The sequence below is a fragment of the Anomalospiza imberbis genome, chromosome 2, assembly GCF_031753505.1.
Source record: "Anomalospiza imberbis isolate Cuckoo-Finch-1a 21T00152 chromosome 2, ASM3175350v1, whole genome shotgun sequence".
In the NCBI taxonomy this organism is placed as follows: Eukaryota; Metazoa; Chordata; class Aves; order Passeriformes; family Viduidae; genus Anomalospiza; species Anomalospiza imberbis.
The window spans coordinates 6,139,504-6,283,198 of record NC_089682.1 but is presented as its reverse complement, the minus strand read 5'-3'; the positions used below and the strand labels follow the sequence as shown (position 1 = coordinate 6,283,198).

At 41.4% G+C, this 143,695-nt stretch overlaps 5 protein-coding genes and 1 long non-coding RNA gene across 8 annotated transcripts; 2 read left to right on the top strand and 4 right to left on the bottom strand.

Moving 5' to 3' along the window:
- Window positions 1-12,397: 12,397 nt before the first annotated feature.
- On the top strand, window positions 12,398-27,569 carry ICOSLG (inducible T cell costimulator ligand). Its single transcript, XM_068179683.1, has 8 exons — window positions 12,398-12,493; window positions 16,934-16,974; window positions 18,883-19,254; window positions 19,732-20,010; window positions 21,562-21,738; window positions 23,193-23,228; window positions 25,623-27,180; window positions 27,425-27,569. The coding sequence occupies exons 1-7, from the start codon at window positions 12,480-12,482 to the stop codon at window positions 25,631-25,633; spliced, it is 930 nt and encodes a 309-aa protein (XP_068035784.1). The 5' UTR covers window positions 12,398-12,479; the 3' UTR covers window positions 25,634-27,180; window positions 27,425-27,569.
- Window positions 27,570-40,986: 13,417 nt separating this feature from the next.
- Window positions 40,987-72,399, top strand: LOC137468205 (V-set domain containing T-cell activation inhibitor 1-like). Its single transcript, XM_068179680.1, has 6 exons — window positions 40,987-41,104; window positions 60,874-60,956; window positions 61,373-61,425; window positions 66,066-66,404; window positions 67,541-67,576; window positions 70,787-72,399. Exons 2-6 carry the CDS (start codon window positions 60,949-60,951, stop codon window positions 70,888-70,890), a joined length of 540 nt encoding a protein of 179 aa, XP_068035781.1. The 5' UTR covers window positions 40,987-41,104; window positions 60,874-60,948; the 3' UTR covers window positions 70,891-72,399.
- LOC137468208 (uncharacterized) lies at window positions 61,453-62,698 on the bottom strand. Its single transcript, XR_010995797.1, has 2 exons — window positions 62,346-62,698; window positions 61,453-62,000 (listed from the first exon to the last, which is right to left on the bottom strand). It is a non-coding gene; the product is annotated as an uncharacterized lncRNA (long non-coding RNA).
- Window positions 72,400-79,393: 6,994 nt separating the features above from the next.
- Window positions 79,394-86,657, bottom strand: GATD3 (glutamine amidotransferase class 1 domain containing 3). Its single transcript, XM_068179682.1, has 7 exons — window positions 86,446-86,657; window positions 83,925-83,977; window positions 83,177-83,290; window positions 82,720-82,839; window positions 81,467-81,559; window positions 80,988-81,144; window positions 79,394-80,377 (listed from the first exon to the last, which is right to left on the bottom strand). Exons 1-7 carry the CDS (start codon window positions 86,557-86,559, stop codon window positions 80,249-80,251), a joined length of 780 nt encoding a protein of 259 aa, XP_068035783.1. The 5' UTR covers window positions 86,560-86,657; the 3' UTR covers window positions 79,394-80,248.
- A 1,436-nt stretch (window positions 86,658-88,093) lies between these two features.
- On the bottom strand, window positions 88,094-103,013 carry PWP2 (PWP2 small subunit processome component). Its single transcript, XM_068179679.1, has 21 exons — window positions 102,978-103,013; window positions 102,766-102,878; window positions 102,003-102,097; window positions 101,545-101,644; window positions 100,908-101,051; window positions 100,350-100,485; window positions 99,696-99,916; window positions 99,019-99,162; window positions 98,241-98,311; window positions 97,400-97,536; window positions 96,169-96,317; window positions 95,404-95,551; window positions 94,232-94,382; window positions 93,708-93,888; window positions 92,632-92,779; window positions 91,631-91,739; window positions 91,264-91,329; window positions 90,891-91,109; window positions 89,656-89,806; window positions 88,549-88,623; window positions 88,094-88,400 (listed from the first exon to the last, which is right to left on the bottom strand). The coding sequence occupies exons 1-21, from the start codon at window positions 102,993-102,995 to the stop codon at window positions 88,241-88,243; spliced, it is 2,736 nt and encodes a 911-aa protein (XP_068035780.1). The 5' UTR covers window positions 102,996-103,013; the 3' UTR covers window positions 88,094-88,240.
- A 2,107-nt stretch (window positions 103,014-105,120) lies between these two features.
- On the bottom strand, window positions 105,121-142,431 carry TRAPPC10 (trafficking protein particle complex subunit 10). 3 transcript variants are annotated; one of them, XM_068179676.1, is made up of 23 exons: window positions 142,223-142,431; window positions 133,186-133,267; window positions 132,363-132,498; window positions 131,095-131,291; window positions 129,590-129,785; window positions 128,357-128,468; window positions 127,109-127,356; window positions 125,151-125,297; window positions 123,625-123,739; window positions 123,054-123,130; window positions 121,106-121,197; window positions 119,831-119,971; window positions 118,824-118,936; window positions 117,282-117,796; window positions 114,700-114,841; window positions 113,307-113,465; window positions 112,416-112,645; window positions 111,495-111,595; window positions 111,010-111,136; window positions 110,135-110,305; window positions 108,570-108,747; window positions 107,970-108,164; window positions 105,121-107,182 (listed from the first exon to the last, which is right to left on the bottom strand). In XM_068179676.1, exons 1-23 carry the CDS (start codon window positions 142,299-142,301, stop codon window positions 106,944-106,946), a joined length of 3,792 nt encoding a protein of 1,263 aa, XP_068035777.1. In that variant the 5' UTR covers window positions 142,302-142,431; the 3' UTR covers window positions 105,121-106,943. The 3 variants fall into 3 exon arrangements, with proteins under 3 accessions (XP_068035777.1, XP_068035779.1, XP_068035778.1); XM_068179678.1 differs by lacking the exon at window positions 142,223-142,431 and adding an exon at window positions 141,451-141,469; XM_068179677.1 differs by lacking the exon at window positions 142,223-142,431 and adding an exon at window positions 133,370-133,403.
- Window positions 142,432-143,695: the final 1,264 nt, after the last annotated feature.

Here is a 143,695-nt window from a genome sequence, read left to right as displayed (position 1 = left end):
CCTACTTTTCCTGGTGAAAGAGCTAGCTATCCCCATCATCCTCTTTGGGTACTACTGAAGAATAAAGCCTACCCTGTTATCTGCAGGTACTTCAGCACCATATTAGGATCTCATCCTCTGGGGGACCAGTGGATTTGGCTTGAGATTTTTAAATAAATTTTTCCCACTTTGTCTGCAACTTCATAGTATTGTCCTCAGGCTAAAGAACCAAAGATATTTCTTGAGATGGCAGAGATATTACTTAAATTCTAGATAAGACTGCCTTACATTTCCTGCATTCCCAGAATTCGTGGTTTGTTTTTTTTTTTTTTTTTGTGAGAGCAAGTCTCTTGCCCTAACTACACCTCATAATGAATGAAATTATCACATAAGCTGCAAAGCGCTTCCTCTTTACTGCCCTAAACCTGGTATACAATGAAAATCCTACTAAAACATTTAGAACTCTTCCCTTGATAAATAAAATATGTTTATTTTAATTCTTCATAGCTGACCTAAAACAATAAGGTCACATTTTTATTTAGCTAAATCAAAAGCAGATAGTGCTTGTTTGGCTACAATTATGACTAAGTTTCAGTGTCTATGTCTACCACAGTCACTATGAAAACATTCTTTTTAAATGCATTTAAAAGGATAGTAAACTTTATTAACACAATAGAGTTTTGATAACACTATTTGCTGGCATGCTTAAAATATGGACCTAACAAATTCTTCCCTGGCTTGGATCAACATTCCCTCTAGTGCTATAAGAACTGCTCAATTAACATTTCCAAATATATAGTAGATATGTAAACTGACTAAAACAGGCTGTCTCCCAGGCCAGGGGTTACCCAAAATTTATGAGATTTCTGTGTCATTTCTCTATTAAGGCCCGGTTTAGATTTCACTTATGTAAATAAGATCTTGTTGACTCTTAATGATCTTGATTCAGATCTAGACTGCACCTTTCCATCTTCGTATTTCTTCCACGGTGCATAAAAAAAAAAAACAACCTTTTTTTCCTTCCACAACCACATTATTGTCTTTTTTTGACATGAGGATGAGATTGGTTTCATTTTATTTCATCAGAGACTGTTTATGCTGACCTTTGTGGTGACTTTGTAGAACACTGAGGTCTTGACTCTGTAACTCCCTCGCTGAGGCAGTCCCACTGACACCTGTGTGACCTCAGTTACTTGTCTGGAGGGTGGAAACCTCCATCAGTATCCACCAGGTCTTTTACATAAACACTAACATAGAAAAATATTCTTCTCTTTAACCTCTTCAAATGCTTACCAAAGCAATGATTATTTATAGGTTAGAACAGTAAAATGTGTCTCATTTTGAGAAAACTGTACAGGATTGTTAATCTGAGAAAATAACAGGATTTCTTAGTCTGCAAGTTTGAAAATCATCCTGTAAACATACTTGAAAGTGTTTTATCTTGCTTCTAATGTTGTAATTGAAAGGTTTTTCACATCTGAATAGAAACAGGATAATAATCAGAAAATATAAACTCCTGAGAGCTGACAGAAAACAGAAAATAAAGTCAATGTAACTGGTACAATTCCATCTGAATGTTATTGTTTTGTTCTGGGCAACCTCAATTCACATCCAGTCTGGCAACAGATGAGAAGCAGACAGAGAACCAAAGCAATCACATTAATTTACTCATACACTACTATTTTACTGGATAATTATTAGAGATAATTGCTTTCAGCACTTGAGGAAAGGCCATATAAAACACTCTCAAAGCGAGCACCACTGCCAGCTGGGAGGAGACCGAGCTCTGCCGCTGCTTCTTGTTGATGGCCTCAGGCTAATTCACCTCATGGTCCTGTCCCTGGCTCCAAGTCCATCACCTTTTGGCAAAAACTCTTGCTGAGGTGTGAGTGCAGGCAGTGACCAGCTTCACAGACCTCTCTCTTCTCAGCTACAACCCGAGGTAGGAACGTGTCCCCTGTTGACGGAGTGAACAAGTTACTCTTTGTCTCCTCTCCTCTCAAAGCCCAGAAGTTTCTCTCCTCAATTTGGTTAAAAGACACCTCATAGGACCTTGGAGACTTCACCTCAAAATTAAGGATACCTAATTGGACAGAAGCCAAAAAGTCTCGCCTAAGCAATTCACTAGAAAAAGAAGAGAACAAAAGAAGTAATCACTTTTATGAAGTATTTTAGCAGGAGCAAGAACCTCTTGCCCTGGCTCGGTTTTTCTCTGTAAAGAGCTTTTTAATTTTGCCTTTTATTAAAACTTTTTTGTTTCCAACACTGTCACAGGAGCCATCCTGCTACTTTTATACCATCTGAGGTAGCTGAGCTGTCAAGGGTATAATACTTGTCTCTGAGAGCTTACAAAACCTGGCTCGAATAGATAAAACATTACTCCCTCAGCAGAATAAAAACCCTGCCTGTCTCTGAACACAGTGCCAAAGGCAGCCCAGCCATGCAGCCCACCTTGTGCTCAACAGCTGGACCTCAGCACAGCCCCAGTGAAACCCCACCAATCGTTGTAACAGCCTTAGGACACCCATTTTAGACACTTTCTCAGGCTGCTAGTGGTCAGCAGAAAGTAAATATTTTCTACAAAATATGACTCAGAAAATGCTCAGGGCTGTGGTACTAGAGCAGGGGATGTTCTCCCCTGCAGGACTTCCTTTCCTTTTAATGGCTTTCCAAGTATTTTCATCCTTCCAGTGGGAATTAGAAGCGTGCCAAATGGATGCCTTCTGCTTGGGCAAGACCGTACTGGACTGGCTTCACACAAAGCCGTAGTCATGAACCAAAAGATAAGATTCTTAGAAACTATTAAAACACGCTGCTGGGGGGTAATACAGGAATAAATACATTTAGGAGCCATGAGGACATAAACAGTCCAGATAACTTACTGGAGCCTGATACTGGCTGGGGGAAAAATAAAAGTTACTGGCAAGGAATCTTATTTAGAAATTAATAGACTTGATTAATCACAAGGAGGTAGTAAAGTTAAAAACATTTGTAATATATATCAGAGGTATATCTGGTATTGTGGGTCCAAATTGCAGATCTAAATTAAATACCCCCTAATTTCAGGGACAAAATTATCCCAAATATTCTTAAATTATTTCCACTGCTAGCAACATTCCCATTAGGAAGGGATGCCCTCCACCATTCTCACCACGGATGATTTAGGCACTCGCACACTTTCCCACATCCCTGCAACTCATAGCTGTGCTTATTTGGAAGTGTGCCATACCCCATGCAACATTTTCCATTGTGTCACTGAGTAACTGCCTCAGCATCTCTGTCTTTTCACGGCTTGTTCTGCTTTTGTGGCTGTGTGGGTGGACAGGCCTGGGCAGCCCATGCGAGGAGCTCGCAGGCACAGGAAGCACCTCTGCGTGCATGCTCCACTGAGACCCTTCCAGCTGTGATTCCAGGAAAACCGCACGTGGCCCCGCGAGGAAAGACAGGTGTTTGGGTTGGGGAATCAGCACAAATGGGGAAACTGAGTACTCTTACCTCACATTTTTTATTCCAGCAGATTGGAATCTGGGTGAAAATCTCTGTATGGAATGCAGAGAGCAAAGTAAAAGATAAATGTCTGCTGAATTTTGAGTTGGTGATGTGTGTTGTGTTGCCAATGTATTCGCTCAATGTGGTTCTCATTCCACCTGCTTTCTTTTCTAACCTCCTGTGCTCATGGATGGAAGTTCTCAAAAATGAAATGGTCAAGGGAAAGATACAGCTTTTAACAATGTCATCTTATATTTCTTGTGGATCCATGCATATGTGAATACATACATGCATTTCCCTTGCCATGGTTCTGATATTCTTAAAGCAGAGTATGGTATAGATTGCATCTGCTGTGTAGATTACATGAGTAGCCTGCAAGAAAACTGGGATTCCTTCCCTCCCCTAAAATTAAATGAATGCCCAATCTGGTCCATTTAAAAAGAAAAAAAAAAAACACCAAAACCAAAACACAAAACCCACAAAACTTTAAAACCCCAATACTTTCTCTAGAGCAGTCTTATGAGCTGTAAGGGCAATGCTCCTTTCTGTCAAGGTTGATGAATTATACACTGAGTGGGAGTGAAAACCACTAGGGCAAGAAAAGTAATCCCAAAATTTCTTTTAGTTCACAGACAAGTTGTCTTGCAAATTCCTCCGTGAATGTCTGTAATCATCTGTTGTTTCCTCTCCCACAGCCAAAATACACTAAATCCTAACAACAGGCATTAAACAAAGACAACTTTTCAGGGAGATGTGCGACAACACAAACTCTGAGGTGACCTACTTTGGGAAATAAAATAAAACTGATTGGAACAAGGGGAACAACCACTGCTGAGATTAGCCAGTCACTAAAACAGTCACTCAGAGAAGGTGCTCAATAGCTTTTTTGCTCCTTAGAAATCTCCTGAGGATTTGAGAGGGAGGACAGAGGAGGGACACAGCTGCACATCCATCAGCAGTTCTTCACTCCTTGTCTTGCTGTGTGCCAAACACACACAAACGTGCTCATGAGGGGAAGAGAAGTGCGCATTTCTGCACCCCAGCTGAGGTACAGCAGGAGCAGACAGCCTGTTTGTTAATCCTGTTTGCTGCAGAATAACAGACTTGGACAGATCCTGCTAATACAAACACAGCAAAGAGGAGAATGAAAGGGATTACAACTCCTCATTCGCACTCCAGAGTAACTCAATAAGTGCTCTAGAAAACTAAGCCTCTAATCTCTTAAACATTCAGAATACGATCTTAAAACATCTCTCAGCAATCTCAGACCTCAAAGGCTGAATGACTGCCCCGCGCTTTCAATAATAAAATAAATATTTGTCTTTACAAGGGCAACATTGCCTTGTTTCCAATTAGAGCATGAATTAGCACACTTAAAAAAAATTAAAAGCTTCCTGTACAACCAAGAACATTTAGAATGTTTATACTTAAGACTCTTTTTTAAAAATTGTCTACTGGTCACAAGAGCAGATTATTTGCATTTTTAAAATAACAAAACTGGGGACCTGTTTTTCCTGAGGTATGGTAAAATTCTAAAGATGATGGAGGAAAAGCTGAACCCTGGCCTGTTCTTCTCACAAAATCAGTTTCTACAACATTTGACCTAATTTAGGCTTTTTTATGCAAGTCACCTGGTCTTAAAGGTGGGTTTACCAGGATTTTGTATGTCTGCCTTTCTGTTCTTCTTTTTTCATTTTTCACTTAAACTTTTGGAAAGAGTCTGTTAACAATGCAATGAAGACAGCACTTTCAATGCCCTGCTAAGAATAGACACAAGTGTTTATAGACTTTAAATTTGTCTGATATGTCACTCCTCAGATGGAGTAGAGGTAAAGGACCTGATTCTGCACATTTAAAGCACATCAGTCCTGTTGTACTGACTGATTAATTGAAGTGGCTTTGAATTTGGGCTCTATTCCACCCTCAGCTGCACTGCTGTACCGGTGAAGAACAGTAGGCCATGTCAATAATTCCTCAAGCTGCAGAAAAGCAAGAAATGCAATGAAAGGTCAACGTTCACAAAAACAGAAACGTGTTTCAGTGAAATGCTGTGGCACAAAGCCCATCAAATGGCTGGCTGAGGGAGAGGAGAGAGGAGGTAGTCACTCTAGCAAGGCTCTTCACTCCAGCACAGAAATTAGAAGGGAAACCAAAGACTAGAAGCAAATCCAGGCCATTGCCATGGGAGAAGTTGTTAAGAGTAAGAACAATGAGCTCTGGAAATGAACCCCTGACTGACAGAACAGATCCATGTGGATGTATTTGTCTTGTGGTAGTAGGTTAAACCTGGAGGTCTTTCTGGAGGTGAAGCATTTGCTGAAGAGCTCAGGGCCCTTTGGTGGCTTAGAGGAGTCAAAATAGCAGGTTTGATGATCCCTCGGCCTCTACAAAGTCACCAGAACAAACACAGATCCCAAACAAGACAGAGGTGAGTGAGGTACCTGTGGGAATAAACAGGCTGGAGTCTCCAGCTGCTCTTTCCTCTGCCACTGCCTTTGGGATCAGAAGGATGAAGTCTGAAGGGAGCCTGGGTGGAGGTGGCAGGGGTGTCTGTCAGCCTTGGGGGCCAGCCAGCTTTCTTATTATTCTGGTGCAGCATGTTCAGAAAGCAAATTGGGTTTTTTTTCTTTGTTCTTTGTGGCAAAGGGAGTGTTGTGGCTGAAGCCAACTGCCCCAGGAGATGGTCCCAGAAGTGCTGACAGCTGGGGAAGCTGAAGGGCTGGAGCCAGATGGCAGAGCAGGAGTGTTCTCCATTCTCTGGAGCAAGCTCCCCTCAGCTGTCACAAAGGCAGGGGTCAGTGTTCGCTCCACAGTGCTGGCTGTGCAGCATGACCACCCATGTGTGTGTAGGTGAATGGCAACATTCTTCTCCTTTTCACTGCTTTCTGGAGTATTTCAGGGAAGTAATATCAGAAAGGGCAGTGTTTGTCAAGCAGCTGACACCCTGCCAGATCACATCCTTCTTTATGCCAGGAAAAAATTATTTCTGAGTCATTAAAGGTAAAAACTCAGATATTATCAAGTTATGGCAGATCATGACTTCTTTTCATACAAAAGAGCAGAGTCTTCAAAATTTCCCCTTCAGAAATGAAAATCAGAGTGCGTTATCTCCAGAATGTGTCTAGACAAAAATCACATTATTGCCTTCACCTGCTACAGGAGCACCTACAGCTCTGTGAGGTAGATTGATTGATTCCTTCCTTCCTTCCTTCCTTCCTTCCTTCCTTCCTTCCTTCCTTCCTTCCTTCCTTCCTTCCTTCCTTCCTTCCCTCCCTCCCTTTCTCTCTCTGCAAAATAAAGTCACCATCAATAATCTGACAAACAAATCTTAGAAATAAAACCCACTTCTCTCTCTCTGAGCTGTAATTAGTACAGCAGTGTATGCAGCTCTACCAAATCTTGCCTGCATCACATCACACCAACATCACTGATGGGAAAGGGACAAAAAGGCCACATGGCAATATTAGCTGGAGACACATGCCAGGAAAAAAAAGGAAGTAAAGAGGTTAGAAAAGCCAGAATGAAAACATTACACAATATTACATATATGCAATCAATGGTGCAAGAAATCAAGCAGCAGGGGCTGGAGGAAGATGTTGGACAGCTGATCACCAGCTGATAAGCCAGGCAATATTCCTCCTTTTTTACTTTCCAGGGTGAGCCCTGTCCTGCTGCGAGCAGAAGAAAGAGGCAGCACATCCATGGCTGCATTTCACGGCATGGCAGCACACACAAAAATCCAGGCAGCATCCACTGGTAGATCCCCACCTGTACTCATTGTACTGACAGCTACTGACCTTCCTCTAACCCATCATGGAATGAGGCTTAATGTCCTGACCACTGTCTCCTGACAGACAGGGCTTTTAGGGGAATTCAGCTCAACCACTCATCTGTCCTGCAACCACATTTTCAGAATCCCTAATGCCACACTACACTATAGCTACACTTTGCTCTTGTATTGCAAGTGGTATCAAAGGGAATTTTTGAGATATTTAAGGACCAAACCTGCTTTTTTATCATCAAATGAAATTAAAGTTCTCATCAAATCCTAGTAATAGTACCATACTTTATCAAATAATTTAATAAACAACATTAAGTCACACAGATTTCAGTTCCTGTTTCTCACTAATTGGCACCCATACCATATCCTGTTGCATTACATGGTTTCCTATTCTACTGTGCTATGAGGAGAAATAAAGACTTTTCTTTTTTTTTTTTTTTTAAAGACAATATTAAAACATGATTTTTGGTATGTGATGGGCACTGTTTTGCTCTGACACTAATACATCCAAGATTACAGATGGTTTTCTGCAAGAGGGAATATTTTCATATCAGAGACTGATTTCCAAAATTTGTTAGATTCTTTACTTCATGGCAATGGCTTAGAGCAGGACAGATACATATTTGCTCTCTAACATAGTGTTAAGATTTTTTTTTACAACACCTGTTCTTAAAATAGCTTTCTATAAGGTCCATTTAGACTTGGAACACAATATCAGTTTTCAAACCCATGCTTAATATGTTTTATAATTTCAAATCAGAGCTCGTTTATTTTAGCAGTTATGTTGACATAATGATAATCAAGTGACAATTATATCTATAAAATTAGGGATAATATTCTTTCTTTTAATCTGCTTCTTAAAAATTGTTGATGTAATCTTTAATTTGAACAGCAAATACTTGTGCTGCATTTTATTTCCTGAAGTAAGTATTAGTCTTAAGATTTTACATAATTGTGTTTGCATCTGAAAAATGTTTCACCTGTTCAGATATTGCCACGGTGGCTCTTAAGCATTTTCTCTGAACATTTCATTAGTTCTCCTCACAGAAGTTCACCATGATCACAAACAAAAAAGAGACCTCAATTGTAGGGCATTTTATGGACTTCATCTAACCATAGTTTGGGAAGGCTGAGGTTTGAAATTAGTGTTGGTAGGTTTTAAATACCTTTATGTTTTGGTTTTAACCAGAGAGCAGCCATTGTATGCACCATGGACTCCCTCTTCATGCTCTCTGTGAGAGTTTGCTAGTCCCTGGGATCCAGGCTTAGCTGTGATGGGCTTTTTTTAATTGCTCAGAGGATTTCCAGTGTTCTGTGTGTTATGTGGGATCAGAAATGCCGTGCTGAAGAAGTTGTCCTAAAAACTAACAACTTCCTGTTGGAGAAGTAAAACTGCTGGATGGTTTCAGACAATCTGGTCCTTCTCTTCTTCAGCTAAAGGCATCTGCATCTGGCTTGAGGTTGAGTTTATTCAGCTGTGCTCCCTCTCTTGTCATTCTTATAATCAGTGGAGTGAACCTAGGCAAAAAAAAGTAACCTTTCTCCAGCAGGCATTTCACACTCCAAAACCCGTGAACTCCATTCCCAAACGGATTCTTTGATGCATTATCTCATGTCCTGAGCAAATGATCTGATCAAAGGATATCTGACAGAAATGAAACTTAGCAAAGGAGCAGAGGGCAATTCAGACAGCAAGAGCACTCTTCTCTTTGGAATCATTCCACACAGGATAATATGGCCTGAATACAAGAGGCTCAAGAGACATTTTCAGCAATAACATACCATGGTAGATCTTTTTTTTTTTTTTAAGATGCCCACAACAGTGAGCTGGCAAAAGTATTGCTGAAGCAGTTATTCCCTTGCTATTCCTAAAACAACAGGAAATCAACTATCTTAACATGCACAATTAATAAAGAACTGTGAATATTGGTGCTCCTTTCTAACAGCATAACTAAATATAACACAGTACTTTCCTTCTCTGGGTATAAATAATTGGATTCTCATTGCTGCCACACACACAGAGTACATTTTGCCCAAAACATGTTTTACAGGGCTACAGGTTTCCTCTATTTGCATGGAACACTCTTGGAATTTGGGTGTTAAAAGTGATAATTTTGGCCAATTCTCTGAGTACCTGGTGTGACAACAAAATGTAAGAGAGCAAACAGACTATTGTTTCCTCTTTGTTCATTCACTTCTCACAAATGGTTTTCTCAGAATCACAAGATACTTTAATTGCAATTGCATCTTTTCCCTCATCACCAGACTGTTCTTAGCAGTCAGCTTTGCTGTCTTACTCCACTGTCTGCACTAGATAAGGAAAAAAAATATGTTTGCGCATTATCCTCCACTAATTCTCTATTAAGTATCCCTCCTCCATTTGCTAATTCTACTAGCTTCTCTGTAGGCAGAGAAAAAGTGTTGGAAAAGTGTTGCAAAATCATTCATGACTTGTACCTTCTTTTGTTTTTACCCCTACATAAAATCACACAAGTGGCCAAAGCTACTATGATTTCTCTCTTGACTTTTTTCCCAGTTGCAAGTCATACTTTACTTTAGTACAGCTTTAGTGCCACGCACTGAAACCTCCACAGTGCAAAAACCAGAGAGTGGTGGACACCATTCCATAAGGATGTGATATATTTCAGATGTCACAGCACTTCTTTCATGGCTGTCTGACTCCAAATACAGTGGAAGTCCTACACACCACACACAGCCCTGTCACCCCTTTTTCTTGTCCCCAGAGGTGCTCAATCTGTCTGAGATCTTTTCTTCTATATATGCAGAGAGGTATGTCTCTGTTTCACCCTCGATTCTCAATAACTGTATTAAAAAGATGGGTGTTCTGCAGATCCATTCTCTTTGCATGACACACATTTGAAAGCAAACCACTCTCTCCCTTCTCTAAGAGCCCAGAAAAACTGGGATATAGTTTTCCTCTCTTTTTTTTTTTCCAAATCTTCCCGTGTTTCCAGTTTCAAAGTCCATAGGCAACATATTTGCCACCCACAAGCTAGAGGAGTTACTTTCTTCTCCTGACAGCCTTAGATGTTTTGTGTCAAGTCGTGTGTCCACACTAAAGAGAGGACAAATTAGCTGTCAACAATTAGGGTGTTTTTAAAATCACTCTAGGAACTCAGCTGTCTCTGTCTGAATTTTTCAGTAAGTGAATGGTAAGAGGAATGAGAAGTCACATCTTTGATGAAAACTTTTCACACGCCCCTGTCTGTTATTGTTCATCTTATTTTTGATGGGATACTTGTAGGGCAAAGATCATGTTGCTGAGGTCTCTCTTTTGACCCTGAGTCAAATACCGTGACTTATTGCTAGCAAATGCCATATTAAAAAGTCTGTGTTCAAAAAAAATTAAAATGCATTTTTATTGTATGCTATTCAGTGTAAATACAAGGAACCATATCAGTTGAAGCTGCTTCTCATTTTTTGTTTGTGTGGTAAGAAACATCTTGTACGTAATGGCAATGATTTGGAAGTGAGAACCCGCTTTTATTAACCACAGGGTTGTTCTGTGTGTGCCATAGGAATGGAGTCAGTGGCAGAAGAACATCCTTATATTTCATGTCCTCTGAGGAATTCTGCATGTAGGGGCAAGTTACCTGCATAAGGCTGGGCCTTCCTGAGCACCGTTTAGAAGGGAAATAGAAGACAAGGTTGCCTTATAGATTAAAAATTCATCAGGCAATCCACATTCAAAAGTCTGATGCAGGCAGCAAAGTGGTTTGCAACCTGACCTTTCCAAATCCCAAAGAGATTCCTGGCTATGGAGACACATTTGCCTTTCTTGTTTATCGGGAAATTCCTTCCCACCAAAACTGGTACATAGGTATGAAAAAAGTAGGGTAGAAGCCACTGCAAAGTACAGCAGAAGAGTTCTTTCAAATTACATATCTTAGAAAGAAAAAATTTATATCCAGAACTGTAGAAAGTCACATATAAACTCCCAAGCTTTGAAAGTCAGGAAGTTTTTAGCCACAAAACACTGATGCCATGTGCATCCCCATTCACCAAATGCCTGTTATTAAAAACAACACCTAAAATATCAAAAGAACAGTCAAAATATCAAAATAACTAATATATCCCATCAAGAAATATTTCAATGAAAGACATGAACTGGCTGATGCAAATATGTTCTGATTCAGGCAGAATTCCATAGGAATGTTTATCTTCCTTTAAATTTAGCACAAATTTAAGCCTACCCTCCCAAACTGATCACTGATTTGCAGGTGTCAGTGATACACAGAGACGCTGAAGCAGTGTCAGCTTTAAGACCCAAAACTGAAATCTCGCTTCTTGCTGCTGGCTGGCAGCGGAAATGGCCTTGAGACTGTGGGTCTTGCACAACCCCAGTTTCATGTTCGTTGTGCACAACGTAATCGCATTCCCAGGGTGACTAAAACCAAGAAAAAATAAAACAGGCTTTAACCATTGCTGCGACAGCTTTGGGCTGCGCGACACAAACGCTCCCGTTGGCAAAGAGGTCCCAGCTGGGTTGGAGCTCCTGACAACAAACAAGGCAAACACAGCCACTGATGTGGAGCAAAAAATGAAACTGTCGAGACCGAGAACCGCAGTTTTCAAACACCCGGGTAGTGCTAAAACACCCCCTCACCAACACACCTACGACAGCTCCAGGTGCAGTTCTGGTCTCTATCAAATCCCATTTAGCTATTTACAGAATATAAATATAGAATAAATATGCTATTTATCCAAGCATACACCTAACGTACTTTGAAACACAATTTTCCCATTCCCAGGCAGGATTCTTCGAGATCTCCGAGCCCACTGGGTGCAGTCCCTGCCCTCCCCCGGGGCTGGGGACCGGTCTCCAGCACCTCGCAGAGCCGAAAGGACGCCGCTGCCTCCGCGCTATGGCAAAAGCTGCCCGGCCCCGGCTCCCCAGCAGCGGTGAGGGGCGTCCCGCCTGACGGGGACCGGCGTCCTCCCCGCAGGCCACATGGGTTTGCGGGAGCCGGGATCCCGCATCCAGCTGCCCCGACGAGGGTCTGGAAAGGGCTCAGTGCGGATGGGCGGGTGCCCGAGCCCCCCACACGGCCGGGCCGGGCTGTGCCGGGTCCCCGCTCCCGCGCACCGGGCGCTCGGAAGGCGGAAATCCCCGGCGAAGGAGGCGTGGGAGGGAAGAGGGAACGGCCCCAGGCGGGCAGCTGGTGCTCGGCTCGGCTCGGCACGGCTGGTTCGGCACGGCCCCGGCACGATGAAGCCGCGAGGGTGAGTGGTGGCCGCGGGGGAAGGGTCGCTGCTGCGGCTCCGTGCGCGCTGGGACGCGGCGGCCGCTTCCCGGGTAGGGATGTGCATCCCTCTTAGGGATACGCGAGTTTTGCTGCTGAAGCGGGCAGGGATGTGCATCCCTCTTAGGGATACGCGAGTTTTGCTGCTGAAGCGGGCAGGGATGTGCATCTCCCTTAGGGAAACGCGAGTTTTGCTGCTGAAGCGGGCAGGGAAGTGCATCCCCCTTAGGGAAATGCGAGTTTTGCTGCTGAAGCGGGCAGGGATGTGCATCCCTCTTAGGGATACGCGAGTTTTGCTGCTGAAGCGGGCAGGGATGTGCATCCCTCTTAGGGATACGCGAGTTTTGCTGCTGAAGCGGGCAGGGATGTGCATCCCTCTTAGGGATACGCGAGTTTTGCTGCTGAAGCGGGCAGGGATGTGCATCTCCCTTAGGGAAATGCGAGTTTTGCTGCTGAAGTGGGCAGGGATGTGCATCCCCCTTAGGGAAACGCGAGTTTTGCTGCTGAAGCGGGCAGGGATGTGCATCTCCCTTAGGGATACGCGAGTTTTGCTGCTGAAGCGGGCAGGGATGTGCATCCCTCCTAGGGATACGCGAGTTTTGCTGCTGCAGCGGGCAGGGATGTGCATCCCTCTTAGGGAAACGCGAGTTTTGCTGCTGAAGCGGGCAGGGATGTACATCCCCCTTAGGGAAACGCGAGTTTTGCTGCTGAAGCGGGCAGGGATGTGCATCTCCCTTAGGGAAACGCGAGTTTTGCTGCTGCAGCGGGCAGGGATGTGCATCTCCCTTAGGGAAACGCGAGTTTTGCTGCTGAAGCGGGCAGGGATGTGCATCTGCCTTAGGGAAACGCGAGTTTTGCTGCTGAAGCGGGCAGGGAAAGCGCTGGCGGAGGTTGGGCTGCTTAACTGCAGTCAGGGCGACCTCCGGACCCGGGACAGGCTGCGGAGCAGGTCCCGTCCGCCCGCAGCGCTCCCGGAGCCGGGATGGGGGAGCCGGGGATTGCCAGAGCTCCCCGTCAGCCCGGGCAGGGATCCCCTGTCCCTACACGGCCATCGAGGGCTCCAGGCAATTAACGGGTCTTTTATGGATATTTTCAGCGGAAGGCTTGCGATGGGACGGGACTCACCTGGGGTTTAGTGCCCCGGTTAGCGCTGCTTTACAGCAGGTGGTAAAAAAGCTCCACAGGTGACCTGCTTAGGGCACTGATCGAGAAGATTCCCCCAGCCTTTTGTCGCCACAAGGCTAGGGGACAAAGTGGGTCTTAGCAGTGGAGCAAAGCCCCCAAAGTTGTTATTGCAAGCATCAGGATATCTCTTGCCTGGCTAGAGTGTGCCACAGCAGCAATATCCCATGGCATTAAGATGAGTAGTGATGAAAAAGTTGAGGTGCTGGTAGGAAGAATCATCTCACCCATGAAAGGGGAAATGCAACTTTCTCCTGTTTCACACGACATTTTAAAACACTTGCAGAAGAGGAAGGTGTGGGAAAGAATTGAAAAAGTAAAAAAGTTTATTATTTTTTTTTTAATTAGGAGAGCAAGACCTGAAGAAGGTAGGGCAGCTATGCCAGCACTTAATTGAGCTCACTGCTAGTGATGGACACAGGATCTGAGTGAATGTAGAGGGCAAAATCTGAGCGAATGTGGAGAGCAGGCAGAGCATTTCTCCCTTTTTCCAATTGAAGCCTAGAACTAAAGCTACTCCAGGGGAACATCGTGGGTGGACACCGCCCCCACAAAACCACAGCTGCCACTTCCTTCAAGAAGGAGGATGAGGCATCTCTGTATCTGTCCAACCTTGACTGTGGCATCACTTATTAAAATAAGAAATCAATATCTGCTTTGTATACATACACATGAGAATCAGTTCTGGCTGAATATCTAAATGTCTGTTGGCATTAGCAAATGCCTACCATGGGAAATTCCCTAGAGAGTCACGTAAGTATCAGTCAATTACTGTTTTCATTTCATTCAAATGAGTTGCTATATCTAACCTGAGTTGGGAATAATAAACACAGGCATGGGATTAAGAAAGATTGAGGACTACATGAGCTTGCCAAGACAGACCTCTACAAGCCTGGCACAAAAGTGATGACTCCTGCACGGTGTAAAAACAACAATAGGAATAAAATACAAATCCACGTGTAAAAGCCACTGCCAAAATCTTTACACTTATGTTTATGCATTAGTAAAAGAAAATCTATTGTTGTTCTCTTTTGTAGAGTTGTATGTTTTACATCTTTGATATTGGTTAATAAACTGTTTAATGTAAGAGAAGTAGTAGAAGAGACAGAACAGAATGCTTAGGTGTGCTTCCTTGGGAGACTTCCTTTGAGACTGATTGTAGATTTACTGAATAGAGCAGAAATTTTCCACACTGGACATCCACTTAAACTTTTCAAGCCTCATCTATCAAATCATTTCAAAGGACACAGAAAAAGAAAATAAAGTGTTTTCTTTATACAAAAAAATAATACAATTCAGACTGGTTCTCCCCTAAAGTTTCTTCACCTCAGTCTCTGGAAATGGGGCTTCAAGTAGAGGTAGATTTTGTGTCAGCAGTGTCCTCTGCTTTCTGCATGGGAAGCTGAATATGTTTGGGAATATAATAATTTTCTGGGGGGGCAGGTGGGAAATTAGAGACACTCCTCTGCAGCAGAGGAGCCCCAAGTTGTGCCCAGGCAGGCGGTGGGAGTAAAGCTGGGCAGAAGCAAAGCTGTGCCTGGGGAGTGATGTGTGAATTCCTGTGCTTGGCTGGACAAAGGAGCAGAAGCTGTGGGGAAAGGGCAGGAAGCCTGGAAGAGAGGGGACTTTGTAAAGCACAGCAAAGTGAGAAATGGCTGCTGGGGAGTGAGCTTAGGTTAGGCCTTGGAGGGAGGAGAGCCAGGCAAGGCAGAGTTGGTTTGGAGGGAAGGCAGTGACTGGCCTGGGTGGGAGACTCTGGAGCTCAGTCCTGGACAGAAATGGCCTGCTGGGAGCTGCTGTCCCTTTGCCCCAGCCCAGGGCTCAGTGCTGGGCCTGGCTGAGAGCTGAATGATGCCTTGAGAGGCTGCCTAGAACAGAGGCTGGACAGTGTTAGAGGAATAAAGCAGGGATTTATTTAAAAGGCTTTCAAAGGATACACCTTGGGCAGTACAAGAGCCTGGCTGAGGCTGTACCCAAGATGGTCACACCTTTTCACTCTTCTATAAGTTTTGGTCCATTTCCATTTTGGGGTTAATTGTCTAATTACAGCTTCAGGTTATGAGGTCCCATCCTCCCAGATTGCTCTCCTCAATTTGCTGGTTTTTGCACTTTTTGGGCCTGAAGCTGCAATGGTGTCCTTGGTTCTCAGGCTGAAAAAGGACTGCTTTGTCTGACTAAACTGTGAGGAGAACTTGCTAACACTTTATATGAAATTCAGAGTTATACACTAATGCAGTACAGAATCTGGAAAATATGAAAGCTAAAACTTAAGGCAACATGAGAACTCTGGGGGAAGGGAGCCAGCTGAACCCAGGTAGTGCTCTCAGTCCTGCTTGCAAGGGTGAGCTGGGTACACTGGTGACAGGCCAGTGCTCCTGTCACTCTGCCTGTCAGCTCAGCTTTGCAACCTTATTGCACCTGAACAATATCAAGGTGCCCAGCTCATACAGTTCTCATTCCAAAACCTTTCCATCATCTTTCTTTCCCTTCCTACAGCAGTCTGGAGGAACAAGAGCACAGTTTGTAACAAGGTGTGGTGGTGAAAGGCTATTTTAAAGTAACTCACAGGGAAGTGCTGTCCATTTATCTCCCTTAAACCCCTGTGGGATGAATGAGTTAAACTGGGTTTTCTGTGGCCTCCTTTCCTTTGGGGAAACTCCTGCCCAGATTAGCCCCTCCCGAGTGATCAAACACACCAAATTCTTCCCAGCAAAAACCTTTGCACTGCTCTCCACTATCAGCAGGTTTCCTGTTTACACATTTTTACTCAGTGCACAACCTGGTGAGCAGCATGGTCAGCTGCTGTTTTCCTTTAACCAGACAAAATGATAACTCCTTGAGTTTCAGCAAAAGATTGGAAAACCTGGTTTTGACCTGTGCAGCCACTGTCCCTCCCAGTGACCCAGATGGCCTCCAGAGCCTGTTTGTCCAGCAAACCAGTGGACTTTTTCAGAAGAGAAGACAGTCCCAACACCAGCTTCATGCCCTCTGCCCTGATTCCAATATTAGTGCATTTTGCTGCTATTCATGGCCTTGGCCACCAAACCACTGCTGAGCTGTATAAACAGAACTTTTGCAGCTGTCAAAAATGCAAATACTTAATGGGGCATTACATGGGAGCAGTACCTAATTTACCTACTTCTGCCACTATATTAAAACAACCAAAATTGGTTTTATTGCTTATTTAAACAACAGAGATGCAAAGTCAGTTGTAACACTTGTTTGCTTTTCGTTTTAGGTACAGATTTCTGTTACTGCTCCTTCTTATCTGGAAAGTTGGTAAGTTCAGAAAAGCTCAGTAAAAATTTAACTGCCCTCCCTTTAATGTGTTTGTCCAAATACACAAAGTAGTTGTAAAATGTACAATATGGAGATATCTGTGTTTTCTACAAGATATTGAAGAATTCCTCAGAGTGAAATGCTTCTCTGACATGCTTCAGGGAAAGAAGACACAATCAATTTCTATCCGTTTCATTGCAGAGAACAGCAAGGGACCTTATGGATGCTCTTGCTCTGATTGCTTTGCTTGCTTCAGAGACTTCCCTGTGTACTTATCTCTGTCAACAAAAGGCCTTTGAAGTGGAGTAACAGGAGCTGCTGATAAGCAGATCTAACATGCCTGTATACTCAAGAGTAGAATTATACATCACAGTATCAAGTACCAATACTAGCAATTTTACTACTGCTTATTAGTAGTAAATGTACTCCTACTGTTAGTAATTTTACTTTTACTATGGTCCTAAAATATCCCTTGCAAAACAAAGGTAGAATTAAATTACACCACTGGGTGATATTTAAGTGTTTTTAAAGTTCTCTCCTCTGTTCTTGCTTAATCACTGAGAAGGACCTCAACAAAGTCACCCAGGAAACTCCCTGGCCCCAATATCAGGACAAACAGTACCAGATTCAGTCTCAACAGATGCTGGCTGGCCTGTTTCTGTCCAGTCACGGAGTTGCACCCATCTTGCCAGGGCATTCATTTTCCTGGTTTCCCAAAATCTGAGCCAAGCAATTGTGTTGCAGTTCAAGCTTGTTATTTCAGCGCCAGTGCCTGGTAAACATCCTGCCTTTCTCCTTGCAAGCGCTGTGTCTGCCTCAGTGGTAGTTTTAGACCAGGGCGCCCAACTCAGATGTGTAGATGAGCTGTTTCTGAGTCCAGTGCACCCTCACAAAGACAGGTTCCCCTTTAACACCTCCCTCCCACCTCACCGCGTGCTGTTTCTGCATTTCCAAACCTCCACTCCTGTCATCTTCCTTTCCCTCAGTCATCCACCCACATAATCCCTTCCCCCAGCTGTAATCTCTCCCATCCAGCCCCATGCCTGACCCCTCTTGCCTGGCACTCACAACACAAACACTGCTTTGGTGGCACCAGTGAGGTTTTGGCTGCTGGTCTGGAGGGGATGGATCCAGCAGAGAGGCTGTGGGCAGAGCTGCCCAGACCTGTGGGACTCACTGAGCTGTGCTTTCTGCATCAGCTGTCAGGCACCTTGTGCCTTTGCCTTGACTCACGTGGAGCAGAGGCTGCCTTTCTCGTGTCCAAAAGGCAGGAAAAGTGTTCTGAAAGCCAGATACGGTCCTGACTTTACCTCAAGTGAGCCTCAAGATGTAAATATCTAATGAAAGTGTCACTGGAGCTATCTGGGTGTGCTGGTTTGCCAGCTGAGTGTATTTGTTCAGAGGGTGTCACTGACAGAAGCAGTAAAATGTGGTTGCTTTGTCATGCCAGCTTTGAGAAATACTGCTTTTACTCCCCTTCTTAATTTTTTGAGCCCAAAATAATGGCAGCACTCTTACTTATCAATGTTTCCACTTCTTGTGATCTAAGTGGAGTTATTTGATATTTTTATTAATTTTTTTTAAAAAAGAAGTGTTTACTGAAGCATTAAGACTTGAATATGCGTCTGCAGTCAGTGTGCAAAGTGAAATGTATCTATCCATGGGGCTAGGAATGATTAACACTGCTTGGCTCTCAGAGAAAAGGTCCCTTTGGACAATGCACAGACAAATGGACATGGAGAGAATTAGCCACTGGAAATTTGGGGGATAGAATGACTATGAAGAGACCATACTCACCTACCTGCTATATAACTAATACCAGAGTCTATATGTGGTATAATGTACTTGAAAATAATTACTTTTTCCCCCACATAACCTCTCTTTTCTCTCTCTCTTTTAATCCTGTAGTTACTGCACTAGAGAAGAAGAACATCATCAGTAAACTTGGAGACAACGCCACACTAAGTTGCATTTATAATGAAAAAAAACCCTTGCAATTAAAAAATCTACGGGTATATTGGCAAATAGCTGATGATTCCTATCAGGAAAAGTGTTCAGTTGTACATGCACTGATCTCTGGCCAAGATGATAACAGTAATCAGTGTATTCACTTTAAAGACAGGACTCAATTATTCTGGGATAGGTTGGAAAATGGTGATTTTTCTCTGCTATTGCTAAATGTCAGCCAGAGTGATGGACATACATACAAATGCATAGTGCAGGAGAAAACTGAACTTCCCAAAGTGATTCACCAGGCAGAAGTGGTTCTCAGCTTAGCAGGTAAGAACTTGTGTCACTTTGCCCAAATTCTCATTTCCACTTTTCAGATTTGTGGTATTATATTTAAGCACACCTTTTATTTTGAAACAGACTTCTGCCCTTTGCTGAAATGAAGTCTGCTCTGCTAAATTTAACTGTTACAGACAGGGAATGTAAACCTTGCATGCATGTAAAAATTGTTTACCCAGCGTGTGTTTCTTTTCTTCTTGTTTTTCATGGGTATGAGAGCTCTTGCATGTGACTGGGTGACAGCAGCTGACGTTGGTCCTTTCTTCCTTTGGGTTTGGCTTTAGCTTTCTGCTCTCCCAGTGATTCTCTCAGCTCTCTGGTTTACAGACCAAACCTGCAGGTGTTTCTCTTTCAAGTCATGAGGGTGGTGTGAAACACAGCAGTTTGCTCAGAATCCATCTCAAAATTTTGCCTTTCCAGTATGTTTCAAAATGTCAACAACTATTTCTTTTTCTTCTTGCTCTCCAGCGAGTTATAGCCAACCAATACTAAGTGGACCAATAAGAAACAGCACTGGAGAGGAGGTGACCTTTTACTGCAGGTCTGGCAATGGATACCCAAAGCCCAATGTTTACTGGATCAATAAAGTGAACAACAGTCGCCTGTCTCCATCAAAAACAGAGATCATACCCCACGACGATGGCACTTTCAGCGTTTTTAGCACACTGAAGGTGAAAGCCACTTCCAACATGCAAATAGAGTGCTCCATAGAAAATGAGATGCTGCAGGAAAATCTATCAGCCAACTGTAAGTTCCCTCATGCTGCCTCTGTTTTCTAGGTAGCAGGAATATCAAGCAGCATGTCTCTGTCTGTAGATGCACACTAACAAGGTCTATGCATTAATTCAGTAGTTCCAAAATGTTCTGAGAAGGTCTTGGGCTTTGTTTCAAGCTCCATTTATGCTTAGCCATGGACCTGATGTTTAAATCTCAAATTCACTGAATGAATAACCCACCAAGTGTGTTATGACAACAGCACTGAGAAGCTCTTGCATCTGAGGCAGCTGATGAGCTTAACCTTTTAGTTCCTCAGGAACATGATGGTTTGGGGAGTCAGGTTGTTTTTAGGGGCCACCATACAGCCGATCCATGATTTCTAACCCCCTACCCAATGGCCTTGTAACACTAACATTTGCTTTTTACTCTGTTGGGTTCCAAAGTTCAATTTCCAGTTTGTCCAAAACTCAATTTAATACTGTTCACAACTTAAACTAGGTCTGCAGCCAATGGGCAATATGAGCTCAAAAGAACAATGTACCTAACAGCACAAGTATAATGTGCTAATTATTGCTGATGTGATGATTAATAGTAAAAGCAAGTATTTAGTCACTCAACTTTTCACAAAACCAGAAAGCTATTAAAAAAAAAAAAGTATTAAGAAGTTACAATTACAGTACCACTGCTGCAGTTCATTTTTTCCAAAAAGCTGTGTAGAGAATCTGTCTGGAGTGAGAAGGCTGATCTGGAGGTGGCTGTTTGATCTCCCTGCTGTTCCTGGTCCTGCCTCCAGCCACGATTTTCTCTCACAGGTCTCTGCACCCTGGTGCAAGGAGGTTGGAATGTTTCCATAACTGTAGCTGCATACCCACAGCTAATTTACCTGAACACCCCAAACACTGATCCCATGAGTGTAGGCAAACGATATAAACTATTTCCAGGAATAAAAATTGAACACGAGAGCAGAAGTTGCACGGTAGAGTGTTTATGTGATAATATACCATGCTGTCATCCCAAATTAAAGGAAAACTAAGTATACCTCATCATTAGTTTCCTAATGGCATTGTCATGTTGTCTTCTGAGGAAAAAGACCTTCATATTACTATTTTTGTGGGTGATTTTAAAGTCTCTCAATCGCACTTGAAAGAGTAAGAGATGTGATTTGAAACCTTCAGTTTGCAGCAATGAGTGAAGGTTCTTCACTAACTTCAGGGAAACAGGTTTTCACCCATTTTTCTGAACACTATCAGGTTTACATTATAGATTCTATATAGATTTATTTTCAACTGAGTTGAAAATACAAGCCCACACATACAGTCTCTCAAAGCTGGAGGGAAAGAAGAAAAAGGAAGAAAGAAGGATGGATGCATCATGATGACAGGGAAGAATATACTGGTATTTAGACATAATTACTTGGAGATGTGTCTCACTCAGAAGGAATCACCAAAATCACGGTGATATGAATAGCACAAATCTTGACTCCTTCAGAATTTCTTATGCATGTAAAACATGGTGAAATATTTGCCTGGTATGAAATGTGAAAATTTACACCTCATGACATCTTTTTCTATTTTCTTCTAGACACGCAACAGAAGAAAAGCAATGGTTCTGGCACAGAAAGTGACGGAAAACCAGAGAAAAAAGGACAAGGTGCTCAAGCAGCTGGCATCATTGGCATTGTCTCTGTGATAGGTATTCTAACTGGTTTAATCTGCTGCCTGTGGAGAAGGAGGTCCTCTAATCTAGTGTCCTATAAAGGTAACGAGACACTTCATTTGCATGACCAAATTATAAGAATCCTTTTTCACTTGCCATAATACTTAATGTAATCCAACAGGAAGAGATGAAGTATGACTAAGCTACCTGCACTTGGCAGTAGGAAATCATGGCATTAACAGAAACTTGGAGTGCCCTGGGGAGGAAGTGTAGTGCCCCAGGATATGTTATTCTTTATGATTTTTCTCTTCCTGTGTCTGAGCCTTTCTTCCTGTTTCTGTGTCTTTCTCCAAGCTGGGGTTGTTCAGCCTGGAGAAAAGGAGACTCAGAGGTGACCTTATCACTCTCTACAACTCCTGAAAGATGGTTGTAGTCAGGTGGGGTTGGTTTCTTTCTCCAGGCAGCAGCTGACAGAACCAGAGGACACAGTCTCAAGCTGCACCAAGGGAAATACAGGTTGGATATCAAGAAAAGGTTTTTTACAGAAAGGGTGATGAAGATCTGGAATGGCTGCCGGGGGAGGTGGTGGATTCACCATCCCTAGATGTGTTTAAAACAAGCCTGGATGTGGCACTGGGTGCCAGGGTTTAGCTGAGGTGTTAAGGCATGGGTTGGACTTGATGATCTTTAAGGTCTCTTCCAACCCAGTGATTCTGGGATTCTGTGAATTCTGAGCCTCACATGAAGTATCTTCTGGATGTGAGAGTAACTCAGACTTTGTGTCTGTTCAGGCCATGGTTTGTCAGCTGTGATCCCTGCAGGCTCCTTCTGGACAGATGGCATGAAACTGGACTGGGGTCAGTACCTCGCTCAGCTTAGCACAGTTTGAAGCATATATCAGAGCATAATTCAATCCTGAGAGCTTTAGAGTCACTGGCTGGATGATTAAGGGTCAGGATCCTGCTGGGATCAAGCCGAAATGAAGCTGGTCTCACTGTCACATGGGTACCCTCATGTAGCTGGATTTGTGTGACTCTAAAAAAGTTATAAAAGACATCTCGTGGACCAGATGGAGTCTGTCAATGTAGCTGAGCACTTGATCTAAGCCCCTATCCAGGAGCTAACATCTCAGGGACAGAGCAGGGACAACCACACTTTTCATGGACAAGGACAATCCATGTTTTCAGTCCGTGCCCTCTTCCTCAATGTTAGCAGCCCTGGGTGCCTCAGAAAAGATGAGGGGAAAGCAGGGTCATGACCTCGTCCAGGATCTGCAGCAGCTCTTGTAGAAGTCATGTCCTTCCTACAGAAACAACCCAAGAGTGAGGCAGGACTCTGTCCCAAGACGGAGAGCAGGGCTATCACTTCAATCCCAAAATCTCTCCTTTGTGAAATGGTAGCCTGGGTTGTAAGCAAATAGAATATTGGACTGCATTTTACAGAACATTTAGTACATTGAACCCTCAGCTTTGGTGGATGTTGCTTAATATTAATCTCATTTTTCTGAAGTCTGTTGTCTGTCCTACATGCTGAATCCCATGCATTTGTTTCAACAGATGTCCAACAAAGAGAAGACCAAGGAGGACTCAGCTGTAAGTACTAAAAATACATTATTTTGTTTGTCTCAAGTGACTTAACTTCATAGCTTCAGTACTCAAGTTCAGCACAAGCCTTTAGATTAGACTTGCTGGATGATACAAACTGAAACATTTTTGTAGGCTTTACATCCTAGGTGGTCTTTAACTGGGATACAGGGACATCGTTTGCATCATATCTGTGAATCTGAGCCTATATACACCCATTTTTTTTAAAAACCCTCCTTTCCTAGAAAAAACATGCTCTTCAGACCTTCACCATGTTCATATTTTTATAAGCAAGAAGGCAATATTGCAGGCCAGCTGGTTTACAAATTAATTTGTTACTTATAGTAGGGGAAAAATGAAAATTGTGTGAAAAAAATAAGACAGATTTGGAACAAAAATTTGACAGAGGACTTGCAAGAGTACAGGGTGAAATATCTGCCTATTTGGTATCTCATTTGGCAGTGTCTACTGAGTCTAATGACTGTTGCCCGTGTGTCTGTGCAGAACAAGCAGAAAATACTGTAGTTTCACTAAAACTGTAATAGTTAAAGCATAGTTTGCTGTAGCAGATGCCGTGAATGTACCCAATTCATAGTATCAAACAGAAGCAAAATAACCCTTAAATTAAAAAAAACTTTTCCTGCAACTTCTTTGACAGTCATGGAAACTGAGTTAATAGTCAGTTATTTTTCGGACTGCAGCATAATCCCCAACATTTGTGTTTGCTAAACATCAACAGCCATTGCACTCCCTCCTGCAGAGCATAATCTATGGAGGAGGATGGATTTTCTCCTTAAACTAAGAGACATTTTCTCCTTTTGTTCCTGGGAACTGCATTGACATAACACAAGCAGCTCATTTAAGGTCAACTTTTTCTTCTCCAGACTTACTCTTACACCAGGCCCTTCTTGGTTAGATCCCTGGACTTAGCCCATTAGTAAAAAAAACTCTGTGACATGAGTAAATATTTATCTTGTATTGAAGGCTGCTGTAGCATGATTTGTTCATTAAGGACAAAGCAAAGGCACCTTCCAGGCGCTGTCTTTTCGTGGTCATTTCTCCACTGGACTTGTGGAAGAGGAGGTGGGACAGCAGCTTTGGTGGCTCACTGATGACAGAAGCTGTCCCATCTCTTAGGGCCATGTTTTGGGCATCCCAGTTTAAGGGCAACTTGGATCAATACCAGAGAAATGAAAATGGTCCAGAGAATGTGATCTCTGGTGAGAGACTTGTTACGTCTGTTTAGGCTGGAGAAGGCCAGGCTGATTAAGGACACAATAACAACGCTCTTCAGAGTGTCTTTTGAGAGGATGGGACAAGTTATTTATTGTGCTAACATAGCTGACACTGCAATTAAGGCACAGCAGACTTAAACAAAGGAGATTTAAGCCAGATGTTAGAAGAAATTGTCTGAGGGCAATGGTAGTTGAGCACTGAGGCAGAGTTTGTCCAGGCTATCAAGCCTCCATCAGTCCAGGTTTGTTGCTTTGTGATTTCTTAACAAAAGAGAAAACCAGTATCTGTCAGGAATTATTTAGAAATAAAGCTGGAACTACTTTAGTACAAAAGATGAGCTCTAGGAGAAATTCTAGCCTAATTCAATCATTATTTGGTAGTTTCAATCAATTTGGTAGTTTCATTATTTGGTAGTTTGGTAGTTGTGTGTGGTAGATGGGGGTAAGACCCTGGGGAGGTGCAGCCAGGGGGATGCTCTGCCACAGCATTTTGCTTTTCAATACTGCTGTAAATGCATTTATGCTGCTGGCACCTTATGAAGAAGGTTAGGTTGTTTCATGGCAGTGAGAATCCTGAATACTGCAAACCAAAATGAAATTACTGAAACTAACTTTGCTGTTACAAAGGCAAAAAAGAGTTTGGAAACTGGGAGGAAGGCATATTGTAAAGAAGAGTAACTCCATCCTGGTGGGATTAGTCTCTCCAGACACCCATTCCAGTCAGTGGGGCAGGATGCTCTGGTGAGGAGAAATTCAGAGCTGGAGCAATTCTGAACTATTATCTGAAGGAATCCCTTCATTTCCTTGAAGGGAAGGAGAAGAGAGGAGGCTGAGGCCGCTGTTTTCTCTTGGCCACAGAGAGGCTTTGTGCATCTCATTCTCTGAAGTAGCTTTAAAGGAACCCAAGGTGACACTGATATCCCTTCACAAGGGAGGCCACTTCTTCCATTTGCACAGAGAGACACTTCCACACTGTGGCAGGAGGACAGAAAGCCCCAGTGTCTCTGGTATCCAGGCAGAACTTCTCCCCAGTCAGTTCTCTCTCAGCAGCATGAATATGTCTTTTCCATAGCTTTGCAGCTTGTTCCACTAGTCACGTGGGAATTCTTATTTCTGGGGAAGTTTTTTGTCTATTTTTTTATAAAAATAAGTTATTTTGTTTTTACAGCACCTGCCTAAATGGAAGGTCTGCCAACAATTCAAGAAGCTGGAGATGTGTCAAGAGAAGCATCACTCCCTCAGCGGCAGCATTATTTGTAATACAAGTGACAGATTTCTGCCAAGAGAGATGGCAAAAAAAAAAAAAAAAAGCTTCTAGAACACAAGAGAGAAGAAAATCTGCAGGATTTTCATTCCAGCCACTGACTGTGTCCACAGCACAGTCGTGTCACCACTCCAGCAGCTCGGCACTTTGGACAGTCCTCTGTGATTGTCAGCGATTTGGGCACCTGTACTGGGGAAAGCAGAAAGCCTGGGACTCAGCTGCTCTGTGCCAGACCACTGGAAGCTGGTGACAGTCCAGTCCCTCCTCATGATCTTTGAGGACTGCCAGGAGCAGAAGCAGCCACATTTCGGGAGCATGGGACGCTCTTGCTGTCACCTTACCCTGAGGATGGCTACTGCATGTGAAGAAAGGCAGCTAAAACGAAGAAAGAAAACTGAAGGGCTCTGCAGAGTGAGATTTGTGAGCTCTTCCATGTTTCTCTCTCTAGAGAACAATCCTTTCATTGTCTCTTTTCACCAGCTGCTACTCTGTACAGAACCAGGCAGAGCACTTTGACCCAGTCCTCCAAAAACAGGACTTGCTCTAATGGGGTCAAACACTGAATGTGTTATCATAAGGGAAGGTGCCTTCTTTAACACTCAATAACAATATTTTGGTTTTCACCAAATATTCCACCAAAAAGGGGATTTCCACTTTCACTGGGAGCCAGCTATGAGAAAAAACAGGCTGTGGAAATCTGTCCAGTTAGAAATAGTGCTCTCTGCTATGTGAATGTCATGTTACCTGGACTTACCCTTCTCAAGATGGAACAAAAACTGTGGTTGAGCTTTGCTTGATTCAACTGAATCTTTATTTAAGCACCTTTCCATGACTTCCAGGGAGGATTTTAAACTAAAGGTCTTAAACTAAACTTGTGCTTGTGTCTCATCCTTGCACACATTGAACAAAACAAAAAAGAACAAAAACCAAATTGTATCAGTGTGTTGTCCATGAATGTCTAGAAAGCCAAAAACTGCATTTTCCTTGTGCCAGTGCATCTGCCTTGCTGCTTCAGCCCCAAGTCAGCCAGACTGAGTGGCTGAAAATAGCAAAACAGTAAACTTTGCTGATGATATGAACTTTTGAAAGAGGAGGAATTTTTACTAGCTCTCTTTCCCAGATGGGACAGTTTCCCCATCTTGTCATGGGGGGATGGAGATTGTTATTTTAAACTGAGTTCTGGAAACACTTGACCTCTCCTGCACCAGTTGCTAGACTAAAATTTTATGATTTTTGTGAATAAGTCATAGCCTTGTTTGTTCTTGCTCTGTGTGTAAGAGGCACTCCAGTATCAACTCTGTGCTCAGACACTGATTTTTCATATCAAGATCAGCTTTCAATTCCCAGCTGAGTGGAAATTCTGTTGTACTCACATCACGTGAAAACAGGACCATTTGGCAATACTGCAGCAGTTGTCTTTTGTCAAAGCAATACCCCCAGGGAGGCTCCCAGCTAAGTAGCTGTGCTTCTCTCATGTCCATGAATCCAGATATCAGATATTTCCTGAGTCCAAATCTAATCTTCAGTGTACCCTAAAGGGAACTTGTTTGAAGAAAGCTTGCAGACACCTCAAAAAAAGTGAACATCTGTGCAGATGTGCAGGGAACCATTTCCTAGTGGTTCAGTAAAAAGTCCTTATCTGTCACATGAAGTTGTTTTGTGCAGCCTCTGGTGCTGCTGTTCCTGAGAGAAGCCTTTCCTAAAAGTAGTTTTCCACTTTTATATTCTGCAACTGTAATGGTTCAGAGATGTAAGAAGTGAACGAGTAGTCACTCTGCAATATGGTACTGAAACAAATTTAGACTGGTTGGATTTTCTTACTTCTGGGCTCCTTCATGGATACACCTAAATTGCCTTTTCTTGCAAAATCTGTGCTTTCATTTAGCTTAGGGTTCCGGCTATTCTTGGAGGTCAGTAAATCCTAGATGACAGTTGGTTGTTAGCAGTCAAAGGACTTGGGAATTTCATAATAACATTTTTTGTCTTCACATGCCATGTTTATATTTTAAATAAAATCTATTCATTCTTCTGGATGTTTGACTAAATCTATCAACACACAGAGATAAGTCAATCCAAGCCATTGCCTCCACCCAAAGTGGCAGTTTTACTTTTAGCCACATCCCATCCTTTTCAAAGGCCTCAGAGAAGGGGAGACAAACACAGCACAGAGCTGACCACCTTTGCTTTATTTTGGCTCAACAAACTCCATGAAAGCCAGGCAGTAGCCTGAAGGCAGCACTAAGCCTGGGCTGATTCATCCATTTCTCACCCAACTTCACAACCCCAAGCACAGCAGAGGGACAGCACACACCCCTGCTTCCACAACTGAAACCAGCTCATTGCACTCCCCCAGACCAGTCTTGCACAGGAGCACCAGCATCCCTCTGTTCGCCTTCATTAAAGACAGCAGCTCACTTAAACACATGCACAGGAAAGCAACAGTTGACGCAGCTTTGGAGGAGGACTAATAAATGGACTCACTTTCACAGAAAAGCGAAAGACTTTTGTTGTGGCATGGCTGGTAAACCACAAGTGGAAAGCCTCAAGGGAAAACAAGTGTTGCTACTTAGTGATCTGGATCCATCAGTCCAGTTGTCAAATTCACTATTTATACCTGTGAGAGCTGAAGTATCTCTTCTGCTCAAAAAAGCCTTCCCTTTTTCCAGCTACCCTGACTCCAACATCTGTTCTCAGTAGCTGTTGTGCCATATCAAAGAAAACTTATTTGTTGTTTTCCCAGCTTGCAAAGTGAATCTTTCTCATATTTGTAGCAAACATGCACAAAAGGTAACATTACCCCAAGTGTAATTTCTCTAACCTCTCTCTTTTCCAGAGGAACAGAAACTGCTCTAAAGAACAATTGATTACAGCCTAACTCCCTAACAGGGAGAAAGCACCCCCACCCCCATAGCTGCTAGGCTCTTGGGATTTTTCCTCTCAATATGTGGTGGGCATTAGGGCCTTCACCACCCCCATGATACCACATGGGATGGAATCATTATAATCTGATCCCCCCCTTGAGGATCATTGTGGAGCTGCTGGAGCAAGCGTGGAGCAGGGGTACAAAGGTGACTGGGGGACTGGAGTGCCTCAGTGATGAGGAAACGCTGAGGGAGGTGGGCCTGTTCAGCCCCAAGAAGAGACAACTGAGAGAGGACTTCAGCCATGTCTGTCATTGTCTGCAGGGAGGGGTCAGAGCAGGGAGCAGCCTCTGCTCCGTGGTGCTGAGACATGGGACAAGAGGAATGGGGAGAAACTGGTGGACAGAAAGGTCCACCTGAAAATGAGGAAGAACTTTTTGTTGAGGCTGAGCACTGGAACAGGAGGCCCAGAGAGACTCTGGAGATCTTCCCTGGAGATGCTCAAAAGCTGTGTGGACACAATCCTGAGTAACACGTTCCAGGGGACTGCATGAGCAGGGAGGCTGGACTAGATGACCAGCTGTGGTCCTTTCCCAACTTACCCCTTCTGTGTTTATAAAAAGTACCCCACATGTTCTTTGAGGTGATCTCCTCTGCATCTGGCACCCCTGGGAATTACAGAGCAGTAGCTTCTATGTCATTCATCTCTCAGGATGCACTTATGTGACAACAGGTCAGTTTGTACAATTGCCTTCCAACACAGGAAAAAGGCTTCCAACATTTCCTGTGTTATCAGCACCACTTAGCATAACTGCTGCATCTGAACCATGCTCCCTGATGTCAAATGCAAGTCCTTGGCAGCTGCTCGTGACATTACTGCTACTCATAAACTCTTCGTTTGCATATTGTTAGGAAAGAGCCGGTCTCCCATTTCAGTCTGGCACAGAAAACTGCTATGTAGGGATAGATGCTCATATATCAAGGATGCTTAGGCTGACCTTTGAACTCGCCCAAAATAGGTCCCAACAATTTACTAATAAATGACTTATTTTTCTGTAATTCCATGACGTGCTGCTTAGGACGTTTGGACACCAAGTTGTGCTCGGCGTCACACAAGGCTGCCTGTAGCTGACTTGGTGCTTACACTTGTATCTCCAGCTTGCAGAGACCTTTTTCCACTTGCTGGACTGGAAAGTCTACTTTTTTGCAGCTTTCACCCCAGTAGACATCCTAAGTCAACAGAAGCTGTTTGCTAATTTTGAATGGGATCACACTTTACAAAAAAAAAAAAAAAAAAGATCACCTCTAAAAAAATTTAGAATGAGGAAAAAGATATCTCTCATTCAAACTGGAAATCTTTAAAGAATCTGTCAGTGAGAAGCAACAGTAACACAGCCATAATGTAGACAGGGAGTGACTACAAATGTTTTCTTCTTCATTTCTTCTGCCAGATCTGAGCTGTCACATGTCATCCCTCTTACAAGCCTGAGACTGCAGTTTTGAAACAAGATCAGATTTGCCTCCAAAAACAAATTTTCCACAGCATCATACTGGACTAGAAGCAATTCTACACCTCTCAGTTCATCTCCCTAGCTTCTAAAATGCACCACCACTGCAGTTACCAGTTACTGTAACTAAAAATAGGTCATGGAATAAAGATGCAAAATGCCTCAACTGCAGCTAATTTTATAACAGTAGACAAACATGAAATATCTTTATCACCGTGTTGGAAGTCCTGTTAACCAGCTCAGATCAGTGTGATTAAAGTCTGCGTCAGCAAAGGGCTACAAGTCCTGTAATAAATCTGGTCTTTCAAAGCCTTTGGTTTGGTTTTCCCTGCCCTTATGAACTAAGTCTGGGTGTGCTCAAATTTCCATCTGGCTGTACCTGCAGCACAGGGGGCTGCTATCTTATTCGGGATATGTTATTGACTTCTCTTATCAAAACTGTGAGAAAAATCCTGCCCCGTGCTGGTTCCTGACCTACTGAACAAGGCAGGAGAGCTGGCCAGAAAATGCCCACGCTTTCCAGGAGATTTCATTGACTGATTCTACACAGGTTGAGGCAGAGGGACACCACCCCAGGAAGGTCTCCTGCACGCCTGGCTGACATGGAAAGCATGCCCAGAAACTGAAAGACTGGAGAAGCTGAGGAAGTGGCTTTGGAGACAGGGAAGTGTCCAGGGGTCCCTGACATGGTGAGCCTTGGTGCCAGGTCTCTTCTCAGCGGGTGGGGATCCCATTAGGAGTCCTGGGCACACCCCAGTGCTAAGGGGTAAGTGCCTTTGAGCAGGAAAAGTTAAAAGAATACATAATTAAACACATAAATAAGTAAATCACACCCAAACTTCACACAACTGTTCTGCTTTACTTCAGATTATCTGTTTATAATTTGCAGTTGCATTTTTCATGACTACCATGGGGCAGACAGTTGCCTGCCCATGCTGTTTTGTATGGGACAGTTTGATCCAGCTGAGAAGAGGAACAAAAAAGAGGGGGGAAAATATCTTTTAATCTGCTCCAGCCCAGTGACAATTTGCCAGTCCTCAGAAGATGAAGGTTTGTGGGGGAAATTGATTGGTTTTTAATTTATTTTTATTTAAAGTAGTCCTTAAAGAAGAGCTTCCATTAACAAACATATACTCTGGCCAGCTGGAATGATTAACCACAAAACCATCAGGCATGCACAGAGTGAGCCAGTGCCTTTCATCAGCATTTTTGGCCATGTAGGAACTGCAGACCAGCTTCATATAATGTGTCTTAGCTTCATTTTTGAGCAGTTACTACTGCAGCACAACATAATCTGGGTAGAAAATTATTTATAAACAAAATCAAACAATCCACAGAAACAGAAAACTTGGCCAAAGGAATCCACCAGATTCTGTGGCTGCATTTATTGCATCAATAGACCTTCGAGTCTACTTGGGAAGCAGTAGTAGATAATCCATGTGTCAAACACCTCCTCCATTTTATACTTTATCAACTTTTGCATTAAAACTGGTTTTAGTGTTCCCAGGTCACAGGTGCTCAGGCTTGAGCACCCTATAGCCACGAGGGATCCCAGGCACAAGAGGTGTGCCCCACCTCAGTATTTTTTCAGAAGATTTGGGGTGTGGTTGAAGGGCAGGACAGGAAAGGAATTGTTTGGTTTAGTTTCCAGGCAGTGATGCAGCAAACAGCAAGGAGGGAACCACTGAACTTTTGCACCTAGGCAGAAGCCAGGTGAGAAGCTGGCAATGGACACTCAACCCCTCCTACACAGGCCTGGCTTTACAGCCCAGCAAGTTTATTAATCTCTTGCTACACGTTTTACAAAGCAAACTCTAATCTTAATCTCTGCACTCCCAGCTGATGGGATAGAGCACCCAGCCCGGCAATAAACACTTGTATAACGTATCTCTGCTATATCCTATCTCAGCTGGAAGCTCCATGCAAGCAGTCAGCACGGTTGAGAGGTGAGCACACAGCAGCCACACAAAAAAGTGTATTTGAACAGAGATAAAGTGCAATTCAGCAGCGTGCCAAATGCTGGTCAAATTTGCAAGGAGATAAGCAAGAAAGCACATGGCTCCCAAAACATCCTTGTCTGAGAGGCAGGACTGTCACAGACTGGATGCAAACACAACTGGAATGTCACTGCTTTCATTCAGACTGTTTATTTTTTGGGGAGGGAAGATTTATAATTAAATACTTAAATATAAATATTTCATATTTATATTCCTATCTCACCCTGATCCCAAAGCTCATGTCCCTGTTCACTGCCAAGACAGCACAGACTATTTTTTGCCCTCTTGAGGAGCTGCTCCCCACAGGTTGGCAGCACACCAGTAACTTATTTACACAGACAGCTATTAGAGCCTGCCTGAACTTTCTCACTAGGAAGAATTGTGCTTTCTCTCATGAAATTTAGAAATAAATATTGATTTTACCTAGGGTGAGGTCCAAGATCTGAAGAGGTGCTGCTATATATTTCACCCATCACAAAGTCCCTGCTCACCCTGCTGTCCCTGTGGGTCACAGCCACAGGGAAGGTGCTGCCTTAAGTGCTTTTGGGCACTCACAGCACAGCAGGTGTTGCTGAACTAAACAATTTCCCCGCTATTAGACCAACTTCTGATAGGCCAGGGGTAAAGGACTGCAGATAACAACTGCAGAATGGGCACTTCCATTGCTGCTAACATTTACATTAACACATAACCCTTCAGAGACAAAAAAACCTCTACAAAACATAGCAAGAGTGGCTGGATCTGCAGTCGTGTTCAGAAGTGAACGCATCAGGTTTGACAAAACTCATACAGGATAGCGCAGAGCATAGCTCTGAGAGCATAAACCAAGTTGTAGGATTTTTTTTTTGCTCTTGGATCTCATGGTACCCCTGCCATGCCTAAATGGAAGAACCTCTCCTAAAATTAGCCTTAGCCGGAGCAGTTGCAACCCTGAATAACTGCAGATGATATTGCTGGGACTTGTGCTGAACCTTCCCCAGGTACCTCTGCTCCATGCCTGGCTTACACAATTCACAGGCCCAGAGAGGAGCCCAGTTACACCCCTAAATAGATGTAAATAAGCTGGTTGGAATGTTAAATACCTTTCAAAAGGTGGGTGTGCTCCCTGCACATTTCTAGGCTAAGCAGAGCCTCTCCCCCACCTGATTAAAGCAGGTCCTTCCCAACTGAAATAGTCTATTTTATGTCTTGCTTATACTGGGAGAGCAGCAACCATACACGGAGCAAATTACACTTCCAACACCTCCCAGTGCTTGCTGCTATTCCCTAGGAAAATCCAGAAGCCTTGTGGCAAATACAACCATCAACACCTTTACAGAAAGAATACAAATCCTCCCTCTTGAGTGTCTGAGATCCTGAGCCCTCGGGCAGCCACCCACTGCAGGGTACCCCGAAAAACAGGGGGAACTGACTTCAGAGAGAAACAAACAGCTAATTAATTGGCCCAAAAGCTTTATCATTTAAAGGATCAGACTGACAAAAGCAGTAGCAAAAACCAGCTTCACATTTGCTCCTTTCTCACAGTAAAGCTGAATTTTTTTTTCCCATCCCTACTGGCATGTTCAGGTCATTAGGCCTCAGTAACAGATACATATTTCTTGCCAAATATCTCCTATTGCCCAGACTTACACATCTCTTGGACACACAGCAGCAATGCTACTGGCTATTGCCCCTTCCTTTGAAATTGAACACGCTGCTTCAATTTTTGTTACTATGGCCGCACCATGAAAGGTCTTCCACTGTTGCTCAAGTGGTTCAAGAGCCAGCATGAAAACTCATTAATTCTTCGTATCTCTGCATCTGGCCTCACCCTGGGATAAGAGTCCTAACCACATAAGGTATTAGCTAAATATGTGGAAACAAGGGAAACCAGCCACAACCAGGATAGCTTCCCATGGGCTGGAAGGCCTCCTTCTGCAGCCAGATCCAAAATGACAAATAAAGTACACAGATTCAGGTGCTCACCAGCCTCATGTAAACAGTCTTTTGGTTTCCACCTGAACTGGAGAAGGATTAAGGTTTATCAACAGGAAGTAGAGAAGATGAGCATGACAAGACATAGCTGGTCTGTACTGCCTTACCCAAACAACCTTGCTGTCTTCTGCTCAGAATGACAAATGGAGTTTGCATTTTCCTTCTGAGGAGAGCTTGGTTAAGACTGTGTTATTTGGTTAATCTGATAACAAAATGGGGGCAGGGCAAAGAGAAAAACTCACATTTATTAGTAATACCAGGTACGATCACCAATATTTGAGGAACAATAGACAAAAAAAGACTCAATTTTTGGAGAACTCTGCCAGCAGGCTTAGAAACCATTTGGATAACAAACACCAGCAGAGAGGAAATATACAACTAGAAAAAGGAATATTGCAAGGTTACAACATGCTATCATAGCATCAAATGAAAATACACAGGTCCCTTGATCAGTCTGTTCCACTACTTAGCTGAATGCAAGTTTATATTCCAGATAAAGGAAATTAAAAGATACCAACCATTCATTCTTACATCAATTCACTTATAGGTGATGAAAACAGCCTGGCTCTGACTTTGGAAAGCATCTGATTCACAGTGTTTGAATTAGCAGATGTGTGGGCAACTGTGGTAAAAAAAGGGGGAGTTATGTTCTGTGGAAAAGCAGGCTATATTTTGCTTCAGTTGGAAACCTTTTAGCAAATATGCAGGATATAGCAAATACAGAGGAGAAAGCACATTTATACACCCTAAAAGCAGCATGAAAAAGGTACTGATCATGTGAACATCTCCAAACACTGAAGTGAGAAGCCCCAGGGACTGAAAACCTAGAAGACATTAAGCAATAGCCTGTAGCAAGTGAGCCAGCTTAAGGATTTGGATTTGTGTTGGCTTGGTAGCTTGTCTCAACAAAGTTTTGTTCTGTGCTTGCTTCATTGACACACCACAAAAAAAAAACATGCCAAGAGGCCTGCATGGATGAACAAGGAGATCCTGACAAAACTCAGGCACAAAATAAAGCATGCAGAGGGTGGAGCAGGGGTGGATAACATGGAAGGAACAGAGACACTGTCTGAGCATGCAGAAACACGGTTAAAAAAGCCAAAATCCACCTGGATTTGAGCCATTCAAGGTTTTGACGGGATGCACCAATGAGTGCTGAGGGAGCTGGCAGATATCATTGCAAGGCCACTCTTGATAATCCTTGATGGATGATGGCAATTGTGAGCAGTGCCAGAGGAGCAGAGGAGACCAAACATCACCCCTGTCTTCAAGAAGAGAAAGAAAAAGGATCCATATTGAACACAAGTCCGCATTGTATCCTTGTGGCAAAGAAGGTTAAAGGCATCCTGAGCTGCACTAGGCAAAATATTGCCTGCAGGTTGAGGGAGGTGATCCCTTCCCTCTCCTCAGCACTAATGAGGCCACTTCTGGAGTTCTGGGCTCTCCCATACAGCAAATACATCAATCTAAAGGGGACAGAGTGAAGGGCCACAAAGGTGATTAAGAGACTGGAGCATGTCTGCTGTGAGGAAAGGCTGAGAGAGCTGGGGTTCTGCCTGGGGCAGAGAAGGCTCAGGTGGGATTTCATCAGTTCATGGAAATACCTCCAAGGAGGGTGCAAAGAGGACAGAGCCAGGCTCTCTTCTGTAGTGCCCAGAGGAAATGGGCACACACAGGAGGCTCTGTCTGAAGATCAAGTAGGTGGCCTGGCTTGAGAAGGGGAGCAGAAGCAGATCACTTCCAGAGGTCCCTTCCAAGCTCAACCACTCTGTGACTGTGGAAAAATTATGGCTGGATTTTGAAAGCATATAGCTGTAACAGCACTCTCCTTCAGGTCACTCAACCCATGCTAAGTTTAATAGGACAGTGTTGAAAGAACAGAAAGGGTAGGAAGAGAAAAATATTTCTTTCAGTCTTTTCTTTCAGTCAAGATAAACAATTATAAGTCAGTAGGGTCTTAATTTTTTTCCATGTTTGACTACACTCAGCATAGCACAGAGCAATCACAGCACCTCACTTCTGTCACATTGATGAGCCTGGAAAAAAAATCATCCCCAATAAAAACCAACTCCAGACCAAAGCTCAGCCACACACTGGAAAGGTTTATCCTGGTGAGCAGTCACCACAGATCAGTATGACTCCTTTGTATTTATCACTGAAAACCAAATTGGGTGAAAACTGTGTGGCCATGCCCACCAGACCCACAGCCTTCACACTCCAGACCATTAAACAACCACAGCGGTCTGTGACTCCTGGATTTTTGTTATGTTGAGAGGTTTCAAAAGAATGCATTAGTGATCCATATCTACTAGCTCCTCCTGCAAGATGAGAGGCCAGCAATAATGTGAGAAAAGAATGGAAGACACAGAGGGTATCTAAGCACAAAGCTGGAACACAGTAGCATTTCCATCCTCGTGATTTTTTTTTGCTAGGTGGTACTTAATCACCAAGCAGGGCACTTGGAAGACAAAACACAAGAAAAACTCGTGTTTAAAGACATAGGACTTTAAAGGGATGTAGTGGAAAAGGCTGTTGAAATCACTGGACACACAGGGCAATTACTTCAGTTCATGGTTTAAATTTAGGCTTGTTGAAAGCACGTAGAGAAGGAAATAGCCTATTAAGGTCACAAACTTTGTTATGGAGTGATTTTCTTTTATCTGGAGCAGGACATAGCACCTCTGAGTCAGACTCCAGCAACTGAGTTAACTTGGACAATACTTCTGCTGTAGTGAGAGGAGCTCTCAGAGGAGGATTAGGATCTTCCAGAAGAGTAGCTCTCAGAAGAGCATGAGGGGGAAAAAACCCCACCAATATGACTTTGGCTTGACATAGCGCAGCCATAGATGGTTTTGGTGCTTCATCAGGAATTCTAGTCTTGGAAGCCTTCCACTTCTATGTTTCAGTGCTGGAGAGAAAATAACTTCTACAAACTCAGACGTTTATTCCTCTGCTCTGTCTTCCACCCATCTAAATATGAGTTGCATCAGGCATTCAAAGCTTTCCAAAAGTGAAGTGCCTCAGGAAATACCCTGGATTATCACTGCCACAGGAGAGAATGAGCAACTCCATTACAGCCCTATTAGAGTGAGAAATTACATATTGCTGAAATATTTCCATGAAGCTGACTGATTTACTAAGTCTTATTGTTAAAACAATTAAGTAGAGTGTGGTGGCTTTGTTTTCTAGTATAATGAAGGATGATTTTCTAGACTTTTTTCAATTATTTAACTTCTAGCTTCATACCAAAAAACCCCAAACAAACAAGCCGCAAAAAATAAACACAACTAACAAAAAACAAACAGGCTTATTTTAACATTTAATGTTTTACTTGTATGAGTGTTACGTATTAATATTTAAAATCATCCAGCATGATTAAATAGCAAGCTCTCTACTTAATCCAAGCAGAGGAGGAGCTGAGATGAATGAGAACAGTGGTTGTATTACTATTACTTATTTTTAAGAGTAATGATTATTTAATACTTTTTAATAATAATTCAAATCAATGGGTATGCCTTTTATGGCATGTTTATACAATGTAAAGTTCAACACTAATAGTGCATTAAGAAGTGTGTGTATACATCTGTAAAGTAAACAAAGGGAGATGTCAGGAAGATTCAATTCAATGCAAGAGAGACTACCCAGAAACTAGCAGTTTGAATAAATGTTGAACAGAGTACACAAAATATATTTTTCCACAATTGCTGAATTGTGCAATTATGTAGCTATGTGCAAAAAACCCATCCTAGAAATGCCCATTGAAAGAAAAACATACATTTCTTTTTGAAATGCAACAGCAGACATACCAGACCCACAGCTCAGTGAGATGCAAGAGCTCTCAAGGAGAGAAAGAAAGGCTTCTGCCATGGCTAGCAGAAAACATAAGGGGTAAATATTGCTCAGTACCTGCTCATCAAAAGCAGAGAGCCAGGGGAAAAGCAGTGCTTGATTGCAGAGCAAATAAAAGAAACAGCTTTTTTTGGCACTGTAGAGTTTGGAAAGGCATGCTTAGAAACTTCAAGGGGTAGCCACTGTGCTCAGCTGTACAGGAAACCAAATACAATTAGTTTTGACTGATGTTAATGTAAGATAAAAGTTTTTAAATTATTTTTTTCCTCAATAGAAAGAATTAAGCAAAGTCTCAAGTGCCTGCTTAAGCTGAGAGACAAGAATTGTTTCAGAAACATCGGCAAAATCCTTGTTCTGAACATCTTCAAGCAGCACATTCATTGTGTGAATGTTTAACCATAGACAAGAAGAAATGCTTAACTATAAGACAAAAGGTAGGCAGTCCTCCTAGAAGGAACTGCAATACCTGAAGGCTGCATTATCATAAATAGCTAAATTCTGGGAAAAGATCAAAGGTGGATGTCCCTGAGCTTTTTCTATTGGTAAAGTGGTAGCTTGCAAGACCTTACGTCAGCTGCACATGCTGTGGTGAGAGCTGACAATATTTCCATTTATTCCTTAGCTTGGCTGGAGAAACAGCCCCTGATTTCTGAGTCACTGCTCATATCCTGCCCTGCTCCAGCACACTTCCTCATTCACAGCAGAAGCTCTCTGCAGCAGCACGTCTGGATCTCAGCACGTGCAGAGGGAACACAGGGAGATTCCACAGAGGTAAGCAAGAGATCAAGTTTTCTATCTTGGAGGAGAAAGTGCTAAAATTACAGTATTTGGGCTACAGGGCTTGGCTAAGGTCTTTTACACTTGCTTCAGATGATGTTTCCACGGGAAAAAATGAAAAAGAAACAGTGTGGATTTGGCTTGGGGTTTGTTTTTTTTTTTTTTCTTTGTCATAAGCGACAGTTTACTAGAGAGGAAAAACTACAGACTGAGGGGGTTCCCAGCTGTGTAACTGCTCTCTCCTGTGCACCCAGCTGAGGTGTGCAAAATGGAAAGCAAGCCCACCACTAAAACAAAAGGCGTTTCCAACTACTTTTCTCACTGAGCACTGTTTTGCCTTTATTTCTGCTCTTATCTTTTTGCTTTTCCTTAGTCATTGAAGTGACACACTGACAGAAGTGACTGAACTGGTAGTCTCAGTTTAGTGAAATTCAGAGAACAATAGGCTGAAAACAATCAAATCACACTTTCCGCCTCAAAATGTCACCTGAGCAAGAGCAAAGGCTCAAGACATTCAGCATCCTAGCAGAAAGGGAGCACTAGGTAACTTCTCAGGTTCTCAATGGTCACTGTTCACAAACTGGCAGAGAGGAACAGCAGCCAAAAAGGAAGGCAAGAGGTCCCAGGGTCCAGGCTGCAGGTAGTGAAGAAGTCAAGTGTAAGAGTGACACGACTAGAAAGAGGGCAAACAGCTGCACAGGAGGGTTTTCCCAAACTGAGTCACTGTGGCTTCTATTACAAGTGATGGTGGAGTTTGGAAAAAAAAAAATATATCCTGTTGCACAAATAGGCACCAGACAAACTTGATGGCTTGGTTTTGACAGATTTATATTAGATAAATTAAAAAACAAACCACAAAAACTACACAGCAATAGATGTACATGCCAGTCCCTATAACAGGATATTTAAAACAACTTTCCTATTTAAAATCTTATTTTATCTTTGGTAGGTCGTTGCTGCCTTTAGAGGGGACTGTACCCACCAAATTAATGCAGGGACAGAGGAAAGTAGGAGAAAGACACCTGGGAAAAGTACAGAGCAACAGATACCACAAAGTCCAATTTCTCACACCTCCTCCATGTGGGCCTGGAATTCAGACCCCCTCAAGAGCCAGGTCATGCTAGATAATCTTGCCTTTTTGAAAGCTAAATAGAAATGTTTTACCAGTTGACTGAAAGTGAATCCTGAGGAAGAAGTGAAATGACAGAGCTATAGATTTCAGTTCTCATTAAATCAAAAAACTTGCAATTTTTTGGAGTTTATCATGGTAACACAAGTGTAAGTAGTGCAAAGGTAAAAATCAGCACAGATTTTTCATTCCAGAGAAATTATTTATCTATTTCCAGAAAGGGAAAGGAGATGACAGGAAATTTTCAGCTCCAAGTGCTCTTCCTGTAATACAGACCAGGTTATTGAAATATTTGACAAGATGAGTATTACAAAAAAAAAAAATCTCTGATAGGCTTTCCCCATTAGGGAAAGCCCTAAAAAAAGATGGCATGAGTGCATACTGCACTCAGGAGACTGATCTTTTGGTAGAAAAGTCACCAGTTCTGCACATTTTTTCTCCAGAGAAGCCAATCAGTGGTCTGTGGGAGGTGAGGGATAGGTGCAAGAAGAACATTTCAATCTACAAAAGAAAAAACATATATTCTTTAAGGAAAAAAAAAAAAAAAAAAAAAAGCCAACACAGGTGCAGTCAACTCCTGAGGAGGCTTCTTGGATTTTCCACCTTACCATGGTAAATGCCATCTACAGTTTTCTGCTAACATAAAACAGAGACCTGGTGGAGCAGATCCAGAAGAAGTCCACAAAAACAGTCAGTGCTGGAACACATCTCCTCTGAACACAGGCAGAGAGAGTTGAGGTTGCTCAGCCTGGGCTCTGTGGAAATCTCAGAGGGGCCTTTCAGGGGCTGGTAAGAAAGAAACTTTTTACCAGGGCCTGTAGTGACAGGACAAAGGACAACAATTTTAAACTGACAAAGGGGAGATGTAGGTTGCACATAAGGAAAAAAAATCTTTACTGTGAGAGTGGTGAGGCGTTAAAATGGGTTTCCCAGAGTTGTGGATGTCCTATCCTTGGACGCATCCAGGCCAGGTTGGATGTGTCTCTGAGCAGCCTGGTCTAGTAGAAGATGCCCTTGCCCATGGCAGGGGGGTTGGAACAAGATGATCTTTCAGGGTCACTTCCAAATCATTCTATGCTTCTATGAAGAGTACTTCAGAATCTTTTGAAAGAGTTTAGCTGGTTTGTCTTTCACATCCTTCTCACTTTCCTTTTCTGAACTGTGTTACAACCTTCCCTCCCTCTCAGGACAAAGCAACTGCCTCCTTTGGAAGCTGAGCATCCCTGAACAGCCACCAAGGGTGACAGTCCAGGTGCTGGGACATGTCCATGACTGAGCTTTGGTTCAACAGGTGAGAGAAATATGGGGAGGAAAGGAAATGCATATAAACTGTCCTCTGAGCAGTGAGATACTTTTCTGCTACAGTGCATTAAATACACACACACCTGTGAACACTCGTCACTGAGTGTATCTCACTGAACAATGATCATTTTCAGGGGCATTTGGGGATGTGCCTACATTGTGAATGTACCTGCAGTCATATTTTGCAAAGCAGCCTGAGCCTTAGAGACTTCCATTCATTGATTTCAGTTCACATCTGCTCACATGTTTTTAAAACAGCACCTCAACACCTTGAGGCAAATCCTAACCCCAGAACAAGGTGTGGAGCAGAGGTGCCTGTGCTAACAGGAGCTGGAGAAGTGCTGCTGTCTTACTGCAGCATTGCAAGGGCATGAATTCCATGTGCTGAAGGGCACTTATTAATTGCATCACTCCAATACCCAAAGTTTCACTCCAAATTCAGTTCTGTTCTATGAAAAAAGAACACTGGTGAGTGGTGCAATCCAGCTTTTGCTTGGTGTAGTTGAAGAATGCAACTTTATTACAGAATGGGAAGAATGGAGAAAACAGGCAAATCATTCATCTAGATAACTGTGATGCGTAATAAGCTATAGGGTTCTAATTTTTAAATTATTTCTACAACTTAGTTTTGCATGTATTTTCCTCTCACACCACTTCATGCATATGTTAACATGCCATTTTCCATATTATTTTATTCCACTTATAATTTCCTTGCAAGGCTGCTGAAAAGAGCACACTAAATGAGACTAAGGAGACTACTGTTTGCTTGAGTTTTTTTTTGGCCTCCCATCTCTTTATGAATATAATTTATTAGTTGTACAGTCCAAACACATTTCTCAACTAAGTGCATTTAAGTGTAATCTCCAACTCTGGCTTCTCTTCTAACATTTGAGCACTCCATGTTATACTTTGTCATGTGCTTAAGTTCTGAACCAGAATTTTTTGTAAAAGTAAAACTGCTTTCAGCTTCGTTATAAGTAGTCTTGCCACCCCAATGATTGCTGTCAGCACAGAGAGAGATCAGAGCTAGAGCCAAGCAGATCCTTCCCATTGCGTCTCCAAAGAGGACTGATTTATTTTGACATTAGGAAAGGGAAGAGCCTGCAGAACTCCATATACTACCTTTATGAGGCAGATCAGCTTAAACTTGGTTGTTCCTCTTACCCAAATGCAATTTATTATCCAGAGGATGACATTTTCTTTAAATAGCAGTAGCAGTGATGAAGGGAAAAAAGGAGATGCCCAGAAGCATTTGAGAAACCCACAAGGTAAGAAGAAATGGAGACAGGAGTGTCACCACTTTTCCAGCTCTACCACAGATCCAGCAAGGGCCATTCCATGGTTAATTCACTCCCATACACTCCTCACTCAGTCACCCATAGTGATGCTTCTGAAGACTCAGGCTGCAAGCTAAGTTTTTCTGGCAGCTGCCAGGACTATAGGCAGCACTGTACTTATACTTCTCTGAGATTTTTTAAAGCAAAGCATGACCCTGTATGAATCTAAAGGCCCATAGTGATAGGGTCTATAGAGAAGAATCTGTCAGAGCTTCTACTGTCTCCTGTAACAAAATCAATATTCTTTTACAGAATTATTTCTTTGATTAAGATGAGGAAGATTTTTTTCTTTACAAAAAAGTCTGCAACAACATGCGAGGAGGGGCGTGAAAGCTCCCTGGGGTCCCCATGTTGTGTTGCATCTCTTGTACTTTTTAAATCCTCTGCTGGGAAAGGGAGCAGAGTCATGAAATTAAAAGCTTTAGGGCTAAAAGATTTTCCTGGAACGGTCCCCTCTACAAGACAACTACGCCAAGCTAGAGAGTCAGGGGTCAGAATTTCATTTCATCCCTCAGACCCATATAAGTCCCTGTGCTGTAACACATTTTACTACATCCCCTGCCATTTCTTCACTCACCACAGAGGAATGGAGCAGAAAAGAGTGTGTTATTTGTACTAGAATGTTGTCATCCATCCAGTAAGTGTACTCTGGGGAAGCCGAATTCCATAAACATTGCTTGGTCCCACAGTTGGGATCTATTAAAGCCAAGGAAAGCAGCAGTGCCTTGCTGAGCACAAACTCCTTTTATGACACCAGGACAGAGCTGCACAAGTACCTGGAAGAAAGCTTCAGAGTCTCAAACCAAAAAGCAAAACATCTAATTAAAGAGCTAGCAGGGTTGTATGGTAGGCCTGTCTAGGGGATCTTTGAATTTCCTCATGGGAAACTTCTGTCCTCAAAGATTATCCTCCACACAGTCAATTTCACCTTTTGAGAACCTCACTGTGGCTACAATTTTCATGGTGGTCACGGAACGAAGCCATTTTATTACAGGTGTTTTCCAAATACAGCTTTCACTGAAGCTGAACAACTCAATTCAGAGTTGAGGTGGGTCCTGCACGAGCTGATCCCAGTCAGTGCAGCTTTGCTGGCTTGACATGGTTGGCAGAGTGTCCCTGCCTCAGCCCAACCACAGATGTGCCCCACACCTCAGAAGGGACAGAAGGATCTAACTTAGGATAGCCTTGGTTAAAATACAGTTTTATTAGCTTGGCTCCTATTTTCTCCCACTCTTCTGTGTTGCATGAACAAGTTCCCACTCAGAAATAGCCCTCATGTCGAGGATTATCTCCAAGGGTAAATGGAAACTTCAGCTCCAATGTACCTTGCATTTGCAGGCCATAAAATGCAGGGATTCTAGGATGAATCAGCTGTAGGAGAGCTCAGGGAGGTAACACAAATCATGGCAAACTCACCACTGACTCCCTACCAGCGAGGTGTGGATCAGAGATACCCCATGTCTTGCTCAGGTTAGGCCAGGGCAAGTATTTCATCTTGGGTGGCTCCAGAATGGGGGCTAGAAGGCCCAGACATTTTGACATCCCTGAAAAACTGCATAGAAATAGGATTACTTCAATTTCTGAAACCTGAGTTATGTTTCAGAGCTGCTCTGAGGTGTTCACTGCCCTTCAGCAGCCAATTCAATCTCTCAAATCATGATTTACAGTTTGAGTGATTATAAAAAGGCCAACATGTAACAGTCTTAATTCAGTCCTCTAAATAAACAGTCCTAGAAGCACCGAGGTCAGCTTTGAGTTCCTCACAATCTGGGACATTGAAAGATACAAACTTAACAAGGCTCTTCAAATCCCATCTGGTAGCAGGACAGGAATGTAAGAGCTGTGAACCACAAATATGAGATGAGCATTTTAACATCTAGAGAAGATTTCTGTGAGTGCTCTGAGGAAGTGTTTCAAAACTAGGTCATGTAAACTTCACATACCTTGAGTGCTTCCTATAAATAATTTCTCCCTTGGACTGAACCCAGAAGCTACTACTTTGTTTAACAACTGTCCATTAAAGCACAGGACAAATCACATCAAATAACTACTAGTTAACTTCCCACAAAAGTGTCAGCAATGGGAGAGAAAAAAACCCCAACTTGTTCCATGACATATTCTCACAAATGGACATTTGTGTCTTCAGAAAGGGCAGCTGTAGTGTTTAGTGCCATTCCATAGTGCTCTAAAGATCCAAACACAATTCTTTGTTTGCCTGCCCTATAATGAGGCCTCAAGATGTTTGGCAGCCGCCTGTAAAATATCCACAATGCCATAATTAATCAATTAGCACTCAGTACTTTCCCATCTGACGACATCACATCCCTTTTCCTTTGAGAGTTAGGGATGCAGTAGGTGGCACAGAAGTCTCACCCAACACTCCTCCCCACTGCTCCAGCAGAAGTTACGAGATGCAGATTGGGTAAGAAGTAGGTAATTGTCACATTCCTATCGAGGATCAGTCAGCTCAAGTTCCTATTGAATGCATCAGCTCTTTTTACCAATAAGCAAAGACAATTTGGAGAAGGAGTCCTGCCTTGCCAAATCAAAGTTTCTGTGTGGTTTTCACCTCAAGTTTAGTCATTTCTGAAGGCCCAACTCTGGCCATCTCTTACCACAAATACTCAGAACTCAAGCTTTGGGCACATCGACAAGATGGGTTTTCATGAAGAGCTGGTAGCAAGAGAGGATGCGAATTCAGACAGTCCAGCTGTGGGAACAGGGAAGACCCACTCAGTTGCTACATTTGTCTAGATTAAAAATTGCTACATCTGTCTAGCACATTGCAATGACAAAAATCCTCCTGGCTACAGCTTTGTTAGACATCTCCCAGAAGTGCCTGCTTCCCCAGAAATTGATGGCAAAGCAGAAAAATCAATTGTTTATTTTGGAAGCAACAGCTGTGCATGAATACTATTGTGTTTTATGAGAGTTTGACTGTATTGGAAACACGCTGACAAGTACTTTGAGACATGCAAATAAGGACATCCCTTCCATCCAAACAAAATATCCACAGCATACTACAAGATGCCAAAAGACCCAGCCAGATATGGTCCTGCCTCTAACCTGCACATGAATTAATAATAAAGTATTTAGCCTACTATTTTAAACATTTTGTGCAAGAACAGAATAAAGGAAGGTAGACTTTTCTAAGGAAAGTGCAGCAGGTATTCTTAATTAGAGAAACCCAGAGATAAGCAAGGATCTCTCACATATATAGAAACACAGTTCCTTCAGCTGATATTCTACACATCTTGCTTTCACAGAAAACAGGGCTATTCACTGTTGTTTGCAGTTCTCAATTTGTATGACATGAGAGAAAGCTGAGATCCTGTCTCTGATTTAGGTCTATTTGCACCTTAGGAGATCACTAGAGCAGAGAATATCAGAGGAGCTTGAGAGTAACCAGTTTAGAAGTTATCACAGCTTGGATGCTCAACATTTTTGTCATGACTCTAGGAAATGTGAACAGAGAAACCTTTGAGAGGGCTGGCCCTGACACTACACAGCCATAACCATCTGCTCAGTTATGGATGGGCCTCATGAATGACACTGATTCTCTGGTATCCCAGAAGAAGACATCCAAGGATTCAGAGTTCTTAGGTGATATTAGAGACTTCCACTCAGACACCCCCTTGATTTTTGGCATGGCTAGAACAACCAGTGCATCTTTCTGCCCTTTATGCTCCAAGGCACATCATAGAATCACAGGATAATGAGGTTGGAAGAGACCTCTAAGATCATCAAGTCCAACCCATGCCCTAACACCTCAACTAGACTATAGCACCAAGTGCCACATCCAGTCTTTTTTTAAACACAGCCAGAGATCGTGATTCTACCACCTCCCTGGGAAGACAATTCCAGTACTTGATTATTCTTTCAGTAAAAAATTTTTCTTAATATCCAACCTATACCACCCCTGATGTAGCTTGAGGCTGTGTCCTCTTGCTCTGTCAGTGCTGCCCGGTGGAAGAGACCGACCCCCACCTGTCTACAACCTCCCTTCAGGAAGTTGTAGAGAGCAATAAGGTCACCTCTAAGCCTCCTCTTCTCCAGGCTAAACAACCCCAGCCCCTTCAAACATTGCTCATGGGGTTTGTGTTCCCAGACCCTCTCCAGCCTTGTTGCCTCCTCTGGACATGCTCAAGCATCTCAATATCCTTCCCAAACTGAGGGGCCAGAACTGGACACAGCACTCAAGATGCGGCCTCACCAGTGCCAAGAACAGGGGAAGGATGACCTCCCTGTTCTTGCTGGTCACACAATTCCTAATGCAGGCCAGGATGCCATTGGCCTTCTTGGCCACCAAGGCACATTGCTGGCTCATATTCAACCGGCTGTCAACCAGCACCCCCAGGTCCCTTTCTGCCTGAACACTGTCCAGCCACACTGTCCCCAGCCTGTAACATTGTAGGGGATTTTTGTGGCCAAAATGTAGAACTCAGCACTTGGACTTATTAAACTTCATGCTGTTGGACTCTGCCCATCCATCCAACCGATCCAGGTCTCTCTGCAGAGCCCTCTTTCCTTCCAATAAATCAACACAAGCTCCCAGCTTAGTGTCATCTTCAAATTTACTAATGAAGGACTTGATGCCCTCATCCACGTTGTCAAAAATATTGAACAGAGCTGGCCCAGCACAGAGCCCTGAGGGACACCACTGGTGACTGCCCCCAGCTGGATGCAGCACCGCTCACCACCACTCTCTGGGCTGGCCATGCAGCCAGTTCTGAACCCAGCAGTGAGTGCTCCTGTCCAAGCCACGGGCTGCCAGCTTCTCCAGGAGTGTGCTGTGGGAGGCAGTGTCAAAGGCCTTGCTGAAGTCTAAATAGACAACATCCACAGCCTTTCCTGCATCCACCAGGCAGGTCACCTGGTCATAGAAGGAGGCCAGGTTGGTCAGACACAACGTACCCCTCCTAAACCCATGTCTGACTGGGTCTGATACCCTGGCCATCCTGTAAGTGCTGTGTGATAGCACTCCGTATGAACTGTTCCATTACCTTACCTGGCACTGAGGTCAGGCTAACTGGCCTGTAATTACCAGGATCCTCCTTCCTACTTCTTTTATAAACGGGTGTCACATTGGCCAGTTTTCAATCATCTGGGACTTCACCAGTGAGCCATGACTCTTGATAAATGATGGAGAGCTGCTTCGCAAGCTCATCTGCCAGCTTCCTCATCACCCTAAGGTGGATCCCATCTGTTCCCATTGGTTTATGAACATCCAAGTGTCCCAGCAGTTCTCTGACTGCCTCTTCTCAGATAACAAGAGGACCATTGTGCTCCCTGGCACCACCTACCAACCCCTGAGGACAGCTGTCTTGAGGACAAACTGTCTTACCACTAAAGACTGAGGTGAAGAAGGCATTAAGCATGTCCACCTTCTCCTCATCTTTAGTTACTAGGTTGCCTGCCTCATCTAATAAGGAACAGAGGTCGGTTATACCCTTCCTTTTACTATTAATATATTTGTAAAAACTTTTTTATTACTTTTACCAGAAGTTGCCAAATTAAGCTCAAACTGAGCTTTGGCCTCCCTAATTTTTTTTTTCTACATGCCCTGGCAGCTCCCTTAAATACTTCCTGAGAAATCAGTCCCTCTTTAAAAAGATGATACATCTTTTTTTTATATCTAAGTTCTTTCAAAAACTCATTGCTCATCCAGACTGGACGTTTGCCTTGTCAACTCATCTTTTGGCACACAGGGACAGTCTGTTCTTGTGCTCTCAAGATCTCTGCTTTGAAGCACACCCATCTCTCCTGGACTCCTTTGTTTTCAAGGGCTGCTTGCCAAGGAACTCTCTGAATAAGTCTCTTACATAGGCCAAAGTCTGCCCTCCGGAAGTCCAACGTAGAAATCTTATTGATAGTCCTCCTTATTTCACCAGTTATCGAGAATTCTATAATTTCATGATCACTGTGCCCCAAGCAGCCTCCAACCTCCACATCAGCCACCAGTCCATCTCTATTTGTGAACAACAGGTCTAGCATAGTCCCTCTCCTGGTGGGCTTGCCCACCAGCTGTGACAAAAAGTTACCCTCCACACACTCTAAAAACTTTCTAGACTGCTGTTTTTCTGCTGTATTAAGTTCCCAGCAGATGTCTGGTAGGTTGAAGTCACCTACAAGAACAAGGGCTGATGATCCTGAAACATTGTTCACTTGCTTATAGAATAAGTTGTCCACCTCTTCATCCTGGTTGGGTGGACGATAACAGACTCCCAGTAGGATGTCAGCCTTGTTGGCCTTCCCCTTAATTCCTACCCATAGGAATTAAGGGTAGGAATTACCCATAGGGACTCAACTTCGTCATCATTAGTTTCAATACCTATGAAATCCAAAACCTCCCTAATATAAAGGGCCACCCCTCCACCTCTTCTCCCTTTTCTGTCTCTTCTGAAGAGCTTGTAGCCATCTAGTACAGTGCTCCAACTATGTGAGGCATCCCACCACGTTTCTGTGATGGCACCCAACCAGCAATTAGCGGCCGTAAAATACACGTATTTAATGGTGTTTCTAAGATCACTGGCACAGACACAATCTCTGTAGTGCTCCAACCCACTTCTGCCTGGATTTCCAAAGAACAGTTGTTATCTAGGTGATGCAAAAGTCATCAGTTGTGCAAAACTCTAGCCCAAGAGCTCAGAGGGTGCCAAAGCAGATGTGCCACATGCACTTGATACTGTGCAGAGGAGATTTGTGTCTGTGGCACTGCAGAGACAGAAACAGCTCCTGCAGCTACCCAGAGATACCAGATCACAACTGTGGAGCTACAACCTGTTCCTGCCATTGCAGAAGCAGGTACTGGATCATCCTAGGGAAAAAAACACGTCTGGTGTGAGATAGCATCAGAAGATATTTCACAGGGTGTTAATCAATGGAAAGGACAGAGCATGAGTTCAAGGGAAGTAAGGATGAGTGTTGGGAGCAGGAAATGTCACACAAGTAGTGCTTCAGTCAGAGCACTACCAAGACCTCTCAGCAACACTGGTAAAGGTAAACGTTACTGTTTTGGAAAGGAAAAACAGCATTTGGGGGAAGACAAGTTCTAACAACCCAGCTGTGGGTCAGTGCAATGCTCTGCTGAATTTTCAAGCCTTAAGTGGGTCGTGCATTTCACACCTTCAGCTTCCACTTCAGGGCTAGTTGAAAATAGGCTACAAAACAAAGTTCACCTAAAACTTTCACAGGGGGATTTCCTACATTGAAAGTGTAGAACCACAAAGAGGTCTGGCTGATCTTTCACAGCATGAAACCTTGTGGTTCTGCACAAACTGCTGCTCTTTCTTTTCAAGTCATTGCTTACCAACATGCTCCAAACAGCATAAGCATCTAAAACAGATGCTGTTTGGCATCTCTGACACTGAGAAAAATTTAGTTTGGTGCACTCTATACTGCAAAAAAGACAAGACAGCAGCAACCCATGTGCTGCTCCCCTGCTGTAGATGCAGCTGTCTGTATGGCCAGAAAGTTTCCTTTATAAAACAATCTCACACAGTTGATCCAGTGACTCACTGCTAAGGTACTTTGTTTGGGCCATATCCAAAGGGACCTCCACCACAGCCCACAGGATGACCCTACCATCCCCTACCAAGTGGCCACCAGATGCTATTGCAACACAAGACATCTGGCAGAATTTATTAGCTTGATACCATCTGGCTGATTTCAGATATTCATTCTCCAGCCTACTTTCAGCTGTGTCCTACTTTCAGATGAAAATTATTGTTCTCTCTAGATTTAAACATACTGATGAGAGGGTTATGTGGCTACAATCAAAAAAATCATCCTCTGAAGTAATGATGGTTCATTACCAGAGCTCCCTTCTCACCGAAACATTTCACCTTAGAAGAGCAAGCTAAAGGCTATTTTTAAAAAGTCAGTAATTTTTAATAGCTATGTCCCCCCCCAGTTCTTGGAAGCCATAATAAATTTACATATTGGGTTGTGATCTTCAGTTGTTAAGTTCAAGGACTGGCTTAACTTTTCCCATTCTATCACAACTCAGAGATCAGCACCAGCCAATTGCACAACGATGTAATTAACAGTTCACAACCTGGTTTCTTTAAGAGCAGTAAGGTTTGTTGGATCAAGCAAAATACCTGCTTAATTCCTCCCTCTTTCCCCCAACATCCCTTGTAGCCCTTTACTGTCCACTGGGGGAAAGGGGAGACCAGGAATGGGAGGAGATGGGTTTGGATTTTTAAAACCAGAGCTGTTGGTCATCTTCCAATTCTAGAAGAGCAACACTTCAACCAAGTACAGCTTTCATTTAAAAGATCATTTTTTTAAAAAAATCCTGCTGACGTCCTACAGTCTCCAACAGGAAAACCAAGGCACTGAACCACCACAGAAAAAGCAAAAGTAACACACAGCCCTTCCCCACCGAGACACATGCACAGATAATAATGAAACAAGTTTCAGTAGGGTCCCACACGGACCTAAAGGAGAGAGCAGGTAACACGAAAATTAATTTACATGCACACAGCCATGGGAAGTATAGGACACCACTGTCAGAAAAGGGTAGGGGTGAAAATGCCACCTTTTTCTCATGCCACGGTTCTGAGCAGAAACCTGTAAGTAGGAAGAAAACACAAGTGGTCCTTCGGAGAGGTTCAAAAGAAAGGAGGAGTTCCTTACTTTGCTTCCAAACCCCAAGCCTTTTACTTTGAAAAGCAGCCAGCACCTCCCTGTGCAGCTGTGATTAGAGTCAGGGGTAAAAAAATGCTATTAATGCTATTGCACTAATAACAGAAATTGCTCTTTTGCTGGTGGGACAAGAATGAGACAAGATCTGATCATGCTTACACAATGCTTGAGAGATGAGTGCTCCAGATAGAAAATCATTTGGCTGAACTAAATGTGAACCAGGCATTTAAAAGATCTGAAAGCTTTAAGAACACTGAGAAACATTGCAGAGCATGGGCCCTGCAGGAAGTGTTTATGATCCCCACTCTTCCTTCTCCTATTTACACAAATTGACTGTTACAGACATTTTCTTCAGACAAAAAAAATGCATCCACCTCAACTATGAAGCCAAAAGTCTACAGTCCTTCAGCACCTAGGCAAAATCTCTCTGTATGACTGTTCTGCACTTGGAACAATCATTTACAGATCAGCAAAAGAAGCATGGAGTGCTTACAGGCATTTTAAGGGCCTCTGCTTGGGATCCTGTTCATAACTATCTCTGACAAACAGAAGCTAATTGGACATTAATATTACCCTGGTCATAACACAGCCATACAACTGGAAGCTTTCTGCTCCAACACCAGAGCAGGTATGTGTAAAAGACTGTGTAGGCTTCAGCTTCATAAATATTTTCTAAAAGCAAGGGTTGGGAAAGCAATTCCGTGGGGAAAAGGGGGTCAGGTTTAAACCTGCAATATTTGGCAAGTCTCAGTCTTATTTTTGTCACTGGTTCAAGAGTCCTTGAACCACTAGGACTAGTACAAAGTATTCTATTTACTAGTACAAAGTATTCCATGAATACTTGGTGCTTTACTATAGGCATCTTTGGAAAAAGCCAAGTTGGGCTCCTGGAGAAGGGAACAGCTTTTCCATTTATTAATTATTTACTTATCTGTTTTCTTTCCTTGCATAAAAAAGGTGTCACTGGAACCTGCAGAAATCTCAGAGATAATTCACCAGCACACCAGTGGTACTGGGTACATGCTATGAATTTCTTGGGAAAAGTTATTCTGTAAACAGCTCCTCTCTCCTCGAAAAGTTCTCACAAACTGCAGTTGCAGGTCTGCTTACAAGAATTGTGAGAAAAACCTCAAATAAAACCCAGACACCTTCACTTTTACTGTGAGAGAACAATGCTCCTTGAGAGACCAGCTCAGGCAGAGGCCAGCTACTTTTGGTTCCTTAGCTCTGACATCAGTGAGCTAATTATTATCATTGATTGGCCCCAGGATTTGTTCCAGGTCTGTAAAAACTTAATGATGAACAGTTGCTCATCAGCATGTTCAAACAACTGCATCTAGTAGCTGAGTAGAAAAACACTGGATGTGACTCAGGCGGTTTCTCTTGCTCAGAGGAGCTGTTGTGAGGGTTTATCTTCCAGGTGTACAGACATTCAGCCAGGGACTCTGTCAGCTCAGTCCCAAGTGAACATTATCCTCCAGGAAGAGCCAAGAAAAGTTACACCAGCCTTGATTAATCTCAATTTCTTTCTCTCCTCTCATGCTGGCACCCTGAACTTCCATTTTCAGACCCACCATTCACAGCATTTCCACATCCAGTGCAGCAGCTTCAACAGCATGGGCTGCTAATTAGCCTCATTTACCTGGGAGGCTCATCAATTTGTCGATGAGTACTTAACTCCCTCCTGTAGAACAAAAAACATTTTCTGAACTGGGTCCAAGTTTCTTCCTCTTCTTGTCTGATAGGAAATATAAGTACAATTATTTTGGCATCACAAGTTAGGGATGAGATATATTGTCCTAACAGGTCGGATAGAGGAAAAAAACAAACTGACTGTTGAGCCTTGGTGGGATTGCTATATGTATCACTAACAACCACATCTTATAGAAAAAGCCTCTTTTTGAGACATTATGCAAATAAAAATATCTAAGGGAAGAGAGGAATCACAATAAGGAAAAGAAACTGGTAATCCTGGAGCTTCTTGCTAGCAAAAATAAACATCTGCATGTCAGGATTTTCCCTGCTCTCACAGTATTGGGCTGGAAAGTCATTTTGGAGAATAGAAATTCTGACATTAGTGTGTTGCACTTCCTCCTATATAGGGCATCAAACAAAAGTAATAAAGGCATTTTATTGACTATTCTGTCAGCTCAAAGCAGTCTCTTGAGCCTGAAATAGTTTCCATTCTGCTTCCTAAGAAATTCCCCCAGAATTTCTTTCCCTTTCTCCCTCTCCCTTGTGATTAGGCTATATCCACTACCAGAATTCAAAACTTCCAAGGGAGGGAGTTTTCCTCTTTCCTTCCTTGGGCTGATAACATTTACTAAGAGGGTTTTATAATCCTGGCCCAGTGTGAAAGGTAGCTGCAGACTGGACCTCCAAAATTGATCATTTTGGAGCTTTACAATCTTAACAGCTCAATACTGTTCATAGGATGGTCTGGGTCTTAAGGGATCTTCAAGATCATCTCATTCCAATCCTTCTCCATGCCCAGGAACATCTTCCTCTAGACTGGGTTGCTCAGAGCCTCACCCGTCCTGGCTTTGGGCTCTTACTTAGTGTTCAGTAACTCAATTATTGTCAAGCTACACCCTAAGTTTTCCTTGCCCTTTCCATCATTTCAGGCAGCAATACCCTCTTTACTCTGTTTTTCCAAGAAGCCTGAACCAGCCTTGTACACGCCTAGCTGTGCATGTACCTTGTCCCTCTGTGGGAGCTTAGTGACAAAGGAAGAGCTCAATAAATTGGGTGATTTCCACGCAAGCAGAGGGGGTCAGCCCATTGAATGATGGAGCTGCAAACTATTTGCAGAAATTTAAACTAGGTGGAGATATTTCAGTGTAGGGAGGTTTCTGCAAGTAAAAGACCAACAACAGGATTAGGCTTCCATCTTCATTTTTATGACATGATTATTTCACATAGGGAATCTCTAATCCAGGTGGCACAAAGCCCTTTAAGGCAAATAGTAACTACAATGGGAGAGAAAGGCCATGAGACAAAAAGCAAGGAGAAATACCTGTCAATCACATCCATACTATGCAAGAACTTCCACATATTCCAATCCATTTTGGTCCTTCTTGCCTATATCCGTCTTATGAGGAGTTGTATGCAGGAATTCCTACCGCTTGACATAATTAATAGATAATTCATGTGTGGAAGGCCAGAGGAAAGATAGTGAGGTATTTTTATTTCACCCATCTTCTCTCTACTCCAACAAGTTTTTAGCAAGAACCTCACACACACTCAATCAGTAAGAAGGCAAAATAATAATTTCAGAGATTATGGCACATGTGCACAGATGTTGAGGTCTCCAAAATTATGCTAGCGACTCAGACTGGATCATCACTCTTCAAAACCAGGTCTCATTTTTACATCTCCAGACTGGATCATCACTCTTCAAAACCAGGTCTCATTTTTACATCTCCAGATTGGATCATCACTCTTCAAAACCAGGTCTCATTTTTACATCTCCAGATCATCCACTTTAGAAGTATTAGTACTGATCACTGTTGTATTAATCCAAACATTCTCACTGATATCAGTTAAATTAATAATGCCTTCAGGACTCTTGACATAATTTAATCTAAGGATCAGCTTAGCTGCTTTGTTGTTGAGCACTCCAGAGTCAGGCAATACCACTAATTTAAGGGTTAGTTTAAGCAGATGCCAGAGGAAAAAAAAAGACCTCAGTGAAGAAAAAAAAAATTAAATCCTTATTTCCATGTTAACATTCCAGACTACAATACCTGTGTAGGTTAAACAACACTAAAATAAACCATGATACAGGGAGTACTAGAAGCAGATGTTCAGGCAGGAACTGCTTCCAAAATAAGAAAAAATACATAACATAGATTCAGCTGAATGAACCCTTGTCTCCTTCTGCAATGCTACTTGGGAGCTACTTCTTTAAGGCTACAGTTTCCTAAAAGGTAAAGCCTCACATACCTATGCCTTTTTCACATAACTGCAATCTCTTGAAAGAAGAGATCTTTATTCTTAGGAAGAATAATTTATTCACCAAAAGAGGAAAAAAACAATATTTTGTTGGAACTGGAAGATAAAGAGCAGTGGAAACTCTCAGAAAGGCAAAAAGGAATTGAGAAAAAGAAGAACTTTTGTGGGACCTGTCAGAAGGACTTTACAAAAAGGAACCATGGCTTTTTGGTCTTATTCCAGAAACTCCATCAAAGGGCACCACACACCACCAGTCACAAAGAATAAATCTCCCCCATGAGCATGAGGGTCAAGGAGGGGAGACGCCTCATACTGCTTAGGCTGTGCTTCCTGAGATATCACAGAGTGTCAGATCTGCAGAACTCAGTCCCAGGAGGGCTTAGGACACAGAAGATGGGATAGGTGAGGCTGGGAACACTTGCTAGGGATTTGGAGGGAAGAAATCCCTCCCTATGCCAAGAGTCTTTCCAACAGGAAGAAAGCAAATGGAAGGCACTGCCCTGCCAAACAGCAGCAGCATTCTCTTCGAAAGCTAAATGCTCAATGTGGCACAAAAGTTCTCACACAGAGAATAAAGCATGTCTTAAGAGAATGAGATGAGGGCCCACTACTGAAAATTACAGACAGATGTCATGCCAAATTGCCTAACACTGACGCCACAAGCAGCAGAGACACGACATCTCCCTGGAACGAGCACAAAAATCCTCCTCGTTCCTGGATTTGCTTTCACACAAGGCAGCAAAGCAGATGGCAGAAAAAATCTCTCAGAAATAACAGCTGGAAATATAGGTGCCATGGATCTTGACCATCTGAGAATTCAATCTGACCAGACTTAACATGGAACCACCAAATACCCACAAGACTGTAGCACCATTTGCTCAGGGTTGAATTCTGTTCACTCATACCAAGAGCATGCTTCCTTCCCCCTGAAACTTGAAACGAAAGGTGCCACTTTTAGCATCAGTCCCCTGAGCCACCAAACTCTTCTCATTTTACAAAGCCACAGACCAGTTTAGTCTGAGAGCTATTTAGAATGGCTGTTCTGAAATCAAGAACACAGTCTAGCTTCCCAAAGCTTCCAGTCTGCTAAATGTGCGAGGTCACACACAGTCTGGTTTTGGCCAGACACCTCTAGAGTTTTGCTATTTTCCTTCAAACCCTTGGGAACATGTTTATTTACATTTGAATTCTGGAACCTGATCCACTATAAATTGAAATTCCTGTTTTCCCTGCACATTTTATTTCCATACACAGAAATAAATTCCTCTTTTCCAAAGCTGTTTATTTAAAAGTCTAAGTTCCTGCAGCAGGACCTGTATGCGGTACAGTGGAGCAAGCAAGTGGCAACAGGGGTGGGAAGGGGTCTGGAGCACAAGTCTGGTGAGGAGCAGCTGAGGATGTTCAGCCTGAAGAACAGAAGGCTCAGGGAAAACCTTATCACTCTCTACAATTATTTGAAGGAGGCTGTAGCCAGGTGGGGGTCAGATTCTTCTCCCAGACAAGTGACAGGATCAGAAGCGGCCTCAAGTTGCACCAGGGGAGGTTTAGATTAGAGATCATGAAAAAATTTAAGGATTATAAAGCACTGGAACAGGCCACCCAGGGAAATGATGGAGTCACTATCTGTGGAAGCGGTCAGAAAATATGTAGAGGTGGCACTTGAGGGCATGGTTTAGTGGCAAACACAGCAGTGGTGCTGGGTTGACAGCTGGACTTGATGATCTTAAAAGACTTTTCCAGCTTTAATGATTCCTTGATTCTACAGCTTTCCACCAGGAGCAAACCACACACCACCACCATTCATTCATTACTCCCAAGAAGGAAAATCTTTTCAGATCAGAAATGCCTTTGATAATCTTTCAGTCCCCAGAGCCTATTTGTGGCCCACGACAAGCCTTAAAACAGGCCATGGGAAATTCCAGCAGCATGGGGAAACACAGGAAAGCCCAAAGGCAGCACCCCACCCACAACCTCCATGGCTGGGCTGGTGTGACTGGAGCACAGGGAGCCCCAGTGCACAGTAGATAAGGGCAAATCCAGAGAATTACAACTTTATGAAGTTTGCCAAAACAAACAAACATGAAAACCAGGCCAGCCACCCACAGCAGGCCACCTGAAGATAAGGATCCCAAACCAAGACTCAGCTGTCACCACAGCACATTTTGCAGCCTGAAGCCCCAGGCAGTCCCCCAAGGAAGCCGAGGACACTCCTATCCACTGCCTTGAGCCACAAGGGCGGCTACAGAAACACTTGCTGGCACCACTCACAAAATTCCAGGAGACAGCTTTTAAATTAGGGCAATTTCAAAACCTAGAATCCTTGAAGAGGAAGCCAGTGTCATTTTTGACTGCGGATCAGCATGCACCTCTCTCTGAGATGTCTTAAATCTCTCTCCTTGAGCTAATTATAGGACAGGCCTGTAAATGATACCTCATGTTGTTTATAGGTTGCTTTCAGATAAGACCAGAAGTAATCACAGAGTTTCGGTACAGGCTGTTGCATCATAAAACTTTCTCTAAGAAACCAGGCTGTAATTTCCACTTGCAAACTCACTCATTAGCTTTCTATTAACTAAGGGCTTTTACCTAAAGGTAATAGGACTGTTACTGTGGTTACATGAGAGAAATGACGGCAAATTGCCTTGATGTGGGTAAGGAATAGCAAGGTGGCATTTTTCAGCTCAGGGTACACTCAGGATTTCACAAAGTCATGGAGAAAGGTACCTCCCCCACCCTCCTACAAGCATCATTAACAACAGTCACTTTGCATAAATCTGTTTTCTAAAGCCAAAGGTATGCAAAGGAGGGAGGGGAATAAAAAACATTCTTGAAAAAATTACCAACGACTAAGCTACCAAGCTTTGCCAGGTGCTCAATGAGATGCTCACACCTTGGCAGTGGCCTTCATTCATCTGCTAGGTGATTCTAGCTAATCCTTTCATAATTACTGCTGCCTTCTCCACCTTGTATCACCATTCATTCAGTGCTCAGTGCTGGATGGTGCCAGGTGAAGTGGAAGAACTGAAAAAGCAATGAGTTCCTTCAGTTTGTCTTGCCCACTTAGTTCACAACCATTTTGATATCAGTGTCACACTCTGTGGTCACCACACAGGGAGAGTTTTAGTGCTACCAAGAGCATGATAACTTTGACAGCAGTTTTTCACCCCATCCCTCCTGCACTGGAAAGGGACAAGTGGAAACCATTTGCTTTGGGACACAAAGCCCTGCTATTCTACAGGAAACACATGGATACTTCACTACTTGATTAATTTAATTTTAATGCAGGCTGAGCTAGCGTGCTCAATACATGGCCTTGCACATATGACACAAAAGTTGGATGACAAAGACTGTCAAGATCTTAACTTTACAATTTAATCATATGCTTTGCAAGTTAATCATACATTTTATAATTTAATCATATATTTTAATTGCACCCAATGCCTTCGTTATTTCAGGTAGTTTAGCATGTTAAAGAGTTACTAATTAGCATTTGAATTCTTCAGGAAGTGATTATTCATTGCAAAGCCTTACTCAATTATTTTAACCTCTGGAAAAAGTCCTAAATAATTTCTACAGCTGATTTATATCATAAATAAGTCAAATTTTATATTTGGAAAAAAATTAGAAAGAAAAAAACTGTTAGTTTCCAAACTTCCAATTCATTTAAACAAGAAATGGAAAATAAGAAAATGAAATATCAAATAGAAACTGTTTTAAGTGCTTATCCACATGGTGCATGAAACATCTTACACCAGCTCAACTAAACAGACAGGAACAGATCTCTCCTTTAGGGTTCTAGGAGCATCAAGTTAAGTCAGCTCAAGCCAGGAAAAAAGTTATTTCAACTAAACAGTACTGAAGCTAGACTATCTGAAGTATTCCTGTGGTTTGATTCTGCTTCCTTATAAAAAGGCCTGCATTGCTCTCTTTATGCACAAGCTTAACTTCAGTAGGGAAGTAACACCAGCTCGTGGATGGCAAGAGAGCTCAACATGCACAATTCAGACACAGTTTGGTATCTCAACTCTGATCTCAGTCACTCCCCAGTCCAAAACTTCCTAAGAGGCATTTCTGAGAACCAGAAACTCCACAGGGACTCCGTGGGAGGAAGCCAGCCAAAGGCAGGGACACAAACCAACCTGCTGTGCTGGAACAACCACCCTGGTTTTCCTGGAGTCAGAATCAAAACTGCCAGAAAATGACTGACCCTCCAGAAGAATTATACAACTTTCAGGAGCTCTGCCTTGTGGGTCACTCCTGTCTGCTGCTACTGCACCTTCAAAAAGGCCCTGTTAGCTGGCCACACATGCCAAAATGTTTCAGTGTTTCTGAATAAGGAGATTACCATAAGGGCCACCTGTATGTACAGAGAGAGTGGACACAGCCACAGTACCACAGAGCACCTTCAGCATGGCCAGAGACCTCGCTGCTGCCTCACAGGACAGGCTGCTGGGGAGGCCTGGCCCAGCAGAACAAGTTTGCTCCTTGGTATTTTGGCAGCCTTCTGTGGATTGGAACATCTGCACAAAGCTGAGAGGGCAGATAAACTCTTCTCTTGGCACAGGCAACCACGATGAGAGGACACAGCCCCAAACTGCACCTGGGGAGGTTGAGGCTGGATATCAGGAAGAATTTCTTCACAGAAAGGGTGGTTAAGCATTGGAGTGGGCTGCACAGGGAGGTGGTGGAGTCAGCAGACCTGGAACAGTTCAAGAAACAACTGGACATGGCACTCTGGTCTGCTGACACATGTTAGACTGTCTCAGAGGTCTTTTCCAACCTAAATGATTCTGTGATAGGAGTGACCATCAGTGCCTCAGTTTCATTGACAACAGCTAGGCAGGAAGGAAACAAACATGGAATAAACTCCCATAAATGTATACCCTTGCCCAAAACATTAACCTCCTCAGTGGGGAGAGAGGCAACCACAGGAGTCCAGGCAGTACACACTGTTAATTCAAAAAAGCCAACAATGGCTTTTTTGTTTGCCACAGGATGGGGCTACTGAACAATTCATAAGCAGGGCTTGGCCATGAGGAGAGAGGGAAGGACACAAACCCAGGTCTTGCTCGCCCCAGGAAGCAACAGTGTGCCAGGAGCAACAGCCAGGAGAACAGCACCAGCACCTTCCCCACACAGAGCTTCCTCAGTGGGAAGAGAACCTTGGCTAAAACACTGCTTCCACCGTCAGAATCACCTCTGGAGCACACAGAGAGGAGCAATCACTCAGATATTTGTACTCCTTAATCTACAAGATATCTACAAGATCCTATGAGGATGGCAAAAGGAAGGCCAAACTCCACATTCATTCCCATCTCCACTCCTGCTCCATTTTGGATTTTTTTCCTAAGAAAGTACCTGGTTTAAAAGCCTCCTCAAAGAAACTCTTTTCATTTTCCTTGCAGGCTTATTATTTTGTTGGGAGATGTGCCGCTTTGGTGGTATTTAGCAGTTTGATGGTGCCTACATCGCCTGATAAATACAACACCCATCAGGTTTCTCCACTCTCTTTGCTCTCAGCTGGCTGCAGAACAAGAATCCCTTCACCAGGCTGAGAGCCGAGGGCTAGTCAGTGCAGGGCTTGTGACTCACATCCATCCTACACAGCAAAATACATTTTTTGTATTGCAAGAGTGTATGCCAAAGCAAACACACCGTGAATCTACATATACAGACTGTAAATGATACATACCCAGAAAATATATAATAACACACCATGTTTTACATACACAAAGTGAAAGAAAACAGCAAATGAAGCAGCAATAAATAAACTATTCTCTCTTATAACAAAAACTAAGAGCCTTTCACTCTTTTGCAGAGACACAAGCAGCAGCTGAAGCATCTGGTGAAGCTCCTGACAGGGACAGATTCCCAAGGGCTGGGAGGCACAAAAATGAAATGGTAAGCTATGCTTTTCCTTGGGCTGTGAAGGAGCTGAAGTTTTGGGAACAGAAGGAATTTCATTTAATTCCCAACAGAAAATAATCTCAAGATCAAACTATGACTACATACATGCACTAACATTGTGTGTGAAGGCAAGAGCGAAGTACAGGTCTGGTGTTGGCAAACGAAGCCTTGTCCCATCGTGAACACTGAGAAACCTCAGTTCTACAGGCAGCAGATAAAACCCACACCAAGACTAGATGGCAAAACAAGCCAGGGTTTCTAACCCAACCAGCTTCATATCCAAATTACCTTCACAGATGAGGGCGCTTGGGAAAATGGCATAAATTACACCAGAGAAAAGGTCTTTGATCTCTGTTCTAGCATTCTAACAAAGCATTTGACCTTTCTCTCTTCTCTCTCCTTCTCATTAGGGAGACTGCTCTCTGGATGGTTGCCTGCTTACTGCTTGCCTCTCTGCCCAGAGGTAAATATTCCATAGTGCGCACCTAGGAATTTGCAGAGGCATTTACATGCAAACACACAAAGTACAAGCAGAATCTTGGAGCAAAACAGAGCAAATGAATGCATTGCTTTGCATACATTTCATCACAGTCCAAGGTTTTGGAGTAAAGGTTGTAACCCTCAGATAAACTTCTGTATCCAAAAGAAGTGGTTTTCAAATTTAAGGTGTTTCAGACCCATAAACATTTATCTATAGAGTTTATCCTGCCACATCCTTAAAAGTACCCCACCACTTTAATAATATTAAAGATTACTTGGAATCTCATCCTTTACAGCCCCAAACCATCTTGCATCTGCTCAGTTCTAGCAGAGTTGACTTTCTGACATTACATGAATTAGATACCATCTTCCCTATTAAAAGGATAAACTAGTACATGTTGTTGAGAGAACTTTATACGAGATGCAGCTTCCTTATTGACATTCTTTCCTTAAAGAAAGCAGGAGTAAGACCTCTGTGTGTGGTCAGGACTCCTCTGTTTGCCCAGAAGTGCCTCACATTTGCCAGACACTGTGGTGGGTAAGGATGCTACACTTCTCCTGGAAAACAAGGGGGGAACAAAAAGCCCAATCTTCATGAGCTTCCCTGCACCACTCGTCAATTACTGAAGCAGGAGTGTTACCTCATTACAGGAATCTTACAGATTGACTAAATTGTCGCATTCAATTTCATCTTAACAATTTTAAACATTTCATCACTATTTAAAACACACAATTAAAAAGGAATCCACAAAACAAACTCGTCCCACTTTCCATTCAAGCTTCACAACTACAAGTGAAAGCTGTGTAGCAATATTCATCTCCTCCAAGGGGAAGAGCTGCCCCTTCCATGTGCAAAGCTTACTTGGTAGGTAAGATGAGCACTATTAATCCTTATTTTCATACCTCAGCAGCAGCTGCCACCACAAGGCTGCTTCAGTTTTCTGGCCAGGAAGCTCCCTGCTTCCACAGCTCCTGCTGCAGCAACAGCCTCGGTGGGAAGCTTACCAAGCACTATCAGCAGGACTTCACTATTCTTCTCAAGACTGGCTTCTATAAGGACACGTTGACTTGCCCCCAGAATTCTGTTCTCCCAATCTACAAAAGACCTCTTGCAGCTGTGGGCTGATTAAATAACTCATTACAGCAGATTTCAGTCACCTGCTCTTATCCCAGCCAGCTTCAGCAGTGCTTCCTTTTTTGCCTCCTTCTGCCCTGATTTTACCAGCTGGGAGCAGCGAGGGCAGGGTGGGCTGATCCCTGTGGGTGTTCATAGAGGCCTCAGGAGTGTTACAAGGTTTGTACACCATGCCATGGAGGAGAGGGAATGGGTATGGCTCAGCTCAGATATGCTAAATACTGGTGTCCTCCATCTTCAGAAAAAGAATCAAGACCAAATAGGTGCACCTCCAAAACCAGTATCAAAGGTACAGGTGTCCACAGCCAGGAAGTAGGACCCACACCCTTCCTCCCTCTTTTGCTCATTAGGAAAATCCTTATTGTCCATTTTTTCTGAAAAGAGCTACAAGCTTTGTTTGTCATCTTTTCTTCAAGCACAGTACCATGCATTGCAAGCACTCTCTCTCCTCATGGCACCCTGCAGACAGGACTATTCCCACCAGGAAAGTCTCTCCCTCCTCTTCTGGAGGCTCCTTGCTTCCCCTGCCTGCCAACCCCCTGCAGCAGGCTCAGGCACACTCCTCTCCCACTGTGGTTTCCTGACCACAGGCAGGGCCAGCCAGAACCACAATCTGCTTTCACACATGGCCTTGCCCTAGGGACACTGCTGAGCAGTGAGTGACTTTGCCTGTCAGGATCAGGATGAAAGCACTAGAGACAGTATTTTGTGTTCTGGCTCAAATGTTTATTCTTTCTTATCTATATTACAATCTTACAAGTTGTGAATTCTACAGCATTCTACTAACAAGCTACAAAATGGCCCTGTATCTATCTCTCTACAAGGTCTCAAGGATAAACTATGCAGCTAAGAAATGACACCTAAATTATTTTTACTTTTAACCCAATAACTAATCACTTGTGTCCCGCAATGGGGACTTTTCTGTCCAATTACACAAAACCACCCAAACCCATGGAGAAGAAGGTGAAGAAGAAGGACCAGCCTCTGCCCTAAAACCTCCATCTTGCTTTAAATCTATTACTGCATTCTAAACCCTTAAACTCTGCGTTCTCCACCCTGTGATATTACACACTTCTATTCAAACTCCACCCCCACAATCCCAGTTCTATCATTCCATTTTGGAAGCCTTCTCTGCAGCCTCAGGTCAAATGCAGTGTTCTCTTGGGGGTCTGTGCCTTTCAGCACAGAAAGTTTTAAATTCTCAGTATCCAGGGTTCCAACATTTCCCCAGGCCCAAACAGCTCAGGGAAGGGGCTCAGGCTCCCTCCCCTCCTTCACCCAGCAGTGGCCCCTTGAGGTGTGCTGGGGACGGCTGATGGCCCTGCCTGGGTGTGTCACTGATTGCAGGGCCTGGGGATTGTAGGGTGAGACATGCTGGGGCAGTTAGGGCACAGTACAGGGGAGGCTGAGCTTCGTTATAATTCAAGTGCCCTTTGAGAAGCAAAACCTGGCCAGCAACTGATAACGTTCTGAAAATTACAGAACCACAGAATCAATTAGGTTGGAAAAGATCATCAAGTCTCTGAGATCATCAAGTCCAACCTAGGACCAAACACCACCTTGTCAAGCAGATCATGGCACTGAGTGCCACGTCCAGCCTTTCCTTAAACACCTCCAGGGATGGTGATTCCACCACCTCCCTGAGCAGCCTGTTCCCAGGTCTAATCACCCCGTGAAGAATTTTTTGTCATGGGCAAAGCATAATGACCAAATGGCTCAGCTCTCCACACAACGAGGGGATTCTCCTTCCACCACAAACCAGAAAAAAAGTCTTGGGATATGTATTTTTTTTCAGCTAAAAGCTGACATTGTTGAACAAACTGGGCTGGGATTTTCAGCTGAAAACTCTGAAAACCAAAGAAAAGCAGATGTGTGGTGTAAGAGTTATAACCAAAGACATTTACTTGGCTCTCAGATTCAGCTGTCTGGATCGTCCTTTTCCTTCTGCTTTCATGTCTGGATAAACACAGTGTGACACCAAAGAAGGCTGATTGATATGGAAACAGAGGCCTGAGCGTGTGACATGCTGAGCCATGGCTGATGTCACTGACTTCAAGGGGAAACTGGGACTCTCTTTGGTCTTTAGCCTGACATATGCAGAGAGCTGATGCAAGCCAGGAACACAGGAGTGAGCCCACTGCAACCAAGAATATTTATTTCAATATTGAGTCAATATTTCAATACTATGCTTCACAAAACTTTGGCCATGGAAGCAGACTGAGTTGTTTCACTGTGAATTTTAGCTTTTCTTTTTGGTGCAGTCACAGACTCACACTGCTTTTGTTCTGCTCCGTGCTGGGAATAACTTTTTCGTCCAAATTAATTAATCTGCATTTTAATTTGTAATGTTATTTTATGCAACAGGTTTGGTCAGAGTGCTAATTTAAGCCCACATTCTGTGCTGGAAATACCTAGTTGTTCATGCTTTATAAATACATAAAAAACTTCTTCATTACCCAGTCTACCCTAGAAAATGTGGCACTACAAACTGGTAGGAATTGTCCTACCTGATAGTGGCAGACTCACTCATTTTCACAAGTTTTAGTATGCTTTCAGCTAACTTGGAAGGATTTATAGAAATAATTGTCACCAAAGTTATTAAACGAACAGTGTGTGTAAGTGGGGTGCAGCTGGCTGCCTGCCCTGCCTGTGCCCCTGTTTGCCCACCTGCAGGATACCTTCATCCTGAAACTTGCATGTGCTAGAATTGGCTGGGAAGGTTGGTAACACCTCTGCCTGATGTCAGGGACACCCACCAAGTCTCCCCAAGGTCTTGGAAAAACCATTTCTCTAAAGTGGGAATGACGGACTCTTCTTTCTGGCTGCTGGGAATTAACACCAAAGAGTATGAGAGACCACCAGACAGGGATCAGCAAGAGTGCACCGAGCCAGACCTGCAGGAAAAAGCTCTTTTCTGTCAGACCCTCTGCAAGATTTTGCAGGGAAAGGAAGATGAGAGCTCCCAGCACATTGCTTAACAGTTGGGAATTCTGATCTGATAGCCAAATAATGGGAGCTGTGGGAGACCAAACTCATCCAGGATTTTTCTCCTGGTCTAGCACTGTTTTCACACTTCTCCTTTTTTTCAGCCAGACTTCCTACAAAGCCAGAACTTGTTTCATCATATTTGCCCACCCCCACTTCCCTGCATCCCCTTTTCCTTTTGTGAACTGACCTATTAATTAAAGTCAAATCAGACACCTAAACCCAAAAACTAAGATTCCCAAAAGCTGGAAGAAAAATCACCAGCTAAGGGGGGAAACAAGCTCAAGCAAAAGCCACACTTACAAAGTGGAGGCAACTTGCACATATCAACATCTGTCCTGCTGCACAGCTGGCTGGGCTCTGAGCACACGTGGCCCTCCTGCCTGGAAACAGGAGAACTTGAGAGGGAGAGTGGCAATAATGATGTGGTGAAGCCAAATTGTAGGAAACCTGGTGTCCCTATTTCTGCTGCACGCTGATGGAACTGTCTGGGTTTATTCCAGGGCAGCTGGACACCACGTGCCACGCATTTGTTGGAGAAACTGTGGTTCTGCCTTGCACCATCACCCCTCCTGGAGAGCTGACCCTTTCCAAGTCAATGCTCTACTGGCAGATTGGCACCAAGCTGGTGCACTTCTTTCAGAATGGGCAGGATTCGCTGAAGGGCCAGGAGGAAAAGTTCCACGGCAGAACCAGTCTTTTTCTGGACCAGATGAAGCATGGCAACCTTTCCTTAAAGATCTCCAATGTCCAGTTATGGGACGATGCTGAATATTCCTGCATCTACAGACAGACAGAGAGCCATCAAACAAAGAAATCTACAATTAAACTCAATGTATCAGGTAAGATTTTTTTTTTTTGTACAAAGGAGTGAGTTGAGGGCACCATTTCTTGTTGATAAGCCATATGCAGCCATTGAGAGGGATTACTCCAATTTTTAAAGCAATTTTTAACTCAGTTTCATTCTGTTCCTTGCTTTTGTTGGAAGAATATGTGAGAAAGACAAGATAAATCCTCTTTGTTAAGCTTCAGCACTTCGGGACTCCTAAAGGCAAGGCACCTGCCTCTTCATCCTCCCTTTGAGGAGACATTAAGGAATAATGTCCCCACATTTAAGCATCTGGTTTTTTATGGGTTTGTACTGTCCTTGATCCACTTTGCCCCAGAGGAACAGCAGAGTTAATTTCACTGTTTGCACGTGGGTGTGTGAAGCAGAAGAAGTTTAATCTCTGGCAGTTGGATCCAAAGTCCAGGTCACAGACCCTTTCAGAGGAATGACAGCCAGTTGCTGCTTTCCTTTTCCCTTGCAGCTGGAAGATGGGGATCTGGTGGCATGGCTGGACAGATGCAACAAGAATTTTAATTTTTCCTCCTTAGGAAAATGAGTGAGACTGTAACACGTGTTTGAATAATGCCAAATAATGCCTACAAGCATAGCAACCAGAAGGATGAGGCATTGAGTTTGACCAGCTGACCAACTGAAAAAGAAAATAAAAAAAATAAGGGATACACATCAAAACAAATCATACATTTTTAAGGTGTCCTGCTTGAATAAATCAGCTGGAAACTTTCATTATGCTCAACCACATAGATTTACTTCTGCTTAAAATAGAAAAAAAATATTTTCAAATAATATAAATCTTTTAATATCTTTCTTTGAATGCACATAATTCTCAAGGGAATTTTTTTTTCAAAATGTAAAGTGAAATAATATTTGTTCAAAAAATTTCAAAGCTAAATGATTTGCAGTTTTCAAAATGAAAAATAGGATGTTTTGAAAATGCAGAATCAAAATGTTTCTATCATCTAAATTTTGAGAGCAGCAAGGTGTCTTTTATATTATTCTGTGATCATACTTTAAGTTTGTTTGACAAATGTAGAAAAAAAATAACATTAACCCTTAGATCAATTATCAGAAAAATAGAGAAAGTTCTAGGTTCAAACAATTAACCTTGATTATTGTGGGGTTTTTTCCCAGCTCTACCTAGGATTGAGGAGCCACCTTCCCCTTCTGGTAAGGCAACACTCCTTAACTTGCAAGTGTCTGTGTGATTATCCTGTGCTTTATTTTGTATTGGCAAGATTGGCAAAATGTGCTGAATAGAGGAAGTCCAATAAACTTGGGGTGCTTGTTCTCCCTCACTAAGCCTGGCAAAATTCAGCTGTTTCAGACAGGGAAAAACATCTCCACCACTGAGACAGACCTGGACTGCAGGGAGAAGGATGCTGAAGTGCCAGGAGTCTCGAGTCCATAAAGACACTCACCAGTGTGGGCATCATAAAAATCACTAAAAAGCAAGTAACACAGAAGGCACTCTATTCTGGGAGTTAAGGCCTTTGTAAATTACCTTGGTGTGAATAAACCACAGGATCATCAAGGCTGTGAGACACCTGCAAGGTCATCCAGCCCCACCATCAGCACAGCAGCACCATCACCAACCCCAAACCATGTCCCCAGGTGCCACATCCAGGTGCCTCTTGAGCACTTCCAGAGATAGGGATTCCACCACCTCCCTGGGCAACTTATTCCAATGCCTATAACCACTCTTTCTGTGATTTTTTTTCTAATATCTGAATGTCTCTTGACATAATTTAAAGCCATTTCCTCTCACCCTTTCATTTGAGATATGGCAGGAGAGACCACCCCCCACCTAACTACAGCTTCCTCTCAGGCAGTTCTAAAGTTAAACTACCAGATCAAGAGATCTGGAGGGTCCTTTTGGTAATAAATATTTTAAAACCCCATGATTAATGACTCCACATAAGCTCTTCTGGGAAATTCAGGTAGATTTCATCCAAAGGCAATATTGCAATATAGTGCAGATGTAATTATCTAGGTTTATTCATTACAGAGAAGTAACTACACGAAGGTCATTTGTAAACACTTCTGGAGTGAATTCAATGCAGGAGGGATGTCCAGCTTCTAGATACCATTGTCAGTAAGTTCTTCCCTAAAAATCTTCCTTGCAAGTCAAATGATTCTTATTAGTGCTACAAAGTCTTAAATTGGCATTAAAGCTATAACACTTTGTCATATAAAATCAACAGCAGCAGTTTTCATTTTACTCAGTGGAGCTGGAAGATATGATCCTTTACATAGTAATTATTATATTACATTTAACGTCTTCAGTTCAGCCACACTATGACATTACAGACAGATTAGGCTGCTATAAACTCAAATAGAAACTAAGAAAGAGAAATGTTCCAGTGTTTTATCTCATGATTACACAGAAGAAGCAAAAAAACCAACCAACCAAACAAACAACAATTCTTGTGCCTGATGAGCAAAGAACAACTTGAAAAAATACAGGAAATATCCATTTTTAGACCTAAGCTAGGTAGTCTAGCTGGCCCAAAGGTCTTTCAAAAACAGGAAGTTAAATTCAAGATGGCATTACGTGCTTTCACATTACTTTATAAAAGCAAATAGAACAGAAATTAGAATATCTCCAGCCGTTACCTTCCACAAGAAATTAGAAATTATTGAGGGTTAAACTTCTTAATGCAGAAGCAGTGGAAGATTCTCAAAACTAAATGTGAGTTGTATTTAAATGAGATAGTTGTATATATGTTTGACTCAGCCAAAACCTTCCTGACAGCTACCCCTGAATACAAACTATTTCTTATAATGAAAAGGCATTTTCATTGAGGAAGAAAACAAATAAATTATTGAAACAAAAGGGGAGTGTTTCACTTTAGGAGTACTGAAACACTCCCCTTTGACACCTGATGGCTCTTGTACTGCAGGATTTTTGAGGGACTTGGGGATGAGGCAAGAACAAAAGCCTAACTTTTTAAGTGTAATTTTTTACAAAAAGGGAATTTTTTTTGCAAAAAAGGGAATATTTCCTGTTGTCAACTTCTTTTAAAGAAAATCATCAGCCACAGCTCCCCCCCCCTTTTTTTTAATTTTCAGCAATTTCTTCAGAAAGAGAGAAAGGGAATCTGTTTTATATTAGCTGTTATTTCAGAAGGGACTTAGGAAAATTAAAAAATGACCTGCTGAGAACAAAGGCATTACATACAGAAACAGTTCTTACATTTCACAGTCAACCACATCAACAAATACTATTTTTACATAAAACAGAAACAGATTTAATCTGTTTCACTATGGCTACATATCTGTTTGTTTGCTGCATGGATTATTTTTCCCAACTACTTTAAAAAGCCAAATTTTACTTTTACTCTGAGTGTCTTGCAAGTCTCCTTCTGGGTCAAAAAAAACTAGTTTAACACTTTTCCTGGGAAAAATGAAAGGATCTAGGCCTGGAAGAAGACACAAAAGGCCAGGAGGCTTGTTGTTATAACCCTACATTTATTTCAAAGCATTACTGAGGACTACCTGATGTTTACTTGCTCTCTACACATTAATATCACAAACTCCTTCCAGGAACAGGGGGGAAGCACCCTGGCTAGACATAAATTAACCCCAGTGAGATGCTGACAGCTGATCCCACAGCAATAGGAACAGCGCTTAGGTATATAAAAACCAACATACCGCCTGTTCTTCACAGAGAAGGACTTGGAACACTTATAGGGAAAAAAAAATTATCTTCTTTTTAAGTCAGGGGTTGAAAATCTCTTTTTACTTGTATACTACATCCAGCACAGGTTGAAGGCACCACCTGTGCCAAGGGTGATTTGTGCTCTGTGTCGACGTTGTGGGTTTTGTACCAAGAGTGGCTCACAGTGCTGTTACCACCTAAAGTGTGTGTGACTTAGATTTTTTAATATTTATTACCATTATTTATGGACTCTTAATCAAAACGTCTCCTTCGGGCCCTGAGTAGGAAGAATGAAAATGTATTTTCATCCTGAAATCGTGGAACGGCTTGGGCTGGAAGGCATCTCAAAGATCCCCCAGTTCCCACCCCCTTGCCATGGGCAGGGACAGCTCCCACTAAACAGCTGGCTGGTTGTTGCTTTTCTGTCAGGATTTGAAACAAAGATTCTCAGTCATCCAGAAAAGTTGCATTCATTGTTGCCGAGTTTCTGCACCTTTTCTGTGAAAAAGAAACAAATTTTTGTCCCAGTACCTTGAGACGGTTTTGTCTGGTCTCTGTACAGACACACAAAAAGAGAATTTGAAAATGAGGCAAAATCCATTGTTTTAAAAACAATCCTCCATCAATCCATTCATGTAAAATGTGTCATGCAAACTTCTAATACACTTTTTTGTCAAGCCACCTCTTACATGCTGACTTTCTCTTTTTTATTTTTTCAGAGCAGAATCAGATTCCCTCCAGAAGCCCCGTGGATGTGCCACGTCTGACTGTGCTTCCCCTCTCTTTCCTCCCCCTGGTCCTCCTGGGGCTTTGGCACTTGTAACAGGGGAAGGCAACCTTGTCTTTGGCAAGTTCTCCTCACCAGTGGAACTTTCTGGGCAGGACAGGTCTGTGGGGTCAGTGTGACACCTGCTCCAGAGCACCAAGAGCTGAGAACAGACCAAGCATTAGGTGTTTACGTCCCACATTCTGATGTTCCACAAAACCAAGGGCAGCAAAACTCTGAGGTGGCAAGTCTGCTTTCGCATTTGTTTCTTGGAGTCCCGTTTTAGTGCTGCCAGGATATACAATTTATTTTGGGTTGTGTGGGTTTGCTTTTAAGGATAAAAGGCTCAGAAAACTCCAGGATCAGATTATAGCTGATCCTAGTGAGATCTCTTGCCTCTAATTTGCTGTCCTTCAAGACAACTGAAAGGAGGAGTGGGGGTAACTACTCTCTGTGTCAGACAAAAACTGGAAGTAGGAAGACACTCCCATTTTCTGAAATGTAAGGATGGAAAACTTGTGAAACTTGATTCTGTGGAACTTCAGCTTCTTTTTTCACTCCTAAGCATCATGGGTGATGAGTAAGAGCCCTTTTTTTTCCACAAGAAATGTAGTATTTCTTCAGAAGAAGGGTGAAGCTGACTGAGAAAGAGGGTAGAAGTCCATAAAATATCCACATAAAGGAAGGAAGTGATGCATTACTACAAAATCCACAGCTAAACAAGCCAAAAAATTCAGAAGGCTGAATTCAGTATTATCTTTTTTTTGTCATGAAATATGGCAAAGCTGGATTCTTAACCTGGAACTGTGCAATGAGAAATACTGTGACAATGTTGCTTCTTTAAAAACAGTACCTTTGGTGGGGGAAAAATATTTTAAAGCTCATCAGAATAATTGTAACTAATACCTATGCAAACGAAATGGGTTTATTTCTAGAAATGTTCCATTCAGGTAGCAGAGGTGTCCTGTGCAAAACTTGGGTCCAAAGGATCCTGCATACAAACAATGTCGAGGAAGTGCAGAAGTTTTTTTTCAGGCCAGAACTGCATCTACCCTGTTTCACAAGCAAAAAGCATCCAGAGGACAGCAGTGACTGAACTCGCTGAGCCCTCGGGCAGGGGGGAATGACTCACGAGGATGCACACAAAGTCACTTTGGTTTGGAACAGTTGCACCTTTTTTTTTCCAATGGAGAGACAAGATTGTGTTTGCAAGGAAGGGACAGAAAAAATCAGAGCTTAAAATGGACACAGAGGAGACAGTTACCTTTGTATTTCTTAACTAAAGGCCTTTTCCCCATGGTGGGGAAGAGAAATAAAATCCCACACATGGCCTGTGCCGGTGCTGCAGTGAAGCTCAGCTGATATTTGGCTACCCTGAGGACAGAGCAGCTCAGTGGAACAGCTGGGGTCCAACTGCACACAGAGATTTGCCTATAAGAATTATACATACTGTGACTGTCTTTTTTGTCCCACCCTCCAAATGTTTGTCTCAGAGTTTCTGTATTTTTCAAGTCACAATTTGATTACAAATAAAAACCTGAAATAAAACCAAAAACCCTGATGAGAGCAATCACTTGGTCTATAAGAGTTCTTTATTTGTATTTCAGTTGTTCCCTACAGTTAGAGAGGCTCCTCTGCAATAAGAAGGTTTTAAAAGTAACATCTGTGTAGTTTTGTTGGCCCTAAAAGTCTGGACTGCCTGCCCTCATTTCAAGGACTCCACACTTCTAAAAATCTGATAGCCACTTAAGCAGCCCAGCATTTCTCAGGAATTGTAGAATCCCAGAACAGCTGAGGCTGGAAAAGGTCATTGAGTCCAGCAATTAACTCAGCACTGTCAAGTCCACCATTAAACCATGTCCCTCAGAGCCACATCTACACATCTTTTAAATCCCCCCGGGGTGGCGGTTCTGTTAAACAATCTCAACATTTTGGTGCCAGCTGTGTGTGAGGACACAGGCCTGGCACGTGTCCAGACATGGCTCTGATGGATCAGCAAGCAGAGAGAGACTGGAGACAAATTCCCTTGCCAGCAGTGCCCCTGTCCAGAGGGCTGCCAGGAAAAAAGAGTCTGTCAGGAGCAAGGACTTCAAACCATATCTAATTTATACGTAAAAGTCCACGTTTTGAGTCACACTTGAAAAAAACCAGGAGCCAGTGCATTTTAGGAGCAAACTTTCCTCTTTGCAAAGGGTGTCACAAGACAAAGGGATGTCGAAACAGCACATCCTGAAATAATTTGCTCTAGCTGTGCTAATTGCATTCCCACATAGTGCTGTATGTAGCAACAATCCAGACTGGAATTATAAAATTCCTTAATCATAGCACTGATGGCCACATCAAAAAAGACAAGGGCACATCTTTTAGCCAATGCAGATGGATTTATTTTTGAAGGTGCAAGAATAACTTGGCTGCCTTCTTCCTTTAACAATTTCCTCTTCTCTTCTCTTCTCTTCTCTTCTCTTCTCTTCTCTTCTCTTCTCTTCTCTTCTCTTCTCTTCTCTTCTCTTCTCCTTTCCCTTTAGCCCTTTCCTTCAACCTTTTCTCTTAGTCTTTCTTTTCTAAACTATGGTCAGAGTTTGGGTTTATATCTCATCCCAGGTGCCTTCCAGTTACACTGTACATAAAACATCTAAAACCTCTCCCTCTCCCCCAATTCCTCCCTTTCCCCTCCCCATATCAGTCACACAGCTCTGCCTTTCACCCCTTCTAGATCAACAGGCACTGTGTGAATGCTGATTTAACCTACACTAAGAACAGCATTTTTCTCCACTTTTACATGGAATTATAAAGGCGTTTCCATACTTCTTGAGTATGGAAAGACATTTGACAAGAGTCACAAAAGAAAGTTGAAACAGCAAAAAACAAACAAAAAACCCCAACCAAAACAAAAATATTCCCACATCTAATTTATAATTACTTTTTTTCTTCTTCTTTTTTTTTTAATTCTTTTTCTGTCTCACCCTTTGAGAAGAAAGGACTATCAGAAATGTATCACTACACATGACACACTCAGGATATGGCATAAGAACAGAGGCCAAGCAGTTCCTGTTTCCTTAATATCAAGAATTTTAAGAATGATGATCTGGAGCAAACAAATGAGGATGATGGGAAAGAGAGGAGAAGGAAGTTCATGGCATTTTCCAAATTATTACACTTACTGATGGCAATCTTTTTTGCCTGCCAAAAATTGCTGCAGTGGGCTTCTTGGCCAGAGATGGGAAAGAGAGACCAAGCCAGGGCACAAGCGGTGCAAGGGCAGCAGCAAGAATTGAGCTGCAAGGACCTAGAGGATCAGGTATTAATAGGTCACTGACGATGTAATGTAAATTGGCTTGTAATGTAAACTGTTACGTAGATAGGTTATGTAAATTGCAAAAGCAAATATGCAAATAGCCTTAAAATTGCATTTAAGAAATCCAGAGTGGTAGCACAGAGTCCTTCTTGTGCTCCCAGCCCAGATGCACCTTTATTGTTGGAATAAAGAGAGGACTTCTGCTGCCTTTTTTCCACAGTACCCTCGAACAAAGTAGAAGAAAACTAAAACACAAGAAAATCCATTTCAGTAACACCTGCATGGCAAAAGAAACCTTGCAATTTCAGCCCCAAACCAGAGTCTTTGACAGGAATCCCTTTACAGCACAGAAGGGAGGCAAACTTCCCAATTGCTTTAAGCACAGAAGATGCTAATGCAGAAATCTCATTTTCCCAGTTACCAGCCATACAAAGCCCTTTGGATGCAGGCAGCTCAAAACATTTTTATAAATTCAGGGAGCTCCCAACACCATCCCTGCACAGTGCTGAAAAAGAGTCATTCCTGGTTTAGGGGGAGAAAGCTGAAGCAGTGAAATTTTTTCCTGCTGACATTGTTGACAGATCAAAAACCTGAGTCAAGAATCCTCACTTTGTTTGGGGTTTGTTTTGCGCCAGCTGCAGGAGAAACTGCTCTACACAGTATTGGGCATTTATTCTATCAGCATCATAATTTCTTGGCCATAAACTGAAAAATATTGGAAGTCAAATAATGTAAATTCATTCTCAGAGTCTATTTTGAAAATAAAACCCTTGTAATAACTGCACAAGGACACAGGTGAATCCAGTGTATTGCATATGGAACTAAAATGTTTTAGTAATAAGCCCAGTATAAACATAGGAGCTAGATTATATACTATTTAATTTCTACCAACTTTATCCAAAAAAACTGTAGAATTTTTATGGCTGCTGTGAAAAGTTACTGAAAAAAATTGGTGTTAATAGATTATCCCCTGTAAATCAAGCCCATTAAAACTGATTTGTAAAGCCATGATTTGAGTAAGACTCTGATGCTTTCATGTTTTTTAAAATGCTTCATGTGGCATAATCTTTTCATACTTGAGTCCACATACTGAGCTGTTGTTGGGAAAATAACACTTATTTCCTTGCTGTATCATCCCTCTGTTTTTAAATTTAATTATTGCTGTGTGCTGCTCTGTGCTGTGTGAGCACCTCCACTGACAAGTGTGAGCTGTGTGACTACAGAAGGGCCTGGGTGACCTCTGGATGTTGTTTACAACTCTCCTTTTTTATGACTCAGATTTGCAGCAGCACTTTGGATGTTTAAATGTCCCTGTTTATTATATTTTCCCAGAGCTGTACTTCATGCCATTCCCAGTGGTTATCGACAACCACCATTCCAATTTCCTGCAAGTGAAGGTTTGAGTGACCAGCTGACCTTGACCCGTCCTTCCTTGGCTGGGTGATGACACAGGAGGTGTCTGTCTTGAAAGTTGCCTCACTGTGCAGAATGTGAGGAGCAGACAGTTCTTGTGTCTTTCAGAGTTTCACTGGGAACAAGAGGGATTGCTTTGAAAACTAAGGAGCACAAAAACAATTCACACATTTAAGGAGTAATCTCCACTTCTCTCACTTGCAGTACCTTGGTGGCCCACACCTACATGTTCCATATGGCAGGAGCATATGGCTGATAATATGTTACATTAAAGAAATTTTTAAGAGTTCTTTGGACATTATTATTGCCAAAGAATGGATGTAAAAGCCAATTAATTTTTTTCCCAATATTTGGCAGTGACACTGGTAAGAGACAACCAGGAGTTAGTTTGATCATGTTTTTCTAAGTTTACAGCAAGGCCAGATTAACTGGTTAATGCCTTCCTCTGTCAGCTCCCTTTAGCTTCATGTGATGTGGGAGAAATGGCCCATAGAGAACATCAACAAGAAACTAATGTGGACACATTTGATGCAGAATCATAAAATCTTATAATGTTTTGGGTTGGAAAGGGCCTTAAAGCTCTTCCAGTTCTAACCCCCTGCCATGGGCAGGAGCACCTCCCACTAGACTGGAATTTTCACCATTAATTCAGCTAAACCTGAGGGCAGTCGTTCCATAGCCTGACACTCAGAAGTTGGACAGAGTACTGAAAAATACTGAAAACAAGCAAAGATGATGTTTATTTTTAAATATGCAGCAGGAAATCACGTGGCTGTCGGTGCTGCAATCCTCACTGCAACTTCTGTTTCAGCTTTTGGGATACTCCCAGTTTAGCCCCTTCCCCTCTCTCTCCCTTTCTGCAGAGACGTTGGCCACCACTGGAACCACCCTGGAGAAAATAGCCAAATATCAGCTCCTTAATTCTCCTGAGGGCTAAGGCTCACCCATTCAATAAGGAAGCTTCCTCTCAGGCATTTGAAGCCACAGGAAGAAGAAAACCAGGTCAAAAAAAAGACTCAAGCCCTGAAAAGAAGACAACTCTTAATTATTTGCAGGTGGAGGATTATCTAAGTTCCCACTCTGAAAAATATGGTAAGTAAGTGCATATTCACACATATAAAGTACTGTTAGCTTGCAAAGCCACAGACACTTCAAGAAACAGTGTGTTTCCTTCCAGGGATATTTCTAGGCCTGATAGAAGTCCTTCCTGACAAACCTTCATTTTCAGTCACGTTGGCCATTACACCACTAGTGTTTAAATAAAACCTGAACAAGGAAACAAAATTAAAAAAAAATCCCTATTAAAAAATGCCAAACCTCACTGTGTACCTTTATTACTTCATTCTACACTTTTTTCCCGAGATATTTGTATCACAGGAAGGGGCTAGAGCTTAACTGATGTGTATTTGCTACTGTATTTTCAGGGGGATATATAACTGTGCTGAAGAAATTAATCTTAACAACACAGCAGTACAAATGCATTCATTGCAAGGGAATTGGATGTCCTATCTATTATTGTGAAGTTAGGAGTAAGAAATGTTTGTTTTATTCTCCATGTGGATCCAAAATGTCCAAAAAAAACTGCCCCGTCCCACGTTCCAGCTGTCACACAGCTGGAATATCGTCCCTGGGTAACTGGAACCCTGCACAGAACGTTGTTCACCAAGTGCCCTCTGCTGGCTTTTTATTCCCCAAAAAGTGTCCCTCGCAGCCACAAACCAAAGGCTAAAAAACAAAACGGGCTTTTCAAACCCCGACTCTCATTTCTGCTTTTAGAAGAGAAAAGCACTGCTGCCAAATTTGTGAACGCTGAACAACCAGCAGAGAAACCTTTCACAAAACGGGGTTTGTGTGTAACCGTCAATGAGGCAAAAGGGGACAAACAGAATCACAGCTGAGCAGCAGCAACTCCTCCCACCCCTGCAAGTTAATCCTGCAAGCACTAGAAAAGCCACCCGAGCAGGTACACAATTATTACAACTCCCTTTCAGTAGCATAAAGCTCTTAAATGCTTCCCAAAGATAAGAAAAGCCAGGTATTGCATGACTCCTGGTGGAGGCTTCAAGAAGCCTCTTTCACTTCTTATTTCTGGTAGCATTTAGCAAAACATATTAATCATAAACTCCTGTCCAGTTGGTTCAGAGTAGCCAACCCCTCACCAGCTTCAATCTGCCCTACTGAAGGAAAGGAAAATCCCAGCTTTGCAGACAGATCTTTAACTACAATCTCTAAATGCATGTGGAATTTCCCTCCAAATTTACACAGGCTGAAAGCCAAGATGACAATCCTACATCTTCCACCAAAGTTAAACAACTTTCTTCTGATAACAAAAAACGAAAACCAAAACAAAAAACACTTCACAACCAAAAAAACCCACACCACCAAATCCTTGAAAAATGTGTGTATCAGAGGTTTCTGGTCAGCACATTACTGGGAAATTAGAGAGAATTTAAAAAATGAAAGGCAATTCTGGTGTATTATTCTTTCTCCCTTAAAAAGCCCCATTGTCTCTAAATTCAGGGAAATTAAAAAAGAAGGGTAAAAAGAGTTGAGAACTGTGAAGAGGCACCATCTGGATGATCCACCACCAACTTCCCACAGCTGCTCACTCATAGGAACAGCAATTTCTTTGAAAGATCATCTTTCTTCTCAGGGCACCTGAATCTGAAGATTCAGCATCTAAGGAAGCTTTGTGCCACCACAGCTTCACTTAATAGGAATTGTGGATATGAGAAACCTTAAATTCCGGCCCTCAGCCCAGCTGTGGTGAGGGAGTTCATGGGAAGGTTTAACCCAGAGCTGAGTTCTTGCAGAGGAAGGTGCTGTTAGCACAGGCACAACAGCTCTTCTTCCAGCCTGGGGATTCCAATACCATTTCTGTGGCGTGATACCCTGTTACCAAATTTCTTTTAAACCTCCTGCAGATGTGGGAAACACACGCACTTTAAAATGTTACTACATTTTACATGAACAATGACCTCATATCCTCTGCTAAGCCTCTGTGTATAAAATGGATCCTAAAAATACCCACTTTGTACAAGCAAAGCTCATGAAGGGGTGTTTTTGCACTGAATTATATAGTGGCAGTGTTTTAAATCCTGTTTCTTACCAACTCGATACTGAAAATTTCATGAAGAATTTGATGCATAAGCAAAAAAGGTTTCAGAGAAATGTCCAAAATCCACTTTATGAACTATGCCTACTTCTACAATGATTCGGGGTCTGTGTAGGATTCCTTTGTAACCTCACTGATCTGCTCAGGCAATCTCTGAAATCCCCCAAGAAAACAGTGCCAGCACCGAAGTACAAATCCAAATCTTCTAAATCCAGATGTGATTTTTTTTTAGTGACAAAAAAATTAATCATTAGGAGGCCCCAGAAGCAAAAATGCTTATTTCCTGAACCCTGGCTGAGGAAGGTGAGCCCAACACTCACACTCAAGCTTCTTTTCATTCGCCCGAATAAAAAAATGTCACCCCACACCCCTGGCAAGTGTTCAGCCACAAATGGCATTTGCCATACACCAACTCAATCTAAGGCCTGTAGATTCATTTATGAAACATACAATTCTCCCTTGAAAATATGGGTTCACCTCAGCAAGTCTTGTCATGGAAGAGAAACTTTAATCCAAGGTAAGGGGCTGTCATTGTGCTTGTTTGTTTGAATTTGAGAAATGTTGTGTCCTGCTCAACAGAAAGGGGACAAAAAACTTGGACGAGGTGGAGAACATTCTGCTGGATTCTATATGGAAAAAATAAACAAAATCGGTGAACTGAAAAGCAGAAAAACTGCTAAAATGTACCAATCAGTGTAAGGCAGCTCCCAAACAAAAGTGAAAGGCCAAGGATAAGATAAAGGCAGAAATTAATTTATTTATACATCATTATTCCAGACATTCAATAATACTTCTTTGGAGAAAGCTTTATTGCCCTAAAGCAGGGGACGTTAGGATAATTTGAGATTGTTTTTTCCATTCACTACTTGTCATAAAACTGCTTTAATAGGGGTGCTGTCCTTAAGAGTTGTGCGTCATGTCAGCAGATATTATTCTCTTCTTCATTTCAAGACCTTTTAAAACTATAATGGGCCAATGGATGAGTTTTTCAAAGTGCTGCTGTTGTGGCAGTTGTGTCCTGCTGTTGATTGGTGTTCAGAATGACTTTGCGAAAGTGGGATTCTTTAAAATTTAAACAAAATCTTTCCATTAATACCGGGTAAAATTAGGATGTGGAAGATGTCTTTTCCCTCAACAGATGACCCTGGCTGTTAGTTCCCAGACACAGGCCTGAGCTTAGACACCTTGAACCATGCATTCACTCCTCTACTCCCATTCTTCATCCACTAAATATGCTGCCATGTGCCAAATCTCTACAACACATCTGCCCTCAGCTTCTGAAAGGGCCTTGAGTCTCTTTTTCCCCCTTAGAACTGGTTTGACATTGGTGTGTTGGGAAGACTTTGTTTCAGAACACATCCAGTCAGCTCTCTCCAGATGGAACAGCTCAAGAAAATCCTCTGTGTCTCAGGCCAGGCTCCTTGTCCTCTGCAATGCCCCTCTCTCAAAAAGGCATGGAAAATCCTGCAGCTGGGAATCAGTCTGCTTCATATCAGCATTCACTAGAGTGTGAGCAGGACAAGCAGGTGCAAATGTCTCCATTGGTCCATGATACGTTTGATACTACAACCTAAATTTAAACATTTCTGATTTTATTTGCCAGTTAATTTTAGCACATTCTTTACCATTGCCCCAATGCCATCAAAGATATGGTGTAATGCTGTTTCACACATAAATGCTGGCGTGGTCACCACCTTATTTTTTGTATCCACATGAGCTTCGTTAGAAGGAGTTAAGGAAAACACAGCACTTGCAGATGCTGCCTGCAAAATGAGAAAACCTCACAGCTCCACTATCCTATAAAAACTTCCTCCAAATATGTTATACCATCCAGCTGTAAAGAATGTGCAACCTATAATCCAAGCTATGACAAGGTATTTTTGCTAGAAATACAAATGCTGCATGAGAAACCTGTGGAAACACCCAGAAACACAAAAAAAACCTACAAAATTCACTGATGGTAGTAAAATGTCTCTGAGTACAGTCTGCAGCATTAAGCTTCAGGAAAAGAATAAAAATCTCAAAGAGAACTGACCAGCTGTAACCCATGCCAGTTTTATGTGTAAATTCATTCAGCACTTGGTGTATTACTGGGTGCCCAAGGGAGCTGCCTGAGAACAAGTTCTACCTCCCAGTGTGTAGTTACACAGCAGTAGTTACTCAGCTGTGTACAGAAGAGTTTCGAATCCTGCACTGCACCACTGCTATCTGCTACCCACTGCACGTTCCCATGAAAATCTATGTGGAAAATACAGATTTTACATGTGCTCATTCCTTTAATGACACATTTCTAAACTGTCTCCCAACATGGAAATTACCAGGAAAGGATATGGTTACTTCTTTCACACAGTGTTTTGCTCCCAGCTCTTTGATGGCTCCTGCAGTCCCAGCATAAGGCCACTTGCCACCTTCCTCTTCTTCGTGGCCCACAGTTACCTCAGCACCAGAGAGCACCTTTGCTGCCAGCACTGGGGAAATGCAGCACAGGCTGCAACAGAAGGAATTGTAACAGCAATTCCACAACACCACTATTCCAGAACTTGCTCACAGCTGACAAAATTCAAATGGACACAGCCTTGAATATCTGAGATACATCACAAGGCAACTTCCTCTCAGCATTTCCTCAGCTTCTCCTCTGACAAACACCACCACACACAAATCTTGAAAAACACATTTAAAAAACAGGCTGCAAATGATACAAAACAGAAGATATTTTCTCTAGTTCCAGCAACAGCTGCACATTTCAACAAGACATAGATTGTCTCCCTGTTCACACTTTCAAACAAATGCCACCCAACTCACATACGTACCCAATAGGTTTCCCTGCTTTGTGGAAGTCTTTCAGGACTCGCTCAACTTCTCTGTTCACCTTGCAATCCTTCCCATCAACAGCAAAGGTAGATCTGTCACAACAAGAAACTTACACAAAGCTCAGCTTAAACCTACAAACAGAGATATTTGCCTGTCTGCCATGAAACTGGCTCCAAAGGGTCATACCAAACTTTACAGCTACTAAAAATTTGGTTTAAAACACTCCCTAAATGACTATCAATGCTTCAACCAAAATGTCTCTTTTCTAAGGCTTTGGTCTGCAGAAAGTCCCTTACTCAATAAAAACATCTTAAAATGAGAATCATCAAATCAGCTTTCTAAGATTACTGAGAAGTTGAACAGCAATCTTTTCAAAGAAGAAAAATATGTAAGAAGAAAAGGGAAGCAACATTAATTCTTCCCCAAGTCAAGAAAAAAGCATCTCAATAGCAAGATAATCAGTATTCCACATGGCTAACACTTTTTGTTTCCTTTTTTCTCTGAATCAGCTGTTGTTTTATAATTATAAAGCAACAGGGCATTTTTTTGGTGGGCAGAGAGGAAGAAACAGAATAATAACACTACAAGCACCTGAAACCATTTAAGTTTTACCTCCACTTCCCTCAGACCCAAAAAGAAACACCACTAGGGGGAGGAAAAAAGACTTCTTAAGCATTATGTAAACTCGAATTCTCATCAACATTGTTCAGAGAATTTAAAACATGACAATGTCAAGACTTTGAAAGGAGTTATCCTTATTAATTAGGAGCTACATATGCAGTAAATAAGGCCATTTATGGGTTTTATTGTGTGAATCTCAGTTCATAGAATGACAGAATGGTTTGTGCTGGAAGGGACCTTAAAGATCATCTCATTCCAACCCCTCTGCCATAAGCAGGGACAACTCCCTCTAGGCCAGGTTGCTCCATCCAGCCTGGCTTTGAACATTGCCAGGCATGGGGCATCCACAGCTTCTCTGGACAACCTGTTCCAGTGCCTCACCATCCTTACAGCAAGCATCTGCTGCTCAGTATCTCATCTAAACCTACTCTCTTTCAGTCTGAAGCCATTCTCCCTTGTACCGTCACACCAGACCCTTGTAAAAAGTCTCTTTCCATCTTTTCTGCACGTTTCCTTCAGGTACTGAAAGGCTGCAATTAGATCACCCCAAAGCCTTCTCTTTGACAGGCTGATTATGCATAGTTAATTATGAATATTTACTTGAGGAATCTGATGCTTAGTTGGCACTCACAAGTTTTTGGCAGCTCCGAATCCACCGGGGAATATCACAGCATCATGGTCTGCTGTAGTGAGCTTAGCCAGGCTTGCGATTTTACCACGAGCAATTCTGGCAGATTCCACTAAAACATTCCTTGAAGAACCAGAAATAAAGCAATGTGATTAATTAAGCATTTGCACACAGAACACAGTAAATAAAGTTTTGCAGAGGAAGAGGAGGGTGAGGAAGGGAGGAAGCAAGAGCACTGGTATTTAGTAACTGAAGCTATTGATGGTTCTGAAATGCTACTGCTGGGAAACACAGGCTCTGACAGACTGTATATAATCAAGTCCAGAACACTCATGTAGAATCTTCTCTCCAAGAAAACCACCACAGCTGGCATAAAGCTACTAAAGGCATTCAGCCAAGTGCTACAAGAGCCATTACAGACTGTTACATCTGAAGAATGCCTAACACATCACAGACTTACCTAGACTCAGCTTCAGCTGGTTGCCCTTTGCTGTGGTCAATGACATGCATCTGAGGGACATCTGGAGCGTACATCTGAACCTCAGCTCCCCCACGGCTCAGGTGAACCAGTACACTACAAACATGGGGATACAACATGCAGAAAACTTCAAGAGGCTTTATCTGACCCCTAAATCTACTACAAATATTCCACCAACTAACTCTGAAAGATGAGGAAAATCCTACCAAAGCAGGCAACCAGGAACAACAAAAGCTTCCTTTCTCCAAATCCCCAGGTGCTATGGAAGAACCCCACAATTAACATAGCCATTAACATTTAATCTAGGTCTAGGTGACACATCTCTTATTAATTCACAGTCAGAGTTAATTCCACTTAAGCATTAACAATTCTGCTGTTAGATTTAGCCCCAGGAAAGGAAACTCAAGTGGTTCTGAAATTAAGTCTGTATTTGACTCTCTTGAGATTGAATCTGGAACTCTGAATTCCTGTTTCTGAAGAGAAAACAATGTGTCTGAATCGCTCAGACTCATTGTTCTGGCATGCATGGTGCTGCATCTTTGGACAATCACTGAGTTCTACAAGAATGCAGCCTGAGCTCACAATTAGGCTGTGAGGAAAGTGTGAGAAAGTTTCATCATTCATCTCTCAGGGTAATTCTGACAGCCAGAGGCAGCAAAATTAAATTAAACTAACTGTTGCAATGTAATGGAGACTTTTGTGGAGCCCACAGCCCCGAAAAGCAACTTACGCTGATGCCTCGTGGATTTCTGTGCCATCATAGACACCACAGCCAGACAGGACCTACGGTGAGAAAATAACAGAGTATTGAAGGTGACACAAAACTCCCCACAGGATCTTCCACAAGGTAAAATTTAAAAAAGCAGTTAACAAACAACAATTTAAAAGCAAGCTCTTACTACGCCAGTGAACACCATGCTATTAGCACTGGTGTCACCACTTGACACACTGCAGAACTGGCATGTCCTATTTATAGCAACCCATCACAGGGCTCAGAAATAACCACTATTTATTTCCTGGCTGATACATTTATACCACAGTCAATAAACTGACATGTTACCCTCAGGAATGTTTTTGCTGTGCACACAGTGGGTTGTTCTGAGTGTCGTTCATCTTTCTTATGTAGTGCCCACATCCACGTGGAACACATCCTCATCCAGGTGCACGTCAATCAGAAGAGGGACAGAAATGCACTGTGACGTGGCACCTAAAATAAACTATTTTACCTGCTGCTGTATTTTACCTGAGCACCTGCATCAGAGATCAACAGCTAAATCACTTTTAATGCAGTAATACAATTATGCCGTATTAGCTATACTTTTTTCCTTAACAATGTTGAAATTACACTTTAAATTTGTTTATACACACCAGAGAATAAAAAGCACAAAGCAGTCAGCGACCCTTGTGTGGGTGGAGAATCTGACAATGTAGAAGGAGAAAAAACTTTTTTTTTTTTAGCCATTGTAAGAATGAAACAAAACAAAATAAATCCAAAGGTTTATCTAGTTCCTGACAGTATATAGATGAACTCTTTCAGGGCTTTTTGTTTGGCTCTTTGTTCTGAAAGAAAAAAAATCCAGTTAAGAAGTCAATTTCCTTTTCTTTTTTGGTTTTTTTGGGTTTTTTTTTTTTTTTTTTTTTTTTTTTTTTACTTTAATCTCTTCCTTCCTGGTCTTCCCTGTTTTTTTGAAGCTTGAGAGTTTTTAAACACTGACACATGAACAGAAACTCACAACTGAGTAAGTCTTAGCTAGTAATGTTAGACTTGAAGGGACTTTCAAAACCCAGGTGTCTGCTATCATGGGCAGCACTTCACCAAATATCACCATCACTTCACCAAATGAGCAAGATACATGAATGTTCTTCTGTCCATGTTAATCCTGTTCTGATATTTAAGAGCTGCCTTTTACTTCATAACTTTTTGTTTTATCATTCATTTAATTTAGACTGAATCAACAGACAAACAACTGTTCTAAGGTTATGTTCTGTGAGCAACACTTTTAATTTTTTTTTTAAACTCAGTGAAACCAAAATACTGTAATATTATTATTGTAAACTCTTCTGTATATGAACTCTTTTGTTATTTCAGCACCAGCTTTTTACAACAGTCAAAAATTTACATCACTAATGTCAAAAAACACATTTCTTTTCCTAGCTCTATTTAAAAAGCTGTGACTTGCTAAACTGACAGCATTCCGCTTGCGTTACTTTTTAGCCATTTGGACCAGCATTCTGCCCCAAACAGACTTCTTCATGCAGGTCAAGCCTTCTCATTTCTTTATGTTTAATGCTGCCTAGACTATGCAAAGCTCGAGCTTCAAAGACTGTCCACAGAGTTCCAAAGCTGTCTATCCATTTGGGACACCATCTACAGCTCGTCTTTTCCTTTGGCAATCTGAAGCCACCTCCTTGCTTTCTTCTGTGTTTGTAACGTGCTTCACCCCTTCCTGCCAAAAAGCATAACCCAGTTCCAATGTATTCACTGCCAGTACCTCACCCAGTAACACTATAAACTATTTCAAGTTAAATCCTCCTGGGTTCCTCAACACAAAGCAGACATGGAGCTCCTGGAGTGGGCTCAGTGGAGGGCAGTGAGGATGAGTGAGGGACTGAGGAATCTCTCTTGCAAGGAAAGGCTGAGGGAGCTCTTCAGCTTCAGGAAGAGATGACTGAAACTTCATTAACGCGTACAAATATCCAAATGGGGGGTGTCAGAGGACGGACCAGGCTCTGCTTGGAGGTGCCCAGCAATGGGACGAGAGGAATGGGCATAAACTAATGCAAAGAAGTTCCACCTGAACATGAGGAAGAATTTCTCTCCTGTGCAGTGACTGAGCACTGGGACAGATTGTCCAAGGAGGGTATGGAGTGTCCCTCACGGAAAATTTTCCAGAACCGTGGAGATACAACCCTGTGCCGTGTGCTCTGGGCTGGCCCTGCTTGAGCAGGGCCAGCAACTATACACACACCAATTTTTACATGTCTCCCACTCCCGGTCTGGCTTCCTCCAAGTTTCTGAACTGCAAGCAGCCTTCTCTTCTCAAATTCAGCGTCCCCCCAGGGTTTCCAGCTGTCACAGCCACCGGGCGAGGCTTTCCCAGGCCACCGCCCCGCCAAGCCCTCCCCTGCCGCGGCCCCAGTGCGGAGCGAGCCCGGCTGCAGGGCCGAGGGTGGAGAGCCAGACAGCGGGAAAACAAACGAAGGAACAGTTCTCCTCAGCGCTGCCCCGGCCCCGCTCCTCCATTACTCACCACGGCGACGCGGGCGGCGCGGCAGCGCCGAGCGGAGGAGTGGAAGGACGCGAGGCCGCCGGGCGCAGCGCGCCGCAGCGCGGTGCACAGGGCCGGGCCTCGGGAGGTCAGCATGGCGAGGGCGGGGGCAGCGGCGGCGGAGGAGCCGGGGAGGGGAGCGGAGGAGCCGGGAAGGGGAGCGGAGGAGCCGGGAAGGGGAGCGGGCGAGGCCCACGGGAAGCGGGATGGCCGCGTCCGGAGGCCGCTGCGCCCTTGGCGGCGCTGGCGGCGGCGCCCCCTGGAGGCGGGGAGGGGCCACCTCAGGGCCGGGACCCGCGGGCCCTTGTTCCCTTCCCGACCCTCGTTTATCGGGAATGGCAGCGGTGGGAAGGGGACTGAGGGTAAAAAGATAACGGTGCGGAAATTAAGAGGACAAATAAGCAAGTTGGCAGACGGTACAAAACTGGGAGGAGTTTTTGGGTCCCTGGAGGGCACGGAGGACCTGCAGAGAGACGCTGATGAATGAGACAGATGGGCCATCACCATCTGTTTGAAGTTGAACATTGGACAAGTGCTGGACTCTGCTCCTGGGATGGGACAATCCTGGATGTACAGAGACTGGGGAATGAAAGGCTGAAAAGAAAGGTATTAAACTATCAGAGAGTGTCCAGAGGAGGGCAGTGAAGATGGTGAAGGCCTTGAGGAGAAGCTACGTGGAGAGCACTTGGTCTTGTTCAGTCTGGAGGAGACTGAGGGGAGACCTCTTTGCAGTTACCTTTAATATTTATACCTCTCCTCTTTTCCAACAGTGAAAAGTGACCAGAAAACAAATCCAGAAGAGCAGAATATGCTGAGAAAATCAATTCTGAATCATTGGTAATATTTGCAGTATCTTCATTAACAAAGCCCTTTCAGCATGTGGCTTGAAAGTATTACAAGGACAGACCCAATTCTTTGTATTCCCCGCTCTTACCAGCCAGTTCTCTCATCAATTCACAAAAACAGAGGGAATCAAAAGGTTCAGGTTTTAATGTGTTAATAAACAACATTTTAAAAAAGACAATAAAGGGTTTTCATCAAAAAAGCAAGAATTAAAAAAGCCCAAAAGACCCCCAACAAACCATGACATTTGTAACACATTCTTACAGTTTAAGTTACATTATTGAGTTGGTAATGTCCAAACACATTTTTACTATAGTATCTCAAGGCTGTCAATCAAACCTCAACACAAGTTGTAAAGCCCTGTAAATTTTCTCCAACAGCTACTGCTATGGGTCCTCATTTCTCCTCATTATTGAAATCTCATCATGTTTGGAGGTTACAGAACTAAGAAAACTGTGTTCCACGAATATGTACATATTAAATCCAAGTAAAACAACATTTAAAACAAGTTTAGACCAGTACATTTCCAATTAAGAATTTTTTTTATCCTTTTTAAAATTCAGATCCCAGTGTAGGATAAGCCTGCACTATAAAATTCACAACACTTAATGTGCAAGGCATTTTTAATGAAGAATAAACTTCTTCCAGCTGTACTTCTAATTTCCCTAAGAACACTTTTTGTTTTCTTACTTGAAATCAGGAATTATTAAAAAAAAATCAGTTAATCAAGAAATCAATGCTGTCAAGTTTACAACCAAATGGCACAGGAAATAGGCAAAGTGCTATCCATGGCATATCCTACATTTCCATCACTACCTCCCAAGGAACTCCATCACACTGTTAGGAACTGATGCCACTATGAGGGCCACTCATTCTCAGTGAATACCACTGCATAAAATACTGTCTGAGGTTTTCTCCCTCTCACAAGGACTAATTAGGAACTCAAATTATTCTTATGAGCTTCTTGCATAAGATAATCACTGTCAGAATCCAATTCTTCTTCATCTCCTGGTGTTTCCTCAGCCGGACGTTTCATGCCCCGCTGCTGTGATATGGCCAAGGCGTATTTGATGTTGTAGATGTTCCACTCACAGCTGTAAAAATGAACAGGAAAATGTTGTTTTCCTCCTAAGATAAAAACAACTCTAAAAGAAGACTGTCTCAAAAGTTTTAACAGCACACTGTAATTCCCCACATCACTCCAGGTTTTTGATCTGGACTTTCAAATGTAACAATACATACAGTTTTGAAACATCTTCGAAGTGACGCTGGATGCTCTTCTGAAGGAACTGAATCACAGGGAGCAGCTTCACTGACCTTGGATGGAGAAAACATGCAATTTGCAGTGCAGGTCATGCTTACATATGGAAATCTAAAACTCTTCTATTTTCTCAAGACTCTAACAAGCATACAACTTCAATGCCAACTTTTTAAGATAATCCTACAGAAACAAAAGCTCTCTGCTTTTGACTCTGGCCACAATGATTACACTCAATTCAGGTAATATATTGTGAGAAATATTTTTACTAATGTCCAACTGCATCTTGAAGAGCTAATTCTGCTTGCTGCAGCAATGACAGTTCCTTTCAGATACTACAAGACCTTCTGAACAAGGGGGAGTTTGTTTTAAATTGTTCTCTTCTACTTCAGCAGGAACAAAAGGAGAGATTTTGTTCCAGTCATTTCAGTAACTAAAACATTAATACCCATGTTGAAGCAAGGGAAGAGTTACACAATGCAGTTTTTTTTAAATTGCAGGACTCCTTCTCAGATTACCTCTCACTTGGCCCATTCAAAATTTGTAAATTTGCCTGGTTTTGTTCCTAGAAGTCTAAAAATTCCATATTAGGGGTGGGCTGAATGTAATTCACAGACCAGGCCTGTGTAGTTCTGAAGCACTCTGTAGGAAGGCAGAGTACTACTAGCTATAATAACAAACTAAGTCTGTAAAAATGCAATCAATACCTGCACATCACCTTTCAGTTACATTTAAGATTCATAATTGTTTAAAAACACAATTGCCAAAATCTTACTACCACTCTTGAAATCATTATGCATTTATTGCCTAAGCAACTCAAGCAAGTTTTATCTGTTGTATTTGAAAAAATGTTTCTGCAATGTATCTTCACAAATCCAGTAACATATTTCAATTCTGTCACACATACTTTTTAGAATCTTTTTAGGCATTTAAGATCAAGTCTAAAGTGTAACTTTTATCATACAGAAGCTGTAAAACTGAAGTGTTCTAATTGTAGTGTATACATTATCTAGAATGTTAGTATATGTTAAGTAAAAGCCTTAAACCAACACGTTTTTAATGTTAATATTTTGACTTTCATGAGATCTCACCTTGTTTTCAGCTTCTGTCCATGCAGCATAAGCAACTTCTGAGCCCAAATAAGATAAAACTCCAAGTGACAAGAGGTCTCAAATGCAGAGGCCAGGAACTCCAGTAACTTCTCCACATACAGGTCTGGCAGTGATGAGCAGACAACATCAACTGTGCAAAAAGGAAAAAAAGCCCATGAACATTCAAGAGAGTGAGTTACTATGAAAGAGACCACAGGAAAGCACAGGGGGAAGGAGAAGAAAGCAGCATTTTGGCAAGTGGTGGATATTTAGTGCTGTATTTCAGGGTACAGTACCACAATCTCTCAGGGGACAAATGCTCCTCCTCTGAACCTTCCAAACACTGCTGTATTTAAAAGCAAGAAATTAACTCCTCCCTCTCCAAGTTCTTCCTCCTAGCAGAGAACTCTCCCCAGCAGCTTTCCTTCAGAATTTTTACTTCCACCCTTTTCTCCTCTTTTCTAAAGTAACAGACTTTATTGTTGCTGCTCCTGACTTCACCCAAATTTCTGTATTCAGTGGAACTAGTTATGCACAACAATCAGAGGCAGTGATACTTGAAAAGACAGCAAAGTCACCTGCCCACACACGACGTGTCTGAATGCTGTTAGCAACAGCACAGCACAAAGAAACACTATTTGGAAGCATGCAAAATAATCTCATATATAACTAAATGATCTCATTATATATAATCCATTCTCAAAAACAGCGTTTGCTTAAGAAACAGGCACATAATCATTCTGTTAACAGGGGATTACAACAGTCTCTCCTCACTTGTACTCTGGCCTTGCAGTCATTTTCTAAGCTCTCCACCAGGTGTTCTGCACTATCAATGTCTTTTCTTGTGCTGTCAGTCCCAGAACCAGGCACAGTACCCCTGATGTGGTGCCACAAGTGCTCAACAGACAAGATTCATCACTTTCCTCAAACTGCTGATTACATCCTTGCTACTGGTTAATGGTCTTCATCACACAGGCACAGTGCTAACTCAGGTTAAACGTGATGTGCCCCTCCAACATCAGCTGCTTCTGAGAAATGACATCCAAAAACTCTGCCTGCACGTCTAGGCCTGATCAAATTCCATGCTGAGAAGTCACTGAATGAGCATGAAGTAGAAGGGTAAAATTAAAACATAAATTAACACTAAAAAGTCTCCCTTTACACCTCAACTTACCTTGGCTCACACATGTCTGTTTACAGCTAGCTCAGCCCAGTTTCATGGCAGATCCACTCACCTTCACTGCTAGGGACAGCCTCTATCACCTCCTGAATTAATTTCTTTTCATTCAGCTTGAAGGCCATGACAATAGCAGTAGTGTATTCCTTCTGACTCAGTGTTTTGTGGATATTGCTGGGTGTGACATCAATATCCAGCTCAAAAGGATCAAAAATTAGCCCAGAGTCCAGAGAATAGAGCAGGAGACCCTCTGTGGTGGTGGCTGCCCAGCTTCGTCCTAGAAGAGAAATAACAATCTTTAACAACAAAGAGGGGTGTTATAGAATGGAAACAGAAGAGTAATGATAATCCTCCAGTACTCTATTCTTTCCCATGTTTTAAATGGAATAATAATAATAATAAAAAATCCTAAATTAACTGTTGATACTAACCCGTAGGACAGAATCTCACACAAGTCACTCTTATTTCCGGTTTAAAGTGTCGATAGCTCATGTCACCTAAAAGAGAAATTTGGAAGTGATTTAACAGATTCACCACAAGTTCACAGTCTAGTAATCAACCCTGGCTGTGTTTACTATTACCATTAAATAATGTGCAGCATGGTAAAACCTGACAGAATTAAAGACTAGGTAAGGAAGGCACAGTCCATTTCCAAGAGATCCTACAGCTTAAGTGGTGGGACCACATTTTGTAATCCTGATTTTAAAACTGAGTTAAACAAGTCAAACCCTTCTTATCTGTGTCAAAGGTTCTGATGCACATAAAAGTAGAAACAAGAGAGCAAAGCCAAAGCCATACCTCTTTTTACTCCAGGAAGAGGGATGGCAACACCTTCGTCACCTCCACCGCCTTCATCAATCAGAGCCATGCTGCCAAATTCAGTCATTTTTCTCCGATCTAAGTACTCCTGGAAAAGCATGCAAGTTCCATTCACTGCACTGAATCTCTCCTCAAACAGCAGAGCTCTGTGCTTTCACATTATTATAACTTTGTTCTACTCTAGAGATGCACTGTTTGCTTCCTCAGCTGCAGCCCTACTCTTTCTGCTCTGCAGGTTCCATAACTGCACCGTGCTAATGCAAGGGCTGTGTGGCCAGAACAATGCAAATGAGATTTTAGGGACTTCACAATGTAAGTGAGATTTTAGGGACCTCCCTGGTCCCCTTTTCTAAATACCCATCCCCTCCAGGATTCTGTTTCAGCTTGTTCACTTTCTTTCAAGCCAGATGTTGAGCTATACCAGCTCATAAACCACTGCTGACAAAGAAGGATACTTGGAACCACAGTGAGATACAGCCTGACATGAACAGTAATCATTCTTCCTGGTAAAGGGACAGTGAAAAGGGTTACTGGAATTTTTTTCCTTCTGATGTTTTTCATCATTCACTTTACTTCTGAAGGAATTTAATTTGGCATTTGGCAATATACAGAAACAGAGTCTATAAAGGTCAGTGATGTTGTTCTGTGTCCACAAAAAAAATTCCTTCATTTCTTTGCTAACACAAACTGACACCTGGGGAGTTAGCTTAGTACAAAATGTTGGTAATTTAAATTTTCACTTCCATTTTAAGTCTAGTGCCAACTAACTTAGTATGCTTGAGAGTTCTGCCCATTCAACACAAGCACACTACAAATCTGGAATTAATTCTGTTCCAAGAGGAATATTTCCTTCCCCCTCTCCTGCACAAAATAAACCCATTCTTGAAAAAACATTCATGACTCACTCTTAGTGAGAAGTTATATCAAAAGAAAGTCTTGGGGGGGTGAAGAAATTAAAAAAGACTCCTGTGCTCACATACCTCCATTGCATCTAAAGAATGGTTGCACGAAATTTCGAATTTTTTCATAAGAATCTGTTCCTTGACATTATATATACAGACAAATTTTGACAATCCACCTGCCAGAATAGACTGACCATCTGCTGAATAGCACAGAGTTGTAAAAGATCTGGTAAAGAAAAAGAGAAAGCAGTTTAATTTCATGCTACATCTGAGCTAAAAGACATGAGTACAATGTGAAGACTCACAAAATAACTACTCCATGGGAAAAGTGGAGATCTTCATTCACATGGTATGTACTTCACATACACATTTACTACAAAGCATTTGGTGCTTTACTATGAATCACAGACAATTTAGAACTTCAACAATTTTTTAAAATACTTCCATACTTCTGAATCTGAGTCACAGCTCAGTCAATGGGCTCTCAACTACATCATGCAAGACACTAAAAAACAGTCAGAAGAGCTACAAAAAAACCAATGCCATGGCATGTTTGAAAGACATGGCTGAGAGATCGCCAGCAAAAAATATTGCTTTTTTCTAAAAAGTTACTGTTTCTTTTATTTGTTTTGACTGGAAGCAATATGGTAAAAAAAAGGTGGGGGGGAGGAAAGAGAAGAATAAAACATTTCCCTGATATAATTCCTGAGAGCACACAAATTCAACTTGATTTTAAACATTACTTCACATGCAACAAGTAATAAACCACATACTTTAATTACCTTCTTTTAAAAATGTAATAGTTTCTACATACTAATGTCTGTATACTAGTATTTCTGTAGGAAGATATCTACTTAAAAGCCTCACCCATAGCAAATTAACACCTTGGCCTCAGAAGATTAATATTATGTTGGCAACCCAAGCTCCTAACTGATGAGAAAGAACACGTGCTCAGAATGATGCTGACCAGTGAGAGAACACAGCCAACTACAAAAGGGAGGCATCTAGATGTCAGGCAGGCTTTTAAAATCCAGCAACAGAATCAGAAGTATCTGAACAGCAGATGTACTCTGCAATGTAGAAAACAAATGGAAAAACCACTCACAAGTAACCCAGCGCGGCACCCTCTTGTCACTGCAGCCCCCCAGACGTACTTGCCCTTGGCTGCCTGCTTGGCAGTTATTTTATCCAGCTCCTTCCTCCCCATCTGCAGATCGTGCCTGCCCTCAATGGAGCCAGTCTGCACTGCATTTTCATGATCCCAAAATGTTATCTGGCCATTCAAAGCAGCAACTGCGAGCTCCTTGCCATCAGGACGGAAGGCAACAACAAGAACTGCAAAGAATTTAATAACAATTAAAAATGCAGTCAGATGCTTTTCTAAGAAAATACCCTTAATTTTTCTAGGATCTTATCTCAGCTATTAGAAAAAGTTTAAGAGTAGAAAGTATGACTGTACTTTTTCCTGTGGATAACATACAAATGTTTAGCTAATTATAAAGCTGAGCTAGAATTAAAGTATTTATTGCACTGTTAATCAAGCACAAGACTGAAGTATCTGAACTTCTGACTTCCAATTCCATGTATGAGTCTGTATTTGACATGTTCTGTTGTTATTAACACATTTTACATAGTATTTTTGTATTTGATAAAAGATGAGAAATGAAACAAAAATTACCATCTGAGTTTATTATAAACGTCTCCTTAGTTCTCCAGCTGTCTAACATATCCCATAATTTTACAGTCTTATCCCAAGAGGCACTGGCTAGAACACACTTCATTGGATTAAAGGACAAGCTGCTGATGGGACCCTCGTGACCTGCTAAGACCTAAAAGGAGAAGAAAAAAATAACCTGAAATTAGGTGAAAGAAGCTGACATCTGTGTAGTCTGCATTCAGTAAACTCCAGATACAGACAATAAACCATGCCTGACTTGTCCACACACATTTGAGGTCACTTTTGGACACAGGGCATGATACACACCAATGATTCTCAACTTTTTATTTTCACAAATTTTAAAAAAATTCCCTGAAGTGCTACCACTATATAGGCACCTACAACCACTCCTATGCACACACTTTAGGAATGCAGTGTGCCATTTTCCTCCCTCCTTTCAAAACAATCAGACCAATTGTGAAAAAACAAGTCATTACTCTGAGAATTAGTATCTCCTGCAGCTGGCAACACTTCAGAATAAAAACAAAAATAAAAGTAACAGAGATTTTCATTTCATGGAGTTCCTACTCCTCAAAAAAAAAAATCAAGGGAAGAAACAACACTCAAAACTCTGGAGGTCCAGCCAAGTATATCCTGAGTTACTGAAGTGATCTGTATTCTATGGCTGGGCCAAATTAAATACGTGAATCACTGAGCTCTTCTACGTGGACAAGATGTACAGGAATGCTTAAGAATTGAAAAAATAATTGAAAAATCATGTCCCTGCTCTGCTCCAGCAAAACCCTTCATGAAATCTGTATCAGTTTTAATACAACAACTACAATTTCTTCATTACCTGCAGAAAATACATCGAAAAGAACATCTCTGAACAAGGGAAACATTCTCGTGCCCATGTGTTAGCTCAGCAATACTGGTGCTACTTCATCACTAGAAAGAGCTCATTACTCAAAAATTTTAAAAACTATTTCCCATGTAAATTCAGGGTGAGCTCCATGCAATAAATAAAAAAAAAAGGCTGAGAGCAACATAGTATAGCTCCAGTTTTTGAATATAAATATAACAAAACACTTCATGTTGTATTGAAACCCCCCTGACTAATCCCAAAGTTGCTGAGTATCACCACAGTCCACAAAGCATTAAATTCAAGCCCTCCCAATGCTCTGGGTCCTTACATCCAGCAGCCTCCCACTCTGCATTGACCAGATGAATATTTCAAAGGAATCCTGGGAACCAGCTGCCACAATCTCACCACTGGAGTCCACAGCTAAACAGGAGAACTGACTTGGTCGTGGAGACGTGAAGGTACGGAAATTCCGGTACCTGGTGAAGAGGTGAAAAGAAATTATGAGAACATTTTATGTAGATTTAAATGTGTGTTTAACAAGTTTATTTACAAAAGGAGTTCATTTGTTTTCTAAAGACCTCTAAGCTATGTACAGAAAAAAATATTGTTTTTATAAAATTAGATGTGATGCCTCAGCATGATTGCAAGATTCAAAAGAAGTATGAAAAAACTCTGCAGAAATAGGAGACAGAAATACTCTGAGAAGCTTTCTTCTATTAAATAGCAGGTGTCAATTTTTTAGAAACATGGGCTTGTTTACACACCCAGTTCTGTGCACAGCTGTATTGTATCATGGAAAGCGTTAGGCAAGTGCCTTCTCCCCATTCCGAGTAAAGCCAGACAATGATTTTCCTGGACTTCCAGCTTCTCTGAGGAAAGTTCTTCCAGAATTTTCTTCACAGAAACTGGATGGAGTAAGAGCATTCCTAATTACTATCTAAATTTAAATCAAAGGCTGAGCCAAAAACCAGTAAGGCAGTGCTGCTCACTTTTATGAGACTTCAAACAAGCAATCAGCAATTTGCTGTATTTTGGGGGGAGTGTGAAAGCTGAGTACTAAATGAGACATGAAAGCTTTCAGGCGAAGAGTTACCTGTGCAGATCAAAGGCACGTACTGTTCCATCGAGGGAAGCACTCAGAACAACATAACCAGTGGAAGTGAAAGTTACAGCAGTTACACCACTGTTGTGTTCTGTAAAGGTGACAAAACAAAAGCTGCTTGAAGTGTTCCACACTTTCACCTGCAGGACAGACAAGGAAAGACTTCTTAGAATCTTCATCATCAGTAAAGAGAGAAAATAAGGGTAAGGCAGCAGCAGAGTAAAGAAAACCTAATTCTAGAACTCTGCAACAGAATAAAAGACTTTCAGTAATAGCAGTCAAGAGGCCACAGCTAATCATTAAAACTCTTAAGACATATTTGCAACATAAAAATCTAACTGGAGATGGACACAAACAAAGTTAATAAAGGAAAGTAACACTTGGTGAGCATCTTGAGCTCCCAAGCTCATACCGTCAAATAAGACTGGTGTCAAATTCAAAACCAACTCTAAAGCCATTACAGAAGGCACAGCTGAGATGATATTCCAGTTGGGTTTTTTTGGTTTTTTTTACTGAACAAAAATGTTATGCATTTAGTTTTCTGCAGTTTGAGACTTCTTGGTTTTGGCCAATTTTCATCCTGAATAGCAGAAAGTGACATATCTTTCTCTGACATTTAAAAGTTTTGATAGGACATCAGCTACTACTGTTGTCCCATTTATGTGTCAAGACATTGTGGAAAAACACCTTTTAAAATAAAAGTACCTGTACACACAGCCTGTCATTTCAATGCAAGTCATCCGTGAGAAGTTAATTTATCTTTTAAATAACAAGCTTCTGGAATGGCACACTTGAACAAAAAAATTGCACTTGCATAAATCATTACAAATTAATTTCATATCAAAAAACAATTATTAAAAGGGCAAGAAATTGGGTGGCTGAAGTTCATTCATCCCAAGATATCATGGGACCATAAATAAATTAACATTGATAAATTAGTTACTTTTGCATTTATGGTGACTGGACCTGTAAAAATTAAAAAATCACCTCCTAGAAAGCATAAGTCATGCAATTTGCAGCCACAGGTAATAACAAAGCAAAATATATATACTCTAGAGAGAAAAATCAAAACATTTAAGGAAAGAGAGGATAAAAAATTATGATTTTATAATAAAAAATGTATGTACCAATTACAGTAACAGAGCTTTCTACATCAAATGGAAAGTCAAGCTGCTTAGTACATTATTAAAAGTTCACATTCCAGCAATATTGCCTCCCTTACTTTGCCATCCTCCCCTCCAGTTACTATGTACTGTCCATCTGGAGAATATGCCAAGGAAACCATGCTGTTGAAATGGCCCTGCTGCTTCAGCACGTAGGACTCGCTCTGCCATTCCCACACCAGGAGCTGACCCAGACCTGTGAGCACAGCAGGATTAACCACAGCCATCAACACCATGAGCCTGCAAATGCAAGCCACAAAACACACACTGGCAGGCAGTATCAAAAAAAAACATAAAAGGTTGATGCAGACAGGTTGAATTCCACATCTTTCAGTCTAATAAGAGCTTTTTCCTTTTATAACTTCGAGGCAATTGCCCCAAAAATTCCTCCGCGAGCTGTTACTTGGAATAATGTTTTTAATACTACAACAGCAATGCTATCAACCAGCTGATAAATGAGCTGGAAAGAAAAGCAGGGCTGCATATAAAAGTAAAATTTTGGGTTTCATGCAAACCATTATGGACAGGCTAGGAATGCTGAGAATATCCAGGCAGGTTTGTAAAATGCCATTGGCAACACAGGGCAAAGGGAGAGAGAACAGCCCAGAATGAAAGCAGAAATTAACTACAAGGGATCTGGGGTGTCCCTAACTCTGTTAAGAACTTTCCTGTATAAAATATGCTTTTTTTCCTGTATCAGCAAAATACTTTCCTGAATCATCAGAATTCTGTGAGAGATTAATCAGTGATTTTTTTTTTTTTACTATACTTTGACACCACAGATATGAGACTATCAATTATTTAACATCTGGAGTCAAAACTAGCAAGGGGAATTTGGGCCTCATGTCTACCACATTCCTCATTTTTCCCATGAATACACACCAAAAAAACCTGACAAACCTGAACATCCAAAGGCAATCCAGTCACCAGTGCAGTTAATAGAGATAGAAGCTATCCTTTGGTCTGAAATGCTGAAGTAAGAGAATTAACCAATAAACAAACTTGTGTGTTAAAACTTCAAGCCTAATATTTATTAACGCTGATCAAGCAAGTTGTTTGATTGTTTTACTGAACTTCTGTGCCACTGTAACACCAAAAACCACTAAGTTCATTCCTTTGTTCCACTCCAAACCATCAAACATTCCTTATTCAGAATGAAGGCTGAGTATCTGCATCCCAAAGATCCCACAGAGTAAAGCTCCTCAAGTTTAAGAAAATAAAACAGGGGTTTTTTTTTGTACATGGAAACTGTTTAGCTGGCATCCTACAGTTATGGAAAAGAATATTATTTGATTTCTCAACTTAGACACATTTTACAGATGATTTTACATATGCAGAACTTTCCAGCTAATATTTTCTATACAGAAACTGAAAATATTAAAATGGACAGAGTTAAAGAAGTCTAGCCAACAACCAGAAACTCCTGAGTAGTTTTCTTATTCAGACCTCATTTTTCCAGAATAAGGAGTGGAATTTTATGGTATTTATTACATAAATTTATGGTTCTGACTTTCCAGAAATTACAGTATTAGACAGTCATGTTTTAAGATTTTTGTGCTCTTTTTATTTATCCATCATTGCTTGTGTTCTCAATCAAAAAAACATGAAACCCACACAAAAAACCTATTCACTTCTCCCAAAAAACCAAACCAAATATAGTGACAACCCCATACCTCACCTCAAGGAGTGGATCAGATTGAAATCTGGAAGCTCATGGAGGTGAAAGACTCCAGAGGCAAAACCAGTGACTAAAAGGTGTGTCTTCTTGTGATAGGCTGCAGCTGTCAGGTTATTAAAATCTCCCTCTTTATTGAAAAAATACCTGGCACCCAAGAAAGAAGAAAAAAAGGTGAATGTTGAAGAACAGGGTGTTGTTAGAGCTGCATCTCCAAGCAGCTCAGCAAAGAGGCTGATGAGCCACCTTTATGCCATCTCCTGAAGTCAATCAACCCCTTCTGCAAGAAACCAAAACCTCAAGACTTAGATTGGGTACTGTAGTAAATATCCCATCTACAATTTCTGAGTTACAGACAACAGCACACCACCAGCCAGTATTTCTAATATTGTTAAAATTACACTTGTTATTCTGAAAGTGAAAGGTAGTGCCCATCATATAATCCAAGGTAAGATAGACAGGAGTTCTACCAGAACTACTTAAAATGGGATCTGCAGTAAATGTCTAAATCCTGGACAGTTTTATACTGCTTTGAGTAAATTATAACAGATCAAAAAAAAAAAAACCAAAAAAAACAAAAAAAACAAAAAAAAAAAAAAAAAAAAAAAAACAAAACAAAAAAAACCAGTACAATAAATCCCCATTACAACTTGGATTTTTGATAACTGAAAACCACTTACTTCGCAACACGTGAATATTTAACTTTATTTCTAGTCTCTTGTTCACTTGGATCAGCTTTCCCATGAATTTCTTCACCCTTTGGCTCTTCAAGCAGCTCTTCATCATCTTCTGCTGCCTTCTTTTCCTTTGCTGCCTCTTTAGGGGGCATGGGCTTCAAGCCATCCAGCTCAGTGTCACACTGCCACACACACAGAGCTGCATCCTGGCTAATTGTGTACAGCTAGAATACAAACACACAAATTATACTGCCCAATACCTATTCTCTGTGCTTTCAAAAATATGAATATGGACTTGCAGAAGGGTTTGCAAGTGTGCATTCTATTCTCACGATAGAATCCAAGGTGCTTTGACCTGGAAGTTTTACTTGTCCTGAGAACTGGTGAATTATTTGCCTGCCCCCAGAAAAATTTTGCAAGGACTAAAGGCAACTTCATTATCAGTTAGCATTAGAGCTAATCTAAATTATTTTTTCATATTTAAAGCTATAATGTTTTGGGGAAGCAAATTTAAATACATAATTATGACAGAGCAATCAAGAGACACTTCAGTATTTTCTAAATTCTGAGATATTGTCAAAATAGTCACCTACAAGTAAGGTTCTGTTTTCACTATTTTAATACTACAATTCAAGTGTGTTGTGTGATTATACATACATCTAGGCTGTTCTCTTCAAAAAAGCAGGCTACTATGACATCCTTATGGCCTCCAAGAGAGTAGTAGATCAAGTTTGCCCATCGTTCTGCTCCAAACACCCACGTAGACATGTCCTTGCTCCCCACTGCAAAGCATCTGCAAAAGAAAAGGCAATTCCAATTAGAACACTGGACTGCGAAACTCCTCCCTGGGCAGAGAATGTTCTGAGCTCAAATCCACCAGGCACCACTTTAATTTTATTAAACAAGTGTTGTAAACTGTGATTGGTGACTGGAGCAGAGGTAGAAGGGGATAAAACACATTCAAAACGTCAACCCTGCTCACATTCCTAAGATATGTTCCTTTTATAAATTACTATGCACTTTCAAGTAAGAATCCACTGTTGATTCCCAATACATGCATTTTTTTTTACTTTCTGGTCTGCCTAATTATATTTTTTAATTAAAGACAGAATTTTTAAAGCTAGTACAGTACTTCAGAGGAAGGAAAATGGGACTGTAACGTGCATTAACATATCAACATGTGCAAGTAAACAGTGCTTCAGTTTAACAACTCACTTGGAATCATCAGTCCAGTCAATACAAGTTGTTTCATCATATGGGCCATAGTAGGTTTTGTCCAGAACAAATGCATTAAATTCTCTTTTCTTCCCAGGAGCATGGTACAGGTAAGCAAGACTGTCTTTTGTAACCACAAATTTCCTGGCGTAAGGGAGGGAAAAAGACATAACTGCAGACAAAGCTGATAAAGCAAACAACTGTTCAGTACAGACTGCAATACAATGAAACAATACAATAATAAAGAGGCTCCTGCACTACTGGAACAATAAAAATGGATTGCTCTTGAATGAAAAACAAAGTATTTACAGACTGATATTATCCCCCAACTTAAGCATTATAAAAGAGAAAACCATCAGGAAGAATCACTGAGGTTGAATAATGAAATTGTTATTCTCAAAGCCTCAACACAGAAGGAAAAGTTCAAACACTCAAACTAGGATATTCTACTTCCAAGGCTTTGCTTTCCTTCTTTTCTTCCCCTCTCAATTTTACAAAGTGACCCTGATCAGCTCAAAATCTCCCCTCACTCATGAATAGGACACATCCCCAGACTGGTTAGGATGTCTTCATAATCACAACTAGTTTATGGGGCAATTCCTGCTGGTTTGTTCTAAAGCACGCACTCTTTACTTACTTGCCATCAGGGGAAAAGCTGACACTGTGAACTGGCTTGTGAAAATAAAACTGATGTATCACACATTTCCCAATCAAACTCACAAGCAAGGCCGCTCCCTCTGTAAGGGCAGAAAAAAAGGATCATGAGAATAACTGCCTTCCCAAAGAAATCATAACCCTAGCAAAACTTCTTTTCTTAAAGAGGAGGGGGGAAAAGTTTTCAAGACAGTGTGCTTAATATTATTAAAATTTTTTAAAAAACAGTCCAAATGATGAGACAATATCCAAATTCTGTTAACAAGTTATTTTTAGAGTTCTGTAAATTAAGATACCTTCCCCAAAAATTCTAATGTAATTTTTAAAGCAGACCACTTCTAATTTGTGCTAAGGTTGAACACCTAGCAATACATATTTCCTCCTGTCAAAGCTGCATTTTTACTGAATTCTTTTACAAAACAGATGTCTCTGTGCAGGTACCTTCATCAATTAGAATGGCAAGGCTTCCATCTGGAGAGAGCCCCACGCACACAATATTGAGCCGTGTAGCCAACGGCAACGTCTCACACTTGTTACTGCAACAAAAACACAGAACAGTAAAATGGGGACAGGGATTTAGGAGGAACTTCTTCAGCATCAATGAAATATGGCTTGATACCTTTGTTAAGACCACGGACAAAATTTAATGTAAAACTCCCACAACTTTGTTTAGCTGCCACAATCCCATGAACACCAGCTGGGTGGGTTGTTCTGCGCAGGGCCAGGAGTTGGGACTCGGTGATCCTTCCAGTCCAGCTCGGTCTGTAATTCTACATAAGGGACAGGCTCCTGACTGGAACCAGGCACAGCCAGCATCGATCACAACTCTGGCACACAGGAAAGGCTGACGATGCTCTAATTTTTGTTACGTACAAAAGCACACAAAGAAACCATACAACTCAAACAAACACAAATCTACTTCTTCCCTTTTTTTTTTTTTTTTTCTCTCTCTGAAATACACCTATATGTAATTCCTCTGCTATTCTGCTCATGGGTGTACCTGCATAACACCGTGACAGGTACTCCACCAGGCAGGCTTCTGCCTTTTAATGTTAAAGCAGACGCTTTCCAGGATATTTTGGCAGGCCGAGCATCCCAGAGAGCCCCATGGGTCGGGCTCCACAACCTCCTCAGAGCTTTATTCCCCCCAGAGCCCCCGCGCTGGCAGCGCCAGGCCCTTCCCCGCCCCTCGCCGCTCTCTCACTTCTTGAGGTCGAAGAGGGAGATCCTGTTGCCGACGGGGCTGAGCAGGGAGTTGCCATCGGGGGTGAAGCTGAGGTTGCCGCGGCGGTACACGGTGCCCAGCAGGCCGGAGAACTGCGGGGGCAGGAAAGGGCAGGGTTAGAGGGGCTGGGGAGATGGGGATCGGGGGAGATGACAATGGGGATCGTGCTGGGGATCGGGGGCTGCGCTCACCCGGTACGCGAAGCGCATGGCGGCCACACGTGGGGAGCGCGGCCGCGGAACCGCGGCGCCGAGGGGCGGGCTGCGATCCACACATGCGCCGGGGAAAGGGGCAGGAGCGGCGGAAGGGAGGGAAGAGAGAGGGAGGGGAAGGGGGAGGGACGGCAAAGGAGGGGGAGGGCTGCGACTGGCTGCCACTCCCGGGCTGTGGCACCGCTCTGTGTCCCCTTCCTTCCTCAGCCACGGGCCCGCCGCCGCCGCCGGTCCCTCCAATACCCGCCACGAGGCGGGGGAGCTCTAGCTCTTTTTAGTAAATATATTACGGTATTTATACTTTTTAGTAAATGCCTCGGAGTGAATGTGAGAGCTGAGCCTGTTTAATCTGGAGAAGAGAGGGCTGAGAGATCTCATGAATCCATATAAATATATCCCAGGCGGGTGTCAGAGGGTGGTGCCAGACTCTTTTCAGTGGTGGCCAGCATCAGGACGAGGAGCAGTGGCCCTAAAATAAAACACAAAGAGCTGACGTTGAGGAAGAATTTCTTTATGTTGAGGGTGGCAGAGCTCTGGAACAGCTGCCCAGGGAGGGTGTGGAGTCTCCCTCTCTGGAGACATCCCAGACCCACCTGGATGTGTTCTGTGTCACTGCTCTGGGTGACCCTGCCTTGGCAGGGGGATGGACCGGGTGATCTCCAGAGGTCACTCCAACCCTGACAATTCCATGATTCTGTAATAAGAGTGGAACAACGCTGAATGCCCAGTGCATAGACGTGAGAGGTTTATTTTAAAGCAGTTTTATGGCAGTGGAAAGGATGGTGGTAGCCAGTTTGGTTCTACACGAGAGAAGTGTGAAAGTGTCATGAAGAAAATACTTAAGGAAAATAAAGAAAGGGAAGGAACGGGTAAGAGTAGATAGTGGAAACATAACAACACCCATGAATCTAGCGATGAGACTTGAGTGTTGTCATTTCCATGGTCCTTGGTCAGGGAGATGGTCACAGTCTCGATCCTTTGGGGATGGGGGCCCACAGAACAAAAATTTCCTTGTGTTATGTACATTCAGATTGGCATTGGAACACCCAAATCCCTCCCCAGGGAGGGAATTCTTCATGTCTGATACAAGACTGGGGCACACCACCTGCTGAGGGGGACTTCCAGAAGGTGTCACGGGCTGCTCTGGGGTCCTTGGTGGTCCCAGTCACCCTCTCTTGGTCTTGCCTGCTCCATGACCCCACTTCTGCACCTGCACTGGGGGTTGTGTGCCCACCATGGACCTGAAGAGCAAAACTGGCAGCAGAAAGATGCTGCCCTACCTTCGTATTTCCCTTTTGAATGGTTATTGGTGTTTGAGGCATAGCAATCCATTAAATCCTTACTGTCTATGCTCCTTCAGCTGGGTCCTTGGATAATCACTCACACGTGTTAGTGCTGCAAAATGTGGAATATGTCAAAATTAACTTAAGTCAGGATGTTATTTGATGATTGATCTTTGTATACTTCTAAGGCTAATCAGCAAGGAAGGAGAATTAATCAGCGGTACAGAGAGCAGCATCCCTTAGTTATGGATGTCCTGGAACTAACAAGCTTTAAGGATGCCATAAATCAAGATATGAATGTATGTCTTATGTACGTGTTGCTAACTTGGCAAAAGAGGTCCAGGTATCCTATAAACCGATTATATAGTAATAGTAATAATAGTAATAATAGTAATATTAATAATAATACAAACAACTTATTGTTATACTAAAAGTCAGACCTACAGGGCAAAAAGAGCCTGCCCAGGTGATGACCGTTCCCTGGAGGATGCATGGAAATCAGCTGGGATTACACAATTTGTGTGGAAATTATTAACCATTCATAATAGAGGGGCTGTACCTGGGAGGTTGCCAACACTGAATTTCTGTGTATAAATAACAGCAGGAAAAGTCTGGAGGGGTGTGCTGGATTTGTGGAATACTTTGGAGACTTCAGGAATACTGTGGAGGCTCCAGAGGCTGCAACTCTGAAATAAATATATAACCAATGTCTCCCTCAAGTGTGTAATTGCACACCAGGTAACAAATCTGTTTTTTGCAGACAAAAGCAGCTGTGGTTAAAGCAGATGAAGCAATCACTCCTCCAGACCAAACAGAACTCACAGCAGCAGAGAAATTGATTTCTTTTTAAAACATGTATATTTAGAACTGTAACGCTTACAATTTCATTAAACAATCTTAGTACAATGTGTTTAATCTAACAGTATATTACAGAACAATGTGAAAAATGATTTAATAGCAAACCATGAAAATGGAATTAATAATACCTGCAGTGTCAAAGTCACTAGCTTGTTACCTTTTCCAGTCAAAGAATCCCAGCAGTCATTCACACGAAATGATGCTTTGGGTTTTATCCAGAATAAAATGGCATGATTTCCACAGAGAAAGGGCATTCCTTCACAGAAAGAAGATGCATAATAAGAGCATTTTCAGCTAGCAGGTCTACTTTATACATCTAATTAGAATTTTTAAATAAAAAATAAAATTAAAGTAAAATGTTTAGACCAGTGCAGAGTGTCTATTCATTTTTCAACTTATTTGTGGTTTTTTTTTGGAAAGAGAGTTTGTTTTTTATTTCCTCTTTGTAATTTAGCAGAAGAAAAGAAAATAATAACAATGAGTTTGTCTAATGAGCAGCTCCTCACTTTAGTTTTGCTGACAAGTATTGACATGGGACTGTTTCCTCTGTGGAGTCTGTTGACAACGCACCATTATAGATCTGCAAGTAGAAAAGGTCATTTTTCACATTAAATGCACAAGTTTCAATATCAGAAGCAGGACATCAGAAGAAGTTGTAATTTTTCCAGTCACAGGTGAATTTGCAACATTCACAAAAATTACACTTTTTTTTTTTTTACATTTTTTGTATTTACATTTCAGATATAAATAATGAAATTCTTTAAGTTACATGTTTTAACTTTGCTTCACGATTATTCTACATCTGCAAGCTTTCCTGTATCAAACCAACCTCCTTCTTTCATCATGAATGCTCAAGTCTGGCCTCTAATCAGTAATAATTACACTAAGCCTTTATGATGAAAGGTTGACTGTTCAAGTATCACATCATACTGAAATTTTTGCCCCAACTTAAAAATTGGGGCAGCAAACCAAGCCACTTGGAAATGGTAATAAAAGAAATTAATCTGGGAACTCAATAAGCCAAATAATTTATTATTAAATTCTATCAATATCTTTCTTTGGTAAGAAATATGCAAGAGGATAACCCAAAGCCCACCCTAAAAACAAAAATCATATAATATGTGACATCACAGTGTCTACTCTGTGAAGGTGAAAGCCTCAGAAAATTAAGGAATTTTGTTCAGTTAAGATTGTTTATAGCAGTAGCTCTTCCATGCATCTAAGAATGCAAATGATGGAAGTTTAATATAAAATTGCAATGGCAGGAATTAACAATGATCAAACAAACAAAATAAAAGCAAACCAGAAAAGCAACTGTTAGAACAGTGAATGTGTTGTTGTATGTTCTGTTATGTTTCTGGCACATGTGTGGAAAAGTCTGTAAATTATTACATAAAAATTCAAGATTTGGATAATTACATCATCCAATTCTACATTCTAAAATGTGTAGGAAGCATGAAACAAATCTCTCAGCTGCCCAACAAAAATAAAGAAGTGGTCCAAAGATTTGGATTTTTTGCTTTTTGTTGCCCTGTGTTGGTTGTTGTGATGCAGGGATGTGACTGCAGGAAGAAAACCCAATAGCTGACACAAAACATACTAAAGTGGCAATATAAACTAGCTGACACAAGCCTCACTGTACATTTAAATTGATACAATTGTCTGGTGCTTCCATGGCCAGTACACGCCGAGTGCCACAGGTCTCCTTGGAGTTAATGTTGCAATGAAGACTGAGCAGGTCATTATCCCATAAAGTGCTTTCATATCCAGTTCCTAACGGGTTCCTGGTCTCCACTCCGAGCTGTCACGTGACGTTGACCTCCAGAACGTGGTCGTCCTTGCTGGGAATGACCAGGATTTGCATCCCTGTGCTGCTGTTGAAGACCTGGCCCGGGGAGAAGGGCTGGAGCCGGGGCATGGGCAGACCCTTGTGCTCCCCACTGGCTGTGGAATGCAGGCTCCCCCTGCTCCTGATGCTGCTGCTGTCAGCCTGCTCATCCACATTCTTGTCCACAGACAGGTTATCATTTTCAATCCAGCTATCTGTTTGAGAACAAAAGAAAAAATACAGCTTTAATCTACCAATTAACTCTAAAAGGTCATTTCAGAGCTCCGACAGTCACCTTAACACATGTTCACAGTTATTAATCGCCTCTGCTGAGGAAACAGTCTGTGCACACTTTTGGCCAGCATCAGATGTAACAGAGTGAATTATATTGGTTTAGAAGGAAAATTTCAGTAGCATGACCTCACATCTGTCACAAGCTAGAAGGATGCACATTAGCAGCTCCATTGACAAAAGCTATGTTGCTTCTGTGAGTGAATTTTCACTGCAGCTCTGGGACTACTCAGAACAGATAAATACTCTACATGGCTGTGGTAACTTAAACTCTGCATCTAACTGAGTGGCCTACATTTTCAGCAGTTCTTTTATTTCACATTCAATCCCTTGAAAACTGGGAAAAAAAATCACAAAGCTAATGAAGACACACAAAATTTAGAGAAAATGGAACTGCAGGATTAGAGGGCTATCAAACAGTTTTTGATTTATAATCAAGTGAAAACTGATTTGCATACTAATCTTTAAAGGAAACATAAGATAACAATGCATTTATTATTCCTCCTCAGAGATTTAGGTGGCAACCCAAATTCAAAGTTCCCCTTAGAGCAAGTTTCAATTTAGAACTGTGAGTGAAGGTAGCAAAGACACCTGTGAGTACCTGGTCCATATACTGTCAGTGTATTTCTTGCTTTGCTTTTCTCTTTACACAAGAACACAGGAAAAGCAGAGTAATTTCTGTTAGTAGCCACATGGTCAAACTGGCCTTACCAGCATCAAGCTGCATGGAGTGAGCAGAATGGTGAGGGAGGTATTTAAACAATCTGACATCAGGGAAAGGCAGATGCCCAGCAAACAGCGGCATCACTTCCATGTGCACTTTGTGAGTTGCTCGAGGTGCTACAGGCATAGAAATCACTCCAGAGCTTTTTCCACAGACTGCCCAGTTACTACTGTTGTCAACAACTGCAAGAATAAAGAGAAAGAACTATAAAGTTCTTCTGTGAAAAATGGAGAACCCTCAGGATAGTTTCAGAGCACTTTGAAAATCTGCATTTTAGCAACATCTAAAAGCCCACCAGCTTTTATGTGTGAAGAGCTGTGCAAGGTAAGAAAACAGCCCTACACAGAAGGGACCATAGTTGGGCCTCAAGCATGTATCCATCCGGTCTGAAGGACATTTCTATTCCACTGGAAGGCAGATTAATGAGGAGAAAATAAAATATTCCCAGTCTAGCAAAATGAAAACTGCTTTACTAAGCAGCTGTACCCACAATAAAGGAATTTATGCCATAGCAAGTCTGGCAAATGTCATTGTCAAGAAAAAATTAGGGGGAAATTTATTAAAATGCTTAAGAAAAATAGTCTTACCTTCATACATAAGTTTTGTTGTGCAATATCCATCTGATTCTGTTAATGCTTCATCTCTGTCAACCTCAGAGAGCTCAACAAGTCGGGTGATGGACACCTCTAAGGAGCAGAGTGAGCCTGTTTTACAGTACTCTGCATCCAAGGGTGGGAAGATTTCAGTTTTCACATGGTACAATGTCTGTCAGGAAGAAAACAGTGCTGTTATCGAGAAAAAAGGGGTGGTTTGTTTGTGTTTAAATTGAACTGGACAATGGGTACAGTACCAACTTTGCACATAACAGACACATCCTGTTAAATCTTCTTAATTCAAAATCACTTGTAAGTAATGTTCACTTAATTATCTTGCTCAGTTTAATAAAATCATAGACATGGAACCTGAAATGCTGTGCAATAGTAGGGACCTTAAAGATCATCTGGTTCCAACCCACCTGCCATGGGCAAGGACACCTTCCACTACAAAAAATCAAATTTGAGTCAATCTATTTTTGATACCAGCAGTGAAAATATAATTTTTTCCTTCACTTCTGTACTTGAACACAGCCTTTCAATGCTCCTAAATGGACAATGACCTTACTATTTAAACGACTTTGGTCAGATTCTTAGCTCCTCCCTTTACAGACACGTCACTCAGGTTATGAGTAATGCAGAACTACTTCATCCCTCTTCTTGTCATAGTCCCTGGAATAACAGTGCCCACATCAAAGAGCTGATTTTTAATTCCTACAAAATTACATTTCTACCAGAAAATCCCCACTGTTTCACACAGATGGTTGTCTTTAAAAACTCCAGAAAGATGCTGATAGAGGTGCCAAAAAATGCTTGTTACATGACAGTAGGCAAACAAACACCTGAAACGTTGCTCAATGCCAGTTTGCAACAAGCAGGTAGAAAACATTGAAAACAGACAAAAGGATTTAAAAAAGAAGAGTATTCTCATGATGCTGCTTTTTACCTAAGCATCACAAAGAGGAACACTGACTTTAAAGATGAGATTAAATAATGTTGATAAAACTTTCTATTAAAGGAATTCTACCTAGCCTATGAGCTTCCTAGCTGATCAAAGGGATAAAAAGTTTGTCCATAAAGGGGAAGAAGAAACATTTCAGATAATGGCCTAGAAAACCCTAAATATTTAATTAGAGGAGCTCATCTCAAGCACTGCAAAAAACAACTCAGATGCTTTCAATAGCAAAGATTATTTTGGAAATTGCAATTTGCCTTGGAGAATACAATCTTAAGCCAGCAGGGAAAAAGCAGCTCAGTAAATTGCAGACAATCTCCATGGCACAAACCCAGGAAGGTGAAAACAGTAAAAAAATGGAACAGGATTAAGCACAAGAGTTACAGCCCTCACCACATTTCTGTGGCAAGGATATGATTCCACTACATTGCATCAGGCTGCAGCTCTGTCACTCACAAACTGACTTTCCAATGATTCTAAGTAGGTATCAACCTCACGATAGAAACAGAATTTTCCTAATATATTTCTTGGTTTTCCTTTTTCACTTCTTAGGAAACCATATTCAGTTAAGATATGCTACCCTATAATTTAGAAGAGTACTTACAAAAAAATTTTCCACTTGGAATTCGTAAGTGAACGGCTTCAAGGTAAGAGACTGTTCTTCAGAGGTAGCTGGACAAAAGCTGACTGAAAACAGGCACTGCAAGGAGAGAGGAAGCTCTTTTGTCCACTTCAATTCCCATACAAAGAATATTGATTGCTTACTGTACACGACCTGAAAAAGAATGTTTTAGAGTGTTAGCTGCTTCCTTCCTCTGAGAAAGAAGGGGAAATCCACACATGAATATATGTTTGTCTGTTCTGACATTGGTACAGTTTATAGAAACAAACTCAATAAATCATTAGGGAAATATGCACCAAAATGACTAACAGTGAATCTTTTTCACAATGCACATCCTTTTGAGAGGAAGGATCCATTTCACTGTCAGAATCAAATGTTTCAAGCGGAGACACTTCACATTCAGTGAAGTGAAGTTCAATTTAATATTTAAAAATATTTTAATCAAAAGTCAAATCTAATAAAATTATTAATATGTTCTTATATACTTTTTCTAGGCACCAAGAATGAACAATTTAATATCTTCAGACAAGGCTGAAGGAAACTTCAGCGTTGCCCAGGGAACTTGCGGATGCTCCATCCCTGGAAGTGTTCAAGGCCAGGTTGGATGGGGCTCTGAGAATCCTGGTCTAGTGGAAGGTGTCCCTGCCCAGGGCAGGGGATTGGAACTTGCTCATCTTCAAATCCCCTTCCAACCCAAACCATTCTATGAGTCTGTGGTAAGAAACTGTTCTGGAACTGAACAGGTTTATAGCTGTATTTAATTGGAAAACTCTCTACCTGACTTTTTTTCCTAAAACCCAATGACAAACTGCAACCATAAGATAAATAAATTGAATAAATCAGCAAGTGAATTTTACCTGTTGAGATGCAGGGTTGAGGGGTACCAGCTGCAAATCTGCACACTCAGCAGAATTTTTTAGGCTGTAGTCTGAAAGCTGGAAACAGAGTTCTGACAAATTCTGTACGCAGACTTGCACATATTTCCTGAAAAATGTGACACAGTTTTTTCAATAAAAACTGAAGAGTTACACTGAAAGAGTCCATGTCCATAAAACAAGGCTGTAAAACATCCTCTTTGACATTAAACAAAACCAAAGAACTACACACCAACAGGATAACTGGGTTCATCCTGTGGTCTTATTTCCAATACCACAAATTTGTTTTATTGTCATGAAAGAACACGAGAGGAAATGCACAAGCTTCCAGGGGGAAGATAGTAAAAGCCCAACTTATATATTAAAAAAAAAAAAAAAAGACTGCTATAAATATGAGTTATGAAACCTCATACAGCTCCATACTTGGTAAGAAGAAAGGAGCAATAAATAAATAATGAGTACATTACCGTTTGCCAGCTGACAACAAGGAATGCTTGGCATTAAAGGGTATGCAGAATGTTAATGCAATAATAGTGGAGTAAATCGACCAAGGACAATCAATGGTCACCTAAAGAAAAGAAAGGAACACAGTTCTTATTTCCAATGGTCTTTGGCACAATGATTTGGCTTTTTTTCTCCTTTCTAAGTGAAACTTTTCTCATCGAGTGTCTGTATCTAATGCAACCAGGAGGGGAAGAAATAAACATTTGTAAAAAATCAGTATGTAAAATCTAATCTGAAAAAAGAACAGGTTTTTGTTTGCCTGTGAGTGGGATATGACATCTCAAAGCAGCTTTTCCTCTAGGAACTGACATACCCAGTTCTAAAGACTATAAAAAAAGGAAGGGGAATAGAAGAAAAAAAAAAGGACACCAATGGCATCTCTGACAGCTTTACCCCTGGTAAAGGTCAGTATCAAATAAACTGCTGTAATATCTATTATTTTAATGTCTTTATAATAATTTAATATATTAAATACAAGCTCAACATACTTTTAAAAATGCATCTAATGTATATTTGTTTTAAATTGAAGCTGCACACTTGACTTCATCTTTCCCATGAATCAGAAGCTGGAATTAAAAGAACACCATGCTACCTTTTACAAAGACACAGGTACGCTCCATGCTTTATAAACTGTGTTAAAACACTAAAAGTTAGATTACTAGCCAAGGGAACAGCTGACAATTTTTTAACAACAGTGTATATTTCTGCTTATATTTACAATTTCTTTACATTTTAACATTTGCTATGATTTTTGCATATATGTCTTTTGAAAGAAAATAAGATCCAAACAAGCAAGTTCCCCCTCACCAACACTTCTATTTTGTGAAGTGCTTACCCCTGCAATCAAATACATTTCATAATAAAAAAGTTAAACTACATCTCACTTTTTGATCAACAGTAGCCATGCAGTTGTCCTGTTTCTGCTTCTCTTTGTTTTTTCTGTGATTTTCTTTATTTATAGTATTTCCCTTCTCCACTGCAGATTCTGTGGCTGATGGCAAATACATGACTTCTAGTTCAAATTCAATCACATGGTAAGCAGGAGCCACTGGCAAGCTGATGCTTGTGATCTTCTCAGAAGACTGAATCCTTAATGATGACTCTGAGATCTTTTCTATAGATGTGTAGAATGGGAAAAAAATAAAATAATAGAAAAATATGTGGTGCCATAACCATTTCCCAGCAATGTTTGCAAAAACAGCAATGAGAAACCATGTTAAAAAATTCCACAGTAACCTCTTCAAACCAGCTATAATCTGCACATGTTAAATATTTAACTTCCCAGGAGTAATGCTCTATCCTTATTTAACTGCAGGAAGGTACCCACCACATTCCATGTAATAAAAGGCTCCTATTGTTCAGGAAAGAACTGAGAGGGCAATTTAACAACAAACTTCAAACCAGCTAAAGAGCTACTTTAGCCCATCATAAGACACGTATTCAAGTTTTTACAAAGTGAAAGCACCTTGTTAAATCTCATCATTTCACTTCAAGCAACCTTGGACACACATGCAGCTGTTTCACATGCCTTCTGGATTTCATCAATGGAAGTAAAATTGTCCAGCTATGTTTGTCAAAGTTCATACTACTACTTCAGGGGTGAAAATGTAAGACCTTTCTTGCACTGAAGTAATCAGTTGCAAATCCTTAACATTTTTCATAACAATGACTATGGACAAACAGTGTCAGTGTTCTTAATGCTGTAAGTATTAATCTTCAGGATGACTGAACTAGTCAGCCTTTTAGAGATGATTCCTTTTCAGTTCCTGGCTTACCCCTGGTGTTGGAGTAGATCACAGCCTTGCTCTCAGGGTGGTACAGGATGGGCATGGCATCCGCGTTGCTCAGCTGCAGAGCGTCCCCGCTCTTCATGGTGTAGTGACCAGTGGTCACTGTGAACTTCACCTTCTGGGGAATGCCAGCCAAAAGGCTTTCTGGAGGACAGAGCAGGAATTGTTAACAGATTCCAGCACATGGTTACAATGCACTAAGGCTTGTTGGCAGACAGTTGGTCACACACTGGGGTAACTTACAAGTGTGGGGTTTTGGTGTTATGGGACACATTAAGCCCAGCTCAGGTACAGCTTGTGGGGAAACGGCTTGTTTCCACCTGAGAGCTCACACCCACTGCATTTTGGATGGCTTAGATGAGCTGTCTCTCTAGCACAGATTTCAGTGAAATGCAATAACTCTAAAGAATTTACTAAGCTTTTAAAGTTCTCCAGGTTGCAGACAACTCTGTATTTTCACACCTGTGATTTCAGTCACACCCACGTGCTGTGTTTACACGATCAGCACAACAAGAATGCCAGTGTGCACACAGAATCACAGCTATCAGTTTCACGGGGGTCCCTAATTTGATTTATGCCCAATATGCCTGTCCTTCCTTTGCCACACACTGCAACCTGAAGTGCCAACACAAAATTCTTATTAACTCCTCAGCTGCCACTCTCAGTAGCCTGAAAACAAATAATTATTAACTTCCATTTATACACTCTAATAAACACTACAACTAGTGTTCAGCTGTCCCTGAAACCAATGGATGCATTCAGTACTCATTTTTAATAAGTTTATATCCCCTCTAGTAGAGAATCCCACTTCTTACTTATTTCTTGTAAATATCAAAGGGACTCTAGCATTAAGTTTGGAGGAATTTCTCCACAGAAAGGGAGAATACACTTTGGAACGGGCTGCCCAGGGAGGTGGTCACTGTCCCTGGAGGCGTTTGAAGGGAAGACTGGATGTGGCACTCAGTGCCATGGTCTGGGTGACAAGGTGGTGTTTGGCCGTAAGTTGGAGTCGATCCCAGAGGTCTTTTCCAGCCTAACTGATCCTGTGATCACAGCCAATAAGGAGCTCGGTCAATTACAAATGTAAATATTCCCCTCTAGTCAGCATGGCAGCTCAAATCACACCTGATATTTCAGTGACAATACATATTCAAATCAAGGTTCAAAAGTGACACTATGTGTCCAGAGCCAAGCACTGGAATCAGTTGTTCAAAACCGACCATCACTGGCAGGACGTGATGATGGATAATTTGAAAAACAAGGTTGTATTTTAGACTCACAAAGCAGAGTAACACTGAAGCCATGAAACACTTTCTCTAGTCCCACAGGAGCACAAGAGGAATCATCAAAGCAGCTTCAGCAGAGCCACTGCACCTACCAGTCATGGGCTCCACTTTGAGCTGGGGCTCCTGGGAGTACACATCGTACTGCACGATGGGGTAGATGTGAAGAAGGACAAACTGCACCTTTCCCACTGAAGTGCACAGCTGCCTGAGCGTGTATGTCCCAGGTTCTTTGGCCTTGGAAGAAAAACATTTGAATTTTTTTTCTTAATTTTAAGAAAATACTTCTAGAACAAGCCCTCTACTAAAGAACAGCATGTTTCCATCTCATTTTTATCAGGTACTTTGGGTTTGTAAGTTAGAACTGCAGATTTCAGAAAACGCAGCTTTCTGAGTAAATGACAAGATTTACACTAAGGAGCACCTTTTGCCCTGTTAAGATAGAAGCTCTAGAGTGCTGTCTGATTCAAGAGAAAACATCCTAATTAACTAGCACTAATAATCAGGAAAAATAATATAGTAGCCATGCTGTCCATTTGTTACTTTGGGTTGTGTTTTGTTTGTTGGTTGGTTCCCCCCCAAAGTGCAACATACATGAAAAAACATTATTAAGTACCTAAACAATACCTGTGCTTATTTGGCTAATTCATAAAAACAATGATAAAATCCTACAGCCTTTATATAAGGCACAGCTTTCAGCTCCAGCTATTGATTTCACACACTCCCCACCACACACCCTGAGTCAATGTTTACAAGAAAGTAACACATATATATTTCATTTCCAGCTCTTCCCAAAACCTAAGTAATGGGATTCTGGATGTTTCTCGGTAAGATTAAAAACAAAAGCAGATCTGTAACACCTTCTAGTATATTTATTCTTGATTCTATTTGCTCTTAGGGACTGCTATGGAATGGGAAGTGTTTTCTTTTTTTTCATGTGCCACTTGCCAAGAGTAATACATAAATACCAATGCTGGGTATAATTAAATAAGTCTACAAGTTATGGAGAAAAGCTGTACCAACTCAACAGTCAAACTTCATGCAGTTATTTGCATGGCAGATCCAGACTGAAATTCAGTATTATGTATTCTGACATTAAAGTCACTACATCTTAGCTCTAAAAAACCAGAAAAGCATGAGTAAAGTAATACACAATATATACATACTTTAAATCTTAACATGGGATGGGAATATTGGTCTAAATAATTTAGACAATGCTTTCTTATCTCTTAAGGCTTGGAAAAAATTGGAAGATTGCTGTCAGCATAAATAATGTTAATCATCAGTGTAGGGTCTACAGAAATGATCAAACTCCCTCTGGGTCACAGAAGCACAGTCATTCCTCTTCCTGCAGAAGTGGTGCAATTAAGCATTACGTTAAGAAAATTCAGAAAACAAGCGATCAATTTCTGTCCTCTGGCCAGCTGTGTAATCCAGCAGAAGTGACAGAGTGTATTACTACAATGATAATGGATTTTTAATAAATATTTTGTAAAGAATGCAGCTCAAATCTAGAGAAGCTTCCTTTGCTTTATCAAATAATACACTGTTAAAATTATAACATGCTCAGATTTTCCCTTTAAGGACAGGTACATCATGCCTTAAACAACTATATTGTGGGATTCACACTGAGCAGTCTTCCCATGCAAAGTTCTTTTCTTGAAAGGAATGTTGGGAAAATAGCAAAGTTGTAAAAGTATGGCTGTCCATCCTCCAGTGACCATCAGATTCACAGCAGAACCAGACAAAGTCAAAGCACAGCTCCATCTAGCTTTTCATCCATCTCTTCTCCTGGTGTTTCCAATTGCATCCTGATCCCACTAACCCCAAATGCCAGCTCAGTGCAGTCCCTAACAGCTCTCTTCTAGTAATGCTCCTTCATCTGAAATCCACTTTTATATACATGAGAATTCATTTTACAGAATATTGCATTTCCAGCCACCAAGGCCTCTGGTCCAAATCCCATTAACCAGTCCCAATCCTCTGAAAGCATGAGACACCTCAGAAATTAGGTCAGTAGGCAGTTCAAATGACTGCACTGCCATTCCACAGATAAGATAACTAGTAACTAGTAAGTTAGTTAACTTAGTTAGATGATGACTGATGGGGACAATTTTAATTCTAACATCTTCTAAATTCAAATACTCGTAGCTGATCTCAACTTCTTGCAGGTAGGTTTACTACATCCCCCAAGTGAAAAATTATTCTAGCACCCTCTGCAGAGAGGAAAAGGCTGCCAACCAAATTTAATCACACAATCACTTACTGAAGGGTTAGAAAAAGAATTCACATCAAAGGTTTTAGACGTTATTCTGAACGACCTCAACAGCACAGGCAGACTTCATGAGCAGTACATTACATTGTATATGAATTTATCAGTCCAATTTTTGGCAGCAACAGTCAAGATGTTTAAAACAGGTTTAGGAAGGCTGACTCAAATGATTTCAAGTAGAAGTCATCTGTATGTTTTAGCATAAACACAACAGCATCCTTTCAAGGGAGATGATGGAGGAGAACAACAAAGAGCTGCAAGGGGAATGGGTGATCCAAGTGTAACAGGAAGCAATACCTGTATATGTAATAACAGGCACCGCTCACCAGCACAACGCTCTTCCTCAGCCAGCATTTCTAGTTTCTCTGTCATGAGTGCTACAATCACCCAGCTACAAAAACATACCTGAATAGTGAAGGTTATTTTATTGTCCCCTGGTTCCAGAGTCAAGTTGTTGCACTTCAAGACGTGAGCCCCATCTTCCAAAGTGAGCCCCGAGGGCACGTCCAGGGAGCTGCTGCTCTCCTGCCGCCGCAGCAGCATGTGCGCGTTCTTGCAGATGATTCCTGCTGTGTTCAAGGAGTTGTCCGAGGGGCTCCTCTCGTACATTTCAGCCAGCTCCAGTGCTGGCAGGCTGTTTCTGGACAAAGGCAAGCCGGCAATTTCACTTGGGAAGCTGATGACACCGTTGGAAGTTTTGTGCTTGGTGAGCCACTCGGCTGTTTTCCTGTAGCTGTTCTTCTCAATGCTGAAGTGAACGTGGATGGCAACCTGGTCCACCTGGACAGGGATGGGCATTTGGCTCAGCAAAGTCAACTCGATGGACAACTTCCCACCCACATGGACAACAGCATTTGGAGGGTCAAAATGCAGAGTTTTCAGCTGGGCAAAGGAGTGCATAGGCAATATAACCTTTTGACCTGGAAAGATAAAAACAGGGATTTTATTATTCTCCAGTGCTGCTGGAGATGAGCAAAATTTTTCTCTTAAAAATTCAATCCCTAGAACTGAATGGATCTACAACTTTTTAACAATTAAATATTTCACAACAAATCACTGCTTTCCAACTTTTTATCTCTCATGAGAGTTAAAAGACGCTGAGATTTGTTTTACTTAGACTACAATTTCCATTTCCAGGCTATTAAAAACAACTGAATTAAGACAGATTGTCTAAGCAGAAGTTGAACATTTCACTAGTACAGAACACAGTAGCATTAAGTGACCAACTTCCCAGAGCTTGTACAAGTTTGAGAAACTAATAATCAGGCCTTGAGTCAGCAGCTCTGCTATGCAAGGGGTTTTCATTCTCTTTTCTACATTCCAAAAACAACCCTAAGGCAGTACCTAAAAATAATTAAGAATCAAGTCTAAAGTAACATATTACTTATGGTACATCAAATCATTAAGAAAAAATTTCTGCATAATAATAAGCAGTCTTCAGATCTACAGGAAGTATTCCATATGAATTTGAATTAGGATTAATATCTGACAAGAAGATATTACTGAAGGAGCACGAAGAAGAGAGAGGAAACGGGATGGACAAAATAATAAACTGCAAGCGGATGGGCACAGATCTAACATCAAAATCCAGAATGTACCATCACAGAGCTGCCACTTGCATGCCAGCACTGAGAGACAAAGATAGGTTAGGAATTCAAAAAACTCAACACAAAATAAATTATGGGCTGTTAAAGCAGAGAAACATAACCGAAGGAAAACAAAGACTTTGCAGTATTCAGAAAGAAAGTGTTAATTATCCTTTCATCTTTGACTATTCTTCAAAGAATAGAAGTAGATTTATAGATGTATTTTTAGAGTAGATTTATAAATGTTTTGGAAAATACAAGTTCAGAAATTATACACAAAATAATTAAGCCCATCAGAAAAAGCCTTCCCATCTACCTTTAGGGAACAACCACCTTGAAGTAGCTTAAGATCCAGACTTACCTTGGTTCTCTGCTTGCTGATTGGTAAAATCTAGTATTTCTTGGCAAAATCTTTTGCGTTCCTCTTCTGTTAAGTGATTATCACCAGCTAAAAGGCTGCTTGTTTGGAGATAACTAATGAAGTTAAGGAAAGAGGAGATAGAAACCCACAACAATTACAAATTTGACTGAAAACAAGACATTCAAGTACTGCTTTTCTGAGCTTTAGGGACAAGGCTTGCTGTTATCATCTCTGCACTTTTCCAATAGAAAAGAAAAAATTGAAGATTTACCATCATCTGAGAGTATTGCAGAATCTCAATACTTCTGTAGCAGACTTACTAAAAATATGATCCATAATTAACCAGTGCAATCTTGCCTCATCTAAAAAGATTAATGAGCATAGAAAATTCATTATTTGACAATAATCCATGCTGTGTGCAAGTTAAAGACACAGTGTCTTGCATCACACTGGCCAACATTTAGCTCTAAATAATCTTGAGTGTTCTATTTTATTCCAATTTACCTGGCTGAGAATCTCTCAGATGTTACAGCATCACTTACCATAACTAAGTCACAAGACATTCTTTAAATTTTTAAGTGCTGGAGATATAATTGATCACTTGAATATTTAGCTAAGAATGCAATATTACTGGCTCAGATTCCTTATGAGCATTGACACTGAAGCAGAAAAATTTAAAAGTGTTTAAAAGTGATATGAGAATATTTTGTAAATACTGCAGCTCAAATCTAGAAAAGCTTTCATTGTTTTATTTAATACTAAATTTGCAAAAGAGGCTGATGTGTATAATGTGTCTTGTTCTAAAAGCACACAAATCAAAAATCAGCACAACAGAACAACCCCCAAAATATACTCTACGGTATCAAATAACTCAGCTGTCTCAGCTCAGACTCAGAATGTCTGGCAGTCTTTACTGTTAAATAAAAGTTAGAGATATGTCAGAAAAATAATCCCAAGCATCATTTTCTCCTGCCTTGATTGTTCTGGCTCTGCCTGTTAGAGGATACTTTTCTATCTGCCCAAGCTGCTTCTGACACTCAGCCAGCTGCTTCCTCGTGTGTGTGACCAGCAGCGCCCAGCCCTCAGCAAGGTAGGTTTTCAGTGCTCCTTGAAGATACACCTCTGCCTTCTGGGGACCTTTCTTCCTCCTTGGGAAATGAAAAAATGAGCACAGAGCAATGTAAGAACCTTTGCAGTCAGGAAATCTCTCTGCATCTTTTCTCAAAGTGCTGATGGGGGAGGAACACTCCAAGTAAATGCAGGACAAACTGCAGTGAACTGTTATGATCTTGAATTTTCTGGTAACAGATCAACATATGGGCCTTCCTTATTGCAATTCACTTCAGCAAGTAGAAATGCAATTAATGTCATTATTCCATATGCAGATCTATCCCAAGTCAGAGCAAATGAGGTGAAGGAACCTCCCACAAATGAAACAAAAGCCACCCAAAGCTTCTGACAGTTAACTAAAATTTGCTTACTCAAAAATTTTAAAGCAGAAACAAACTTCAGTGAAAATTTTATCATCACACAGCAGTTCCAAGGCAGTCTTTAAACCTAACATTACTGTCTCTGGTGAAAATTTAAGTTAATTTGGGAGAATCTGTTGCAATGTGGAGATCAGACTGCTTAAGTAAATGTCGATGGGAAGCATGCCCCAGCATATTTTCCAAAAAAAACCCCACCTATGACTCCCAAATTCTTCTAAATAAGAAAAACAAAATGACACTGAAAAACGCAGGAGGTTTTCTCAGTGGATTTGAACAGCAGGGATAAAAACAAAACAAAAAAAAAAGTGGAAATCAGGAATCAAATCACTGTTTTACAGGTGGGGAAACAACCACTTTGCAATGATAACTCAAATATGAAATTGATTACTTTCCAAAGACATGTTTCCTGGCTTTTTTTTAGATAGATGCAGTTCATATATGTAGTTAAGGTAACAACTGCATTTACTATAGCCTGCTTCCTAAGGAAGTCTCTTGACTTGTTTCAAAGTTTACAGTTGTCTTTCCCAGACATTTCCCCCCAGAAGAAGAAAGGATCAAGCTAAAGAACACAGAACAGTTAAAGGTAAGAGTACAAAATCATGAGGAATTAAGGTTTTTGATAAAAGAGATTGCTAGTTTTCTTTTTTTTTTTTTTCCTGAAATACAGCCTGAAATAGGGGTTGTTTCCATTTTTTTTTTAAATTCCTGTTTAATTACAGCATATCTTCCTCAGGAATAACAGTTAACCTTTTCAAAGGCAATGCATTAAGGACATTTTAAAGAGTCATTTACATATAAAACTCTGCCAAGTCCTTTCCCACAAGCTTAGCTGAGCGAATTCTTCCAATATTTGTGTACATTTCAATGGTGGCATGGGACAGATCCTGTATAAAACAAAATAAACCATTATAAGCTTTATGTATTTTTGGCAGCTGTATGATTATTTTACACAAACTCAGAGCCAGAGACTAAGTTACTGCAACAAAATGCCCAGAATGAGTCACATTTGCCCTGAGCACAAAATACACAGCACTTTGTAACAGGTCACCTTCCCTCCTCCTGCAGCTGGTCATATCCTATATCTGTGAATGCTAAGTAATAATAATTACTTTCACCAGAATAATTATTTTCACCAGAGTGCCTTAAAGGAATTTTGCTTGCATTCCCAAGTTGAAGTTTATCCCTCATCTTTAAGCTGAATCTCCAATGCAGCCACAGTGTCCAAGTGTCACCTCCCGCCCCTTGCCCTAAGCTTTAATAACAGCAGCAAACTTTTCTCACAAAATTAGCAGTTACAACACACACACTGTGTTCAACCATCCAAATTCTCTCAAAAGTCCATAATAAACTCTGGCCAGATATGTAAAAATATAAAAAATACATCACATCGTGACAGGATAAAGGGGAATGGCTTCAAACTGAGAAGATTTTTTTTAATGCAAATAAATTATCTTAGGTATGGCAGTAAGTTTTAACTAATTCTGTGTTTTTGTCCACTGAATACAGGACAAGATTAAATATAAGTATACCTAAAATGTATATATTTATATGTCAACTACACAGAAAACCATCTTTTAGAGTGTGTCTGATATCTGAATTTCCACTGCATAGAAGTGCAGTCATAAATACAAAGAGAAATGACAATTCCTCTGGCAAACACTGCAGATCCCACTTGGTTTCTTAAATTTAGGAAGTTACTGCTAAGCTTAGCAGAGATCTTCAGGTGCAAGTTGGAACTGAATAGCTAAGAGAAGGTGGCAACTCTCAAGATTTTAATTCTAATCCAGCTATACAACTAGTCCTATAAATAAATGAAGAATAAAAGTGAAACCCAGTATCTTCAGACAAAATGTTTTGAGATTTTCCCTTTTGATAAAACTTTGTAAAATTGAGTATCATATAGTTTCCATGTTTCAAAAAAAGTATTCCATTTTCCTTCAAGTTTTCTCCAGAAAACACTATTGGCCATATGCAAATATGAAAAATTTTCAAGGAAAATTATTTAAGGGAAAAAAACAAAACAAACCAAAAAACCCAAGAAAACTGTCAAACCAAGCTCTCAAAAAATCAAACACATTCTTGTGACAGTCAAGAGTTTTTTGTTTTACTTAACAATCTTCTATTTGAAAAATAAAACCAGCAAAATAAAGAAACTGAAATCATTACAATGGCTCCTCATTTGGGGAGCTGTCAGGAAATAAAGGTGCATAATATTAGAATCCTCACTGTGCATCAATCTATGCCAGGTACAACCCTATTATCCACAGATGTCCCACAGTTTATATATATTAAAAAAAAATAAACAGTATAACTTTTATCATGTAATACTCATTGCAAAATGCAAGCCCAAACCATTTAAAAGGAAGCTGAATTCATACATCAATATTCTTCTGGGTAGGAGTCAGTTAATTCTGAATTTGGGATAGCAGAACATGACAGCCATGGCATCGGCTTTTTTAATATCTAAGTATACATACCCACAGATAATAACTTCCAGCTCATAACTGTAAATATTAAAGTTAATGCAAATATTTGAAACTTGGGGCCCCTACAGGGTTCCAGCTGTTAAACAAATCAGCCTTGTTGTGTTCAGTGTGCAAGAAATAACTTTTGATACCGAAACATGGAAATACAAAGTTATGTTCTCAATGTATCTCCTCAGGTTTGAAAACTATAGCCCTATTTAATCTACAGTGCAAACACACACAAAACTAATAGAAATAACCAAAGTCATACTTACTAAGTAGTGTTTTTCAAAAGCTTCTACAGATGATAAGGCCTCTTTGAGTTTCTTGTAAGGGCTCTGTGATGCATTGGCTTTGGAAAAAAGCAGGACAAGAGCTGTTACTTACAAACACATTCTGAGAACAGCACCCCCCACACCCCATCCCTGCTTTTTCTCCAGTAGGAAGTGGAGAGCAAACTAAAAACTAATATCACTTTGCAGCTCCAGGTGCAGGTTATCTATCTGCACACAATCAAGGATGCTCCATTTGTTTTTCCAATAATTTTATTTTAAATACTTGTCTGAAAGCATTAAGACTTTAATTCAAATCCAGAGCTGTTCAAGACCAATCACCTAAATGCTAAGTGGAGTGTTGATGGAAAAACTTATACTTGCAACAGTAAGGAGATGCACTGGTAGTTTGAAATACTAAATAGACATCAAAAGAACTTGCAAGAGATAAAGTTCTATCAATGTGTGTGTATATGTGTAGGGATACTTGAAAATTCAGATTACTGATGCACTCCTATGCTATGCATTTCAGACAATGTCAGCTATTGAAGGAAATCCCCCATCCTGGAAGTACCTGTTTCAGGGCGCTCTGCTCCCAGCCCTGCTAACAGATCCACAGTCCTGTTAAGGTCTTCTGAATTGGGTCCCTTCTCTGACACAAGTCCACACAGGTAACCCAGAGATTTTAACTGCAAGAGAAGCAGATGCTTGCTTTCAATAGGCTATAAAATCAATATAAAACTCCTCTTGTTCTATTACATCGTTCCATTGTCATTGCTTTCATATTATGCTGCTTATAGGATCTCAAAATTAACTGTTATTCTTAAAGTATAAAGTAACTTATTAAGGAATTCAATTGCATATAAGTTACTGACCCAAGTATTGGAACATGTGCTTACACACACAGATCCTTACATGCACAGCACCTAACCTGAGTAAATCCTTCTGGTTTTCAACACAAACACAAAGCTTGAGATGTTCAGCAGTTAGGACCAAAGATTATTTCTATGAGCCGTGTCTGTATTTTTGAAAACTGCATAATCAAGAAAAGCAGGCAAGTCTGCAGTACAGTGATTAGGCAGCTTGCAAATTCACCTCAAGTATTGTATTCAGATGAAAACTTTCCTGAAAAAGAGATTAGCACACCTAAAAGCGTTAATAGAGTTAACTGCCCTAAAACCCCTTCTAGACAGCAGCTGGTGGCTCAACACCCAGAATATTATCTTAAAGCAGGTCTTATGTACTGGCCATTTGGTTAATTTACCTAAAAATTCAATCAATTACAGAGGTTAGCCTGCAAAGGAATAAAGGTCTCAGCTTGTCACATAAAAAATGGCGATGGACATTAGTCTTTTTTTTTTTAATTTATTTTAAACTCCACTTAATTTTGTCACTAGTCGCTAAATTTCTTCATTCAGTCAGTTCCACCTTACTGCTACTCATTATCCTAAAATTCTTCCCTTTACTCTTTGTGTTATGAAAATGACAGAAGGGAAGAACATTTCCAGCTCACGTTGGAGTTTATCTTCCCTAGAAACTGTAAGAATGGGAAGAATCTGATGCACCAATTGCCATTTTAAACAATTCTTTCCTTCCTTTATTCTGATCTCCATCCTCCCTCTTTTTTTTTTTAGCAGTAACTCTTCAAGGTGAAATTTCATTTCTCTGATTTTGTAATAAAACAAGGACCTCAAGGGCTCAATTAGAGGATTATTAAGTCTACTGAAACATGAGCAAACTATAATTAAAGAGCAAATATTCTACAGGCTACACAAACAAAAGGGTGAATCTTCAAAAGATGTTGGTCTTCAAAAACATCCACAGATACTACAGTAGACTATTTCAATAGTTTCTGGAGTTTACCTTCTTTCTAAAATGTTTTTCAGCAGTAGAAAGCAGTAGCAACCTCAAACTTCGCCTCTTTCATTGGAACAGAGTAAGTGGAACTTGAAACATGGATGTCTCATCTAGACTAGACTCAACACAATGTACAGAACCCAGTATTAAATTCCACAATAAAAAGGCCAAAAACTGTTCCAGAGAAACAAATATTCTATTTCAACATTGTAATACCACCACCCCAAGACATCATTCACTCACCTTCTCCGTGGCATAGCTCCACAGGCCAACTGTGTGGGAAACATTTGCATCTATTTGAGCCTTATCACAGCAGCCTTCTATTCTCTGTAAGACTTCCAAGCAACTCAAAAACACCCAGCAATCCAAAGCTCCAGGAGGAACTGAGACCTGGAGATGAAGAGATAAAATTAACTGGGAAATAAACCATCAACAGATGAGAAAATACTTCAGCAAAAGTACTTTTCTTGATAAAACACAGCAAAACCTCTTGGAAGAATTTGCTCTAAGAATACACAAAGCACAGCTCAACTCTTGCTGCCTCCTGAATAATTTATATGTATTAGTTAATGAAACATATTAACTAGATTTGATACATTCATCAAGATCCAAGAGAAGGAAGACTAATAGGTCTTGGAAAAATTCCAGAAGTCTGAAAACTCAGCTTAAGGAACACAGAGTTAAGAAAAAATTCTATAAGTAGACTACTACTTTTCTAAGGAGACATCAGTTCTAACTGAGACTGAAATGAAAAGTATAAAGAAGTGTTAAAAACCTGGAAAAAACAAATTAGTCTCTAAGATTCCTTCACAAAAATAAGCTTATTCATTGAAGGATAAGACATCTGTCACAGACAATTAATTATAAAATGGAGATGATAACAAACAAAGGATCACAAAAAGAGAAAGACAGAGAAAGACGAGAGAGTCTGATACTAAATATTTTCAAGAATTAAGATAAAGATGAGCATAACTAAAGACATGGAATATAGACACAATAATGGTGTTTCAAAATCCTGTTCATAACCCGTGCAAAAATGTTCCTTTTAGAAAGACTATAAAAACCCTAAAACCCATAATAAACTAAGTGACTAATGGGATAGGAAAGTCCAAAGTATGAGCACAATGAACTTGAGGAAATAATAAAGATCTGAATTCTGAAAGAATTTTCAGGAATACAAAGATCCTAAGAAGACAGCAGTGTAGATTTCTGCTGTGTGTTCAGCGGTGTCAAGCCACGTTAAGAGGTTTGCCTGCATTAAGAAAAAGGATCACAACGGGGATAAGTACAAGCTATGCACAATTAAGTGTCACTGTCTCACAGTCAGAAAACTGCATTCAGTTTGGATTACCACAGCAAGACTGGAACAGCAGAATTAGAGACAGTGCAGAGGAAAACTCCAAACTCTGGGGGCACAGGACAGACCTGGGATGCAGCAAAAGGGGAACTGTAGGAAGTGCCTTCAGAGATCTAGAAGGCTACACTTTGGAAATGAAAAAAAAAATCAACATAAAATACACACACAAATAATACTATCTGTGGGAACTACATATTAGTTTGAGAACAGATGAAGGTGTCAGCAAAGCATCTGAAGCAGATTTGCAGTTTTTAAATGCAGATGAACAGATGGAACTTACTACCACAATGTCAGACAGGCAAAAGTTAGCAGCTGCTGTTATAATGGCACAGATAAAACTAACAGAGCACCCATGGGATGAGGACATGGGTAAGCCACAAAGTGATATTCAGAAATAATCTCTTCTTTTTGTTACAGAGGATTAGCCTGCATAACAGCATAATAACCACTCTGCCTTATTTCCTTCAATACAACACTGCTATAGATTTAAATTATGGGAGCTACAGTTCAACAGATTGGTAATAAATCCATAAAAGAAGCAGACAAATGACTACCAGTTTAGAGGATAACTTTCCAGTTAGCAGAACTGGAAAGAAGACTAAAACACTTTAACTAAACAGATTTGGTTCCCAGATGTGATGTCTCTAAATTTCTTGCCAAAGACATCCTCATGATGACACAATCAACTGCAGCACAACTGTTATTACAGCATCATTTTGATAACTCCCAGCCAGCCCTTATTGAATGCTGGTCAACAGCTGGCCAACAGCTAAACTTGAAAGATCTCCTTAGATGATCACTGGATGAAATAATTCACATAATGGAACAGATGACACTGACTCACTTCCAACAGCTTGAGCTCCTGCACACAGTTGTGAAGAAGCTCCAGTGCTCGCTGGGAAACCTCCCATGGCCTCTGCAGGAAGATCAAGAGCGTGCACTGCCGGGAGAACAGGTAACTGCGCAGGTCCAGCAGCGTCGCCTCTTGGTTCTGAATCAGCTCCCTCTTCTCCATGTCTATTGGCTTCCGCAGAATTAAACCATTCCAGCTCCTCACTGGCTGGCAAAAAAAGGTCAGCCAGTTTGCACCATCTAAGTAAATAAAGTTAATAGCCAAGAATCAACCACTGCTTTCTAGGAAAGCCTCTTCATCCTCCCTCCAGAGGCTGTGAGGTGCCTTAGTCCTTCCCAAGTTTATCATGTGGATAAATGAATTAATGTCTTAACTTCAAAAAGCAAACCAAAAACCCACCAGAACTTCCACAGCGAGGCAAGATAATTTAATTTCACATTCATTTCCCATAAGCATTTTGTCTTCATTGTATGTTTGGTATCAGTATAGCAGCAACCAGTTTCTAATTTATTTATTAGCAATTAAGCCTACTTGAAGTTCAAAACAAACAAGCTTTATCTGTTTAAATATTTCTCACTCAGCCATCATGAACGGATGTGCCCCCACTTCTAGGTATTGCATTGGGTTCAGTCAGCACAAATCTATTTCACTGCAATTTCTCCTGCACTATCTTTTCAGCAGGTTCATAAAACATATCTGATTAAAGCTGTTATATAACAGCATATGCTTTTCATTAAAACAGTTTAAAGCTATTTGATACTTCTTGCACAGTAATTTTTCTCAAAAATGAAGTTAAATCTTCTGTAGTGCAGATTAAGCACCTATTTCTATTAAGTTTTGCAGTGATTACCAAACATCTTGCGTAATTTGAGGCAACACTGAATGCACTTTTCCAGGAAGCTCTTTACTGAAAAACCTAGCAGTGAGCTGTAAAAACAGGAGCTGTATCTCAGCCAGATCAATACTTGTGTCATTTCATAGTTCAGGGCTCTGCTTGTAACAATCATCCCATTAGAGCAAAGCACAGGTTTTCATTAAAAATTGCTTCTAAGCCTCACAGACAAGAAACAAGATTTTGGTAAGACTGTAACTGATGGACATTTGCGTTTGCACACAGCATAAAACAAGAGCACAAACTGCCTGGAGCAGCCTCCCTGTGACTGCCCAAAGCACAGGGCTGCTCAGTACAGTGAAGGAATTCATGCACTCAACATTTATTTCACATTTTCAGACACTTACCACCAGCCCCAAAGTTGACAACGTACTGAGAGAACAAGGCATCCAGCTCATCATACTGCACCAGGGCATCCTCAAACTGCTGCAGCATCTCAAAGACAAAGGCCAGCTCTTCCTTTTGGCACACAAGCAATACAGGGAGCATGTCACTGACATTATTTATGTCTGGTATTACAGCCTGTCCTCATCTATCCACAGAGCTCCAGGAACTACTTTTTCTAATTTTCATTTCACACATATAGAAAACCCTGCCATGGAAGAAGATTTCTTCCCAATACAGGGAGGTCCACAAAAGAAGATTAAATCATGCAGCTCTGCCAGTAAATTCTGATGTGTATCCAGATCCTGATTCACTACAAGATATTGCTCATAGATCTATTAAAAGTTTGAATTTAAATAAATAAATGAATAAATGCTGAAGACTCATCTCCCCTAATAGTACTGATGAATTCCCCTCAGTTTATACTGTGAAGGCATCAATTGCAGTGCATCATAAAAGGGTTTTTTGTACACAAAGCCAAATTGCTAAGTAGAAAAGGCCTCAAAAATAAGATGTATCTTATGCAAAAGATAGCACATGCAGTCAAAGGAGACATGAGGATGCCGTGGAGTAGACATCAGCATTGTACAGGGACCAGAAAATTCCAAAGGAATCAAGATCTTTAGTTTTATAAAACAAGAGATTCCTGCTTTTCTCTAAACCAGCTAAAACAAAATTGTGTTTATAACTACATAAAAAATAGAATTCATGGCACTCTCTATATGGACTACTTCAAAATAGACACTTTTCTAAAATTCACCTCCATAAATACTGATAACAATCTGAACAAAGAAAACAGCAGCATTCATATTAAATACAAATTGCAAGTTTGAGTGTGTATGCACAGTAACAGGACATTTACCCAAATTCAAGATCAACTACTAAAACACTTTTTAGATGCAATTTGTTTGCTTCAATTGAGGTTCACAAAATTTCAACAAGCCTGAAGAGATTCTGCTTTTTTAACAGCAGGAAGCTGTATTACTGCATTACCTGTATTAAAAGGTAATTCAAACCTCCTGCAAACAGGATCCAAAAATGCTGCTTTTAAATCAGTCTCCATAATTCCTGCCACAGCCCTCCAAGAATGATCAGAACATTAAAAGTACCAGAAATCCAACCACCAAAAAAAAAAAAAAAGCACCATTTTTAAAACTAGGACTCAAGTATTTTCTTCAATATCAAGAGACTCTTACCTGGACCATGAAATACTCGCAGAAGCTCCACCCTGGCTCAGTCCTTTTCTCTCTCAGAGTTCTCATGTCATCTTCAAATTTGCCTAAGTTTTTGGTAAAGGACATGAGAAGCAATGTCCTGAGTTTGGTCAGGAAGGCATTCCAAGATTCCTGAGAACGGGAAGAGTCTTTCAAAGGGTCAGAAAGTACCACACATCTGTAAAAGAGATTGATAAAACTCTGTTTGAGGAGGAAAACACATAATTCACATATAAATGCCCAGCTGAATACTGTGCATTCATGACAAATTCAGAATGAAGAATATTTAGTTTTTCATTCCATATTAATCAGAGGAAAAAAAACACTAGATGAGGGTTTTGTTTGTTTGTTTGGAGGCAGCTATGTTGGGATTTTGGTGGTTTTTTTTTTTTTTTGGCTGGGGCTTGGTAGCTTTTAAAAAACTTTGTCATGTGATATAGTTTATGAGAAGAGTTAAGTATTTTACCCAGATTGAGTACTCTAAAGCTTTTTTTTTTTTGAAGTAAATAATGGATATATTATTCTAACTACTTAAATATAAGTAATGCTGTAGCTAACCTAGAAAAGTCTGCAAAGCAAAACAAATCAGCAGAACAGCAAATATAGCTACTCCTGGTAAAGATTATACAAAATCAGAATCTATTTGATCACATATAGTCAGCCTTTCCTAACTCACTTTAAACAATCATCCATAATAGATTCTTGAAATATCTCAATATGGTTTAACACATGCTATGTGTTAAAACTTCCTCAGCTTTTCTCAGAAAATAAACATATCCCACTAATTTACAAATAAATCAACTTTTTCAGAGCATCTTCCTTCCTCAGTTTTTCTTTCACAATTTATTAACATCCAAAAAACTAATGATGTCTCTAAAGACAGGAAAATCTCTCATCCAAGTAAAACACTATTTCTCATTAGAAAATCCTATTTTGTTGGCTTTAATGAAAGCAAGAACAGTTTAATACATTCATTACTATTTCCTTAGAATAAGAACATCTGAAGAAACTGGCTTTATGTCAATTATCTCAGAGTGGAAAGGTGATTAAGTGAGCAGCAGAAAGTACAATGGCAAAAAATAAGCCCTATTGGCTTCATATTCCCTACTCACCTCACTCCCACTACCTGCAACTCTGGTAAGACTTTTGCAAGCAACTAAGCAAACAAAAAACCCTGAAGGTCTAAAAGCTGATTAACATCACACTGTTCCCCGTAAACCTCTCTAAGCCAGGAGGAGATACTTGAAATCTATTTGACACACATTTCAAAGCTGCCACAAACCCAGGAAAACTGAAACTAAAATTTCTCCTTTTGTTCTTTGTGCCAGCCTTCTTCAAAGCACAGATCTTACAGAGCCACTAGTCTGAATGCTGGACACCAAGGGAAGTCTTTAAACGAGCAAGGAACGTCTTGCATATGGAGCTGAGTTTATAAATCAGCACACTGCTCAAAAGATGAAAATGTTTGCAAGCCCAAGAATGCTCACCTGTCACTTTGCTTGTTACAGAAGTCATTCCTTATTTTATCTACTATAGAGGTTCGGGGAAGGATATTGGTTTTGTTCTTTTTCTTGGCATCACTCTCAACCACCACAATCAGCCAGTCCACAGAGCTGTGAGCTTTGAGAACGTTCTGCCACTTGGTGATGTCATCCTTGACTGTGGTTTTGTACACTTCCGTGTCCTGGGATGAGAAGTGGTGAATCATCAAAGCAAACAGACATTCTGAACAATTTCAAAAGGCAAGTTTTATTCCAAAGGAAGGCAAACAGAAAGACTTATCAAATGGAATTAGTGACAGAGTAAGTTCACTTACTGAAAAAAATCAATAAGGTAAAGCATAGTAAAATTCTAGTCTTTTAATTTAATTAATTTCCAATATTTTGGTTAACAGCAAATATAGTATTTGGTACATTATTATTCTTTACATGACTGAAATTTTTAAACATCATTTAAGCTCTTTATTTTACACTTTCTGGAGCTTTACAATAAAAACATGTCTGAAATTACAAAGCTGAACTGTTTTATTCTCACATAGTAACAGAAGTGTGATATTTCCACCTTCTGCACTGCTCAAATCTCAACCTGTTTAAAAGCTTTTCCATTGAAAAAAAATTTATAAAGCAGAACCATTGTTTGTAATTATTTGGCTTCTGGGTTGGTGTCACACAGATAAATTCAGATAATCTTAAGGCTGTTCTGGATTCTTTTTGACTGGTCACAGATCAGATGTCACCTGTGACCTTCAAGTGGATAATTAATTCACAACAGAGGCAAACCAAAAGGCAGTGAACTGGAGATAAACAGGATTAAGACATTCCAAATCTTGCCCAGTTAAATTGCTGACATCCACCAGTACCAGAAGATGGAACTAAAGAAAAAAAGCATATCTTAGGTTTCAGTGCACTAACAGATCATAACTGAACTTCCCTGGCCACATTTCTGTCTTACAAAGAAAGTGCACTGTGCCACTGCAGTATCACTGTAAGATCCTGGGGGTTTTTGTGACAAAGTACTGAAAACAGGTTATTCAAATGCCTGTCCCCTTAGTTGCAAATAACATTACAAACAGATACTGCTTATGGCCAGAAGTGCTCAAGCTAAGTTTTGTTTCCAGCAAATATCAGGTTTGCATGCTTATGCAACCCAGACTTAATTGTTTGACTTTCTGCTTGTGCTGTCTGTTATTTTCATTTGCTTTTCATGCTTATGTGAACAATTGAATTTTTAAATTAGAGTTTTTCCAAGTACTTACACAACATTCTGTCCAATAAATATGAAGGAAGGGAAAAGTCAAAAGGGCTTTATTCCCCTCTTTGGGTAGTAGCTCCTCTTTAAACTGAACAAAGTTGGATTCCAGGTGAATCATCTTCGGAGCACGGCCATAAGACCTACAGAGTTTAAAAACTGAAATTAGTGGACAGAATAGAAAAAATGAACATGTCTTGTGGGGAAGAGAAATAAACTGAAATACTCTGGCCCTGGAAACCCACAAGCTACACTCACTGCAGTTGGTATAAAGTCAACTAAAATTTGGTAATGCTTGAAATTAGATAAAAGCTCCTTTTTGAAGAACAGCAGCTAGAAGCTCTTCAGCTTTCTTTCAGTAAAAGATTTTTTGTGTCTCTAGGACAAGTAGAAAACACCAAATAAGAGAATTCCCCCAAATTTTTTTCCAATCACAAAACATTCAAATACATTAGATGTATTTCTGAAGGGAAATACATCTAATTCCATGTGAGTTCTACCTATATTCTCATTGAGAAGAAAGCATATCACTTTTAGAACACAGCTGCCAAACTACATCAAAGCATAACAAGACAAACACACAAACCACAAAATCAGGAAGAGAAACACAGCATTACTATCATTTTTCTTTAGGCAAAGTTGAAGTGTTGAAAATATCATCCTGAAGTGCACAACGTTTACTTTATTATCTAATTTCTCAAATTTCTTTGCGTCAGTTTCTCTGTTCAACTCAATTTATGGTAAGAGCTCCTCAGAACACAACAAATACACATTTACCCAGGTCAAAACCAGACACTGAAACAGAATCACAGAATAAAATGTAAGTTTACCTCCTCCATTCCATGGGTTCTCTAGGAAGCTGCTGAGAAAGTGTAGGATACAAGGAAGTAAATAAATTCTGATCTCCAGCACCTGAAAATGAAAGGCATTAATGTGTTAGAATGTATATTAATGTGCTATTCAACTAATGGTCTGCTGTTATTAAGAACATTTAATTTTGCTGTTATTAAGAACATAAGCAGAAGACTGGGTAGAGAGTGGTTCCCATCATTCTAAGAAAATCCGGTTTAGCACATGTTCTGTGTTTTACTGGATATGATTCCTCTCTCCTCATTTTCTGGGACTGTTGTTAATACAAAACACCTCCCTGACTACCACGCTGTTCTTCAAAACATGAGGTCTGTTAACACAGTGCAGGTCCCAAACAATTACATTAAATACAACACCACTGCAGGAACTACTATAAGTCAGAACAAGATGTAGTGTCTACCACATGAAAAAAATGTATTACCAGTAACCTTTCAACAATAATTCTTAAATTCTCTTAGGTTCAGGGAGGATATGACAAGGACAAGACATTAATTAAGATTTTAACAGCCTTATAGGCAATTCTGCTATTTCCTGGTGGTTTTCCTTTTCACAATCATTCTGCACACCAGAACAGGAAGATCTTCTCATCTTCCTGTGGAACTGGAAGCTGCAGCTGAAGAAGTACCTGACATCCTTTCTTCTCACTCCCACCCCCCAATCTCACATCCAGGCACAAAGCCAGAGATTGCCTCCACCTTCCTTTAGCATTCTTTAATTCATCTTAGAAATCCTTTTCTAGTCCACTCTCCTTTTCCCTATTTTCTCACATATATTATTATTCTCACATATAGTACTTTGATTACCAGCACTAGCACAAGTCTATCACCACACAATGAAGTATATTAAAAAATTACAAGTCTGATTAAGTGGAAGAACAAGCAAAAACAGCTCTTGTGATGCCTGACCATATTAGGTATTATTCAACAACGCAATTTCATAAAATAGCTAAAAAACAAAACAAAAACAATTAGTACTTTACCCCTGTTTCTCCAGAAAAGTACCTTATGCTTGATCCTTCACCTTCATCCCATCTGAATTAAGTGTACCATACCACATGCTATTTAAGACCACAAACAAATGCCCTGAATGAATACTGAAACAAGTGTTAGTCATAGTATTAATGCTGTTTTATACCAAGCTACACCTCTGTGAGCCAAGCTGAGAACAGTCTATTGATTTGCAACTCATTACTGCCCACAGAGAGTGAAACATGGCTCAGTGACTTAGCAGCAGCACGATGACCACATCAAAATGAGAGCCTGTGAGTTCCAAATCTGCTGGAAAGAACTAGCCACATATTTTATCTCTGGCGCATAGCAAAGTATTTTTTCTACACTGCACCTAAAAATTCAATGTATGCCACAAAAATATTCCAAAATTCAACATCTTAAGTAAAAAGGACTGCTACTGAATACAGAGGAACTAAAGGATAATGTGTAAGCACCTTGCTATTCAGACAGACACATCACATTATCGGCTTAAAATGGGTATATTCATTTCAAAACCAGTCAGCTTTTCCTCCTGCATTGGTTTTGAGGGCATATCAAATACACATAAGAATGTGTTTTATGATCAAGGCAACACAACCCTCCAGGATTAGAAGAGAAGTGAGAACAGACCTTCAATGTGAAATACATTGGCTGTCTTTGAACACAGACCAAAGCTGCTACCACATATTTCCAACAACCAAAGGGCTGCAACATTTCATGTTCTGCTCAACTGGACCCTGTATCTACTGTAATCAGCATGTTTGAGCTGATCAAGCCAAGAACACTAAAATGAAGTTATCAGCAGGCAACACCAGCACAGCACTGACACGGGACCAGCACTGATACCAGTGAGTACAGCAAGGAATTGTTAGGGCTGTCAGACCGGCAAGATGCACAATAAATTGTGAACTGGGTCCTACTGGGCTGCAGGGAGGGAGGGGAGCACTTCACAGCATGTAGAAAAGAACAACCTGCACAAATAACAGAACAGAAAGTCCCAAAAGATCACTATTTCTGGAGTGGTGTTGAACAAGATTCCTATAGCTCAAGAGACCTCAAGCATGGCAGAAGTCTCATTCTCTTCTCTATATATATGCCTCTGATGCTTCAGTAGTTGGTGTATCTATAAGCTACTTTCCAAAATATTAAAAAAAAAAAAAGATGGAAAATAAAGAAGAAATAAAGGACAAAGTAGAAACAACACCACTACAGGAATTTTTGCTTGTATCTGACTGAATTATATGAACTTAGAATGAAACATTCCAAAACCCCAAGTAACCCTAGAATTTAAACTCAGAACAAACCCAAAAAGTCTGCACAAAAATCTGAGAATTGCTTCAAAGATTTTGTTGTAGGACTTTTTTGTCATTTTTTACGAGTTGGTGAGGAGGTTGTTTTGTTTGAGGTATTTTGGAAAAGGGGGAAAAAAAAGAAACAAAAAAGATGATGACTCAACCGTATCACAGCCAATTCATTTCAGTGGACTGGTCTCAACACTAAGACCCAAGCAAAACCATTCTATGGCTGTCAGTAATGGGGTCAGAGTGTAAATGATTATCAGACACAACTGAAAGGGACAAGGAAGGATGTGCATATATGGGAAGAAAAAGTAATTCTGGAATCTTATCATAATTGAAATCTAGAAGCCTTCTAGAGAAGGGTTTTCATCTTTCAGAACCTACAGGCAAATAAGACCAAAATATCCCATAGAGATAACTAGGGAGTAACATTACAGTCTGATAACCTCCTGGAACACCCACCTCAACTTTTAAACCATGTATGTCTGAATAAATGTCTGAATTGACCTGAAAGTTAACAGACACCCCACAAACACAGAAAGAATACAGTAACTCTTTCAGAGATACCACACCAAGTACAGGGTTCTTCTGCACATGAAGTGGTAACACACAACAACTGAAAGCAGTAATGTTCAAGTGATATACATTAAAAAGAAATACCCCAGGAGAAACAGAAGAACAAAGCACCTGTTTCCTTTCTTTCTACATGACAGAGTTCAAAGGGTAGGGCCTTTGCCACCTACCTAAACACTTCACGTTCTGTGGGCAGAGAATGGATCGAGAGCAGCCCTGAGGAGAGGGAACTGGGGGTGTTGGTTGAGGAGGAGCTCAGCATGGCCAGGCCATGTGCACTGACAGCCCAGAAAGGCAAAAGTGTCCTGGGCTGCATCCAAAGCACCGTGGGCAGTGGGGAGGGGGGAATTCTGCCCCTCCGCCCCACTCAGGTGAGACCCCACCTGCACAGCTGCCTCCAGCCCTGGGGTCCCCAACACAAGAGCGACATAAACCAGTTGGAGTGGGACCAGAAGAGGGACACAAAGATACTCAGAGTGCTGGGGCACCTCTGCTATGGAGAGGGGCTGAGAGAGAGGCTTGTTCAGCCTGGAGAAGAGACCTTAGAGCCCCTTCCAGTGCCTAAAGGGGCCTCCAAGAGAGCTGGTGAGGGACTTTGTACAAGGGCCTGGAGTGACAGAACAATGGGCAATGGCTTTAAGCTGAAAGAGGGTAGATTTAGACATCAGGATGAAATTCTTCCCTGTGAGGGTGGGCAGGCCCTGGGACAGGGTGCCCAGAGAAGCTGTAGCTGCTCCATCCCTGGAAGTGTTCAAGGTCAGGCTGGATGGGGCTTGGAGCAGCTTGGGATAGTGTAAGGTGTCCCTGCTGATGGCAGGGGTTTGGAACAGGACGATCTTTAAAGTCTTTTCCAATCCAAACAATTCTGTGATTCTTTCCTCCTTGTCTTTCTTCCTGACAGTTTGGTAGATCAAATCAGTGCAGCCTTCTTCCCTTCCCTCTTTCCCTATCTAGGACACTTGTTCTACTCTAAATTTGTACAGGAACAATGAAAACTGGAATGACCACCTAACCAGGACTTCCAAGGGGAACACGCACTCTTTGTAGCAGCTGTCTAACACCAAAGAACCATAAAATATTGACATTTTTTAGGCATGCCTGCCGAAAACCACCAAAATCCCCAATAATCTCTTTTTTCCTAACAGTTTTCCAATAATCTCCTAAGCATTCTTAGATGCTTAGAGGCTTTGTCGCTACTGTATCTAAATATACCACAGTGATTTTTTTTTTCCTCTAGAGGAAATTATCCTAACCCACTAACTACACAGGCAGTTTAAAACAAAAACTCCTGAGGTCAGATGACTAAAGAAGACAAATATTTTCCTTTGATACCAATGACAAGCCCAGTCAACTGAGATAAAAGGTTTTGAATACCTTTAAAACAACACAGGGCCAAGACTACACTTCATAGTTTTGTTTGGGTTTTATCTCCAAGTATCACACACAGCTAAACTTTCTGACCCCACTTATTTTTCCACTAGTAAAAAGTTCTACTGTGGATCTTTTTTCTCAAATCACTAGCCTATAAGAAGTGGATCTACCTGAAGTTTTGGCAAAGTTTTTATATTTACATCTTTTAAAGGGCCTCCTCTCTCCCAACTAAAATTCATATTCAAAAGACGTCTAAAAACCAAAACATAACACAGCTTAATTGCTATATAAAAACCATAGCTGATTCACTAGAAAAAAATCCTTTTAGCAAAACTCCACTGCTACGCTTCTGAATCTGTAAAACAGGTTAAAACTAACAAGTATATGCAACTTCTTCTCATGACAAATGTAATCAAATATTTAAGCACAGAATAATGTATCAACTGCACAACAATGATGACTTACAATGCAGGCAGGAGTTCTGGTCGAGAACAGGGAAAATGAATTTATAGGATATAGTTGTTAAATGGTCTCACTAGCAGCAAATCATTCTAATCACTTGGGCTACATCCCATTTCTTGCTGGCACATTTTTTTATTACATCTATCTACTAGTAAAAGAAGAACTTTTGAATCAAGCTCCTCTAGTCCCAGAACAATATTCTTAATTGCAAGTATTTATTTTCACCACAAAAAGATGCAAAAATTCTTCCCTTTCCCTCCCCACCCCTTACTTTTATTAATCTTTCTGTTCCCGTTGTAGATAATTGCAAACATTTTCTATTCTTGGGCCTACAAAGCATTTGCTGATGGTTTTTCTGTTGCTGTATCACAGCACATTCTGAACATGGACCCGATAAAAATGATGCACACCATTCTCTCCAAATATATATAAAGTCCATTGTGCTAAAGCAGATTATTGACAGTGAGAGCAAACATGCAAACACACAATATAAACAGACAGTAGGCAATATAAATAGATACTACGAGCTGATAATGGAATATTCCACAACTGCATGAAGATAATTACAAAAGAACAGCTTGTTAGGAAAGCTCTGAAAAACCTAATAATTACTTCATTTTGCAGAATTGCCTTTAGTCTTCAGCCTCCTCTTCATATGGATAGAGCTAATAATTTAAGTGCAAATCAGCTACATAAGGATGAGTGCTTTGGCTGATATATATGTGCAACAACATTATACTGAAGCTCCAAAGACTTCCTCAAAGTTTCAAATAGGATTCCTGAGAAGAAAACAACATTGTTTGGGTTTCCTAGGAAAGCAATCTGCACTGGCTTAGAGATTTTGTAAAGTCAACATTTTACAGAAACTACTCCAGTTCAAGATGTTTGATGCAAACACTCAACTAGCCTCTGCAAAAAAAAAACCAAAAAAATTAATGAAGCTAAAAATAATCCTACAGCAGTGAGAAAGCTGTAAAATGACTCAAAAACACTTTGTAAGCTTACTAGGTCTGGTAGCAAGGCAGATTAATTGATACAAATGAATTGAGAGTTCACAAAGTAACCTGCCAGAAAGAGCAGAACCACAGCTGGACAGCAAAACTCCCCAGTGGCTTTGCAATCTTGTAAGATGGACAGTGTAAAAAATATGGCTCAAATTAATTTGGAATTGAGTCATCATGGCTCTCAGTCCTACCTGACAAGAGTGATTTAACACTCAAGGGTGCTGCCATACTGAGAAAAGGGAAAATACATAAAGGAACAGCAACTTTCTGTGAATACACTGCTTATCCCACACTTGGAAAATATGGTTGTCTGTATGCCTAGAGAAAGAGTCTTCGGAAGTTTGTCGTGCCTTGCCAAATTCTATGAATCTAAAAACTCTCTGTTAAAACTATAGGTGTTTCCAGTGATGCAAACACAATAAAAACAAGGCTGATTCACTTACACAGAGCTTTTGAGGGCAAAATAATCAAGTTACAGCACTAACATTAAAAAGGTACTGACAAAAACTGCAACTGAACTGGCATCAGATGTCCAAGACATGTGGAACCTGCCATTTTTTCCCATAGGCCAAAGTCTGTAACACAGAGTGCTCAATTCAGGGTTGTGCCAATGTATCAAATAACTACTGTTACAATACAGACTAACTCATAGATTTGAAAACATAACTCTCTTTACCAAAGAAGCATTCCTTTCAGAGCACTGTCAAATTTATTTCAAGTAGGTAAAAACATTAGTTTACAAAACAACTCTGGTATGCACAGTGTTGAAAATAAGTTTCACTACAAACAAGATAAGAGAACTAAGAGGGAGTTAAGAATAAACCCTAAGAGTTAACAGGAGTTATTTCATGATGCAAAAGTTTACCTGACAGAGATGAATCTGAATCTTGTAGCAAATGGAAATCTGTTCTGAAAAGCACCCTCATTTAACCTTCACTCTTACTGCATATAATCAGAACCCAGCCATCCTCTCACAGGTCTGGTTTTCCCCCATGTGCCCCTCCTGGGTGGAACACTTATCCCAGACAACTCCAACTGCCTGAAACTGGAACCACAGACAAAAGATAAACTGTGTTTGTTGAGCAGTTTCTAACACCATGGCTTTTAATGTTTTTTGCAACAAACCAACACCAAGTCAATCCTTTCCCTGGAAGGCCAAGCCTCACCTCTCTGTACATCTCTGGCAATATAACGCTTAGAGGAACTTCCCTTCAACTAAGTCATTACTGGTGAATGCACTTATTTGAAATACTACAGTCTCTTCTCTGAACAGAGAAGAAGAGAAACTAAAGCAGTTACAGTAAAATGCATTCCCCATTGAAATCAAATGTTTTGGTTTAAAATGTAGCAAGTCACCCTAACTAAGTTCACCAGAGGGGTAATCTCTGAGCACTTTTGCTGAATTAACTGTAACTCCTGGGTTAGGCTGTCTCAGACCAAGCCATTCCACTCCATACCAGTAAAGATACTGCTGTTGTGCTTGTCCAGGGCACTAGAAATGATTCCCTCAGTCCAGGAGTGAGGCATGCAAGTGTCACATAATGCTCACCTCCCATCTCATTCTTAAGTCTGCTGCTACTGGATGGGGAAAAGAACAAAATATTTTACAGCCACTCACCACACAAAATTAATACTGTTTTCAGTATCAGACAACTGGACTTGATTGAAATCTGGTTAAATTTCGTGTTTGGAAGTTTGAAAATTTCCTTGTACAAAGAGACCAGAGTTCTTTTCAGCACCCACTAACAAAAAACCCAAGGTTTTACCGTGAGGTAAAACTTTGTGAACTTCAACAGACTAAAATGTTACTTATACCATACAGGAACAGTGAAGACTGACCTGCACCACCAAGTCCCCCTGCCACACACATGGAAGTTCTCCAATGCTGAATACACATAAAGCCAGAAAATCTAAAAAGCAAGCCCCCACAGCCTGAACAGTAGCATTAACACCAGCAAACTATATCCTCCAGATGTTTCTGGTATGCACATTTTTTCTGACTTTAAATCTGAAGTGAAATGAATTTCAAAATTCTTGAAATAGGTGAGTAGAGAAGATTCAGGACAGACTCTGTTCACTTCAGCTTATGAACTGCATTCAAAAAATGGAAAAATGTTTAAGACAGAAAAAAAGCACATTTATAAAATAGTCTGGACAAAATATATACACACGGAGTTCCACAATTATACAGCTACAAGGTTACAGTTGGATACTTTTTCTAAATAAGGTCTAAGACCTTAACCACCAATAAATGCTTACTCCATAATAAGACAACACGGAGCAGTGAAACAAGTTTCTATTTCACAGGCACATAAAGCATTCCCAGTGTTCCAGTGATAAAGTGCAAATATGTATTTTGTTACATCATCAGCAGAGATACTTCTGACTAAGACCAGCCACTGGCAGCCTTTTGTTAAAAAAGAAGAAGTAGAATTCTCTATGCTGATCTCATTCACTTCACCTTTTTATTAACAACATAAGGGATGCAGTTAGAGTAAAAAAGACTATTCCAGTTGGAAGGAACCTACCAGGATCATCTGGTCCAACTACATGACCACTTCAGGGCTGACCAAAAGTTAAGGTGCACTGTCCAAATATCTCTTAGACACTGACAGACTAGGGACAGACTTACACACCTCTCTAAGGAGCCTCTTCCAGTCCTTGACCGCTCTCCTGTTAAAGAAATGCTTCCTAAGGCCCAGCCTAGCCCAGGTGCTTGTTTTAAGTGAACTTTGAGTGCACCCCTCTATACCTGTAAGAGCAGGAGGGATCACGTTTCACATCAGGACCACCTGCCTGTCTCTGATACCTGAAAGAATTAATTCACCGCTGGAAGCAGGGGATCCCGTTTTGGTTAACTAAACCGTCTCGGGGATGGAACCAAAGCACAGCAGTTGAAGATTAAAGTATAATATCAGTGGGATCGCCGCAGGGGATGCCTCCTCGCAACTTCTCTTAGCACCAGCAAAGCCACACAACGCTCGCTGGCAGGAAGTTTGGGGTTCACGATTTATTCTCACATTTCACCCTCTTCCCCTAAACACCTCTGAGCACGACATTCGGCTTGTTATTTACTACAGAAACAACCCCAAGTTTGCCCACTGCCATCAGAAAGGGAGGGAAAGCGGTGAGGAGGCAAACCCCGCCATCAGATCCCTTTTGAGGGCGCCCTGTCCCCACCCGGGGCTGCGGGAGCCCCCCAAAACCCAAAACCGGCCACCCCCTCCTCCCTGCCCCGGGCCCGCAGGGGGCACCGGCCGGACCCCCCGCCCCCTCAGCAGCCGCGGCGGGGACACTCACAGGTCACGATGGGCTTGTTCTCCATGGTGTAGATCACGGGGGGCTTCTCCCTGCCCTCCTCCTCCTCGGCGGGGTCCATGAGCGGGCGGGGTCGTCAGCCCCGGCTCCCCCGCCCGCCCGGCGCCATGGAAACACCGCCGGGGGGCTGGGCCGGGCCGGGCCGGGCCGGGCCGGGCCGGGGGTGGTGCTGCCGCTGCCGCCCCCCCCCCGCCTCCCCCCACCCCCTTCCCCGCGTCCCCGCAGCGCCGCTCCGGAGGGGAAGGCGGGCGGCAGAGGCTCATCCGCTTCCTGGATCACCGGGCAGGCATTACCGCTTCCGGGGAGCGCCGCCGCCGGGGAACCCGGAAAAGGGGGAATGCGGCGGGGGATGGACGGGAAGCGCGGCCCGGGCACGGGGAAGGTCCCGGCCTGCCCCTGAGGGAGGGCCCGAGGCGCCTGAGGGCCAGAGCCCCCCGGGCCGCCCTGATCCGTGACAGCCGGCGTGAACGGGGTGAATCACGGAAGGGTCGGGGTTGGAGTGACCTCTGGAGATGACTCAGTGACCTCTGGAGATCACCCAGTCCAAGCCCCTGCCAAGGCAGGGTCACCCAGAGCAGGTGACACAGGAACGTGTCCAGATGGGTCTGGAATGTCTCCAGAGAGGGAGACTCCACACCCTCCCTGGGCAGCTGTTCCTGAGCTCTGCCACCTCCATGGAAAGAAGTTCCTCCTTGTGTAGGAGGGAAACTTGTCGTGTTTTAGTTTATGCCCATTGCTCCTTGTCTCGCTGCTGGACACTGCTGAAGTGTCTGGCACCATCCTCTCAGCACCCTCCTGGAAGATACTTACATGTCTGGATGAGATCCTTTCTCAGCCTTCTGTAGACTAAACAGGCCCTGTTCCCACAGGCTCTCTTCATAAAAGAGATGCTCTTTATTAAAATGAATCTTATTTAAATTCGTTGCAGGACTTCTGTGAGGCTTTGGTGGACTTCGTGGGCAGCTGCCTGATGTGTCATTCCCGTGCCTGTTCCCGGCTAGTTCAGTGGGAGTAAGTGCATTAGGGATCATGTTTTCCACTGACTTCAAATATATAAGTGAATATGGCCCTTGAAGTTTAATGGTTTATAATGTAGGGTTTGAAATGCATAGAGATAATAATGCCCCATTACACTTCTTTTGGGTCTAATTAGTGGTATTAGATCCATGAAATTGACCCTTGTTTTACTTTAGACCAAGATGCTATTCCTTTCTTTTAAATAAATTTACGGTTCATCTTGGTCATCTGCAGTTTCTTCAGACTCAAGAATCCTAGACTTAGAGGGTTTGCACTTACTGTCTCAAATAAAAGTGAGTAAGATCTAGAAGAACATATTGAAAGTAGCCTACCATAAGGGGTAAAAAAAGGGAAAACACTGCATACATGTGTGAAGCCAAATGTAGCCTCAGGTAGGACTATACATAATCTGTGAATTACTCATAACTCTTCATTGCA

What these genes read in the sequence shown, in the direction of transcription:
- LOC137468205 (XM_068179680.1), top strand. An exon ending in AATTAAACTCAATGTATCAG is followed by an intron (nt 66,405 to 67,540) that starts GTAAGATTTTTT and finishes GTTTTTTCCCAG; the next exon opens with CTCTACCTAGGATTGAGGAG. An exon ending in GGAGCCACCTTCCCCTTCTG is followed by an intron (nt 67,577 to 70,786) that starts GTAAGGCAACAC and finishes TTATTTTTTCAG; the next exon opens with AGCAGAATCAGATTCCCTCC.
- ICOSLG (XM_068179683.1), top strand. An exon ending in AGTGGTTCTCAGCTTAGCAG is followed by an intron (nt 19,255 to 19,731) that starts GTAAGAACTTGT and finishes CTTGCTCTCCAG; the next exon opens with CGAGTTATAGCCAACCAATA. An exon ending in TAATCTAGTGTCCTATAAAG is followed by an intron (nt 21,739 to 23,192) that starts GTAACGAGACAC and finishes TTGTTTCAACAG; the next exon opens with ATGTCCAACAAAGAGAAGAC.
- GATD3 (XM_068179682.1), bottom strand. Translation starts at nt 86,559, where the DNA reads ATGCTGACCTCCCGAGGCCCGGCCCTGTGCACCGCGCTGCGGCGCGCT. An exon ending in CCAGCTGAAGCTGAGTCTAG is followed by an intron (nt 82,840 to 83,176) that starts GTAAGTCTGTGA and finishes TGGTTCTTCAAG; the next exon opens with GAATGTTTTAGTGGAATCTG. An exon ending in AAAGCAGGGAAACCTATTGG is followed by an intron (nt 81,145 to 81,466) that starts GTACGTATGTGA and finishes CTTCTGTTGCAG; the next exon opens with CCTGTGCTGCATTTCCCCAG.
- PWP2 (XM_068179679.1), bottom strand. An exon ending in TCCCTCTTCGACCTCAAGAA is followed by an intron (nt 102,098 to 102,765) that starts GTGAGAGAGCGG and finishes TTTTTGTTGCAG; the next exon opens with TAACAAGTGTGAGACGTTGC. An exon ending in GATTGCCTTTGGATGTTCAG is followed by an intron (nt 97,537 to 98,240) that starts GTTTGTCAGGTT and finishes CTGTGCTCACAG; the next exon opens with GTCTGGGTCAGCTCCTGGTG.
- TRAPPC10 (XM_068179676.1), bottom strand. Translation starts at nt 142,301, where the DNA reads ATGGACCCCGCCGAGGAGGAGGAGGGCAGGGAGAAGCCCCCCGTGATC. An exon ending in GAACAAGCCCATCGTGACCT is followed by an intron (nt 133,268 to 142,222) that starts GTGAGTGTCCCC and finishes TTTCATTTTCAG; the next exon opens with GTGCTGGAGATCAGAATTTA. An exon ending in GCGAGTATTTCATGGTCCAG is followed by an intron (nt 128,469 to 129,589) that starts GTAAGAGTCTCT and finishes GTGTGCCAAAAG; the next exon opens with GAAGAGCTGGCCTTTGTCTT.